At 47.0% G+C, this 144,179-nt stretch overlaps 1 protein-coding gene across 5 annotated transcripts; it reads right to left on the bottom strand.

Annotated features, from left to right (window-relative positions):
• Positions 1 to 70,364: 70,364 nt before the first annotated feature.
• Positions 70,365 to 138,351, bottom strand: KTN1 (kinectin 1). Of its 5 annotated transcripts, none has more exons than XM_014947050.1 (45): positions 138,261 to 138,351; positions 127,653 to 127,986; positions 127,374 to 127,596; positions 125,624 to 125,761; positions 122,761 to 122,928; positions 120,321 to 120,451; positions 116,747 to 116,863; positions 113,678 to 113,818; positions 111,692 to 111,798; positions 110,063 to 110,195; positions 108,899 to 108,986; positions 108,447 to 108,613; positions 106,957 to 107,025; positions 105,260 to 105,297; positions 104,569 to 104,659; positions 104,179 to 104,247; positions 103,421 to 103,458; positions 103,212 to 103,302; positions 100,796 to 100,864; positions 99,425 to 99,459; positions 99,201 to 99,291; positions 98,245 to 98,313; positions 97,334 to 97,371; positions 96,253 to 96,343; positions 96,021 to 96,089; positions 94,360 to 94,397; positions 93,562 to 93,652; positions 93,375 to 93,452; positions 92,436 to 92,473; positions 91,354 to 91,444; positions 91,181 to 91,249; positions 90,734 to 90,771; positions 89,722 to 89,812; positions 87,666 to 87,752; positions 85,743 to 85,832; positions 84,764 to 84,844; positions 84,237 to 84,314; positions 84,054 to 84,146; positions 82,622 to 82,693; positions 82,082 to 82,165; positions 81,788 to 81,871; positions 79,342 to 79,425; positions 76,551 to 76,643; positions 71,953 to 72,076; positions 70,365 to 70,879 (listed from the first exon to the last, which is right to left on the bottom strand). In XM_014947050.1, the coding sequence occupies exons 2-45, from the start codon at positions 127,953 to 127,955 to the stop codon at positions 70,875 to 70,877; spliced, it is 4,083 nt and encodes a 1,360-aa protein (XP_014802536.1). In that variant the 5' UTR covers positions 127,956 to 127,986; positions 138,261 to 138,351; the 3' UTR covers positions 70,365 to 70,874. The 5 variants fall into 5 exon arrangements, with proteins under 5 accessions (XP_014802536.1, XP_014802540.1, XP_014802538.1 ...); XM_014947054.1 differs by having other exon boundaries at positions 127,479 to 127,597; positions 127,654 to 127,986; XM_014947052.1 differs by lacking the exon at positions 81,788 to 81,871 and having other exon boundaries at positions 127,374 to 127,597; positions 127,654 to 127,986.
• Between the last annotated feature and the right edge of the window lie 5,828 nt (positions 138,352 to 144,179).

The following is a 144,179-nucleotide window of genomic DNA, read 5'->3' as shown; positions in this document are numbered from 1 at the left end:
ACCTTAGACCCCCGTCCAGTTCCTCAAGGGGCTCCAGGAGAGATGGGGAGGGACTCTGGATCTGGGAGGGGAGCCACAATTTGAGGGGGAATGGTTTTAAACTGAGAGAAGAGAGATTGAGGTGAGATCTGGGGAAGAACTTCTTTGGTGTGAGGGTGGTGAGAGCCTGGTCCAGGTTGCCCAGAGAAGCTGTGGCTGCCCCATCCCTGGAGGGGTTCAAGGCCAGGCTGGATGGGGCTTGGAGCAACCTGGTCTGGTGGGAGGTGTCCCTGCCCATGGCAGGGGGTTGGAACTGGATGATCTTTAAGGTCCCTTCTAACCCAAACCATCCTATGATCCTCCGATGGCAACGCACAATCACATCCATGTCTGCCCTTTCAGACAGCAGACCTTGCCAGGAGTGGCTTTATAAATTCAATTTAATAATTGAATCTTCTCTCTCTCTCTCTTGTCAAATTAAGAAGGGCTTGTTTAAACTCTGCAATAATTTCGCTGCCCCGGTGTCTCATGCACCCTCCTGCTTCAGACGTGGCATGGCTAAATGGGACATGACAGAACTCAATCTAAACCCAGAGCGTATGACCAGGGGCACAGCCATTTTATTTATTTATTTTAAAGCCCTATTTTACTGGCCCATTAGTCACACACGCATAAAACAGGCGCATTTCTTGTGACTGGTTAGCAGCACGGACTGCAAATTATCTGTTCCTTGGCTCACAGCAACAGCTCTTTCTGCCCAAATTTATGCCAAATTGGCAAATCTTCCCATGATTATTTCATTTATTGAGCTTCTGTGGCTGAAAACACAAGGAATTTTGTGAAATATAAACTTTTGGGGCATGACGTAACTCTGCTAAGGGACTAAAAGGATGGACCACTCTTGGATTTCAGCTTGGCTTCCCTCTGAGTTAACTTTGGAGACCTCACCAGAGCCCCAAGAGAAACCCTAACCCCAGGGACACAGTCATCAACTCCTCCTTGATCTCAGTAGGGCTGGGATATCATCCCACATCCCTTACGGATGTTCCAGCCTCTTCTTGAGCCCTGTATCAGCTTGATTTGGGATTCCCGCAACAGCCCCAAAGCTGACCTCTTGTAGTGCCTACTGTGGAAATACGGTGAGGCCTTTTCCAAAGATGAGGCACACCTTTTGGCATGAGCTTTCCAAAGGGCTCCAGCACCTGCAGAAGTGTGAATTAGAACCATTGAATGGTTGGAGTGGGAAGGGACCTCAAAGATCATCCAGTTTCAATCCCTCTTCCACTAGACCAGGTTGCTCAAAGCCCCACCCAACCTGATCTTGATGTCCTCCTGCTGTTGGTGGCCCCAGAGCTGGTGGCAGCACTGCAGGGGGGTCTCCCCAGAGCGGTGAATCCCCCCCCTTGCCCCCCACACTGCTGGGGATGCAGCCCAGGATGCAGGGGGACTTCCCGAGGAGGGCTCAGCAGCAGTGATGCTGAACTCAGCCCTGCTTATTTGGGGATGGCTGGGAAACATCTCACCTCCACCGAAGCTCGGAAAGGCCACCAAAGGCAGAAATCAGGCTGCTGGGGCTGCTTTTGGAGCTGATTCATCAGGCAGAGGAGAGAAAAGCGCTCGCTGGTGCATGCAGCCTCCTTGCCAACTGAGCTCATCTGTGGCAGCCAACGGACAGAGATTTGCCGTAATTAAATGGAATAATATACTGTACAGCAATTTTAAATATTTTTCATTCAGAGATAAATTAGGCTGTAATTAAACGGTGTCATTTAATGTACTGCCCAATAGATACGGTAATTGCTTTTTTTTTTTTTAAGAGGCAGCGTGGTAATCTCTACTCATTCGTAAAGGGATAATGATGCTAATTCAACCTAGTGAAGGTATAAACAGCCAGGCTGTGTATCACACCCCGGTGCGACAAACCCCAAAGTTCACTGGGATCACTACAGCTCCATATTGTACATCCTCTAATCCCCCTCCTGCTCCCATCCAAACCAGTTGGGAATTAGTGCTGGTTTCAAGCGGAGAGATGTGGGTCTTGCTCCTTTCCTGCCCCAAAAACTGAGGACTCCCTTCTTATGAGAGTTTGTCTTTGAGGATGCAACAGGGAAAGGTGACACATTACCCTGAGCTGTCTCCTCTGTACCTATACAAGACCACCAGTTTAACCAGTATAACTACTGGAAGCTTAATGCCAGAGTTTGCAAAAAGCTTGAAACCAACCCATTTGAATTTGTGGCTTATGTGCAGCACAGGGCTTATCCCAAATTACTCACAGCTATCTCCCACCTTGGTAAATCCTGCTGCCTGAATAGAAAAAGCATTTCCCAAAATTTTAGGGGCTACCTGTAAACGTTTTTTACCCACCTGCTCCTGGAGCCCCACACGTTGGATATTACACCCCCCTTCATCTCCATCCCTCCCTGCTCCCTGCTGGGTTAATTCCCCTCGCTCTGAGCTGCCCTCTCCTTTCATCCCCGCTTTAATGAGCTACATCGTAGTTAATGATGCTCCTTTTTAAAGCAGCCATGGTGGAAATAAGGTTCATATTCAGGGCTGTTCTCTCAGGCTCCCCGCAAACTCAGTCTAAACCTAAATTGGCCACGAGCGCTGCATTAGTGAAGCAGGTAATTCAGGACATGACTTACACCTGTGCCAGCAACAGGAGCTCTAGAAACATTCTGCTTTTACAGATGGCATCACTTCGCTCCAAACAACTTCGAGTTTACCACCTTTTTTTTTTTTTTTTAGTTCACAGAGTGAAAGTTTATTTTGCAAACAGAGCTGCTAGAGACTTGTAAGTGTATATATATATATATATATAATATATATACACACACACATACCAGGGTTAGCTGGGGAGATTTTTTGCAGTTAGTGGCACCCACTGCCTCCAACACAAGAATCAGGATGGCAGGGTCGAAGCTTGCACAAGGTGAACCCCAAAATAAGCTCCTGTTTGGAGAGGAGCAGTGGTGTTTACTGCGGCGGCGGGAGGATGGAGAACAGCCCTCACTGGTTAATTTTAACAAAGCCCACATTTTTTTTTCTGGCTCTATCGCGGACTTGCATATTTTAACTCCTATCTTCTGTTCAGCAGCTAAAAAGAGACTTTCATTCCACTTTTGGCTGCGGCATCTCCTTTCCCATTCATGGGCTGTTACACAAGCACTATTCTTGCAGCCACCCTCCTGCTGATAACAGGGGGAAGACGGGGGTTCACGAGACACCCCAGAGCTGCTCCCTCAAGCAGGTGGGGGTTTTCTGCAAACGCCAGCTTTTACAAGCCCATAGCTGTTATGTCTGCAGCGAGGAAGGAATATGAATCAGTACCCAAAGCTAAATTAGCTTTCTGCCCACAGTTCTTCCAAGGAATTCTTACAGAGATATATTTGTATTAAATAAAAGAGATTAGAGGAAACCATATAAATGTAATCCATCATCCACAATTAGAAGTAAAGGAGAATAAAAGCAAGAGAAACTTTCTCTCTTCAAGCCCTTTTTCAGGAATATGCTTACGTGTGTATATATAGAGAGAGATAAAAAAGACAGTGTGTGTATATATATATATACACACAGGCCCACATACATATATTCAAAAATTTTTGTTAAAGTTAAAGCTACATAGAGTACATGTATATTTACATTTACAGCATGTATGAATATGCATTTTTATCTATATGTATACATATAGATATAGATACATGCACCTAGGACATAGACACAAAGAAACAGAGGACCTGCCTGCCCACAGCCAGGCACATTGTCACCCAAAGGCAATTTTTTCACAGCATTTCACCTCTTTTTTTTTTGGTTTTTTTTCTCTGAAAGACTCAGCTCCGGGAGTCAGGTGAATCTTTCATAACTACAGTTTTTTTCAAAACGGCAACCAGAAAAAGCTGTTCAACCAAAAAGTATATTCTCATCATATTGACATCTCACCATCAACATCCTGGTGCCAGGCTGGGCTCCCACCGGGGCTCAGGACCCAGGAGCAGGAGGACTCTCAGAGCCCCCTCACTACCACAGAGGGGAAAAAACACTCCTTGACTTAATTGGGGCATAAATCACTGCAAAACTCAAATTACCAGGCCAACGCGCAGCCCCAGCACCCCTCTCGCCTCTCCCACCCGTGCTACAGAAGGCACTTTCAGGAGCACTAAACTTACCAAAACCATTTCAAAAAGACCTTATTTGTTTGGAAAGTGTGGGAGGTGAAAGGTTTCTTTAAGTAGATTTAAAGTGAAAGCCATTAGCGGTGCATTGTTCATTCAGTTCCTTTATCCATGACATGAGAACAAAATGATCTGATCTAAGCAAAACTTCTGGTTTCATAGCAACAACGAATATATTTTTTTTTTGTGGGGAAATATAATGCAAATCAGCGCTTAGGTGTATAACTTCTGAGTACTTTATTTCCTGTACTAAAGTCTGTTGAAACACTATTAAAATATAATTTAACTAAATGGCTTCCTGGAAAATAATAATAATAAAAAAAAAAGAAAAACCCTTTTCTAATTTAAAAGTCAAAAAATGTCAAAAGCGTGGTTAAGTTGTGAAAAATAACAATGCTGTTTAGCTCTTATGTAACTCTTGCCATGAGATCTCAAAATACCTTTTGAAGAAGACAGGGTGGATTAACCTGTTTTCAGGCTGGAAATCGAGAGCCAGATTCGAGGAAATTATCCTGCCGTAGCTCTGAAAGTTAGAGGACACAGCAGAGGTTTCCTTAGCTCAGTGTCATCTTCTGGCATCTTCCAAGAAGATGACACACCGGGTAAGGAAATAGTGGGAAAAACTTCTGGAAGTGCTCAAACAGCTGAGGAAGGGGCACTGCTTTTTTAAAAGTAATTTGGGTGTCCTCCAGGTTAATACGCAGAAGATGAACGGTAGCAGGTTCTTCTGCCCTTCAAATTTGGGGTGAAAAAAGTCACAGTTCCCATGCTGTGCCTGATTTGGGTGCTCCAGGTGTGCAGCAGATCCGCAGGACAGACACCAGTTTCACAAGCGAAAAATACAAGCAGTTTCTTACCTCAGAGATTTTTAGCCTTCATCTTCAGGCACACGCCGTCATCCACCTTCAGATACGTGGTCTTCAGTCTTGCCAGGGAGAAAACAGATAAATTTTGGGTGACTCTGGGAGCAGGAGAAACTGGACCGTGGTTTTCTGGGCAGTTCATGTATAAACTACTTCAATGACCCCAACATCCCAATCAAAGCAAATTTTAGCCCATCCAGATCTTGCCTTTAATCCTCTTCGTTTTCTACCAAATAAAGAAAATGGATCTTTTAGGACAAACAAATCTATGAGTTTTCAGGGACATTTTATCAGAAATGCCTCCCCCAAGCTGCCACTTTTGGAGTTTCCCTTCCCCATGGGGAAAATAGGGAACTTGACAAACAGGGACAAAAGAGACTTGAAGGGACATCCCGATGCAGCGGCGTGGGTTGGGGACACTCAGGTCACAGGGGTTCCTCACCATCCCCACAAAATGCTTGAGTGCTTCACTGCCCTCCCCATAAGAAAAAATGCTCTTGGTGTTTAATCTGAACTCCCTTGCTGCTGTTTAAAATCTTAATTTCTTTTCCTGTCCCTGATGAACAATAACAGAGAAACATTATCACACAATATAAAGTATTAAACACCTGTTGTAAATATTAAATTATAAACAAATACAACCTGGCAAAGATAATGCTCAATGCATTGTTTGCATTGCTGCTGATTAATATTGGAGATTAAAATTAATACTCACATAATATAAACATCAACATGCTTTTAGCATGCAATTAAGCCGAACAATTCCATCAGCACAAAATGTTCTCATCCCTGCAAAACGAGACGCACTAAAACCAAAGCAGGTCTGAAAATACCACTGAAATCAAACTCCAAATGCAAAACATTTGGATCATGAAATATATATATTTTTTTTCCAGTTTGGAAATGCTTTTTCTCAAACTGATAGGCCACGGCTGCAGGCAGTCAGAAATCCCACCACGATGGGCAGATCCTGTCTTCTCCACTGCAATATCTGTCCCCTCTTCACTGATATCATGGGGTCATGAGGGCCACTGATATTTTCTTTCCTGAAAAAAAAAAAAATCCATTAAAAATGGGATGAATTAACACAATTGTTGGATTTAAGACACATGGAGTCTTCCTTTGGTATGGCTCACCACTGGCAAGGTCTCAACTGGAGACTACCATCGCAGGAGGATGCAACCAAACTGGGCAGAGCCCAAAGGAGGGAAATAGAGGTGATCAGAGGTGGAGGAAATTTTATCTAAGGTTGAAGGAAATGGGGATAGAAGATTGAGGGACAACCACCCAGACCTCCTGATAGTCCCCAGAGATACAATAGCCCTTTGGAGACAGTTCTCCACGTCCACCACAGGTAGGTCAAGAAGTGGTGAATTAAAGTGCAGCACATTCGGGTGAGACTTGAGGAAATCTTTCTAATGACAAAGTTAATTAAGCAGAGGTATAGATTAGCTGGGGAAGCAAAGGAGTTTCCGTCACTGGAAATCTATAAGAACAAGTTAGACAAGCATGTAGGAACGATGCAGAACAGAGTGTCACCTTGGAACAGGAGTCATGTTAAATAGACATCTATTTTCTCTGATTGCTCTTATCCTCTGCCTTTTATCTCCCCAGGAGTCAGTCCAGCTGGATTTTAGCCACATGGGAGCTAAGAAGTGCATTAGCTTCTCAGACACCAACCAGCACGAGTAGAGACCAAACCCAGGAGATCCCTGCAGGGAAACCTCTTCCCACAGCCCAGAGGCCGGGCTGTCCCGTCGCTCTGATGGAGCACCACTCAGTGCTCCCTCTAAAAAACCCAGCACTGATGCCTCTGCAGGAAATAAGAGGAGATGGAAAGGAGAGAAGACGAAATGTGGGTGTGTAATTAGGTGACGGCACATGTCCTGGCAGATGATGGCAGCGATAAAGCATGCCATATGCTCCAGCTCCTATGTAAATCTTCCTCAGCTGACATCGTTATGGAGCAGTTGAGACCATACGCCGGTCCCTTATGTTTTCTCCCTCCTTCATAAATGTTGCCAAGCTCCAAATACCTAAACACAATTAACCTCTGACACCGCATTGAAAGGTTCTGCTGCATCCTCAGAGAGCAGGGAGCTTCTCCCAAATGTCCTCGGCGGGCACTGCCTCCACGGCGGGGAGGTGGGCCTCCAAATCTATAGGTGTGGCAGCAGGATGTGTGGGGAGCTGATGTCTCTTGCCCCCTCCAGCTTTCACTGACCGAAGAATTAGTGAAGAATCAAATGTGCCAAACTGATCCCATCAGTTTGGGATCAGGGAAAGAAGACCCAAATGCGACGGTGATATTTGGGCAGCACCTGGATCTCAGCACGCAGAAAGCTACCGGTACAAATTGTTAAGCAATTTAGAAGCATTAGATCAGAGGGAAATAAGAGGAAGAAAAATTGCCAACAGGGATTTTTTCGAGAGCAAATTCCTGTCAATTCTTTTTCACTCTTTGACAAGAAAACCAGCCCGGCTGATGGAGGGAAGCTGTAGCTGTGACAGATCCTCACTCCAGGGAACCTCCTGGCAGGGTCTGGGCTGACAACTTTGCAAACAAACAAGGGAAACCTGATCCAGGTGAGGTTATAAAGGGGAACGGGGGGGGGCGGGGGGGGGCACAAAGGAGGGGAAAAAAACCTGTGCTCAGCAAGCTGTTATCAGATATTCCCTGCCAGGCTGCGGGGGGATCCGAGGAGGCACCCAGTCCCCAGATACCCAACATTTGAGTTAGGAACCCAGATGAGAGACTAAAGAGTGTGCTATAAAACGTACAGATAACTGTGGGATATGAGATCTGCAAGGTTTTTGGAAGGCAGATAATTAGAAAAGAAAAAAAATCTTAATAAATTCATGGCATTTATTTTGAGTGAGCTAGGCAAAATTCAGTAAGAACAGAGAAATAAAAAGCTGTGTTTTGGATGGATAACTAATGCCCAATTCCAAGTGAGGGAATAGCTTTTGGAGAGGTCTATATATCTCCCAAAAATACCTGAGGAGGTTGTGGTGGGATCCAGCTTGGGATGCTGGTCGTGAGGGAAAAGGGCAGGCGCAAGGGCCACCCTTGGGGACATCTGTGGGAGGTGACACCTCTGCTTTTTTGCAGGATGCTTCAGCTCCCTGCGATGCACCACAGCTTAAGGGTAATACAGACGAGCTGGAGCCAGTTCAGGAAAGAGCAACCAGACATGGTCTGGAAACAACAGCCAACGCAGGAAGGATTAAAGAATTGGGGGCTGCAGACTTTTTCACCATCTGCTATTTAAAAACAAAAAAAAACCAAAAACAAAAGCAAAAAAAACCAACCAAGCTCAGGTTTTGTCTACTTTACCCAGAGACAGAGTGATAATTGGATACATTCAGCTGCGTCTTTCGCAATAAGCAGCTTTGCATCCCTGGTTGGGTCTCCAAAGCAGGTTCTCTGCCCTGCAAAGGGCTCCTTCAGCTGCAGTTTCCCTGAGCAGCATCTTCCTTTCTCAGCTCAGGGCAGCACAACACACGAAGCTTGGTCATGATTCTCCTCTGCCCTCTTGGTCACTCTCAGCTGCTTCTTGACTCCTGATGCTCACAGAAATGCCAGTGATGAGATTCTTCTATTTCTATTAATTTTATAAAAGTTGTGCTCTGGATATCTATGTGTATTTCTCTGTCCTGTAAACATCATTCTTCATTCAGTTGCTGCTTTCCATCATTCCTTTGCAAAGTTATTTTCCAAATCACTTCTTTGGAGTGGCTTTTTTTTTCCCCTTGGGTGGGTTCTCTGAATTTGCTTCATTTGCTTCATTCACTGCCCCATTTCCAGGGGAGGTCTGGGCACCAGGGCTAAGGAAGCAGGATAAGAGTCCCCGTCACAACGGGTGGGCAGAGCAGGCATAGTACCTATTGTTCTCCGCATCCGCCGTGGCTACGAGAGGAGGAAATCAGCTTTATCTGAAGCAGAGAAAGACATCAATTAGGAAAATTATTAGGAAAAACTTCCTGGCAGTGGTGCAGCAATGCATGGGAACAGACACTGCAGGCAGCTGCGGAAACAGCCCTATTTTTAGGCAATGGCCATATGGGAGATGCTCTCCTGTACACCAGCTCCTGCAACGTTGTCATTTCATCCTCTGTGGTCCACACCTGATCTCCTTCTATGCTGATCTACTCTTCCTGCCTCACCTCTTCTGGGGTCCTCGCATCCCTCCTTCTCTGACAACACCACACTCTAACCCTGGGTAAGGAACTACACTTAGTGTCCCTCTAAAGGTTACGAAGATGGTGCCCCTTTCCAAAGGGTTGGGAGAAGGGCAGTGCCTTTTGCAAGGCCATGGGGTGGATGGGGGGATGAGGGTGGGTGTTTCTCCTTCCTTCATGGGCAGAACTTTGCAGGGGAAGCCACATGGTGGTGTCCACTGGAAGCCCACCACCAGCAGCACTGCCTCTTCACCAGCAGCAGCAGAAGAACACAGAACAAGGTCTCCTCTGGAGCCCACCCAAGCACCATCCACACACAGAGGGTCCATGCTGATGGGAAACCCACCTGTTAGTCCCTTACAAGGGCAAAAAAATCCCATTTTTCTTCGCTAGCCCTAGAAAAGCAACCAACCAACCAATACCAAAAGCCGTAAGCTCCCTTTAAACCAAATTACTTCCTATGAACAATATTCAAGGGCAGAAAATTCAGCCAACTGCATCCTGGGCTGCATCAAGAGAAGCGTGGCCAGCTGGTCACGGGAGGTGATTCTGCCCCTCTACTCTGCGCTTATGAGACCCCTCCTGCAGTACTGTGTCCAGCTTTGGAGTCCTCAACACGGGAAGGACATGGATCTGTTGGAAAGGGGCCAGCGGAGGGCCACGAAGATGATCAGAGGGATGGAGCACCTCCCCTGTGAGGACAGACTGAGGGAGCTGGCGTTGTTCAGCCTGGAGAAGAGAAGGCTCTGGGGAGACCTTATAGCGGCCTTTCAATATTTGAAGGGAGCCCATAGGAGAGACGGAGAGGGACTCTTTGTCAGGAAGTATAGTGAAAGGACAAGGGGAAACGGTTTTAAATTGGAAGAGGTGAGATTTAGATTAGATATTAGGAAGAAATTCTTTACAGTGCGGGTGGTGAGGCACTGGAACAGGTTGCCCAGGGAAGACATGGCTGCCCCATCCCTGGAAGTGTTCAAGGCCAAGCTGGATGGGGCTTTGAGCAACCTGGTCTGGTGGGAGATGTCCCTCCCCAGGGCAGGGGGGTTGGAACTAGATGATCTTTAAGGTCCCTTCCAACCCTAACCATTCTATGATTCTAAAATGGGGTGCTGTGCTGACGCCCCCACCTGCTGCTGCAGGGCCAGCCCGAGCAGCTGAAGGCAACTCCCAGCAAGGGGATTGCAAAAGGGCCACCATGGTTTGGCACGTAGTGGCGGGCGAGATCAAGAGCAGAGTAATCTGCTGACACGCAGGTGGCCCCCAAATCCCATGTCTAGTAGGCTCTGATTATTTATTTGTTTGCTGGGGGGTGGGGAAATCAAACAATGAAGTACGTAGTTCACATGGCACTTACTTTTCAGGTGTCTCTCTGTCCCATTTTGTCGCTAATCTGGGAAAAAACAAGGATGCTGAGTTGTAGGGCACATCTGAACGTGGAAATGTGCATCAGGATGGATGTCTCCTAAGGTCCTGTCACTCGCCACATTTCCTGAAAAGCCAGAGAACAGAAAAAAAAAAAAAAAAAAAATCATCCCTTCTCCTCCACCTGTGTCCTTGCTAATCATCTCAGCAGACATCTCAGCCCATCAGGCATGATGGAGGGAACCCACATTGTCCCAGCAGGTCGCCGAGCCCCGTGGTGTGCAGCGAAGCCTGAAAGCCATTGGGATGCTCACGGCGTGGCACAGAGCCGCACGGATCCGAGCCAGAGCCCAGCCTGGCAGACCTGCAGGCAGGAGGGTGCCACCAGGACTCTGCCAACAAGCTGCTCCTGGCATCCGCCGCTCTCCGGCATCCCTGCCCTCCCAGCAGCCTCTCTGCTCCGATATATCCATCCCTTTGGTAGCAAACTCGTAGCTGCTCTGATGCTGTTGCTGTCACAAATGCTATATTTAGGGTTGGAGCTCTGCCCTGAGTTCAGTGCCTGTTGGTCCCCCAATATTCCCTGCTTGGCCTCCCCGCCTCTCCTTTTCCAACTTAAAAAAAAAAAAATAAATTACGCTGTTCATTCATAACTGGCCCAAAAAATTTTCAGAGCCCAGGCTGAGGCTCCCTGGGGTCTTGCAGGGTTGGGAGGACTCATGTCAGGGAAAAGCCCCGGCCCACAAGGGGAGGAAGCTCCAGCAAAGAGATGTATTTGTGTTACTGTGGCTGTGTTTTAAGTTTCTATAGCTACCGGGAGCAAGCTGTCGGGAAACACTGCTGCTCCCTTCCCTGCACTCTGCTTTTGAGTGGAAAAGCAGGAAACGGGGCCCATCGGAAAGGGTTTTTTTAACTTCCCGTTTTTAAGCATCTCTCCTCCTCTCATCTCCATACCCCCTTTCCGGGTGGGATGAGCACATTTGGCCACATGCTAGCGATGCTTCACCGAGCTCGGTGGTCAGATTGCGGGGCCAGATGCAGCACAGTTTCCCTGTGGAGCTGCCAGGGATGGTGGCCAAGGACCCCGAAATCAGCTGGGAAGCAGCGTGCCAGGCTGAGCGGGGGCTGCTGCTGGAGGACACAGTCCCCAGCCCTCTGATCTCCTGCTCCTGGGCACCGGTGGCACCTGCTGCTGGGCATCCCCCTCTCTGCCCTGCAAGGATCTTGCAGAAATGTAAACCCCACTCTGCTCTTCCTCCTTTTCCCTGTTTCCATCAATCCTTTGGCATTTACATACACGTATATAAATGCACAACAGAGTGCAACCTTTAAATAACTTGCGATTCTGATTTCTGGTTTTGAGGGGCACGAGCCCTCAGGACAGGAGAAAAAGGGCCAGAGGAGAGCCACAACCTCTCAAAAGCCAGAAGGGTCCCTCCAAGCCCACACCAAACCCCCCAGGCCACCTTTGTGTTCTGGCGATCGCATCCCCAGCTCACTGCCACAATGATAAAATCCACCTTCCCTCTTCAAACAATGAGCCAGTCTTCCATATGCTTTCAGGAATAATGTGCACGCTGTTGTACATGGTGCCTGAATAGCTCCAGGGGGACCCAGGCACAAGACAATAAATAGGGTGTAAGGACCATTTCCTCAAAGGGGTTGAGTTATTGGAGTCCTAGCAGTAACAGATCTCATTTTGTTCAGGGATGGACGTGTTTCTGGAGGCATCATCTAGATCCAGGTTGTTCCTTCTCCTTCTGCCAAGTGTTGAGACATAACAGGCCGGAATAATGCACTCACATCCCTGCTGGTTTATGTTCTTGTAACAATCTGGTCATCTTTCCACAATGCACGCACACATGTACGTAGATGGGTTGGTCCCTCAGTACTTATGAATTAGTAAAATGTGAGGCTCAGGAGGTCAGAGGTTGGGTTCATACAAACGTCCTGAAGTTCAAACATTTTCCCAAAGCTTGCCTGAACTTTGCGTGACCTTCTTCAGTCCGGAAATGTGAGGCAAGCAGTGTTCCTCATGAGATTACCAACACGTCATGAATCTAGCAAAGTGTGCAGCATCACTAGCAGAAAACGCTTGTCCTGGAGCATTCAGTCCTTGGCTTCAGTTGCTGACCAGGGCTGGGATCTGGGTCACAGTCAAACACCAAGCAATGCTTTGGACAGCTTCCAGGTGGTCTCCAACCACGTGGACATGGACTTCAGGTGTTCTTCCACCTGCCTTTGCTCCAATCCTTGAGAGCCAAGACCCAGAAATTGGTTAAAGAGCTTTCCTTACCAAGTGAAAGCTGCCTACTCTGAGCTGTGATATGCTAGGTAGAAGGCAGGGATGACCATCATCCGGATGCTGGTGGAAGGCTTTAAGATGACAGATGCACACCATTACCTCTAACACCGTTATTCTGCAATTCCTGCGATGTTCTGCCCTGACTTAAGGCCCAATGCACATTCTTATCTTCGTTATAAAATCTGCCTTCTTTCCACAGCAGGAGGTGACTCTGATGCTGAGCCTGAACACAGAATTTTGCAGATATTCAAAGCAACAAACTACTCAGAAGCGGTAACAGACACCAGGATCCTGGTAGACATTTTGGTGCCTGCTCATTGATAATACAAGGCGTTTCACGACATTAAAAATCACTACTTTTTAACATAACTCACAAACAAAACAAAGCCACTTTGGCTCAGTGTTTTAGCCATAAGTTGCTTAACAGCAGGCCGTGTTTCTGCTGATGTTTCTAACAAGAAACTTGCTACTTTTCGCTTTTGTCTGAAATACCAGAAGATAAACAATCTCTCCCCTGGGTCTGCAAAAATCTCCTTTTTTTAACCACTGAAACTAATTGGGCTGTTAACCACTAATGCTGCCGAAGGACAGCTAATGAGTTGCTAGATGGTGGGCGTTTTATCTCCCGGGCACAAAAAGCTACAGCCCTACAACATGCAGCACCAACAGAAAACTTTGGCTGGCAAAAAGGGAAAAACGTGGAGGAGGAGAAGCACCTGCTCCCAAACACCTCTCCCCGTGTCTCTATCACTGGCAACGCTCAGAAAAACAGCCGTGGAGATGTAAATGAAAGGATGCCCCGTTGCTTTTACACCCCCCAGGACACTGTCAGCCTTAATGAGTTAATATTGTGAAATCCTTCTGTGCTCATCAGCTGGGAAGCCCGGTAGGAAAGGAGCTTTCGAAGACAGCCCTCCCAAGGTGGCCTTTGGACATTCCCGTTTCCTCCGGCCGTCTGCTGCCTTTCCACCTTCCCCCAGGAGACGTGTCCTGCATCATGCACTGCTGTCGTTGCTGCTGCTTTTATTAGCATCGCCATTATCTCTTCTTAATGTTAATATAGAAGCAGCTTGGAGCGATAATCACGGTCCCAGACCCCTTTGTGCTTTAATAGGGCCCGTTGCGGTAGGACAAGGAGTAAAATGGTTTTAAACTACAAGAGGAAAGATTTAGATGAAGGTGATCCAAGGGCTGGAGCACCCCTCCTATAAAGACAGACTGAGAGAGTTGGGGGGGTTCAGCCTGGAGAAGAGAAGGCTCCAGGGAGACCTTAAAACCCCTTCCAGTCCCTCAAGGGGCTCCAGGAGAGATGGGGAGGGACTCTGGATCAGGGAGGGGAGCCATAAGGCAAGGGGGAAGGGTTTGACACTGAAAGAGGGGCGATCGAGATGAGATCTGGGGAAGAAATTCTTTGCTGTGAGGGTGATGAGACCCTGGCCCATGTTACCCAGAGAAGCTGTGGCTGCCCCATCCCTGGAGGGGTTCAAGGCCAGGTTGGATGGGGTTTGGAGCAACCTGGTCTGGTGGGAGGTGTCCCTGCCCAGGGCAGGGCTTGGAACGAGATGATCTTTAAGGTCCCTTCCAACTCTAACCATTCTATGATTCTATATAAGGCTGAGATTTTTTGCACTGAAGATGGTGGCACCATCTCTGGTGCACAGGTTGCCCAGAGAGGTGGGAGATGCCCCATCCCTGGAAACACTCAAGGTCAGGTTGGACGGGGCTCTGAGCAACCTGGTATAGTTGAAGAAGGAGCCACGTCCGTTGCTGACCCTATGGTGGGGAAACCATAGGTGCAGGACAGGCCCTGCAGTGAGCCCTGGCAGATGGGGATGCCCAGACATGCCTGCGAGCTTTCCAGATCCCTTCCCATCCTCGAGCATAATGTATCTGCATTCACACCTACACGTTATCAAGCATCTCGCTTGTCCATGCAGCAGGCGATTTCCCTGCATGTCACCAGTTTTCGACCTGCATATCCATGGTGTTAATTACACTCAGGAAGAGCAGCAGCATCGCCGTCACAAAACAATCTCCACACTTGTCTGCCTTCCTGCCTGATTCACGTAACTCCTCCAAGTCCTCTGCGGCCAACTTTCTATGCTGTGCAGCCTTTCCCAGCTCCACCAGTTCTGAGCGTATTGCCGCCTTTGATGGATCATTCAAAGACTTCAATAACCACGTCTCGGGTTTTGTAACCTTTCCTGAGCACTGCCTACTGCTGTTGTTTACATCTGGGACTTTGAATCGCACAACGGTTCCTTCATAAAGACATAAAGTTCCTCACACTTGGGCTGAATTCAGGGCTCGAAATTGTGCCTTTCCGTGTGTTTGTATATATTTTCTGTGTCTGCTATGGCCAGGCAGCAGCTCTCTGCTTCCTGGGGAGAAATTGATGTTTCAAAAACATCCCCCGCATAGTTACGATGAGTTCTGAAGGAAGAGAATAAAGCGTATGGTGCTACCAAGGCAGAATAAAGGAGGTCAAAGTGCTTCTGAGATTCCTGCAAGCCTGGAAAGCTTCTGGAAATGGTGCTGGGAGTGGGAAGGACTTGCAAGGGAGGGGGTGCTGAGGGGAAAGTTGTTTTCCCCTGTTTTTGCCTTCTCCACTGCCTTCCCCATGCCCCTCTAGGAACCCCTGTGGGGTTCCTTTGCTCAGGAAAGGGGACTGGTCCCATCACAGACCAACAAGCCAGACAGGGAAGCCAGAGGTCAGGGCACACAGAGCCCCAGAGGGCTGGAGCCCAAAGGTGAGCTCAACTCACACATTTGGGAAACAATTTCAAGGCAAATTCAGCATTTTAGGGAGCTCATGAATAAGCAACATTACCTGCGTAAACCAGTCCACCACAGATGCACCCTTGGTGTTTCACACCGGTTAAACGAGACCTTGATTTACGTCATCTGCCACTCAAAGGTCTTGGGCCTCTTTGGTTTCCAAGATGCTCTACCTAATCTGGGGAAAAAAAAAAACAGCTTACCTGTAGGAGGCAGGGAAAATCATTATGGGCTGTTGTCCACCCTGGTCTGGAGCCTCTGGGCTTGCTTCTTCTCCACAGACTGTGGGGAGCCCAAGGGACTTTGCCTCACTCCAGGATCAACATCTTCATCTTCTGGGTGAGGTTTTAACCTGGGTCTGGTCCTTGTACCTTGAACCATTCTTCAGAGCCGCTCGCCTTAAGGCAAGAGCAGCTGAAAGGCCTTCGAGTGCTGATGGAAAGAAGAAGAAGATGGGGGAGAGCAGGGGTTAAATGTTTGGACACTTCATCTCTGACACCAAATCCCTTCCAGGACAAGAAGCCAAAAAATCATTTCAAACCAGCAGCTGGAAAGGTCATGAGGGAAACTGCCGTATTGAAATAATGTCTTTGGCGGAGAAGAGGAGCACGCTCAGAGACACGGGTCGGCCAGCACCTCTTCACCCCCAACCTGACCAGACACCAGCAGCCCCCACCATGCCAGGGCTGAGCCACCGGCGGTGACACCCTCACACCTCAGATGGCTCCACATCATCACCAGGAGCTGCACAGCCAGAGATGCTGCGAGTGGGAGCTGCCTCCCCCACCAAGCTTTCCCACAGGCGGTGGACTTTGATGGCTCCACATAAACACCTTTCTGCTCGAGGAGCACTAGCTGGAAAACTGGCTGTTTCTGGGAGAGGAGGCAGTGGTCTGTGATGTGCCTCTTGGCTGTCCATATATTCTCTGGTTTTCACAGTAACAGCAGATACGCTGGGCCAGAGGTGCCTGACCATGTATGAAGAGCTTTAAGAGTATATATGGTGGTGAGCAAACTCTGCCTGCACATGGACCTAAGCAAACCCTGATCGAACAAGGTGGAGAGAAAATCAAAACAAAACTCCTTTTTTTTTTTTTTGCCTAGAAAGGTTTGCTTTGGTTTGTGTCTCCTGTCTGAAAAAAAAAAACAACCAAACAAGAAAATACACAAAAAAAAAAAAAACAAAAAAAAAAAAAAAAAAAAACAACAGCATATTTCTAGGGGAAAAAAAGCAAACACGTGGTTTTTTTCTTTCTCTTTCTGGCTAGACCCAAGACAGTTCAGCCCAGGAGCACTGCTGCTGGGCCTCCTCAGGCTTGGGGCTAAGGCATCTCTTGCTCCTCTTTTCTCTCCATCTCAAGTTTTTAAGGCAAAATTCATCTCCTGTGGCACGATACTATATGCCGTTGAAGAGCAGCGCTCATGGTAGCAGGGCAGGGACTGGTGGGGATGCACTGATGGCCTGACATCTCACTCCCCCAGCCCACCTCCAAACCATTTTTTCCAACCCACCACAGCCTCCCCTCTCCCCGTGCCTCTTTTCTTTCTTTCCTGAGTCCCGGAGCCAGAGTTCTGGCCCTTGGGCTGGGTTCCTCCCTGCTCTTGGGGGACCTCCTCTCTATTTACTTTCCCATCGTGTTTCGCCTTCAGCACATTCCTCCCAGCTCCAGCAGATCCCTTGCAAGACACCGCATTTTTCAGATTTCTGCCCTAAATCCACACATCGCCCGGTAATGGTGAATATTGGGTGACCACACACCTCCTCTGACCCCAGCCAGAGAGCATCAAGCTGCCTGGGCCTGCATCAAACATGGCAAGGGGGGTGTTGTGTGGTTTTGCTTGGGTTTTTTTTCTCCAGCATTTTATTTAACCAAGAAAACCCACCCTGGGGTCAGCGGGGACCCAAGTGCCACCCCGGGAGAGCCCCTCCACAGCCTGAATGCAGCCTCTGTTGTGGCTCACACTGGCACCTCTATGAGAAATGCCCCAGGCTCCCTATTGTACGGGTACCCCTGGCCCAGGGAGGGGGGGACACGGCCGTGCCACCCTGCCCATCCCAACCCCCTTCCACAGCAGCCCCCGGAGCAGATGTGCACCACGAGGTACCGGGGCTGAAGACCCCACAGATCCGGGGGCAGCAGTAATCCCTGATTTTTGCAAAGCCTGAGGGTGCAGCGGGGAGCCAGAGAGGCCGTGGACATGGAAACCTCCTATTTAACAAAACAATTCAGCTCATCGGCTGCTGATCCTGCCTTTTCTTCTCCAAAATTAACACTCTGCAGCCACAGCAGCTTGTAGCCAGATTTTGTGGCAGAGCTGGGCTTGGCTGTTATGAAAATTGTCCCTTCTGATCCACACCCCAAAGCAGCAGAAGGTGCCCTTTTCCCAGCACCCACCAGCCTTTTCTTCTGGCTTTCATGGGCACCGTACAGGGCATCTACAGTGCTGGGCTGAGCCCCAGGTGGGAGCACAGCCAAGGACTGGGGCTACAGCAAACACAATGGAGTCCCACACTGATGGACTTGCAGTGAGGTGCCAGGCATTTGGCCACCACCATCATAAGGTCTATGTCCCCTTTGGGAACCCAACCTGGAGCCAGAGAGAAAGATGTTTTGGATGTCCCCCTGGGGGGAAGAGACTTGTGATGGCCCTGGGCTATCAGACATGGGTAAGTATGACCTGATGGACAAGGCAAAGAAAATCCAGCACCACAAGCTGGTGCAGTTATGTGGCTTTTGCTGCTGACGTTTCTAAACCCATTGTTTTGTCAATGCACTGGAGGAACAAAGCGGGGAAAAGGCAATTAGGGAGAAGGCCAGCATCATATTAGGGATGGCTGCTGCTATTAGTGTTATTGTCCTCTTTCCTCTTCCCTCTGAGCCTTGTTAGGTGCTTACCTGAGAGCCGGACCCTGCTGAAATGTCAGTGACAAATCCTGCCACTCACATTCAACCCCAGCAGCCAGGTGACAGGTCCCATTGTGGCACAGCCATTTCAGCAGACGGGGCACCACGTTCCCCAGGACCACAGGTTTTCTGGGTACTCCAACAACTCTGCTCCTGCTGTTCAACAAGAGTTGCACACAGTGACTGAACTCATCGCCTGCTGGCAGTGGGGCATCAAGGGGCATACTGCCACATTGTCCAGAGCAAATGACCTCAAAACTGATGCATTGCAGGGCTTTTAGTTTTATCAGAGAGCTGGAGAACCTCTCCTGTGAAGACAGGCTGAGAGAGTTGGGGTTGTTCAGCCTGGAGAAGAGAAGGCTCCAGGAAGACCTTAGAGACCCTTCCAGTATCTGAAGGAGGCCTACAAGAAAGCTGGAGAGGGACTTTTACAAGAGCATGTAGTGATAGGATGAGGGGTAATGGCTTCAAACTGGAAGAGGGTAGATTTAAGTTAGATATTAGGAAGACATTCTTTACTTTGAGGGTGGTGAGACATTGGCCCAGATTGCTCAGGGAAGTTATGGATCCCTGGAGGTGTTCAAGACCAGGCTGGACGGGGTTTTGAGCAACCTGGTTTAATGGGAGGTGTCCTTGCCCATGGCAGGGGGGTTGGAACTAGATGGTCTTTAAGATCCCCTCCAACCCAAAACATTCTGTGATTCTATGGTTCTATGATAAACAAATGTCCTCTGGTGTAACACATCCTAGAAAATGTCCAAGTGTTTCTTCCATTCCCCTCATTCCTGGATCTCTCTTTGCCTCTCTCTTACCTTTCTGTGAGCTCCTATTTTCTTGTATCTTCAGAGCAAGCACCCACGTTCTCCCTTTCATGTAGGTGAAGGGACCTTCATGCATCCTCATCCATACTCAGAGTTCTCCAACAGCCTGGCTCGAGATAAAAAAATGAATGATCAGATTCCAAAGGGAAGCCAGATTTTCTCCACCTTGCCACAAAAGCCAAGTGGCTCCAACTGCAGGAACAGCCCTCGAAACTCTGGAGGAGCTTTCCTAGAGGTGGGTGACATTACAGTGGGAAGAAATGGCTGGGTTTGGTTTTCATATTGTAAGTGTGTGGAGGTACATTTAGAGATCCAGTGCCTGTCCAGGCTCTTTGGTTCAAACAGCCAAAGAGCAGGACAGGGAGCAGACATGCTGGGAGGGAACTGGGCTTGTTCCCAGTCACCCCACAGCTCTTCTCAGCCAGAACTGGTGAAGCAGTGTCAGATCTCTTGGTTCTCAGCCCAGAGACTTGTTCCTGGTTAATGTTTCTTTTGAATTTTCCCTCTTTGTAGGCTGCGTGGCCGTGGAGAGTTGTTGACTTCTCTCCCCTCTGCAGGACGTCAGTGGTTTGAGTTTTACAGACATCCAAGGCACAGGTCCTTGCCGAGGCAGACACAGCAGGCTTGCTGTCTCCTGGGGAGTTATATTTGCTCTTCCTTTCCTTGTTGTTTTCCTTAACCTAAAATAAGATGCCCCTGACTGAAAAAAAAAAAAAAAAAAAGTAATCATGTTTTGCTCCCAATGTCTGGATAAACAAACCCCTTCCCAGCCCTTAAATAGAGCTAATGGGATGAGCCGTGGGGGGCTCATTGGGATGCGGCAGCTCCAGAGGCTAACGAGAGATGCAGAGGTGATGGGGCCCCATTTGCTTCCTCTATTTGCCCAGCCAGACCCTCAAGAGAGCTCTGCTTGGCCATTCCCCACGCTACGAGGCTTGAGAAACCAGCCCCCACCCACCTTGCTCTTCTCTCCCACAGCGCTTCTCGTTACGGATACGTGGCTGTAGTTAGCACAGCCCATGTCCTCTCAGAGCCCCTCCTCGGGGACAGCTGCTGGCTGGAGATATCTATTTTCTTCCCCACCACAAACCAGCATTCGTGTGCGAACATGTCATTTGCCGGGAGCTGAGCTCTGCTGCGGAGAGAGGACTCGGTGCTCCTCATCCCCCACAATCCAGGAGGAGGTCTGGGTCTGGAAAAGTTGGATTTGCCTCAGAGGAACAGCAATGATCTGTTATGGCCTCCTGGCAGTGGAGGAGTTAGTATTTTATTTTTTTTCGCTTGGATTGGCTTTTTTCCACCTCTGACCACCTCTCCCCAGACTAAACGTTTAAATGTTATGAAAAGCAGATAGTGCTGAAATTACCTCTTCCATCAGTTGCAGACAGGGCTGGCTGATTAGCTTTTTACATTTTGCATCAATATTAGAACCAAATATAATGATGGCAAGCTTGATATCTCCCAGAAACCCTCTGATGAACCTCCATTAGCTCTCAAAGGCAGGCCAGGCAGAGAAGAAGCCCATGTGGCCTGGCTCAGTATCTCAGAGAAGACCAAGAAGACCCACCTGCACCATCCTCAGCTGGAAACTCCTGGAGCACAGGCAAGCCCTGTACCCAAGATCCTTCTGTGTGTCACCAGCTCATTTTGCTTGTGCCAGGGAATGCCAACCAAAGCACATTTCACTCTGTCAGGAGAGCGTGGCATGTAAAGAGTCTGCAGAAATTTTGGTACAAGTCCTTCCTCTGCAGTGGGCATCTCCAGGCATCCGAGCAGCATAGGGACATTTGCTCACAATGCTTGTTCTCAGCTGGGGAGGGCAGGGAAGGTCCTCTCCTTGGGTTGTAGCCACCGCAAAAAATTGGGCACCTGGTTTCTGTGACATCCTGCATCCGGGTTTGCTGTTCCTTCCTTCTCCCATCTCCAAAACATGACACAAGGACTCGGTCCCTCTCCTCCCCTGTGATGGTCTGGATGTAGAGACTTGGCTAAAACTACTACCTCACACCACCACAGAATCACAGAATGGCATGGGGTTGGAAAGGACCTCTGGAGACCATCTGGACCAACTCCCTGCCAAAGCAGGTCCACCCAGAGCAGGCTGCACAGGAACGTGTCCAGGTGGGGTTTGAATGTCTCTGGAGAAGGAGACTCCACCACCTCCCCGGGCAGCCTCTTCCAGGGCTCTGCTACCCTTAATGTGAAAAAGTTCTTCCTCATGTTTAGATGGAAATTCTTATGTTCAAGTTTGTGCCCATTTCCTCTTGTCCTACCAAAACCACATATCTTCTACTACATGACAAGAGTTCAAACTTACCTGTGCTCAGCAGCAACAGCAGTCCAATTCTCTGTTACCTCTACAATTTTGCTTCTGCCATCAAAGATACCTACATAGGAATCACAGCTCCACCACCAAAAGTGAAGTAGGGGCAGAGCCGAAGGAAACCTTCCTCTGTGCATCAACATTCAGCATCGTTCAGCCATTAAACCAGCCCCCAAACATCTCACTGCTCTCTCTAGGTAGCTTAATTTTGGTTGCCTTCTTATATCTTTTGAACTAACCCCTTGTCTCTGCAAAAAGAGCCCATCTCCTTCTGCCTTTGTGAGCCCACCTTGCATCCTGCCTGAAAAGACATGCCAGCTGGAGGGGACCTCTTGGTGCTGCCTGCCCTCCTCCATCTCTGCACTTCTCCTTCACCCTGAGCCAATTTCCTGGAGATATTGCAGAGAAAAGCATGTTCAGCCCTTTGAAACTCCCTGCTCAGCCTCTCTTGGAAACCAGATGTCACCAGGGCCAGAGACTGCCAGCGCGCAACATCTCACTTGACAACTGAAAGATGTTTATGCTGCTGATGGGAAATGACCCATCGAGCGAAGGAAGCTGCTCAGCACAGGAGAGAGATTCAGCAAAAACAACCTGAGTCAGCAGCCAGAAACGGGAAGCGACGGCAAGGACGATGGGCAGGGGGAGAGCTGATGGCTGGGGAGACACAAACAGCTGCTCCAAGAGAAGCATCATCAGAGCAGAGAGAGTCTGCAGGGATGCAGGAGCTGCTTGCCCCATGAGCCAGGCTCTATCTGGCTGAAGAAGAGAGGATTTTCTGTCCAACTCGATATAAAACAACAGTGTGGATTGAATGGGACATGGGTTAAGTAGTCTATCACGCTGCTTCTGATTTACCATTTACTTACCTCTGGAATTTAAATAACCTGTTCAGGGCTGAACGTGAAGGATGCCTCAGGCTGATTCAGCTCAGCGGGTGAAAGCCTGGGAAGAACAAGCATTGTTTCCTTCAGCTCCAGGACAAAAGTATTTAAGCTCAAGAATTTATCCAAGGAGAGTCCCACAGTCATCTCCAAACTGTCCTGGGAAAGAAACCATCCCTTGCATTACTGAAGATTGGGAGCCTTTGGTCCCTGGTCTGCCCTGTTTTTCAAGACAGAAGCCCTAGATTTGTCCACCCCCTTTCCTGCCCTCCCTCCCATACATATCTCTGCTGGTGGAGCTGTGTGAAACCCAAAGCCTTCACTACATCTATTGCAAAAGCATCTGGAGCACATCTGCAACATCTGCACCACGTGCTCAACCAGATATCTGGAGGCCCAGGAAACGGTGTCCAGCCATGCTGGACAAGACTGGCCCCTGCACTGAGGTCCTTGCTGCAGGCAAGGAGAAAAGTAGGACTATAACCTCCTTTTCCCAGAGGGAAACCACAGGAGCCACAAAAATATGTGACCTCGGTCACTTTATGGCAGAGCCCTCTTCCACATGGCCCAGTGTTACGTTTGGCAAAGCTTCATGATGTGGTCTTAAAATAAAATAATCTTTAATTGGACGTGCTGCTTGTGCAGCAGCAGGCTGAAGCTCTTGTCAGTGCCTGGCTTAAAAGCAATACATCCCCGATCATTAGTGCCTCTCTGAAAGGTGTTCTCACTTCTTTGCTTCGCTTTTCACAGCCCGGATGAGAAAAAGGCTTATGTGAGCAAACCTAAAATTAATCACCTGAGCGTCTTACAGATTTCCAGGTAACGAGGGCAACTGTGAATCGTTGTCTTTGCAAGATGTGCAGACCTCAAAGACTTACATCTCCTCTCTCCTCCAGGGTTTGTTCCTCCAAGACTAGAGCAAACCTGGCATCTTTATATGGGGGCGTTAGAGGCAGAAACTGGGCAGCCTCACACGGATGGGCAAGAAACTTGCAAATATTAACACAATTCAACCTCTGAAGCAGGTTGTGGATGGCAAATCCCCTCCCATTACTCATCCCCATTCCTCCTTGTCTCCTTCACTGCCAGGAAGCAATGACACTTCCCGAGCAGCCAGGATGCTCCAGAAATGGTCCCGGAGCTGATGCGATAAACAGGAGCTAACAGCTTAGATTACCACCAATACTACTAGCATCATTTCAGCAACCAAGTAAGAGATTTAGACATGCTAGACCTTGGTTTTAAGTGTGCACAAAGCTGGAACCTAGCACAGATACACGTTCACAAGTGCCACCCACGTCCTGGCTGAGTCAAAGAGCCGAGGCAGGGCGGCAAGGAAAGTGAGAGATTTCAAAATCAAGTGTGCATTAAATGTTGAGCGGGCTGGATGTCAGACTGCTCTGCCAGCAGGCTCGAAGACAACAATTTCACCTGTGGAAAAGAAACATCCCTGGTGAAACTTTTCCCTGGTGGAAAACATCCCTGGTGAGAGAGACCTGCCTTAAGCCCAGCTGACAGAGAGCTACCATCTACGTACATTTCACCACTGATTCCTTGGGGAATGAGCGAGGGATAAAAGGGCATTTGTTGTATGAGCCTGAGCACTGGGGTGAGCTTGATCCAAATCTGAGTCCAGAGACAATTTCCATTGACTCGAAGCAGACCCCAGCAATTCTTACTGGACTGCAGAGCCCTCAGGGCTCTAGACATGATCTTTGAGCTGATAGGAAAGGCTTTGTGAGCAGGGATTAATTTGTAAGAGGAACTGAGAGCTGCAAGTGTAAGACAGGGCCCTGACCCGGCGTGGCAGGTTTCTTTCATTGCTTCCATTCAATAACTGTTTGAGCAATGGCTACATTTCGTTTTGCAAAACTGCACTAAAACTTGATCTACAGCTTGGCAAAGGGTGCGTCTGCTGCCTACCTGCAGCAAAGACAGCATTTGCCTGCCAAAAGCATGGGCTGAATTCCCTGGGATTCAGGCTGGAATTCACAATATCCTGCCTGCTGAGCTGCTGAGCACGTATCCAGCTCTGCCTGGGCTTTGATAAAAGAGGGAGGAGATCCCTCTGCCACATCTGATGTCTTTTGTTGCTCTGAGAACACCTTTTTTGGAGGCTTTTTTCCCCATTTTGTCCAGCCCCTTCTTCTTGGTGCTGTGTCTTCCACCCTGTAGGTTTTTCCAGAGATCTGAATCTGTGCGGAGTGTTAGCAGATCTCCCAGATCCATCATGACCACGTTCTTCCATGCAACTGGAAGCAATTAGAGTTCATCTTTTGCAGCCCGTTCAAAGAAACATTTGCAGGATAAGGACAAACATCTTGCCACACCTGGAGCTTGCCTCTTCCACCCATGCTGGAGGCAGGACAGAGTATTCAGCCCACTTCTTTGCAAACTTTTCCTTGCCTTTCCCGTTTTGCTGCCACAAAACAGGCAGATCACTGTTGATGTGACTTCTCATAGCACATCAAGCCCAGACTGAGAAAAACATTAAGCGAATTGGAGCTCAAAAATGAAGGAACTGATAAAGTTATAAGCAAAATAGGAGTATTTCTGCAAGGTCAGCAGTATGCACCTACATTCTTCATAACGACAATGCACTGCCCAGCCACCAGCCCATCCAGCCTGGCCCGGTCCCAGTTTGAACATCACCTGCATGACCACACAGGATGCACTGTCCAAAACCCACCATCTCCAGTGTCCCAGCCTTGTGTCAAAACCACTTTTGTTATGGTTTGAGAAAACCCATAACAATCTATTGTCATTTAGACAATTATTCTGTCACCCGATGACCCCTCCCACCCGGAAAGGGGAATTGGGGAACACAAGGAAACACAAGGGTTGAAATATAAATAGATTTCATAGACAAAGACTAAATAATTAACACTAAAGAACCAGTATTAATCCCAATACTGATATAAGATACAGGAATTATACTCAGCCAGTTATATCAGCAGGAAGCTGTGCACTCCCAGCAGGGACAGCAAATGGCGGACACTGCCAGAGCAATGGCTTCAGGAGGAAGGGAAGGCCTCAGGGTCTGGCACCGGGGCAAGGAGTTGTCTGGACCCGCTGCCATCAAGGGAGAGAGAGCTACACTTCAAACTTTTCTGATTTATATTGAATGTAACTTTCATGGTATGAAATAATCCTGTTGGCCAGCCTGGGTCAAATGCCCTTCTGTGCTGCCACTGCTGTCTGCCCCAGGCGGCATCTCATGTAGGAGATGTCCCACACTCACTGGGGCTGTCCTGCACCCACCACACTTCTGCATTTGATTTTCATGGTCCTCAGGACATCTCCTCCTTTCCAGCCACTCTACACAACCCTCAGACCACTTCCACCATCCCATGAACTGGGATCTTGCTTTTCTATCAAACCCATTCCCAACTTCTCCACTTTTTCTGTCATTGACCCCCTTTCTGTGCAAAGGCTGGGGGCTTTCCAGCCCAGCTTGGGGTGACTTTCTGTTGCCAATAAGAAGGCAGAATGAGAACAGCTTAGTTCGTAACAACTTGCAGCCTCCCTGGCCCCAGGACCGCTCAGTCCCTCTCCAAATATCTCTCTACTCTCCATCCACGAACTGCTGGCAGGGGCGATGCAGAGTTTTAAACCAAAAATCCAGAAGGATTCCCTGTCACACAGGGTGCTGCAGAGAGAGTGGGTTCAGGGCCAGCACGGGGGGCATTCCCTTGCATTTGGCGTCCCCCTCTTTTCCAGAGTTGAACAGAGGTCAACTTTCAATCGGTGCCTCAAGTGTCTTCATTAGGGGCTACTTGAAGGCCCTGGGCTGAGGGAGCTTTGCCAGCTCCACGGGAGACACTTGCCAAGGAAAAGCGCCGCAGGCTCGGTTTGTTTTATCTCAACTGATCGGTCTGGGAGCGAGGAGAGCAGCTTAAAGTGTTCCAGTTTGGAGGCCCATTTCTCATAAACTCCTAAAGCCTCTTTTCTCCCAGCCTAACCCAATCCAACACATTTGTTACTAGGCTAAGATCCAGCAAAGAGTTTTATTGTGAATGCCAACAGCAAATTTTTATGACCACAAAACAAACCTTGAAATATGATACGTTTAGATAAGCATCGGGAATGCTAAAGCACTCTCAGCGAATTGAATCGAGAGGTGTGAACACTTCTGCTTAAAGGACATTCAAAAATAATGGCATCGGGGCTGTGCTGCAGCTTCCAGGAGGAAACATGCTGGAGGCAACAGTCAGCAGACCATAATAATGCTGGTTTGAATTATGGCTCCGCAAAGAAGAGCTATGCAGGAGCAAGAGGAGATGGATTATGATCAGCCCTGAAGCACGGATGAGGTCCCAGGGAGTTCAGACCCTGAAGACATGCCCCAAACTTACCTCCCGAGGGCTTCTTCCAAAGCAGCACAACTGATTGCATCGTGGCTGCCTCCTGCCAAGCAGGGAGAGAAATCTTCTTCCCCTGAACATCCATGTCAAAGTACCCTTATGTATTCAAGTGCATTATTTTTTTCCAAGGATTGCACTGAAAGGATTTCCATGCTTCCAGGTGGAACACTCAACCTACTCCAGTGCTTGACCTGCTCACCAGCGATTCCCTCTTCACTGCCAATGAGGCAGCCAGTGTTGGACAAGGTCAGCTCCTGAGTGAAGAGCAGCTATCTGAAGGTAAAACAGAGGAGCAGAGAGATTTTTGGTCCCTGGACATCCACAAAGCATGTACACCATGTAGCCACCTTGGAAGGGATATGATATATCTCAAGCAGCACGGATGGAGAGTGAATGTGAGCTATATCCACAGCTGCCTTGCTCAGGGTTCCTCAAAAGTCTGGGGCAGCCACAGCATCTGTCTTCTTCTCTAGGTGCTATGTGGCCCAAGCATACTGACCATACAGCCGTCCTCAACAAAACTGCAGTGCTACTGTGGGTTCTCACTGCCAGTGTCAAAATCCACAAATACTAAAGATCATGGCTGAATATTTAGAAATGCTCCAAATCTGCCCAGAAGAGATTTCCTGGTGGAAATGGAAGACATTTGCACCAGGTAGCCCCAGACGGAGCAATTCCAGGGGACAAAGACCCCATAGCCATTTGCACAGTCAGGACATCACAGGCTGCTGATTTCCCATCGATGATGACCTCGGCCACCACAGCAGCACCCTGTGACGGTTCCCATCATCCTGATGAACAGCCCCCCTGCCCAGGCAGGCAGACAATGACCTGCCCTCAGGTCATTGACTTCTTGCCAGCTCAGGGCTGAACTGCAGCTGCAGCACAGACCCAAGCCCGAGCCATCATCAATTTGGAACCCCCAGGGAGCTGGGGATGTTGCAGCTCATGTCTTCAATCCTGTCCTCTTCTCTCCTCTCGGTGTTTTCTTTCCCTGGGGATTCAGAGTAACCATCTTAATCTTTGAAGCACCCTGCTGTCAGGCTCCAGACCAGCTGAACACACCAGTAACAAGCTAAATTGGTTGCCAGTGGTGTTGATGGAAGAGGGGCAGAGCTCAGCTGTGCATTAGCAGTGCTTTCTCAGGGGGATCATTGGCAATGGGGATGAACCCTCCAGGAACCATCACAGACCTCCCCTTCGCGTGCAAAGGACATTTTGCTTACCTCAGGAAGGCAAAACAACACATTGTCAAATTAACAGAGACAAAACAACACAAGTGGCTGCTCATCTCGCTCCCAGAGGAGAGGATAACACGACACACACCCAGCAGATGCTGGCCACCTGGCTCCAGGACCGTCTCAGAGAGGCTCCAACGTGGTACCACCAGCCTGCAAAACAAAACCTGGGCTCTGACAGTCCAAAGTTTTCCCTTCACATTGGTGTTACCAAAGGTAATGGGGGAATGGGACTCAGTGTTGCCTACCCTCAGCCTGAAGGTGCAAGTCCCATCATGGCTAATATTTTAATTAAAGCCCTAGGTTCTAGAGTCAACATGATGATAGAGGGGGCTCCACTCTTTATGTCTGAACCAAATTTAGCTCCTGAAGCCAGAGACACAGCTTCTTAAATATTTTAACAAATCCATATTTTTAAGTCAGGCCCAAGGGCGAGCTGGAAGCCACCCTAACGAGCTGAATTGAATCACCCAGGCCCCATGGGTGCCTCCAAGATATAACAGGTATCCTGCTCTGGCAATGAGACCCTGTTCTGAGCCTTGCGTTAACTTTCACTGTGAGTTTTGCAAAAGAATGAACCTGAGCCTGGGACTCCTCTCTATTTTTATCATGTTCCATCACTCCCAGCAAGAACCAGACAAACAACCCCAAGAAATGCCTCGGAAAGTCTGGAGGACAAAAATAAATGCCCAGACTGTGGTTGGAGGGGCTGAGCTTGGCCGAAACAACTTGGGCTGGAAAACAAGCAAGCTGTTTTCTTTTAAAATAACTCTAGTGCCCAGAGAAGCAGAAACATCATCCTGTGGGATCAGGGTGGCACGGATCCACGAGGTGGGAGAGAAGGACAGGTCTGGACAACCCCAACCTCAATGTGCCCAGAGAGCGAAACTCCCGTAATCCCGGTGTTACATTAAACAGCTTCTTTCTTTCCTTTTCTGCCTCCTCCTTCCCCTCTGCTTCTCAGCCAAGCCTACATCTGGATGCACCAAAAATAGTCTCGGAAATCCTGTTTTCGCCCAACTTCAGCCACGGGCAGGGCTGGGGACCAGATGTGGGGCACAGTGGCTTTGCAGTAATGTAACCCAGAGAAGACCTAGGTTTAGCTTTCTACTTCACTACGGAGCTTCTGTGCGACCCTGGGCAGGTGGGCATGACACTTCACTCTTTGGAACTCCTCTTCCCTCACATGGAGATGGCAGCACCAGCTCTTTGTCTACTTTATTGCCCCCATTGCTGGCATTTTGCGGGTTGAAATAAGATGGATATGAAAAAAAGCCAATAAAGTAAAACTTGCAATTTCTCCAGACACAACAGAGGCAAAGAATTACCCCATCAATGCCCTACAAACCAATACACTGAATTTAGCAGTCCACACCCAGAGATGGGCTAAGGGAAGGAGAGACCCACAGATCTATGGAAAGCATAGGGAGCTTTCCAGATTTCAGGGTGAGAAACCCAGGTGTGTGGGTGGGGTATAGCCCAAGAGGACATTTTCTAGAAACTGAGATCAAGAGAGAAGAGAAGAGAGAGGAAGCACCAACATCTCTTTTGCAAGAAAAAAAGGATCTCTAAGTCAGTAGGCACTAAAGTCCTGCTAAATCTTCTGCTGAACACAAATTTGATCTAGAGCTGTTCTTGTGAGCATGGAAAGTACCTCAAACAGGGATGGGGATGCCTGTATCAAACAAGTTTCCACCTACCCCCAAATACTATCTTGTCTAGGACCCTGGATCATTTGGAAATCTTACTAAAGGATCCAAGATGGTGGCTCTGGGTCCAAGCTACACCTCCGGCTGGCCTTGCTGGCAAAGCAAAACCCCCCTGCTCTTTGTCTACCATCAATAAAGACGTAGCCTCCCTCAAGTTTTCAGTATTCTTGGTGGATCTTAAGAAATTCATGCAATCCTTAGTAGCCAAAATAATGAGATTGTCTCCTAATGTGAGATTTCCTTTGCAGGATAAAGTACACCTAAGGGCTGCTGATGTAATTCTCTCATACTAAGCTGATTAAATGCTGAGGAGTTAGAGCCTTTTATAATTTTATTACATTAGATTCCAGAGATGAAATGAATAGAAATGACCAGACACTGAAGGAGGCAGAAATCTGTGTCCGCAGATTTTAGAGGCTATAAATTACATTCGGCCAATACAGCTAGGTGTCTGCAAGAACAAATCTAATAATAGAGTATCCGTCTGTTCGACAATATGGATAAACTTGGGCTATCAGTATTGTACAATATTAAAAGGAGAATTACAAGCGGGACCACAGAGAACGAGTAAAGGTCATCGTGTCCCAAGGATTCATGCCATCCCTTTGAGGAAGATCAGCAGCCATTAGCACTGCTTAGCAACTGACTGCAGGATATTATTACCACCGCTAATTATTTGTAGTGAGAAATGAAGGTTTGCCGGGTTGGACAAGAGGATGCGACATGATAAATCCATCATCACTCCCCAAAAGGTCTGAGCTGGACCCAGCTGGACCACACCTGTGTATGGAATGTGGTAAAGTCAAGTCCTAGATTTGGATGAGTTTGGAGGGAAACAAGGATTGCAGATTATCCTGAGGAAGCCCGAGTAACTCTCAAAATCAAGGCAGAAATAGCAAAACGCTTCAAGGTGCAAATCCAGATGTGGCATTGACTTTGGGTGATTTGACTCATTTCAGCCATCCTGGCACAAACCCCTTCATTTCGCTAGACTCTGGCTTAGACAAATTAGCTGGGGACAGAGATTACAAATGAGGCATCTGCTTTTTGAGCTCCTTCCCATTTTTCCTTCACAAGGAAAGCTGGATTTCTAAGTAGCTTTCAACCAGGTCTTTGTGCACGCTCTAGGGTCGTGTTGGCCATATCGGGCACACGACCTGGTTTGCAGCTGCCCAACTGGGTGATTTATGCAACTCACCAAACAAAGCAGCCAGTGTGAGCCAGGCGACCTAATGCACAACGTGAAATTCAAGGGATATTCATGCACCAATGCTTTACATTTTTCTCCGGGCACCGCCGTCAGCAGAATGCTCCAGTATTCAGATGAGGGTCCTGTAAAAGGTCAAATTGAAATTTGCTTGCATATCTGAACAAATATTTGTGAACAATTTCCCCCATTATTGCCTAAGCTTTACATACAGCCCGTTCAGGGGAGAAGCAGGGTCCTTTGTAAAATATTGGTAGGGACTGCGACGACTTAAAAACCGTCTGAAAGCAATTAAGAAGCTGACTGCTCAAATGCATTTTCTGCAAACAAAAGTTTATTTGCTATGTATAGATAAATGCTGTCAGTGGGCTAATTTGGAAGCATTGTTGATTACCCATTGTAATGAGGCCTATTACATAATTAAAAGAGTTTTCTCCTAACTGCATTTTCCTGCTAATTAACATTTTATGCCATCTACAATGGACACTTTGGGCTGCATCAAAGACATTATTATGCAATTTTATCCTAAGAGCAGTCTATGAATTATTAATTAATATCAAATCTGTTGATTAAAGGGTAATTTGTAAGTAAGCCAGTCATAGCTAGAAACATGCTTTGCCCATAAGTATTCCCCTGAAACACGCTCCAAAATAATATGGACTAAACAAAAGGTAGTAGTCTGGGAGCGCGAAACATGGGAGACCAGGATAATTTATGAGAACCTCTGATGTTTTTCCAGAAATTCCAGTTGTTGGTGTTTTAATTAAATAGCATCTTCTAAAACACTCTGTCATGTCCCGGCAGGATTCACGAAGTGAAAACGATAGAGTCCTTGTTCTTTGTGCGAGTCAAACAACAACAGAAACCTACTGTAAAGAATTCACCTCAACCTGGAAGTTCAGATCAAAAAATAGCCAGGCAGGGGGTGGAAGCAGCAGACAGATGTTGGCAGAGACTGGAGAACAGAAATGCTTTTGCTGCGGCATCACCTTAAAAAATGAAAAGTGGGCCAGACCAAGGCTGCAGTATGAAGGCAGAGAGGGTTTCCTTCCCACTGGCCACTTATACCAGTTCATTTGTCTAAATATAGGTTCAGTTGGTCAAACCAGGCTGTCAAATGGCTTACTGGGGTCGAGAGCAGATTTCCTTCAACCTGAGCCAATTCATCATCTGAATTGCCCACCACAGGCGATAATCAATGCCCATCAGGTCCTATAACATCCAGCCCAGCTGCACCCCCTGTGCCTCTCCCATGATGAATGGGAGCTCTGGAGGGCAACATTAGCCACTGGGCTTGCTGAACCCCCAACTGGGAGCCACCATCACCCTGCAAAGTCAAACTTTGGGGCTTCATCAAAGACCAGGCATCCCATGGGACCAGAGTAGGAGGCTGGGTAACACCTGCCCTGCACTGCTTGGCCGTCAGAAAGTCAGGGCTCGTTAATCACACGCACCAGGACGTGGCATCACCCCGGGTTTCAAAGATGAAGGCTCAGCCCAGTGTGTCCTCCCCCAACCCTGGCATCTGCTCACTGCTGCTGCAGGCCAGTTCTGCTCCGTGCTCAGGCTTAAATCAGCTGCAGCTCATCCCCAGGTCAGGAGGGGTGACAGTAGAATAATAATAATAATGGTAATAGTAATCATTATAATAATGGCAATTATAATAGCAACAACAATAAATATTTAATAATAATTATTAATAATAACAATAATAAGCTGCAGCCTGCTGATGTGCATGCTATAGCATAGCTGGAGATACCTGAAATGCACTCTACAGATTGCATCTGGTCAGGGAGAGGCAACCAGACTGTTTTTTCTCCAGCAAATGCCTGTTTGTAATGGTAATAGTAATCATTATAATAATGGCAATTATAATAGCAACAACAATAAATATTTAATAAATAATAATAATAATAAGCTGCAGCCTGCTGATGTGCATGCTATAGCATAGCTGGAGATACCTGAAATGCACTCTACAGATTGCATCTGGTCAGGGAGAGGCAACCAGACTGTTTTTTCTCCAGCAAATGCCTGTTTGGGAAGAACTGCTTGTAACAGTCTTGTTTATCAACAGCAGCAGGCTGCAGGAGTGCTGCAATCAGGCTTTGTGCTTTAATTATAACAGGGGAAGGGGAGAGGGAAGCACTAGGAGTGATGGTGGCGGTTGCCCCGACTCTGTGCAGTAGCTCATGATGTGTCTCACACCCAATGTGATCAGAGTGGCACATGACTCGGGTGAGAAAAATAGCCAAATAGGTCAGAAATCAAAAAACAGGTCAAGCGAACAGCCACAGTTCTGACCTTGGACATCCACAGATGTCTTGGATGGAAAGGGCATGTCTAAAGGTTGAAAGGGGAACCATGGTGTCTCTCCCTCAAGATCAGCTCCATCACATTCCCACCCCCAAAAAAGGTGCAAATCACCAGGTTCGAGCACACCCCCTAACCCCAAAAGTAAGGCTCCTCTCCCTTCCTACTCCAGCAGCCTCTTGTATGGACTCACCCTCTGCAAGCCCGTGCCCGCACACAGCCTGGCCAGAGGCACGTTGTTAACTCCTGTGGTACCCAGGAACGGTAACGAAGCCCAGGACCAATTAGTCATTGTTCTCCTCCCGAGAAAAACACACAGAAACAAATAATTGTTGAAATTCATAAGCTCTTGGATACGGCGGTGATTAATGAGAGCAGCTAACTATAGAGACCTGCAGGAATATACAGCTATGTTTACATCAGCCCTTTTCATTATGTTTTCCTCATTTTGACTTCTCCCATTAGTTTGGAAGACATAATGAAGAGCTCCTTCAGTCATGCAAAAATGAAGCCAGATAGTTCTGCGGCTTATGGCTTGTAAAGAGGATCTGGAAGGCTTTTCTTTACAAGGCTGGGTGATTTTGAAGGCAGACTAAAGGAAATGGGTGATCACATCATTTCTTTACACCGTATGTAGTCATCTCACTTTTAGCAAAATGATTTGCACTTTGGGTTGACTGACAGGTCCTAGCTCAAGTGAAAATCCCAGTGCAGAAGGTATCGGTGGTAGCAGGTCTCCCAGGGTTGAGTGCTTTTCTTTGGACCCCAGCACTTACAGCCCTGCTGCACCACAAAAATAAGGAGGTGCTTCCCAAAACTGAAGGGACGTTGGTCTGTACCCTCCGATGCCACACCAGCACCCTTGGTTTCTTTGTGGGCACTGCACCATGTGGGGCTGTGAGAAGAAGACATCTTCTTTTCTAACACATTTCTGACCACCAATGCTACAGAGGGGAGCATGAAAATATCAACTAGATGCAGACAAAGGTTCAAACCACAGAAAGAGAGTCCCTTCATTGCTATTTTTCTAGGATTTTAGAAGTCATGTCTTCCCTGGCTAATTTCTGCTCTTTAACTACAAGAAGGTGGAGAGTACCAGGGTCCCCCATTTACCGCCTGACGTAACTCCAGCCTCAGCATTTCCACTCCTCACCGATGGTTCTCACAGTGAAACCAACCCATTCATTTTTAAAGCCATAAAAACACGGGTGACAGCCACCTCTCCCATCCTGGTAAGCTCTCCAGAAGGTTAAAGCCACCCCATATTTTCTGCTTCTACCAGACTAGGCTGTGGACTTTTTGACCCTGGCCATTGGCAGAAAGCCAGGCCATCCTGTGGCCCACAGCAATTTTTTTTATTTTTTTTTTTTTAAATAAATGTTTCACATACGAGAGCCTATAAATATCCAAGCCATTTACTGCAGATTTACCACTCTTCATTTTTCTGATCTCAGCACCGGTGCTCCAAGTTCAGCCCCAACCCAAATTAATACACAGCGGTAGCTTTGCATGTCAATTAGAGGGAGAAGGTTATTTTCTGGCCCGACCTCTGAGATCAAGTGCTAATGCACTACAGAGAAACGCAGTGATCTATCATCCCAACTCCAACAAGGACCACTTTTTTTCTACCAGAAGGGCTTGCAATAACTTACTCGACACCATCAGTCATTTCTTGGCCGTCCTCTCGGGGGGCATTCATGGCGTTAGGTCCAAGTGCTGCAGGACCAGGAGTATCCAGCCCCAGACACTGATTAAACACAGCACCTTATTATTCATTTTATGGTAGTAGCTTGGTAGCTGGGTCATGGAGCAAGACCCAGACGTGGAGAACAGCAGACCTTGTGCTCAGAGACTTTACGGTTTGAGGATGTGCTGTGCTTTGATGGTGGGGCCATAAATGCTCCTCCCTACAGAGGGGTTGCTGGAAAGGGCAGCAGTAAAGGAAGGAGGAGTGAACTGGTAATGAATTATGTCTGGAAGCAGTGGAAAAGCAATGTTTTTAAGCCATTCCAATGCCTTGTGTCACATGTATTGGAAATCACAGTCTAATCTGTTTTCCTGCACAGACCAAGCGGGGAAGCAGCATCAAATGATCCCTGAGGCCAAAGCAATGAAACTGTCCCCAAAGAACCAGCTACCCATGGGGACACAGGAAGAAGGAAGGGGACATCCATCACTGCTGTCTCCTCCTCTTCCTCCTGCTCTCCTCCTCTTCCTTCCTACACCCCAAACCCTGTGCTGGCCCCATGGCTTAGCAAAGGGCTAGCGACTCTTCTCCTGTGTTATTGCTGGCCCTTGTCTCCCTGGTGAGCCCATGCATGGTCAGGACACAGCACACAGCAAGAGATGCTGCTGTCAGCCTCCCCTGAGACATAAAGCAGTCCCTGCCCTGGTCCCCGGGGTGCAATAGCAGCAGGAGGGGGGAAATTTGTCCCTGCCTTCACGGGTCAGGAGCTGGCTTGCTGACAAGCTGTGGCTGAGTTCAGTTAGAAGCCAGCACCAGCACGGCTGGGCTGGTGTCCCATAGCTGCAAGGAAGAGCTTCCAAAAGACCTGCTGGAGCCCAGCACAGCTCAGGGTATTCTTTCAAAGGGAGAATTTGAGGGCAAAAAGGAAAGAGGAAAAAAAAAAAATCTTAATTTTCCCCCATAATGACCTTTCCTTTGCTGCTCTTTCCCTCCTTTCCTAGAGGGAAGCTTTTAGGCTGAGAACAGGCAAAGAGCTAAGAAAGCCTTCCCCTCCAGCACGGTACCAAACACGGAGAACTGATGGCATCCTGTCCCCGTGGGTAACGTGAGCTGGGAAGGATGCCAAGAGCCTGGGAAATATTTCCAAATACCTGCCGCACGGTGCAATCTGTGCCTCCACGAAGCAAAACAAATCTGCTCGGCAGAGATGCTCCTGGGGAAAGCAGCGGTGGGAGATGGTTTACCAGGGGAGGAAGGACCTCTCTGGACAGCACGGTCTCTCACACCACCGCAGCTGGGGAAAGACAGCACGTGCCCCTTTGCTTCCAGGAGCAAAGCATCCTCCCAGGTGCCCTTCAGGATGGCTCAGAGCCTTGTTTGCCTTTTTTTTCCCCCATCGCATATTCATCTGATTAGTTCGTAAATCCCCGGAGCCTCATTTGTCCAATTAGTGCTTGCTGAGTCTCTTGCTACTGGCAAATAATAGGCTCTTCCATGCGCTATTGCATTACCCAAAGGAAAATTACTTGGCAGCTAAGAACCCAGGCATCTTAGTGCCACCAGGAATTGAAGGCAGGAGATGCAGCTCCTACACCTTAACCAGCCCCGACATAAGCCCTGCGCGGATGGGAGGGCTCAGCCTCAGCCCTTGCAGGGATGTGAGGTCATTTCGGTGATGGTGTGGTGTTCTGGGAACTGGGATTTGAGGAAAAAAAAAAAAAAACAACTTGCCAGATCCGTCCATACCCAACAGCTTTGTGAACGAACCGCTTCAACATCACGCCTCTCGGGCTGCAGCATCCCCACAGCTCCTTAACGGCGTTTCTTGCTTGGCTCCCTGTTAGGGCTTGCTGCTGGTGAAAATTAATCTGGGAGCCTCCCCTCCAGCCTGACCTTTTGCAGAAGAATAAATCATTTGAGGGGGTTAAAAAAAGATTCCCAAGCATTTGAAGAATGAGAACGTATTTTGTGGGGAAATAATAATAATAAAAAAAAAAGGGTCTTCTCCATCCCCCACCACCTACCTTCCATTAGTGCACTTAATCACTCAGTGACAAGGTTGTTAACACCACCAACACCCAGCCCCCTCCAGCCCACCCAACAGGCAGCCGTTCCCTGTCCACCAACCATAATGTTAGCATGAGACTGGTAAAAATGAAATTAAACCCTAAGAGACTGCCCCGTCTCACCTTGAGCAGACCATCCCACTTCACTTACCTAAATCTCTCCAAATCTGGTCTGGGCATTTCTGGGCATCCCTCGAGGCAGAACTGAATGTACTGACATCAGTGTTGGAAACACTAGTGGGAATTAAGCAGCAAACCTTGATAATTTGGGGCTGGGGCACCTAACGTGGCAGTGGGACATCTTGCTGGAGACCCATCACTTAGTTTTTGGGGAAGGGGGCAAAAATGCAGCATCCAGGCGCAAGAGCAAAGAGGGATATAACTAATGAAATCATCCACGCTGGGCTGCAGCAGGACCACAGAGCTCAGGGTTTTCTTTCCTCCAGCCTGACATTTCGGCGAGACATATATATTCCTTGACAGAGGTTTGTGAGCAATTTGACCTGCGTTAATTCTTCACCCCCAGCTGGGAGAGCGCCGCACACCAGAAATCAATCTGCCTTGCCTCGGTTGCTTGTCCGGCCGCACGCAGTTCCTCGGGAAGAGGCAAGCGTGTCCTTCTCTGATTTATCATACAACTTTAATAAGTGCATTTTATAGGTTAGGTCATATCCTTTCACGAGTCTCATTATTTCAGACTGGGTTTATAGCAACAAAAATGTGCTGTAAAAGTGTCTTTCTCCAGTGGAGTCAACTAGCCCTTCGGTTTAAGCCCCCCTTGTGACTTGGAAAGTAGGAATTTTGTTTGTCAGTGTTGAGCAAGACACCATAATGACAATATAAGTGCCTATAAAGGTGTTTAAAGTAATTGTGGCTGCAGTTGGAGTCTATCGAGTGTGGCTGTAACATCACTCAGGATCAAACCCAGGAGGGGTTTGGATGTGCTGCCAAATCCTGCCCCTAGAGAAGGCTTTATGTCTGTAGGTCTGTTCTTCCCTTGGCTCAATTTTGGCTTCACAGGAGGGTAGAGGAGAACAGAATTAGGCTTGGATCTGCTGGAAGACTGTCCATCTACAGGTCAGCTTGCTATTAAGTAAATTCAAAGCAAGGGGCCACAGGGCGAGATGGGGACAACCCCTTTCTCTGGCTTTTGAAACCATGGTTCCAGCTGGACAGACAGAGAAGAAACAGCTCTAAATTTAAAAAGACATCCCAAATTAGCAAACCTGAACTGAGCCAGACTGAAAGATTAAATAAAGGCTGACAGTGTCTGTTAACCTACTCAGGGCAGGGTAAATATTTGCATGCTGGGTCTATTTTGCGCTTCCAGCACACATCCCCCTGTCAGCACATAAAACAGGAGATTTGACCACTCAGGCATGCCCAGATCCATGAGGACTTCACATGGATCCTGTCTCCCCCTTTTCTTTGCCTTACTCCAGAAAGAAATCGAGACCCACCTGCAAAGGACACATTTCCTCTATTTTTTTGCACCCAAACTGAGGTGGGGTGGGGGGATCAGCAAGGACAGGATGAGTTGTGTGCCACCCGTGGATCCCCATGGATCTCTTCCAGCTGGGAAGAATTTGGTGTTCTCCATCTCTCTCATTCAAAGATCCCTTCACAAGTAGAAGATGAAACCCACAGGACGGTGTATTTGCTCCATCACCTTTTAAGGTTCACATCTTCCCTCTTCCTTGCAAGCACAAAAGCTGGACATCTGGATTTCTACTCATCCATCACCCAAAACTCTTCATCAAGTGGATGAGGACGTGAGCTCCCCTTTAATTAAAAAGCAGATGAGCTTGTAATAGGCATAACTTTTACTCAGCTCTATATGACTTCCCTCACCAGATCTAGCACCACTGGTCCTGGGCTGCACTTACCTTGGAGACGCTGCAGATGTCTTCACTCCTGGTTGATCTTCCTCCATCTTCTGCAAGGGGAACTGTCAAAAAGAGGTTGGAGAGGAGTTAAGCAGGGACTTATGGACTGAATTTGCCTGCTGAAGAGGCAGCTGGAGGAGTACCTGGCATTAATGCATTTTAAAAGCACTGGCTGGTTTTATTTGGGGTCCTGCTATATTTGCTGGGAGCATCACCATGAGTTGCAGGGATTGACCAAGCTGGCACACTTGAAGAGGGTCTCATCTGGGGACACCCTGGCATGATGCTGTGAATGCAGCAAATGGGGATGATCTCCAGCCAAGTGGAACAGAACTGTACAGCTGGGTCATGGCTGGTCCTGGAGCTGGTTTTGCAGATGCTGAGTGAAACACCATCCCTGATGCAACACGGGTGAAGCTATCAGAGATGGCCACTCACCTGTATTTAAATGGCACTGCTTGTGACAACTTTAAGGGTCCTTGCTCCACAACGGGACCCAGAGACCCTTTCCCAGGCAGTGGGAAATGCCCCGCTACTGCTTTTGCAAACAGAAAGGATTACTCTGGTTTATTTCTATACCCACACAGCAGGAAAAACAGGCATTAAGTATTTCCCATATGAACTAAAGGGGTATACACACATCCACCCCCAAATGCTCTCCCTTCAGCAGCAAACCAAGACATCTGCCTCCGAAGTGCAGACTCAGCATTGCACGGCAATTACTCCTGATGAGCCTGAAGAGGAACCGGGTGAGTCACGGCTCCGCTGCAGAGTCGGTTTTGCTCTATTTTGCAAATATTTGCTCTTGGGCAACACCGTTGCTACCCTCGCGCCTGCAGCCCGGCTCCTTGGTGGAAGGTGTCTCACTGCGAGGAGATACCTGCTGAACTGAGAGATATAAAAGACCTCAAAAAGCAGGACCATGGGTGTGGAGAGTGGCTGAGGCTGGGCTGTGCCAGCTGCTCTGCGCTTGCACATCAGCATCCCAGCATGAAACAAGGAGCAAAACGCCCCAGAGCTCTCCCTCCAGAGGGCTTCTTCCAGCTGAAGCTTTTAATTAGGTGGGTTAATAGCTGTTGTCTCCACAGCCATCATTGCTATCAGCTATCATTGCCATCAGGCTCTGCTTTGGCAGCAGAGGAGGAGGAGAGGCTGAGTCCACCTGAGTTGGATCTAATTGATAATTGATGCCATGAGCCTGTAATATACTCTAGATGCAGATCCCAAGACATCAGACACTGGTTTAGGCACCAAAATGCTCAGGGAAGTAACTGTTCCATTAAACCATGGGTTTCTTATCTGTGCATAACGGGTGTTCTAGCACCATGGTCTCGACTCCAAACGTTCGGGAGGATGAGCTGAAGCCAGGATTCATGGCTGGGTGGGTCCTTGGCTTTGTGGGAAAGGCTGCATTTTGGATGCTGCACCTTCATCCCATGATGCCATATTCTCCCTTCAGAATCACATGGGGTTGGAAGGGATCTCTGGTGATCACCTAGTCCAACCCCCTGCTAGAGCAGGTTGCGCAGGAATGTGTCCAGGTGGGTTTGAATGTCTCCAGAGGAGACTCCACCACCTCTCTGGGCTCTTCCAGGGCTCTGCCACCCTCAGACATGGCCAGACCCCTCCACATCCAAAAAATAGCAGCACCCCTTTCCTTCCCAGCTACGCTCAGACCTGCAAAGTGCCCCCATCTGAAACACGAACCACATGGAGCTGAGCAAGGACCCACAGAAGACCCCACTGCTGCCACCATGGACCCTCTGGAAGGGTTGGCCCAAGTCCACTGTGCACTGATACATTCCCCATCCATGGCAAATTGCTGTAAGGAATAAAAAAAAAAATTCACTCAGTTTGTGCTAAGAACAGAGAGAGCCTGTTCCCAGCGCCGCGTTAAAACGCTCAGCTTAGTGTTGTAACATGTTTTTCAAACGTTTCTGGCTCCGGTATAATATTTTAATAACACTGATAATATTTATCATGTGGTTGGGGATGTTTGGGCTAGAACACGCCATAACTCCAGCTGGCAGAAACCCCAGGAGCCAAATAACTCCTCTCTCTCCATTGAGAGCTGCCGTCCCTCGCTCGCACACTCCCCGGACCATCCCTGGTGATGGGAAGCAGCACTAAAGCCCTTTGGGAAAAAGCCTTTTTAATGGCCTAAAAGACTTAGGCACATAAAGCCACACGAAGCCAAGGAGGCTTCAAACCAGGTGTTTGAAAGCAATTCCAGCCTGTGCTGAAGCCAACAGGTTCCCGTGTGAGTTTCCACAGAGCCCTGGGGAATTATCCATAGGGAAAAGGTGCAACAGCTCATGGGGACACATCCCCAGAGCGTGCACTGAGTGGGATAGAGTGGAGAAGAAGTCATCACGGCCACTGGATGCCACCACCCCCTGCTCCAGGGGCTGCAGCCATTTCCCAGACCTCTTATCCTGCCGGTTCCTTGCCTCAAAAAAAAAAAAGCCTTATATTAATCAATTCTCTATTAAGACAACTGTTTCTGCTCCCTAGGAGACATCACTCCGAGGTAGCGGTGCTTGTCGGAACGTGCGGCTCGCCGGTGGGAAGCGGGGGTTTGGGTAAACAGGATATTCCCTGCGGGGAGCACTTGCAGCTACATCCCCCAGCAGGCAGGAAAGAGGCGGATTCCTGGAGCAGGGCATTTTCCACTCACTGATAGACAGACGTGGACAGAGCCCCCAGCCATCCTTTTCCTGTTATGTGAGCAAAGGCTTAGGTGGGTCTCTTTTTCTTTTTTTTTCCATTTCTCTTTGACATTATGGATTTATTTGGTTGATTTAGTCCAACATCTAAGCTTGCTATACCTATTTGGAGATTCAAGGGCTAAAGCCCCTCTGCTGTGAGGACAGGCTGAGAGGGTTGGTGCTGTTCAGGCTGGAGAAAAGAAGGCTCTGAGGAGACCTTAGAGCCCCTTCCAGTCCCTCAAGGGGCTCCAGGAAAGCTGGAGAGGGACCCTTGGTGAGGGAGTGGAACCATAGGATGAGGGGGAATGGTTTTAAACTGAGAGAGGGGAGATTGAGATGAGATCTCAGGAAGAAATTCTTTGCTGTGAGGGTGGTGAGAGCCTGGCCCAGGTTGGCCAGAGAAGCTGTGGCTGCCCCATCCCTGGAGGGGTTCAAGGCCAGGTTGGACGGGGCTTGGAGCAACCTGGTCTGGTGGGAGGTGTCCCTGCCCAGGGCAGGGGGGTGGAACTGGATGGTCTTTAAGGTCCCTTCCAACCCAAACAATTCTATGATTCTATCAGCTCAGGATGATTTTTACACAGCTGGAAAAGCACTCACCAGTTAGAAAGGACTCCCAGTGAAGACCTCAACTCCATGTGGTGGAGGAAATAACACCAAATAGGAAACAGTAAGCTGAAATCCCGGGTCACGTAAACAACAATGCATACATCCTCCTTGTTTTCTCCACCATCAGTCAGGGGTTCACTCACAGGCCATGAGCAGCATCAGGTAGTTCTGTGCAAATCCATTCACTTGTCTTCTTCACCTGTATTTCTAATTTGTAATTTCTAACTGCTGCCCAGCACCTAAAACAGAAAGCTTGATACGATCCCAGAGCATCACCTTGGTTCCTGCTGGCACCATCCCACCCACACCATCACCAGCTCTTGGGGGCAATCAGGGCTGGTGGTGCCATTCCTGATACTCATGGAGTTGCAGGAGATAAGCCAAGGGGAGAGGTCAAGTCTACCATCAAGTCTCCTGCAAGATGCTGCAGAGGTGCTTAACCGTATCACGCTACTCAGGAGACCATGCGGGATATAATTAAGCTGTAAGGCAATCAGGAGAATGTGCTTATTAGGAGATGGTCACACTCCCAGGATGTCAGTGGTTGTTGGCCTGCCCAGGGGGACCCAAATCCCTCGGGAAGGAGATTAGCAGCTGATAAACAGTCTGGCTGTGACTTACCTTTTTGTGTGGTAACTGAGCCAGGAGGGGATGGAGAGGGGAATTCAGGTCTGACAGCAGAAGGATGCAATGTTTGTTGAAGCATTTAGCCAGGTGTGTGATGCACTTGAACCAACATCTCCTGGAGCAGCACACAGCGAGCCTGGGTTAAGCACCACCTTTTTCTTTTTTTCCTATAAAAGCAGGAACATTCCACGATGGATTATAGGACTTTAACAAGCACCTACCCTACAGTGTCTACCGAGGGAATGATTTCAGCAGGAAGGGGGAGGGAGAGGAGGTTGAGTACCAGGAGTTAGAGCCTCAGCTGGAGTAAAATTGGCTTTGGTGGAGCTGAGCTGATTTACCACAGCTGAAAAGGACTCTTTGACAAGAAGTGTAATGATAGGACAAGGGGAAACGGTTTTAAATTGGAAGAAAAAAGATTCAGATTAGATATCAGGAAGAAATTTTTTACTATGAGGGTGGTGAGACACTGGAACAGGTTGCCCAGGGAAGTTGTGGATGCCCCATCCCTGGAGGGGTTCAAGGCCAGGCTGGATGGGGCTTTGAGCAACCTGCTCTGGTGGGAGGTGCCCAGGGCAGGGGGGTTGGAACTAAATGATCTTTGAGGTCCCTTCCAACCCAAACCATTCTATGATTCTATGAAAATCTGAGCTGAGGTAGGAAGGAGCAGCTGGCAGAGACACATCATAGAAAAACTTCTCTGTGAGAGGGTGGTGCAGCTTTGAAGCAAGGGCCCATGGTGGCATCTCCCTCCCTTGGGGCTTTCAGGGCTTGGCTAGACAAGAGGAACCAGCAAAATCCCATTTGGAGGAGCAGGTTGGATTGGAGATTCTCTAGATGTCCCTCCCCACCAGCACTGATGTGATCCATCATTGATTGTGTGTGGTTCACTCTTGAAGGACACAACACAGGGTGACTTCTTCCCTGCTAGTGTGTCCCCAGCCATCCCACAGCACCAGCCCAACATGGTGACACATCCCTGTGGCACATGCGAAAATCCTTACCGAGAATGGTCTGTCCACACATCCAGACCAGCAACCCCTCCTGGGTCTCCTTTTTGCCAGGTCCAGCCATGTCAACTGTCCCTTTGTCAAGGCAGGGACTCCAGTGGTCCTTCAGCAAGCCCTGTTGTGACCACCGACCCTTGAATCTGCTGCAACACAAATTATTAGTGATAATTAACCCAACAACGAGCTGATGGGTAGTGCAAAGAGCACTGAGGAGCTTCACTCTTCCAGCAGTGCAAGGAGTGGGGCTGGGGTCCCATGGGCTGGGCACTGAAAAACCCAGGCACAGCTGGGGGTTTGCAGGCACTTGGCATCTACAACTGGGGAAAAGCTTCTGAGAAGCTCGTGGGTGAGGAGACCCACCGTACAAGCAGCACTCCCACCCTCTGGGCTGAGCTTTTATGGAAGGCCCAGCTCCCCAGCCAGCGCCCGAGACTGCAATATCCAAAGGAATCATCTGAAGCAGCGTTGAATTTCACCGGGATCTGAACCCCACTCGTTGTCCCCACCCCCAGGTCCCTTTCCAAACCCTCAACCAGCAGAAGCAAACACAGCCCTGGGTGAGCAGCATCGCTTTGTCACCAACAACCCCTCTTACAGATCGGTCTCCAGCTCCATGCACCTCCAAATGCTCTGTTCCCAAGGCAGCCAGCTCCATCAGGACACCTCTCGGCCACGGGTCCATGTATCAACCGACCTGCTGCTGCTAATTACCCTCGATATTAGTGCTGTCAAGAGCTCCTCAGCCTGTAATTAGGAAGCAGAAAGAGGAGATGGATAGGTGGCAGGGGGAAGACTGGAAAGCATGAGGCACTGCAGGTCAGCGGGCAGGCTGGAGAACATGTGCAAAAAGAGACCTCCACGGGCATCGTTAATCTGGAGCCTTTAATTGGGAGTTTGGAAGAAGCCTTTTCCATCTGTCTCCGAAGAGGGAGGGCCAGAGCTGCCCCGAGGAGGCTGGAGCAGGATGACTACTGGCCCCTGAGATGCTGGCATCAAGCTGTCTCACAATGATTTCCATCTTCCCTCGCTGCGAGCAGCCTCCTGGACCAGGGACACACGTCACAACATGTCCCTTGGCCCCGTCCCTCTCCCGTGCTCGCTCAGCCCAGCAGCCCCCGGGGAGGATGAATTTCCATCAGGGCTTTCAAGTCTTGCTGCCGGTTATTGCTTACCGCTATATCAGCCATCAAAGTCCCCATGAAAACACTGAATAGGACACAAATTGCAAATTAGGCTTTAATTAGAAGCTGGCACCTGCTTTCTGACCAAGAAACACAATGAAGACGTCTATATGTTGCTATGGCAGTCCAGAAACATAGATTTCTGTTTCAGGACCTCTTTGAAGACAAATTTACTCAGCGCTATAAACTTGTATGCCAAAGTGATTAACACTTTAATGCTAATATCAAGCTGGACCAGTTACACACATTTTATTCATTAGAAGGCATCATTTTTCAACTGTGTCTTATCAGTATGTAAATGAGATTTTGACTCGGTCGTTGTCTGCTCCCAAAAGCACAGCCAAAGTGAATTCAATTAATGCGATTTACATCCCAATGTGACACGGGAGGCTGTGCAGGGCTTGATAAGGCAGCCAGATGGGAGCTCCCAGCATCACCCTCCACCTCCTCCCACCTCCCTCTTTTTTTCTAGGCACCCCCAAAACAAAGACAACAACCCAAACCTGATGGCCCCCCCCGGCCCCTGATGCTCCTACCAGTGTGGGACACCCCATCTCCTGCCACCACCCCGCTGCTGGAGCCACTGAGATGGCAGTGAAGCCACCAGCGCCAGCACGGAGTCACGTTGGAGTCGGTGAGGACAAGCTCCAGCCTTTCTTTGGAGTGGGACTGAAGGATTTTTAAAGGTCTTTTCCAACCTAAATGATTCCGTGATCCTTCTCAGCTCAGGAAAATCCCTACAGATGTGCAAAACAGCTGGTTAAGCACCTTCCACTGCAAGGGCAGACCCTCAGGAGATCCTGGCTGCTCCCATAAAAATTTATCTACCTTTTTCCCCAATTTGAGCCAAAATCCTGATCCTGCTTACGCCAGGGCCAGACTGGAGGAAACCTGCTGCTCTCTGCACTAGGTTGGGCACAAGCCATGGATTTTGGTGTGAACACCAACGTGGGATGCTGTAGATGGGCTCAGGGGCTGCTCAGGTAGGCTAAGGGGAAGCAGAACACTTATTCTCCCCCCACACACACTGTACAGCATCTCTGCACATGGCTATTTTAGCCAGAAACCTGGGTTTTGTCTCATAGCTCAGGATTTTTCTACTTGACACAAGAGCTGGCTCAGAAGCAGGGGAAGCCCAGACAATCTCCTCCTGGGAACAGCCCCATGGACACTTTGCCAGTGCCTGGTCAAAATGGGATGTGGTTGGGTTTAAGAGTCATCCCAAAACCTCTAAAAACAAGGCTGGGTACCTGCTTTTAATGCAAAAAGCAGTAACTTGCCCAAAAGAGCATATATCTATTTGATATATATGATGTATGCAAGGACATGTATCCAAGAGCCTGAGAGGGGATAAAAAAAAAGAGCCTTTTCATAAAGTGCCTGAGCTTCATCTGAAAATTAAATAGGTGTTTCTTCCCCTGCTTGTGCCAGGACACTGCCCAGACATTGCGTGGAGGCACCTCCTTGGCTGGAGGTTTGGGTGCGGGGCCGAAAGCCATCATCCCATTAGTCACCAGGCCAATTTGTGCACTGGGTAATAAATTTTCTCCTGCAGGAACGAGCCCTTCCTTAGGTTTCCGAAGCAGGCAGTATTTATTGCCTTGTTTATGCAATGCTGCTGGGGTCCAGGTAAATCACCCACGTCTCTCCTGACCCCAGGGTTTGCCCCAACCCCGGTCTGCGCTTCGCCCACCCCAAGATGCTCGTGTTTGAGCACGAGGTGAGTCCACAATCTAAATGCAACCTGTGGCTCCGAGCGGGCACCCGTCCCGAGCCAGAAGCCCTGGGGTGGCTGGGGGACACAGGGGTCGAGCAAAGCCCGACGAGTCCGTGACAGCTAATTAATCTGTGGAACGTGCAGCCTGACCACTGGGGAAAACCCAACGCCTGGCTGCAGGGGAAGAGTCATCAGGAGAGCAAAGTGGTGCTCGGCTGATGCTGTAATCAAGAGCTGGCCACCTTCCCTTTGCAGCTCTGCAGGGAGCTGTGTTTGTCCCCAGTGTCACCCTGCTCACTGAGCCCTCCATCCCCGCAGGGACACCTGCATCTCCTATCTTCCTTCCAACAAAAAAAACCCTTTTGTTTGGTTTTTTTTTTTGTGGTTGCACCCGTCATTTTCATGATGGCACAGTGCAAGGCTGGAAAGCTTCTCCAGGTGCTTCCCCGTCCTACCAGCTCCCCTCCCCGAGCACAGATGCTCATCCCCTGCCTCCCAACTATCCCTGGCCCATTTCTACTTCTCAGACCCCCATTGCCCCATTCCCACCGGCTCCCTCGCAGCGATATCCCCACCAGCAGGGATCCATCCCAGCTCAGTTTGATTTCCAGGCATGGATTTTTGGGGGGGCAGAGTCATTGTGCTGAGCTCCCAAGGTGGGCAGCTACCATCCATTCATGGCATGCCCCTCTGCAGCCAGCCAGCAGTTTGTTACCTCACCTGAGAGCAAGGTTAACCTTTTTTTCCACAAATAAAACAACTTTCCATGATTATTCACCTTAACAGGATGATTGTGGAAGGAAGCAAAGAGGAAAAGACCTTTCTGGAGGGGTGAATTCTGCCTGGCAGCAGGAGCTGTCCCCGCGACCCCGAACACAAAGTCAATTGTTGCTCAAAATCTTCCTTCCTAGGGTTCAAAGGACGGGCAATAAGCAAGCTCAAATTATCGCCGGGTCCTAATGAAGTTGCATTCAGCCTGAGCAGAATTGCCTGCTTATTCATGCAAATTCACTGTAACCAGCTTAGGCACATTTATCCGGCGCGGGGACCTGGGGGAGCCCCCAGTTGCCTGGGGGAGATTAGGGGAGGAAACTCGGGACCTCGTATCAGGCCAAGCAGCTAAGGTGCTTCCAAATATCCCGATTAATTCCCAGATTGGCCTGGCATTAAGACAGTATAATAGGCCCTCATTGTCTGAGTGCATATGACTGTTAATGACGGGGAAAGTCCCCCGAGGGCTGGGGACAGCCTCCAACCCTACACCTCCAACCAGGGGAAAACAGCCTCACATTGATCAGCCTGTTCCCGGGCCTTAATCAATACTTGCTTTGACTACGTGGAAATGCTCGTTTATCTGTCCTGTGCAGATAATAATGAGATTGTCGAGGTGGCCAGGCTGAAATAAATGCTTCCTCCTGGGAGGATGCTAACAGACCCCGCCGTGCCCGCATCGGTGGGAACTCTCATTTCTCATTCCTGCACGGTTGCAAATTTTAGATTCCAAAACCTCATCAGTTTTTGCTGTCTCACGGGGGCATCCATAAGCCACCGCTCGCCGAAGGACGCAAGGGGCAGGCTCCTGGTTTGCACCAACCAGACAGGCTCCCAGGGTTTGCTCTGGAGAAATTCGGGCTCTCAAAGCCAATGACCCTCACCCAAATACCCTCCCAAGCTTCAGCTCTGCCTTTTGGGAGGAAACCTGCATGAATCTCAGCAATCTCATGTCCGTGAGTCCAGAGCCCTCCTTGCAGTCATCCAGATGCGACTGACCTCATCCAAGGTGGACTTTTGCCCCGGTGTTGGCCCCCAAAGCCATGCCTGGCATGGAGGAAACGGGTTCTGGCAGGACACAGCTCACCTTGTCCTGAAATTGAGGTGCAAAACGGGTCAGTGAACTCATCCAGGTTCATCTTTCATTGATGGGATGAGCTGAACACGGAGATTCACATGCAGGTACCCAGGTGGACTCCTCTGGTGGTTGGTGGCTGGAGGTCCAGAGACACCTGCAAGAGCCAAGGGAGTTACACCAGGGGCAAAGGCCAAAGTTTAGTGTCAGTTTTCAGTTACTGTGGGGTAAATCTGAAGTAACCCAAGCACACACCACCACTCGTGTGTGTCTGCAGTCTTGCAAACGATGGCAGAGTCTGGCCTGGCTGGTGAAGCCCTGTAGGAAGGAACAGCTGGAGGAGCTGCCCAGGACTTGGGGATAGAGGGAAAAGTGAACGACATTGGGCTGGGAACCCCACGAATCTCATTAAACTTTACACCTGGTACAAAAAAAAAGCCAACAAAAAAAGGAGATTTGAGTGCATTTAGCTCAAGGCTGGGGTTTGAAGAATTGGAGAAGACAGGGCAAAGGAAACCGTGGGGCAAGGCACAAATGGCAATGGCCAGCACAGACCGTTTGCTCCCCAGTTAGATGCATTCAACCCCCAATATTTTAGAGCAGATAGTGCCAGTCTCCAAGTGGCACCAGGGTGTTCCCAGGATGCGTGGTGAGCCCGTTCACCAAGAAAAGCCATGTTCCTACAAAACAGATGAGCAACATTTGCTCCTGCATGGCAGGAGAAGAGGCAGCCCAAGCGACTACTTTGTAGCTTCAGAAAAGAGGGGGAACTTTGGAAACGTGTCATTTTTCCATTTGTTATTTTCCTATTTAACCAGGCTGTTGCAGGGACACAAATATCAACTTCCCTTTCCTTATCAGCTGGGGGAAAAAAAAAAAAACCACAGCAGGCTGCTGACCTGGGTTAACTCCATCCCGTGGCCACCAGCAGCAGGGTGCTCCACGCACGTGAGCTGCATCCCCTCCAGGTCCCTGGGTTATGGCTCTTCCTAAGGGTATCTGCTTCAGAGCCCAAAAGCCTTGGCCACTGCCACAAACCAACAGCTGAAGGGGAAAAAGGGGCTTGTTTTTAACTAAGCCTATTAAAACTATTGGGTGCCGTGAAAGTAAGAGACGTGTATTTCCAGGAGCAGCTCTGTGGCCCTGATACCACCAAATATACTTAAAAATCCACTCCCTTCTGCTAGACACCTTCAAACACCCCGAAAACCACAGGGCTGGGGCACTGAATATCTAAAGACAGGGAGGGCTAAGGGTGAAGGTGATTTAGCAGAGGCTGGACAGAAGATGGGCAGGACAACCAGGGCCTTCCTTATTGGGTGCCGTGAAAGTAAGAGACGTGTATTTCCAGGAGCAGCTCTGTGGCCCTGATACCACCAAATATACTTAAAAATCCACTCCCTTCTGCTAGACACCTTCAAACACCCCGAAAACCACAGGGCTGGGGCACTGAATATCTAAAGACAGGGAGGGCTAAGGGTGAAGGTGATTTAGCAGAGGCTGGACAGAAGATGGGCAGGACAACCAGGGCTCAAACTCAGGCCTTCCTTCACTACAGCACTAATCCAGGGGGTGCTGGGATCACCATCACTGGTGGTTTATGGTTTTCAAGACCCTAAAATACTCCAACCCCATTACATTCCCCTTCCCTCCACCATGGAAATGCTTCAGTGACACAGTTTCTGTCTCTCCCACCAACCCAGAACCACCAGCCAAGCAAAATGCTGCCGCAGCCCAAGCAAGTCCCCCAAGGAATTTCTTGCAGCCGGGGCCAAACTCCAGCTAATCTAACATAAAAACCCAGCTGCAGAACATACACGTGTGGGTATAACCCTAGAAAGCCAGAGTTAATTAAGCCTCTCACTGGCAAAAGCTTTTAATTGCATAGCAGCAGCCTGGCTGGAGGCTGGGAGATTTGTGCCGGGAGACCTTCTATGCTCACACTGCCGTGGTACATGAGCCTGTCCTCCACACCAGAGAGCCCAAAGCACAGAGAAGACAGTTGCCACACAGAGAAGACAGTTGCCACACAGAGGTAGACCAGGGGTCTGGTCCTGGTCACCAGCCAAATCCTCATCTCCAGCCAGGTGAAACTCTTGGAAGGGTTTCCAACCCTGACTTCTCCCGCTGGTCTTTAGTAAACTCTCTCTAGCCCTACGAGTCACTCTGAGGAGGAGTAAGAGACCTCCTCTGCCCCTTTCCCACCCCAAAATACTGCTCTGGGGAGCACCCCTGCATATCTGACATCAAACCCATGCTCTTCACCCCATGGGTATTTAGGGCTGGACCCACAGAAATGTTTAAATCCACCCAGGATGGAAGTGCTGGTTGAGACCAAAGGTCCACGTGGGTGCAGATCTGATCTCTGCTGGAGCCCAAAAACTCAGCCCCAAAGGAAGAGTGTGATAGCAGTGTCCCGCTGGAGCCCAAAAACTCAGCCCCAAAGGAACAGCATGACAGCAGTGTCCTTGCCAACACCAGAAATCACTGCCCCACACTCTGCTGTGCCTAAATTCTCCCTCTGCCTGCATCCCAGAGGCAGGAGCTGCTCTCACTCCATGCCCTGGCCTGGACAACCCACCTGCAGGTTTGCACAAAGAAGATGCACCAAATCCTCACACTCTTACACTAAAAGGAAACACACAGTCCCTGTCCCTTTGCCCTCTCATTTTCAAGTTCCAGCTTGAAAATTAAGTGGCATTAACCCCCAGCCAGTGCTGGCTGCCCTGACCTCCCTGGCTCATTCCCACCTTCCTAATTGCCTCCTGCTCTGCCCCTTTCCCACCCCAAAATACTGCTCTGGGGAGCACCCCTGCATATCTGACATCAAACCCATGCTCTTCACCCCATGGGTATTTAGGGCTGGACCCACAGAAATGTTTAAATCCACCCAGGATGGAAGTGCTGGTTGAGACCAAAGGTCCACGTGGGTGCAGATCTGATCTCTGCTGGAGCCCAAAAACTCAGCCCCAAAGGAAGAGTGTGATAGCAGTGTCCCTGCCAACACCAGAAATCACTGCCCCACACTCTGCTGTGCCTAAATTCTCCCTCTGCCTGCATCCCAGAGGCAGGAGCTGCTCTCACTCCATGCCCTGGCCTGGACAACCCACCTGCAGGTTTGCACAAAGAAGATGCACCAAATCCTCACACTCTTACACTAAAAGGAAACACACAGTCCCTGTCCCTTTGCCCTCTCATTTTCAAGTTCCAGCTTGAAAATTAAGTGGCATTAACCCCCAGCCAGTGCTGGCTGCCCTGACCTCCCTGGCTCATTCCCACCTTCCTAATTGCTCCTTGGTGCCTGGGCTTGTTCAGCCCAGCCCTCACGGTGGATGTGTGGCTGCTCCCGACCCCCTCCCCAGCCCAAGGACACAACACATCCAGATCTCCATCCCTCTGCAAAGCCCATGGGGATTTTGCACCTACAGAGACAAAATACCTCTATTTTAGCAAAGATCCCTCTGCAAAGCCCATGGGGATTTTGCATCTATAGAGACAAAATACCTCTATTTTAGAGAAAAAAAATGTAAAAACTCGATGCTTACGTGGCAGGCAAGATCACACCAAGCGCAGAGCGCCAACGCGTTCTCCAGCGTCGTGCCCCTCCAGTGGCTGGACCTGATGCTCCATTGAGGCTCCATCACAGCTCAAAGCTGAGGCAACTCAGTGCCCCTCTGCGCATGAAAAAGAAAACCCATGAGAAACGCGTGGCAGGCAAGATCACACCAAGCGCAGAGCGCCAACGCGTTCTCCAGCGTCGTGCCCCTCCAGTGGCTGGACCTGATGCTCCATTGAGGCTCCATCACAGCTCAAAGCTGAGGCAACTCAGTGCCCCTCTGCGCATGAAAAAGAAAACCCATGAGAAACGCAGGGTCCAGCACGGCTGAGCTCTGCAAACACCAAATGTGCAACTGGTTCCTGCTGCTTGGGCTCAGGCTCCCCTCAGCTCCTCTGCCCTGGGGAGCAGCAGCCCAGTGGCACCATCCCAACCCAAAAGAAACCTGCTGCTCTAGATAAATAAGCCAGCTTAGGTCCATAACTAAATAAATAAGCCATTTCAGGTCAAGCAGGCAGCATCCTTGGGGATGGAGAACCAACCACAGACCCACCGCTCATGGTGGAGGACTCGCAGGCTTTGCTCCCATCTAAAAAGCCTCTTGCAAGGAGGTTGTTTTGGCTTTTTCTTTTTTTTTAGCTTTTTTTTTTTTTTCCTCTTTTTCCTTATTTCTTTCTATGCTTTCCATTCAAAAATAAAAGCAACAGCAGATCTTTTTAGGAGCAGAGAACAAAAGAGCTGTAAAATTAGGCGGCTGCATCTGAACAGCCGCTGTCTGTGTCGTCTGGGCGTGCGGCGGGTGCCCCTGCTTCCCTTTTGAAGTGTTCTTGTAAAACCCCATTATTCCTCACTCAGACACACAAAACAACTGCAGTCGGGCCCCTGTTGAAGGAATAATATCTTTGCTTCCACGCCAGCACTTTGCCACTAGTGTTTTATTGCTTTTAAAGCACTTCACAGCCTCCCTCCCTCCGTGTCCCCCCTCCCCTCTTTTTTTTTCATGTACTGAGATGTTTTGCAACTTCCAGCCAGGGGCTGGGGCAAACCTGCCCTCCATCCTCCTGGGCTGAGCTTCTCAGGGGCTTGGCGTGACGTGAGACTGGTCGGCCCTTCACCGGAGAGAGGTTTAAAGAGATTAAAGACCAAAAGGCAGCTCCTGGGGAAGTCATTCCTCTGCTTTCCATCATCTCCTGGGTCCAATTCAGCACTGCCGCTCTCAGCATCCATCAGTAACGGAGCAAGCCCCAGCTTCACCCTCCACAGGGAATTATTTCCCTGTCTTGTGTTAATTTTCCATCTATTTTCTGGGGTTTTCCGAAAGACTAGAGGAGATTTCCCAGAGAAATCTCGAGGAGGTTGCAGGATGCCCACCCCCAGCAACAGCCCTCCCAGCGCTGCCTCCCCCCAACACCCACCCGGCTGAAAAGTCACCAGGGTTCCCCTTCCAAAGGCAAAAATCAAACACAAATATTCCTTAATCAAGCAATAGCATTAACCAAAAAGACCGTTGTCATGGGATAACGCTCTCCCTGACTCCCCATAAACGCAGGGAGGCACAAGGTGTTTATTTCCAAAAGGCAGAAGAAATGAAGCCTCCAAATGCTTCTCTCTCAGTGACATAATTTCCATTATACCCTGCGACGGGTGGAGATGTAATGGTGTCCCTTGATGGATGGCAGCCTACGAGGGTACCGATTGCATTATTGACCCGCTGAGTCCGGGCTGCTCCTGAGCATCACTTGCCTTGGCCGAGGAGGGATGGGAACATCACGTCCACGCAAGTGCCTTTTGAAGGTGCAGGAGGCTTTTTCCAGCCTATTTCTGGTGGAGGAAGGTTTCTTTTCACAGCAGCAGCCCCGCCGGGCCGGGCCCCATCGATTTTTAACGCCCTGTTAAAACGTGCCCTTTCTGAAAAGGACATGTGGCAGGCACAGAAATTGCAAATGAGGTTGTTGCCACCTGCTCCAGCAAAATGCAAATTACATTAACACAGGACAAAGGGGCACTTCCACCGTAGGCAGCTGATGCGGGAGCCTCTGGGCTGGACCAGCACAGCACCCATGCTCCCACCATCCCATGGTGATGGGGGGGAACAGCATCACACCTGGGCACGTTAAGGTCCTGCTGGGATCATCCCGCAGATGGTCTTTCTCTGGGATGCATTCACCTGTCCCCTTGCCTGGGCTGTACAAACTCATTAGCAAATAAATAAATTTAAAAAAGTAGTTAAAAAAAAAAAGCTCAAACCAAGATATTTACAGAATCCTAGAACTGTCTAGGTTGGAAGGAACCTCTCGTATCATCAAGTCCAACCATAATATATCCTAGAACTGTCTAGGTTGGAAGGAACCTTTCGTATCATCAAGTCCAACCACAACTACGTGAAAGGACACTGTAGAGAAGTTGGTGCTGGTCTCTTCTCACAGGTAATTAGTGACAGAACGAGAGGGAACGGCTTCAAGCTCCAACAGGGTAGGTTTAGACTGAACATAAGGAAGGAATTTTTCATAGAAAGAGTGATAGGACAGTGGAATAGGCTGCCCAGGGAGGGGGTTGAGTCACCATCCCTGGATGTGTTTAAGGGACGTTTAGATGGGGTACTGAGGGATATGGTGTAGGGGAGGACTTTGTAGAGTAGGGTAGATGGTTGGACTCGATGATCCCAAGGGTCTCTTCCAACCTGAACGATTCTATGATTTATATGTCAATGAAATTGCTCTTGCTGATGTCAGAGGAGCCGGCGTTGCCATCACTGGGATGGCACTTCCAGGCATCGGGTAGCACGGTCAGCACCCAACTCTGCTCCACCAAGCCCTACAATCAGGCAAAGCATTAGGATAGGTTTTAACCCCCTCATTTATGACCACTGCATGGTATGATTCTATGATTTATATGTCAATGAAATTGCTCTTGCTGATGTCAGAGGAGCCGGCGTTGCCATCACTGGGATGGCACTTCCAGGCATCGGGTAGCACAGTCAGCACCCAACTCTGCTCCACCAAGGCCTACAATCAGGGAAAGCATTAGGATAGGTTTTAAACCCCTCGTTTATGACCGCTGCATGGCCAAGGAAATGTGGCAGTGGGTTGGCTGTCTCTGGGGAAAGAAGAAAGTCCCCAGCATTACGTGGGCACTCCAGCAGAAATCACCTCCGAGCAGGGCTCAGCCTCCCCTCCTACAAACCATCCATCCCTCAGCACATGGGGCTGCTGCCCAAATTTTTCAGGCCGGCCAAAGTCCATCGCCGACTTCTCTCACCCACCTCCTCAACGAGGAGAAAGAGCCAACGGCGACCTGCGTCCCCGGGACCGCGCCGGTCACGTGCGGGGCAGAAAAATGCAAAGCACAGTAATTATCTGTTGCAGAGCCCTGTTAATGATTAAGTTTGGGAGACGCTAACAATCAAGCCTATTGAAAAGACTACAAGGGTTTCAAAGTGTTTCCTCCGAACCATGTGACGGCAAATTGTTCCGAGTAGACGGCTCTTAATTCAAATGCTCGTTGTCATGGGGACAGGATAACACCCCTCCTATTCAAGGATGCCACACAAGAAGCCTACTATTTGCTACAATAGGCTTTTTAGTTCAAGCTACACTTTATAAATAGCCAAAAAAAAAAAAGAAATGGAGAGATTAATATCAGTGCTGACCTTCAGTAGCCCAACCAAGCCCAAGGGCCAGCGGGTGCCAGGGCCAGAGAAGAGCTGTGAGGGCATGGATGGATGGATGGACGGACGGACGCGGGAAGCGGGTCGCTGTGGCCCATGATCTCATGGCATTGATGGGGCTCAGCCACACGCACGTGGGCGGGGAGTTTCTGTTTAATCCCAAAATGTCACCAGTGAGGTCGCCTCCTCCTTGTGCTGGAGCCAAAAAACCAGCCTGGATGCTGCCTGGCATCAGTGCCACCGGCTCCTGAAGACCTTCATGAGGGCAGGAGCCCAGCCCCAGCAGGGAAACTCAGCTGTCACCAAGGACCCTGAATCTGGAGCAAAATCCCATGAGGGTGTTGTTACCAGCGCAGCCTGTTTCATTCATCAAAATGGTGTAGGTTCTGCTCTCACCAGCGTTATGGACGGGAGCAGAGGCCTGGAGATGGAAAAAGGCAGCTCCTTGGTGCAAGGGGAGGAGACGACAGACTGGATCTTCACATGGAACTGGGGTTGCACCAAAAGAAATCTTAGAATCATAGAATCATAGAATTGCCCAGGCCAGAAGGGACCTCCAAAGGTCATCTAGTCCGACCTCCCCGCAGTCAGCAGGGACACCCCCAACCAGACCAGGTTGCCCAGGGCCTCGTCGAGCCTCTCCTTGAATATCTCCAGGGAAGGGGCCTCAACCACCTCCCTGGGCAAGGAAAATCAAAGAAATCAACAGCCAAGAGCATCTCTTACAGCATCCTGAGCAGTCTCCTGGGCTTGCTGGAGCTGTGTGTGACTCTTGCTTCTATCAAGTCACCTTGTAGCCCTAGTCCCCTCCGCAGAACCCACTGTACCCTTCTGCCTGTCACTTCTCTCTTACATGGATGACATCTCTGCCGTGGATCACAGCCAGGCACCAACCACAAAGTGCTACCAAATTCCAGGATAGGGCCAAGGACAACCACCACCAGCTGATATTTGAAGGAAAGGCGATGTTCCTCCTCATTGCTCCCACACATTGAGTGGGCAGAGACAGACCTTATTCCTTGAGTCCAAATGCAACTCTTGCACCACCTGAACCTGCCACCAGCCTCCCCCTGCCCTCTTCCACCCTCCCACAACCTCTGAAGGACTTCTCTCCCCAAAACCCTTGGGTGACAACCACTTGTCCTGAAGACATGAAGGCCCACGAAGGAACTAGCTCAGCTTCTTCAAAAGCTAAGCATCAACAGACCAGTTGCACCACCCATTCCATCCCATCTCTTCCTCCATGCGTAGCCCTTTGGAGGGCTCTCAAACAGCTTACAAAAAAGCCAACTGCACCCAACGCCTATAATTGCTGGGACAACCAATTGAAGCAGCACACAAGAGCCCCAAGAAGATGGTAAATCTGATTTCTTGGTGTCTGCTAACAACAACCTGCTTCGAACTCCTTAGGACCCAGAGCGGTGCCTGAACCCAGCTCCCAGCAGGGAGAAGAGCAGCGCTCACTCGCCCAAATCAAACCCTGCCACAGGGAAATGGTGAAGCTGAAGCCTTCAGGCAGGTTCTGCTCCTTTGCTCAGAGCTGCCGGATTTAGGGCTAAAAAAAAGAGAAAAAATAAAAATCAGCTGTGGCATCAGCAGCTGCTGCACGAGCCGTTCGCTCGCCTGCTGCTCGCAGGGGCCAGGGAAACATTTGTACTAAATATGAAATCAGTTCCCAGGAGCTGCTAAAACACGCCAGGAATTTCTGGAACAAATCTTGCCGGCTTTAAGAGCTTTGTTGGCATTTGGGGTTGCAAACACGGGGCCTACGGTTGTAACGGGATGTAACGGTGGTTCACTACAAGAGCACATGTTCAAGCAGTGCCTCCTCCTCGCCCTGGGACACCAAAGCTAGGTGGGCTCCAGGAGGGACCGGATAAGCTCATGGATGGTTACTTAATACATGGAAACCACACGTGGCTGAGGACATCCCATGCTGCAGATGGCCACAGCTGGGAGAACATTGCAACATCCTTGTCCATCCTGTGCTGGGGGCAAAGGACTTGGAGGGCTTTGGTTCTCACCCTGCCTGAAATGCCCTTTTTTTCCCCCCTTAGGTGAAGCACAAACCCACAAATCTCCTCGGGGTTGGGCTGAAGGCATTTCTGAAAGCAACCAGGGCTTCACGCTACAGGAGACCAAGGGCTACGACAGCTTTATTGTTTTCCCTGATGAGGAAGGAGGAAAAACCACCACCTTCTTGCGTGGGAGCAGCGCTGAAGGGGGGAGAAGCGACCTGCCAGACGGATGACTCATTGCCATCGCCACCTCCTCCTCCAGCGCTAAGCATCCTCAGGAAAGGAGAACAGGAGGCAATCCTTCCCCTTCAGGCTCCCACTTTGCCTGTGAGAGAAGAGAGAAAAAAAACAACCAAACCACACAGAAATGTAGCCAAACCCCCATCCCTGCAGCCACAAAGGACCCGTGCTGCTCCCCAAACTGAGCAGCGATGGGGAAAAGCTCTCACAGCATCACCTACACACACCAGCATCACCCTCAGGTACAGGCTTGGACCACATCAGCAACCACCTAGCCACCCCTATGAACTTCATTTCCTCTACAGCAGCATCCCAAACCAAGAGGATGGGGAGGGGGACAACCCTGCTCATGAGAAGCACCATGCCCCAGCCCCCCAAAACATGCTGTAGCAGCCCCCCAAATGCAAGCTCCATGCCGTGATGCATCTCCAGCTGCCACAGGTCAGCTGTTGACAAGGAAAATCTCTATGCTTGTTACCAAAACGACTGGAAAAGGCAAGAAGAAGGGTCATGCTTGCTTCATCTTGCAGCCCCAAGCCACCAAGAGCAGACCTGACCACGCAGGCAGAAGGTTCCTGCAAAGCCAAGGCTGCCTTCACCGCCTGCTCCCACATCTGGTAACCAAGCAACTTCAAGGCAGGTAGGAAGAGATGTGAATCATCCAAACCCACCTCAAACCAGCAGGACACACACCACCGGCCCCTGCCATCGCTCTGTGCAGCCTGGAAACACTTCAGAAGCACGATGTTAATTAAGATGCTCTTCGCTAAGTATCTACGCTGCAGCTCTGGGAGACAGAGCACAATTGAGGTGCAGAGTTTTTAATCGACCACAGGACCCATCCTGAGCCATCAAGGACAGAACAAGCACACGTACATAGTCTGGAATGTTTTCTTCTGTCCAGCACCAACCCATTTTAAAAGTCTTCCTACCAACAGGATACCTCATTCTTCCCAACCAGCAGCAACAAGAAGAGACTCGCATAAAAGAGGGTTTTTTTGAGTGGGAGAAAAATGATGGAAGGGGGGAAAAAAAAATAAATGAGAGGAAAAGACTGAATAAAGTCAGGATGTAGCAGTTCAAAGCCTGTGTGGTCGCTGGTCTATGTAGGTTTGGCTGCTTTAATCTGACGAGTCTTCTCCATTCCACGAGGCACCCATCACTCTGCTCACGCTGTACACATTATGTGCGGGTGAGCAAATGGTAAGGGAGTATTTTAATCAGATTTTAACAAAATTAAAGTCCGCGGCCACCCGAGTGGGAGAGCAAGCTAAACACCAGAAAGGAAGGTCTAACCTGCCTTTCCAGCCTGCAAAGTTCAGGTTTGCTACGTGAACAGGCAGCACTTGCTCTGCCCCTGTTTAGGGGTCAGGATGATGTGTCCCCACATCCTCGTCCCTGCATCCCTCCCGGCACAGCCTGATGCCCAGCCAGGAAGGGTTTTCTGCCGAGAAGGATCCCCTCCATCACCCCACATTCCCAAAAGCCAACACCTCTCCTCGCTGAGGATTGCCCCCAACACTTAACCCCCCTTTCTCTCACTGTTACTCCATCCTAACGAAGGCGTTTGCCCATGGGGGAGCGGAGGAGGAGCCCCCCGCTTCCACAGGGAGCCATTAGTGAAAGGCTTTTCTATTACTGGGTTATCACTCCCCATTTTTTTTTCTTAATTGAGGCGGTGCACCTCCATCCTCTAAACTTCAAGGATGACAATAATTAGCACAGCTAGTTCTTTATTACTCTCATCGTCTCTCCCCTTCAGGAAGTATAAGATGAATACGAAAACCAGCTTCGCCAGGCACGGGCTGAGGGACCCCACGAGCCTCCCCGCGACCCTGTAATGAGCAGATTAGCACAGAATACATATGTGGCCCTTTAAAAGAGAATATTTATTAAAAATACATCAATATATCACCGCTGCGGCACACACGCAGCTTATTAACGACACCCCCCCTCCCCGAGCTGGCTTTTGTCAGCAGCAAATAGAGCCGTGGAGATCAACAGCAGCTCCTGTAATTAAGAGTAGCCCTCTCGTTAGTGCTGGGTGCTGGTACAGCAGCCTATTGCCAGCCATGGGGCCAGGAGAGCTGAGACAATGGCCAAAGCCAATCCTGAAACGTGGATTTAGGAAGTAAAAGGTGACCTGTATGGATCTTAAGCAAAAAGGAAGAAAAAGAAGTCATGCTTGGGAGCGTTAACTGCTAATTAGAATGAAGCCTTCCTCATCGTATGGGTTAAATACATACAGATATCATAGGATCACAGAATGGTTTGGGTGGGAAGGGATCTTTAAAGCCCAACTAGTCCACGCCCCTGCCATGAGCTTGGACATCTTCAACTAGACCTGGTTGCTCAAAGCCCTGTCCAACCTGTCCTTGAACACCTCCAAGGATGGGGCAGCCACAGCTTCTCTGGGCAACCTGGACCAGGGTCTCACCACCCTCACAGCAAAGAATTTCTTCCTGAGATCTCATCTCAATCTCCCCTCTTTCAGTTTAAAACCATTCCCCCTCATCCTGTGGTTCCACTCCCGCACCAAGGGTCCCTCCCCAGCTTTTCTGGAGCCCCTTGAGGGACTGGAAGGGGCTCAAAGGTCTCCCCGGAGCCTTCTCTTCTCCAGGCTGAACCCCCCCAACTCTCTCAGCCTGTCCTCCCAGCAGAGGGGCTACAGCCCTCTGATCATCTCTGTGGCCTCCTCTGGATCCCATCCAAGAGGACCATGTCTCTCCTGCTAGGCTGAACCCCCCCAACTCTCTCAGCCTGTCCTCCCAGCAGAGGGGCTCCAGCCCTCAGAGCATCTCTATGGCCTCCTCTGGATCCCATCCAAGAGGTCCACGTCTCTCCTGCACTGAGGGCTCCAGAGCTGCCATACTCCAGGTGGGGTCTCATAGATGATGCAATTGATGTATATGCAGATATATATATCTCAGATGAGATTCCCAGTTGGCACAAGATGTGCTCAACAGTCACTGTGGGACCCTCTCCCCATCTCTAGTCCCGGAGCGTTTGCCCCTTTACCCAGCTGTAAAGGGATGAAATTCCTTCAGCCTCCAAAAGGAGCCGAGACACCGGTTACACAACCCTGCACACGGAGACTTGCCAAAAAGCCATCAAATACTGCAAGATTTACGATAAACTCGCCCCGACTGGCAACAACAGGAATCTGAGAGCAAAGAAAATTTGGGGATGGTTCTGTCTTTCTGCCTGTACAGCCCCCCCAATGCCCGGCAGCGACACGTAGGTCTGTATTTAACACACTCAGAACCACAGAATCATCTTCTAGGTTGGAAGGGACCTTAAAGATCATCTTGTCCAACCGTCCACTCGTGTGCTGCAAAGCTCTTCACAAGACACCTCTCATGGTGTGGGCAGGGAGCCAGACCCAGAGCACTCTGCCACACGTCGCTTGGGGGGACACGGTGACAAAGCCACACACCAACCCCGTTTCCACCCAAAAATCGGCACAGAACCCAGCTGCCCTCCCCAGCAAAGCAGGGGGAAAGACAAGGTGGGGTGTGTGCATGTGTATATATATAAAGATAGATATAATAATCAAACATACATAATATACACATATATACACACATCTATAGAAGTTTGCCTTCCCCAGAAATCACATTTTCAGGCTTTTTCCCTGCAAACACTTATGAAAGAGAGGTGCTGGGTTCTCCTCCCCAACCAAGGACAGGCTGCTCTTGCTGGTTTTCCCCACCAGGTATCAAAAACGCTTTGGGAGGAGGAAGGTATCAATTTCTCCTCCTTTCAGCCAGGGAAAGGCGAAGCTCAGGGTTACGGAATGCCTTGCTGGGTTGGGAACAGGGACAGATCCCACTGCTGTCAGTGCAGCCGCCAGGTTTCACAGTCCCCTTAATCCAAGATTCACTCCACCACGGGAGCAAGCTGGAGATTTAGGAAAAACATCCTATAGGGGACAACTTACTGCTCAGGAGTCAAAGTCCTGCCGTATAAAACCAGGGATGAAGGACATAGACTGGACAACTTGCACAACAACTATTTTTTTGCCAGCTCTAACAGCTGGTTGAAGGCTGGTGGTCCCGTTCAGACTCACTGAAGATCCAGCAAAACATCTCAGCAAGGCACGTGATATTTCAGCTGTGGTTCTTCCTCAACCAATTTACAACTGCATCCCTTGAATTAATGATGACCAGCCAGCACCGGCGCTGCTGACACCAACCCGCTCCCACTGCTCCTGAAATATTTATTGATTTTAAAGAACTATATCCCGACACCTGATGCAGCCCAGGTTGGTTTCTAAAGGGTTGGATTAAGACAAGCCTATTTGCTGAAGGAAGAGATCAGGTCTTCAAGGATGGCCCCAGGCAGCATTAATACACCATAGAAACATGTCTGGCACTGAATGTAGGCTTTGAAATGGTCTCAGGCTATTTCTCCTCTGTGCTCTAAGCCTGCTTGAGGAGGTGATGGGTTTTTTACCCACAGGTCCTGCAAGAACATAATGAGAGCAAAACCCATGAACCTCCCCAGACCTCCATTCATCTCATGGCTTTTGGTCCTGCAGGAATATCAACAGGACCCACGGCTGCATTTCAAAGAATCACAGAACAGCAGGTGGGAAGGGATCTCCAGGATCATCCCGTCCAAACTTCCTTGGCAAAAGCACAGTCTAGGCAAGATGGTCCAAGGTGAATCTTAAAAGTGTCCTGTGATGTATCCAAGGGTGACTTTGGCAATAGAAAGAATTGCTGATGGCCAGCCTGGAAAGCAAAAGCCCACTGGGACCTCTCATCCTATCTGAGTGGATACTAACCCTAGATCTCTAGGAATTAATAGGATGAGATCTAACAGAGCCTAAGCTGTTTGCCAGGACCCCATCCCTTGCCAGCTGAGCATGGAATGGGGAATGAGGCTACAGCCAGCCCTGCTCATGGGGTCATACAACGGTTCCAGTGGGGCCGAGGCTGAAGTTTAGGGATTTGGGGGTGGCAAAGCCACACAAAAGCAAGCGTTAGTGCTTGCTCACATGGGGTGTGAGCCTGCCCTTCCTGCAGAGGAAGGATAAACATCTGGCCTTTGCCCCTGCAGCGCAAGAAGAACGTGGATCATTGCAAAAAGAGGAAGAAAAAAAACCCCATCTTCAGCAACACAGAAGAGGCCCTGCTCAAAGGCCTGCGTTTCCCCTCAGTTTAATTAGCTCCTCAACCATGCAGAGCCAGCTTCCCCAGGCGCCTAAAGATGTATTTTTAGGTGCAACTGCTCCAAAAATAGAAGCATCCCCGCAGGAAGCTGAGATCAGCCACGGAGGAGCCACGTGCAGGTTCCACCATGGATGCACCAGCCAAAAGCACAACTTATGCCCATCTGAAGCACTTGGGAGACCAAAACAGGCTCCCTTCCAGGACCTTCCCAAACACACTTGCAGAAATAAAAATGTAAAAATAATCAGTCTTTTGTACGGATCTGGGTCACATCCCTCCTGATCCACCCCAGAAGGACCACAGTCTCCCCTGGACATCTGCTGGATGTCACACACCAGCACTGACACCCAACAGGCAGTAGGTGCCCAGCAAAGGTTGTGGGCAGCAGCAGGACATCCCTCATCTCCGTGAGTGATGGAGACAGGCTGAAAGAGGAAAATGGTCACGGCTGCCAGGTTCGGGTTGTTTGGCAAAACTGTTATAAATCGTCATTGTGGGTATTTCAGAAAGAAGGTATTTTGTTTTCTTTCCTAGAAAGAACATCAGACATGAAGGAAAGGAAAGGAAAAAAAAAAGAAATATATCACTTTTTTTCCTCTTCTAACAGAAAAGGGGAATTCAATTTTTTGAAGGGGATGGTTTAGGTGTTTTGGCAGAGTCATTCTTCATTTACAATGGTTTTCAGTTGTCTTTTCTTTAAAAGAGCCTCACCCTAAGTAAAAAACACACAGGCAAGTTCCTTGGTCCTGACTCTGGCTTTCATTTCTTCCATGAAAAGAAAAAAAAAAGGAAAATGGTTTTTGGGGAGACAGAGTTTTGGGGGCAAAAAGCCATTCCAGCAGGCTGGCATGATTTCTTTCCCAGCTGATACACCCAGGGATGGTGGTGGCACCTGCCCCTTGCCAGGGTTTTGTCACTGGTTTGGCAACGTGCGCTTGGTTTAGGGGAACAGCTGGTGGCTGGGAACGAGGAGAGGTGGTTTTGGAATGGAACACACCATGGGTAACTTCCTCCAGTGCTCACCTGAGCAAGTCCTGGCATTCCCATGGGTTGTCCCTGTGCTTCTGGTCCCTCACGTAGGCTTAGAAAACTCCTCAGGTCTTTACTGACCTGTTTGCTTTGGTGGAGCCTCACAGAAGACAACATCCAGATGAAGCTCCGACTGGCTGAGGGCCACCTCTCAGGTCTCTCTTCACTTTGAGGGTGGCAGAGCCCTGGAAGAGCCTGCCCAGGGAGGTGGTGGAGTCTCCTTCTCTGGAGACATTCAAAAGCCACTTGGACACGTTCCTGTGCAACCTGCTCTGGGTGGACCTGCTCTGGCAGGGGGATGGAGGACATCATCTCCAGAGGTCCCTTCCAACCCTTTATCACTCCCAAAACCAGCCTGGCAAGAGGCTGGGAGCCCAGCAAACGATTCAAGCAGATCCCCAGCTGGCTGCGAAGGGCACTGCCAGCACTGCAGAAAGGGGACAAGGTCACACACCGGGCAAGGGGGGGACACAGGGACCACAGTGGCACACACCCCCAAGCAGCCCTGGGGGAGAAAACACCACTGCGTCACCACCAAGAGGGATTTTATGGCAAAAACCGTTGTCCTGTGATGTATCCAAGGGTGACTTTGGCAATAGAAAGAATTGCTGATGGCCAGCCTGGAAAGCAAAAGCCCACTGGGACCTCTCATCCTATCTGAGTGGATACTAACCCTAGATCTCTAGGAATTAATAGGATGAGATCTAACAGAGCCTAAGCTGTTTGCCAGGACCCCATCCCTTGCCAGCTGAGCATGGAATGGGGAATGAGGCTACAGCCAGCCCTGCTCATGGGGTCATACAACGGTTCCAGTGGGGCCGAGGCTGAAGTTTAGGGATTTGGGGGTGGCAAAGCCACACAAAAGCAAGCGTTAGTGCTTGCTCACATGGGGTGTGAGCCTGCCCTTCCTGCAGAGGAAGGATAAACATCTGGCCTTTGCCCCTGCAGCGCAAGAAGAACGTGGATCATTGCAAAAAGAGGAAGAAAAAAAACCCCATCTTCAGCAACACAGAAGAGGCCCTGCTCAAAGGCCTGCGTTTCCCCTCAGTTTAATTAGCTCCTCAACCATGCAGAGCCAGCTTCCCCAGGCGCCTAAAGATGTATTTTTAGGTGCAACTGCTCCAAAAATAGAAGCATCCCCGCAGGAAGCTGAGATCAGCCACGGAGGAGCCACGTGCAGGTTCCACCATGGATGCACCAGCCAAAAGCACAACTTATGCCCATCTGAAGCACTTGGGAGACCAAAACAGGCTCCCTTCCAGGACCTTCCCAAACACACTTGCAGAAATAAAAATGTAAAAATAATCAGTCTTTTGTACGGATCTGGGTCACATCCCACCTGATCCACCCCAGAAGGACCACAGTCTCCCCTGGACATCTGCTGGATGTCACACACCAGCACTGACACCCAACAGGCAGTAGGTGCCCAGCAAAGGTTGTGGGCAGCAGCAGGACATCCCTCATCTCCGTGAGTGATGGAGACAGGCTGAAAGAGGAAAATGGTCACGGCTGCCAGGTTCGGGTTGTTTGGCAAAACTGTTATAAATCATCATTGTGGGTATTTCAGAAAGAAGGTATTTTGTTTTCTTTCCTAGAAAGAACATCAGACATGAAGGAAAAGAAAAAAAAAGAAATATATCACTTTTTTTCCTCTTCTAACAGAAAAGGGGAATTCAATTTTTTGAAGGGGATGGTTTAGGTGTTTTGGCAGAGTCATTCTTCATTTACAATGGTTTTCAGTTGTCTTTTCTTTAAAAGAGCCTCACCCTAAGTAAAAAACACACAGGCAAGTTCCTTGGTCCTGACTCTGGCTTTCATTTCTTCCATGAAAAGAAAAAAAAAAGGAAAATGGTTTTTGGGGAGACAGAGTTTTGGGGGCAAAAAGCCATTCCAGCAGGCTGGCATGATTTCTTTCCCAGCTGATACACCCAGGGATGGTGGTGGCACCTGCCCCTTGCCAGGGTTTTGTCACTGGTTTGGCAACGTGCGCTTGGTTTAGGGGAACAGCTGGTGGCTGGGAACGAGGAGAGGTGGTTTTGGAATGGAACACACCATGGGTAACTTCCTCCAGTGCTCACCTGAGCAAGTCCTGGCATTCCCATGGGTTGTCCCTGTGCTTCTGGTCCCTCACGTAGGCTTAGAAAACTCCTCAGGTCTTTACTGACCTGTTTGCTTTGGTGGAGCCTCACAGAAGACAACATCCAGATGAAGCTCCGACTGGCTGAGGGCCACCTCTCAGGTCTCTCTTCACTTTGAGGGTGGCAGAGCCCTGGAAGAGCCTGCCCAGGGAGGTGGTGGAGTCTCCTTCTCTGGAGACATTCAAAAGCCACTTGGACACGTTCCTGTGCAACCTGCTCTGGGTGGACCTGCTCTGGCAGGGGGATGGAGGACATCATCTCCAGAGGTCCCTTCCAACCCTTTATCACTCCCAAAACCAGCCTGGCAAGAGGCTGGGAGCCCAGCAAACGATTCAAGCAGATCCCCAGCTGGCTGCGAAGGGCACTGCCAGCACTGCAGAAAGGGGACAAGGTCACACACCGGGCAAGGGGGGGACACAGGGACCACGGTGGCACAGACCCCCAAGCAGCCCCGGGGGAGAAAACACCACCGCGTCACCGCCAAGAGGGTTTTTATGGCAAAAACTGCTTGAATGACGCGGGGTTGAATTAAAGTTGCATGAGGTTTCTTTTTTTAAAAATCACAATAATAAATATCCGAGTGAGTCACCCCCCAAGAGAACCCAACAGCAACCACGGGATGAGCAGCTCAGTGCTGGGTACCGCCGGGGGAGGGTGGGAGGATGGTGTTTGGGGAGGAGGGAAGGAGGCAGCCCCACTTCAGTGGGGGCAAACAGGCAGCTGGGAGCCTCCCCCCACCACCATGAAAGCAAGAGAAAGCCCCTTCCGTAGCCAAATCAGGCTCAAGCCACACCACCCACATCCCAGGCAGCTCCAACCTGGCGCAAATCACACCCCAGCCTTGCAATTAGAAATAAAAATAATTAAATAAACAAACATTATCCCTTGCCAGCATCCGAATATCCCCGTTTGGGCTTTTTTTTTTTTTCCTCCAAGAAAAGCATCTCTGTATCCATTAGCTATTGTCTCCCTCTAGCGCGGGCAGAGACCGAGCTGCCTCGGCCTGGCTGGAAACCAAGGGCTGAAGCTCCGTGGAGAAGGAGGGGCTCCTGGTCTGGTGGGAGAACACACCACGTACCAGGCTCTACCTTTGCTTTGATGAATCAGCTTCCCACACACACGTTTTTTTTTTTTCTTCTTTTTTCCAATCTTTACACTGTCTCAGCAGATGCTCAGAGCAGGAGGAGTTTCTTAGGGACCAAGCGGGCGAGCTAAAGCCTTCCAAATTTGAGAGGAGACCCCCCAACCCATGGGCTGGAGAGGACACCCAGATGGAAGAGCATCCATCCTCCTTCCTGCTGCACCAGGGGAACCATCCAAACCGCTCTTCAGCCTTTGGAGAGGGAGGGGATCAGGGTTTGCTCTGCTGGACTTTTCAGGGGATCTTTTTTACAGCTGCCTTTAACACCTCCCTACATCTCCTACAGCAAAATAAAAAAACCTGCACTTAAAGTTGGAAGTGAAAGGTCTCATGTCCTCTCCTGCAAGGGTTTCTGCCAGGAGAGAGCGGGAGTGACGCTGCAAATCTCTCCCCTCTTAAACAAAGTGCTGCAGCAGCAACTTCACCCCCTGCTCTGCAGCTTAACCCACTGAAAATCCAGAGCCCAAGACATGGCCACGTTTCCATCTCCACGCTCACCCCACCTTTGCTCCTCCAAAGGCTGCACCCAGAGGCTCTGCCATCCCTTCCAGGAGCATTTCATCCATGTACAAGGCACCATCAGCATTGGAAAACCCATTTTTTGAGGAAAAAAAAAAACATTCTTTACCTAGAGACCCGTTTTCATTGGGCATCACCCACACCAAGCTCCAGCTGGGCTGTTGGCAGGATGAACCTATCAGCTCCCAAAATCTGCCCTGCCTTCATGGCACTACACTGGGGACAGACACAAGCCAACTAACCCTGCTCCACTCGGTACCTATGGAACCTGTGTCCCACCACCAGCTTTTTCAGGGTCTGGCAAAGCAACTCCCTCACCCAAACACAGGGAAGGAGGTCCACCATGGAGGGAAGTCACCAGTGCCCATACCTGCACGTTCTCCAACCAGCAACGCACACAGCAAGACAACGTGCAGGGAGGTCCCAAGCTCCCCTAGACCAGTTTACCCACAGATACTAGGAGCATTGTCATCTGGTGAGCCCAGGGAGGATGGGAAACAGCTCCTTGTGAAGATTCCCTGCTGTCCATTGCCCTTATCCATCAGTGAAAAGGAGAGGAGCAAATAACAGCCCAGACCAAGACGCACTGAGGAGCCAAAGGAGAGTATCTGGTCCAGAAGGTTGAGCTTCCACCCAACCACCCCCTAGAAAGCAGATACTACAGCAGGAACTCAGGTCTGCTCTCCCACACAACTACCACCTGCCCCCACCACTGTGTATTTCATTACCCGACAGAGCTTCAAAGAGAAGCTTCCCAACTGGGGTGGCCACTAGGACTCTCCAGACAGGCAGGAGCCCATCAGAGCAACACCACAACACTCCCAGCCCAAACCACCACACCTGAAACTCATAGGTTGTGTTTATAAACAGCTTCAAAACAGTCAAACCTGCAGGGATCCATTAAGCTGCTACTTACCCAAAAAACGGGGGTCCAGAGATCTGCCAAAGGATCAGCCTCCAACCATAACCTAGGCAAGCGAGGAGATACTCCAGGATTCAGGTTTTCCATGTTGCAGGAGATGTCCCTGGCACTAGAAACGTTTCCTACTTCACCTATAAAAGTTAGACTAACAGCATTTGAGTTTTTACTCAATGAAATAACATCTCCAAGGAACATGACAGTTTTAAGGGCTGCTGTAGGAACCCAAGGGTTTTAGCTTTTGTGAAGAAACACTTTTTTTTTTCAGTTTTCTCTCCTTCTGAGCTATTTCATAGCTCGCAGCAGGACTTGCATCATCCAGGAAACCACTGAGTCCATGCAAGGAAGAAAATTCTTCTCTTTGCCTCCAGGCTGGTCAAGGGTAGGTGGATGACAAAGGACAAGAATATTAACAGAAATCCCACAAAGGCAAGTGTGAAAAGCTGAGAGTGAGCAGTTTGAACCATTTTACTTCTACAATTAATTCACTTTGGCCCCTGCTTTGTTGCCTTCCCTCAGATAATCATGTCCTCAAGTGTTATTGAGAACTCAGCAACAACATCTCACCTGGCTTATTGGAGAATCTCCCACAGAACTGAAGGGTTCCTTAAAAACCCAAAGCAGAGGAGGGACCACCTGACCTCTCCAAGCCCCCAGAAGAATCCCTGTCCCATCTAAATTCCCAGATTTGTTTCCAACGAAGAACCCAATAAGAGAACCCAACCCCTCCCAAACCTCTTTCCACCACAGACTGGTGGCCAGGCAGGCTGGTCCAACACCCTCACAAAAGCTGGCTTTGACACCCAACCCAGTGTTTCTAAACTCTTCCTCCCTGTTTTTCCCCCCCCCCCAAAGACAATGTCATGGAACCACAGTTCACGCGATGGTTTGCTGGGGATTTCTTATGATCAACCCAGTGTTTCTAAACTCTTCCTCCCTGGTTTTTCCCCCCAAAGATGATACATGTCATGGAACCACAGTTCACGTGACGGTTTGCTGAGGATTTCTTGTGATTTTTTTAAAGCCTTAGTGCCTTTTCTTTAGAAGGAAGACTTGCTCTGAAGTTTTCAAACACCCCATTTCGCCTCCTCTCAAACTGGTGCCTCCTCCTCTGCCCAAACCCAAGAACAACCTGATGCTTCTTTCAGGGAGGGGAGAGGTGGAAATCTCACCTGAGTCATCCACATGCAGTTAAAAGAAGAGAGCAGGAACACCTTGAATAATAGCATCCCTTTATTTGCTGACACCATTACAAAAACTGATTACATTAGCAACCAAAAAAAAAAAACCAAAAAAAAAAAGGAGTGTTTACTTGAGGTTGAAGTCAGAGGCAGCTAATCCCAAAAGTGTAATTAAGTAAAACAGTGTACAACATCAGTATTAAAGTGTTATATCCCATTGGTGACTTTACCACGTTGGAGTTTTCTGAACAAGTTTTATTGAGCAAAATAAGATAAAAGATTATGTGTTTACTGTCTCTCCAGGAATGTAAAGGTCTAATTATCCAAACAGGTTTGTTTTTAATATAAAACTAAACTCTGGAGGTGTCTATAGAGTTGGGTTGGGTTTTTTTTCTTTAAATCAGTAGTCTAACAAGGATTAGAAAAGACAAAACTCTGTTCAGTGTTTCTGACGAAGTAGAAAGGGTGAAAACATAAATAAGGCTTTAATTTGGCAAAATATAATACAATGCCTTCTGCTATCCTCAAATTAACGATTCCCCCGTGACTTCATTCTGCAAGAGAAACAGAAAATGCCAGGTCAGCCCAGCTGTCTCCCGAGGGCAGTGGTGAAGCAAATCCACACCTCGCACCAGCCGCTTCGTTAGCGTCAGCTGCAACGAAGCCCAGGGGAACGAGACGGGGTGGGTGGAGGCTGAGCAAGAAGAACCTCCAGGAGCAGAGGCCAAGGCAGAGCCAACACCTTCCTCCCACCTTCACCAAGCCCGTCCTACCAGAATGGCCTCACCCAACTACCAACAACCTGTTACCGGCCCTTACAGCCAACTCTGCCGCCCTGCTGCAGAAGAAAAAAATACCTAAATTAATAAAAAAACCAAGTCCCCATCCTCAGTAGATGTGGGGAAGTTCTGACACTTCTTGTAGCAGCTCATTTGGTGCCTCCCAAACCCAGCGTTTCACAACCCACCTTCGGACCCCCCTCACAAGCTGCAGCAGCCTCCTGAGAAAGTTCAGCTTCTTGAGTTTATCCAACCGTTCGCTAATTTTGGGTGATTTAAGAAGTTTCTCAGAATGATGCAGTCAACCACAAAGGCCCAGGTTTCCAAGCTGGCCATATATTAAAATAAAAGCTCTGTTTGTGTGACTATAATTGGGCAAAGAGTTCACGCCAGACTGATGCTGCAGATACTCATAGCCCCGTGACCACACCAAGCCGTTGCCATTAATTCAGCGAAAGCCCAACGGGGCAACTTGATATTCTCCATCCCAAAGCCATCCAAGCATGGAAGTGTAGACATTTTGCTCAGGATGAAGGAAATAAGGCACAGGCAGAGTTGAGAAAACTTTGGGAAACCTGCTGCATGAAGCAGAAGTGGTGGAAAGGAGGAATGAAGAATTATGTGCCCAGAGAGGGACAGGGGGCTATGAGATTAGTCCCATCTCACCAAAGTATAGATCCAGAGAGGAACAAATCTGGTGCCTACTAGAAGCTTTTGATGATTTGCACATGGAAAGTCTCAGATTTTGGCACTGGACTTGCTAAATCTGAAGAGGGTCCCACCATCACAGACCAGGGTCCCTCCTGACACCCCCCCAGATGAACCAGATGGCCACCAGCCACACCTACCTACTAGCTGGTAGTGTTCTCGTCCCTTTGACAGCATTTGGCTTACTGACACGAGCAGCTTCTTGAGATGACCTACATCCTGGTTAAGATTCACCGCCACATTTAGTCTTTTATCAGTCAATTCCTGGAAGAAGAAAAAGGGGAAAAAAAAAAATCATTAAAAACTCATTTACAATCTAATTACCAAGAAAGCCTACAATTAGATCCTCTGTATAAAATTACAACTCGTCGCACAGATGGGAACAATTCTTGTAAGTCAGAGGGTTATGGCCACATTTAAAGAGAACACGGTTCAAAGTCAAAAAGCTGTTTCCTGTTCCAGGGAATTACCTGCACACGCTGAAAAAAAGCTGGAGGGAGCATCCCTGACCTCCAGCTCCCACCCTCCCTGCCTCAGACTCTGCTTCCAGGAATTGTCCTCATAACCACGGCTGATCCGGCCACAGAATTTATTACCCCAGGTCCCCACAACCCTGAAAACCCCACGTGGATGAGAGCACGTTGCTTCAACTACACAGACTAAGCTCAGGGGGAGGGATGACTTCTGACCCCCGCAGCTGTAACAACAAGGCTGCTGGACCACCAAGGTCTGCAGGAGGATCCGTGGGATGGTGTCCTCAGCGGCATGGAATACCCAACACAAGGCAGCTCCAGCTGTGAAACCATTTGAAACACAGCTGGATGGAGACACACACCTTTCCCCACACACAGAGCAGCACCGGTGCCTCCTGTCTGGGCTGGGGACACAGGTTGCTTGCCCACCAGCTTGCCCACTGGGTCCACCTCCAAGCCCTCGTGGAACTCCAGCTTGCCAGCGACACCCAGACTTGGATGAGGACTTTTACAAAGCAGTCAATATGAAGAATAGGAAAGAAGAAAGCTACCAAGAGCTAGAACACCAGTTTCCTGTGCTGAAATGGAGATGCTGAGCTTGCTTTTTTAAACAAAAATAAGTGCTGGTTGGTTTTTTTTAAAGGAGTTCAACAGTTTATCAATAGGGAAGTGGCACAACTCGAAATGGACTCTTCCCCTCTTGCCCACCCTCCTCCCCGACATCGGTCTTGCTGAGCTAACAGTGATATAATCCCTGTTTTATTACCTTTATTGATCAGCTCCTCTAGAGACATACAAAGGACTCCACGTCTAAAACACATCACTTACTGCTCCTTATTCAGCTCATCATGGGGGATAACCCATAGGAGAGTTTTCCCTTGCAATTTAACAGCTAAAAATAAGCAAATCCACCCCGGTGCCAGGGATACAGAAGAACCCAACGCTCAACACGAGCAGAGAAGAGTCTGCAAGAGCTCAGCATCGCCCAGCCCCGCTCCACCAAAAAGGGGTTTTGCTGAAGGAATGAGGCTGATGCCTAAATGCTGTTGCAAAAAACCTCTCCCTGGAGTTTCAGGGAAATTAGAGGGAGTTGAGAGAGGGCTGCTTTCCCAGCTCCCCTTTGGATGGAGACGCCGCCGGAGTCTCCGCAGTAAATCAAACTCCATCACCTGCACCATTAGGGAAACCACTGTGGGCTCCAGCAAGAGAACAAAGCAATATATGGCAAAGCTCTTGCTTAAGTGCAACTGGTAAACATTTTTCTGCTGTAAAAAAAAATAAAATCATTAGCAATCTGTATTAGGGTAGCCTTCACCTGTTTTACCCTTATTAAGTAAGGAAATCAGGTCTGTTAAGACTGAGACTTGGCAATCTCCTACGGATTTGATGAAAGTGGGAAGGCAAATGCAATTAGCATCCCTACGGATAACGAATCGCAGCACTGACCAACAGTGCTGGGTATGAAAGTGTGTGTGCACTGGGGTGGAAACCACCATGAGCAGAAGCAACGAAGGAGCCTTTCAATTCACTCTCAGCCTTCATCTCCGGGAAGAGCTCTCCTCTCCCCCTTATTTCCTTCCTCCCCCTTCTGTTTTGTGGCTTTGCTTATATCAGGCGGTGTTTACTCATGAATTATAGACATCCCCAGCCCTCCTGGGGCCAATCCTGACCAGCTACCCGTGGATTTGGGCTCAACACAGCCATACAGTGCCTTTCGCTAACCTTATGGAGTCCTTGCTGTGCCCCAGCCCCATCCTCTCCACGACTTGGGGGAAAGCGTGTCTTGGGGATGAAGAGAGGAAGAAGATGGTAGAGGGGAACCCCCTGCCACCACAGACTGGGTGGCCAAGACAGATTCCCCTCCACCATGCTTTACATATACAGCATTTCCAGTTTTCAGTGATGCACACACAGTTTTACACCGAAATGTAGAGGGGGGAGGAAAGCACATTAAGTTTCACATGAGCCTCAGAATAAGTTTACTGCCTAAGCAAGCTGCTGAATATAAATGACTTCCTTAAAGCATACTAAAAGTCACCCTTTAGTCATCATCTAGTCCCACAAGTGACAAGGAAGCTGATTAGAAAAACCAAATGGGCTATTTTTGAATAGAAAGACAAGGAGTCTAAAGAAAACACCCAGAATGCGTTTGAGGGTTTACGCAAGCATCATTTCTCAATTTTGTGGGTTGGTTCCAGTACCCAGAAGGAACAAATATGCTCATTTTTGAGCATGTGTTTTCAGGTCCTTCCTAAAAAAAAAAAAAAAAAAAAAAAGAGACACTGTTGCTAGGTGGAAGTGGCTGGAAGACTTTCTTTTTTTAATCCGAGAGCTATTTTAAGCTGGGTTTTTAGGCTTCTGGGGAGACAGCTTCTTTTTTTTTCTGTCAAAAAAAAAAAGCAGCAAAAAGGGCTTGGGGAAGTAGATAAAGAAAATGTTCTAATTCCAGCCTCTGCCAATGGCTACCTGTCAAGAGCGCTGTTTAGACAATTAGGGTATTTTTACTAATGAAGGCTTAATTACAGGTTTATTAGGACTGTTTTTCCACACTCCTCTTCAGAATAAAGCGATGGATATTCTGGAGGAAACCTGGTTAGGGTTCCACGACGCGCCCACGCAGCAGAGCACCGCGTGAGCCAGAGGGGTTATGCAAGTTAAAGCTACAGCAATTAAATCAAAGCAGCACACTCAGGCCACATCTAATGCCACCTGCCTCAGGAGGGCCCATCAGTGCCACCAAATGCCACGGCACTGCTGTTCAGATGTACCACCTGGATAAGCCATAAAGGCACAACAGAGAGGAGCAAACAGTTGGGCACCAGTCTGAGGAGGGCTTTTCTTCTCCAGCCCACTGCAGACAGGGACACAGGGCACCCGATTGTCACCGTCACCGGCTGGTCTCCTGCCAGCAGCACAGGAGAGGGCTCAGCATCACCTTCCATCCCTCCAGCTCTCAGGGTTGAGATATCCATGGTCTCACAGGCCCAGCTGAGTCTCTGGCTGAGACACGGTGAGCCCACAACGCCAGGGTCGATTAGTCTCCACCACTGATGGCTCTGGAAAAGCCATTTCACTTCTGCTAATGACTACGGAGGCAAAGGCTTTTCTACAGTGCTCCTTAGAGGACTCCGAGCTTCCTCTCGCCGCTGATGAAGCTACTTATTTTCAGCAGCTAAAAGGAGTCGATATAAATTATTTGTCCTACCAGCAAGTGCTCCTCTCCCCCTCAACCGACAGCGTTTCCTTCCACTCTATCCATCAGAAGGAAACGGGTAATGAGTTCTATTGACACCACTTAACTGGGTAACACGTGCTGGGAAGGCACCTGCTTCAGCCTCCCCCTTCCCAACTGCCTTCTGGAAAGCTGTTCTGAAGCTATTTTGAAGCTGGTGTGAAAGTTCTTGTTTCCAGAGATGGGGAAACCCAGTTACGAAGCCACAACTCAGCTGCACTTGCATGGGTGGTGTCATTTTAGGGCCAGCACTGGGACTACCAGCTACACAAGCAGGTTGACCATCATCTGTGCAAAAAGTAGCCTGCAGGAACACGTGAGTTGCCTACAAGCATGAGAACTGGCCACCCCAGAGTCCACCCAACTCCAGACCCTGCAATCACGATGCCATTACTGGAGAATATAAAGCCACCATCAGTCTGGAGAGTCACCCACCCAGGGCACAAGGTAGAAATTCCCAGGACCAGCTGAAGTCGAATTCTGGCACCTACCCACGGCTAAGGACAGGCCCATAGCCACAGAAGACCAAAAACTGGTCAAGAGACATTCTCTGCCTTGGTGTTACAGGGCATGCAAGACTGCCTTCTTTCTTCAGCCTCGCACACGTCATCAAGTGCCAACCCAAGAGTTTGTATTTTAAGCTCATTTAGTTATCAGCACATCTATTTTTAGCTTCTCTTCTTAATGGGACAAGTCTGAGGATCTTCCCACTTTTGCCCAAACCAAACCAACAACCCACTGGAAGCCCAGATCTCACATCCAGAATCTCTCCCCTTCCTCCTTGCAAACTGGAGCCACGGGAAAGAGATTATGATCCAGATAACTGCAGAAATTCCAACGCATCCTCAGGATTCTGCTCCAGGACACCACCCTCACAAGTTGTAGGACAGAAAGTTTCACCGAGCCTTAATTTACCATCAGCAGCACGTATCCTGTTCCTTCACTGGACCTCACTTCCCAAAATTCATACTTTTAAGTATGAATTTTTATGAGATTTGGGTTTCCCCCGAGCAGGGGCTCAAAAAACACTCACCGACTCTGTGCAAACGTCGCTGTTTTCAATAACGTTGGCGTCCCCAACAACTTTTCCAATTTCTCTCTCAAGAGATGCCAAAGACTCCTGGGCCTGTAGGAAAGAGGGGGAGAAAAAAAAAAACCACCAAAGCATGAGGCACAACAATTAGCAAAGGCTGAGAAGAAAAACCCCCATCTCCCCAAGAGCACTAGAGACACAGGAAATCCTCGTTCAGGAGGAAATCTGTTTTATGCCAGATTTGCTCAAGGGACCAACACATTTGCCAAGATTGACATGTCTCCTTACAATCAGGATGTTGCATGTCAGCCTGCCTGCGTTTGAAAGCAATTCTACGGGGAAGCTTTAATAGCCTCACGTCAAGTTATTAGGGAAAAAATTGTTCAGTGAATTTTTTCGTGCGAGAGTACCAGCGCCGGCAGGTCACCAAGAGCCTGATCAGAGATCTGAGTTTATAGAGAACGTCCCACAAACTGGGGACACCAGCACAGCTCACTTCATATGTTAATTTCACTGAATTTCACTGAATTTTAGAGTTGGAAGGGACCATAGAGATCATCTAGTCCAACTCCCCTGCTGAAGCAGGATTGCCTAGAGCTTGTCAGAGCATGTTACTCAGGAGCATCCAGGCAGGTCTTGAAAATCTCCAAAGAAGGGGACTCCACACCCTCCCTGGGCAGCCTGTTCCAGGGCTCTGTCACCCTTACTGTGAAGAAGTACCCAATAGAATTGTCCTGAACAAAATATTTCAAACACCTTGTTTGCAGCAGGTCTCTTGTCTTCTCACCTCCTGGAAGCGCTTTTGTGATCATCTATCCCCCAGGGCTCCGTCACCCTCACCGTGAAGAAGTACCCAACAGAATTGTCCTGAACAAAATATTTTAAACACCTTGTTTGCAGCAGGTCTCTTTTGTCTTCTCACCTCCTAGAAGCGCTTTTGTGATCATCTACCCCTCATCCCAGGACAAGACCTGCCCCACCAGCAGCTCTCCCCGCTCCAGCCAGGCAAGAACTCAGTCAAATTTCCTTGCCCCACACCTCCCATTGAAGGAACACGGTGTTACACAGTCTGGAGCCAAAGCTCAGCCACTCTGCAGGCTATTCTTGTCTCCATTTATCAATTCTCCCGTTTCTGGGTTGACAGACAGCACCGAGACCTCTCAGGCTTCAGGATTTCCCACCCCAATCCATCTCTTTCTCCAATCCATGGAGGGAGAGAGTGGAGGTAACCCACCTGCTTTGTCTCCTCAAGCTCCACAGAGATAACTTTTATAAGGATTTGCAGTCTCCTGGGCTACAACCAATTTGTAACTACACACAAACGGGCAGACAGCTTGTAAACCAACTCGTAACCGCTGCCCTTCCCGACTGGGTTTAAAAGCTTTGGCCTGTGGTGGGAGGAGGGCTGTGGGATGGGCTTTTTCTTGCCCTGGGTTTCTTTAAAGAATTACCTGTCAGCCCCAAATCACCACTTGTTCCCATTGGCATAAAATTATTGTGGGCAAGAGATTCTCTCAAAAAGGCTTATTAAACAGAGCTGTTTGGTGTTAGGAGAAAGACCTGGGAGTCCTGGTGGACAATAGGGTGACCATGAGCCAGCAATGGGCCCTTGCGGCCAAGAAGGCCAATGGCATCCTGGGGGGCATCAGGAAGAGTGTGACCAGCAGGTGGAGGGAGGTCATCCTGCCCCTCTGCTCTGCCCTGGGGAGGCCCCATCTGGAGCACTGGGTCCAGTTCTGGGCTCCCCAGTTCCAGATGGACAGGGAAATGCTGGAGAGGGGACAGCAGGGGACTACAAAAATTATTAGGTGGCTGGAGTATCTCTCTTATGAGGAGAGGCTGAGGGACTCTGGCCTTTTTAGTCTGGAGAAGACTGAGGGGAGATCTGATCAACACCTGTAAATACTGAAAGGGAGGGTGTCACGAGGATGGGGACAGTCTTTTTTCAGTGGTGCCCAGGGATAGGACAAGAGGAAATGGGCACAAACTTGAACATAAGAAGTTCCACCTAAACATGAGGAAAAGCTTCTTTACCTTGAGAGTGGCAGAGCCCTGGAAGAGGCTGCCCAGAGAGGTGGTTGAGTCTCCTCCTTCTCTGGAGACATTCAAAACCCACCTGGACACATTCCTGTGCAACCTGCTCTGGGTGGACCTGCTTTGGCAGGGGTTGGACTGGATGATCTCCAGAGGTCCCTTCCAACCCCATGTGATTCTGTGTTATTTCTCATTTTAGCAGACATGCAGGTATCTCACATGAGCTCTAACACCCACAGTCCCAGTCACCCAGGGAACTGGAGAGTGGAATAAGACACCCCACCAGACAGGGAGTCTGCTCAAACCACCACGTTTTCCAGCAGTGCAAAATTACACATCTTGAGGGTTTTGATGACATTGAGATGCGCAACTGAATTCAGGGTCTCTTCTTACCTTGGGCAAGTCACCAGCCACCTTCTGCCTCTCGTTCTGATCGACTTTGAGTTTTGATAGTGTTTCATTTAGCTGCGTTTTCAGCTGCAAAATAGTAACAAAGGAAATCAGTTTCCTTCACACGTGGTCCCTTCCAACCCCATGTGATTCTGTGTTATTTCTCATTTTAGCAGACATGCAGGTATCTCACATGAGCTCTAACACCCACAGTCCCAGTCACCCAGGGAACTGGAGAGTGGAATAAGACACCCCACCAGACAGGGAGTCTGCTCAAACCACCACGTTTTCCAGCAGTGCAAAATTACACATCTTGAGGGTTTTGATGACATTGAGATGCGCAACTGAATTCAGGGTCTCTTCTTACCTTGGGCAAGTCACCAGCCACCTTCTGCCTCTCGTTCTGATCGACTTTGAGTTTTGATAGTGTTTCATTTAGCTGCGTTTTCAGCTGCAAAATAGTAACAAAGGAAATCAGTTTCCTTCACACACACACAGAGATTTCATCTGTCTGTCCCACGGATTAACCCAGAGCACAGTGACTGCCGAGGGAGGAAGATCACTAACAATTATTGCACACACTGGATTAGTTCAACACATATGACGAGGTTTACAAGGACAGTCAAGGAAGAGAGACTCCATCTGTGAAGATCAACGTGAAGAATGGAAACTACAGAAGAAAAGACATGGTTGGCATCAGCTTGATTGCAAGTGGGTTTGATTTTTAAACTGTATTGCCAGTAGGAATAGCAGGAATATGAATGTACACAAGCCTTTCCAGCGCTCTTATCACCAGTCAGCCCAGACTTCAACTTAATTCACAGCAAATACGCAAAAGCCTAGATTGTCATCTTCCTAATTCAGGCTAAACAGTCACTTTCCTGCTGAATAAACTAAAAAGCTCTACTTGTCATCTTAATAAAGCACCACTTACTACAACTATGTTGACTTAACCAGTCTGTTAATGTCACATCAAGGCATGAATCATTGACAGGGGCATATTAAGTTGTCGATTGTGTTTAGAATCAATCCCCAAAAGTGAAACTATTTCAGTCAAGAGGGATGAATACTTTGTACTGGCTGCCCTTAAACTACAGCCTTCCAAAAGATATAAACATTTTTATATTTTTTTTTTTTAAAGAATATTTTGATTGCTCTTCCCCAGGGCGTACAGAAGCAGGCACAGCACTTCAGGCTGGAGCCTCAAAGAGAAGAGCTAACAAGGAGCTCGAGTGCCAATTTTGTTGGATTTGTGCCTCTGAAGTGCACTGTGCTCGTGCTCACCATCCCTCCTGTCAATCTTCTCGGCAGCCGGCAGGGGATTAAGGAAGCCAACAATGGGCTACTCAGAGCCCTGAATCCTCCAAACCTGCACGTCCTATTTGGCTCACCCTCAGGAGGTTTCCCCCTTTTGGAGGCACCTGGACGCTGGTTTTCTACGTTTTGGGGAAGCACTGTAGAGCTTCAGCTCCTCTCCTTGCTCACCTTATAAATTAGCAGGGAAGGCTTTTAGAAACCCCATTTCCATGCCACAGCCTCCTGCAAAAGCCACTAGGGCACACACTGGACAGCATTCCCCAGCTGTTGGCATGAAGGTAGTTGTTTACCACCTCCTCAGGCTCCCACCAGCCCGGCAGCATCATCAGATTGCAGTCAGGCAGCCCTAGCAGGGAGCTGGGCTTTTCAAGCTTTTGTTGTTACAGACATAATAGATTGTTGCCTCTTAGATTCAAGAGGTTGGCGTTTACTGATTAACTCCAAGATATGCATTCAATTCCCATTCCCCTTGCTTTCAAAACGAGAGGCTTTGGTTGCTGAGGCAGGATGCTAATCAATGCTGCACGAGGCTTGCCAAGCATACGATTAACTTCAGCAGATTGGTATTGTGGTGGGTTGGTTTTTTTTCCTTAAATCAACTATTTTAACCCAGTTACATTAGTGGCAGTACCCTGGTGGGATCAACAGTGACAGGTTGTCCCATCAACCACTCTAAAGCCCAATAAAGGCACAGTGAGACACACAGCCTTCCCCAATCTGGGCTCAAAAGCGAGAAAGCACCGTTTGAAAGCAAGCAGAAGGAGGATCTGACTGCTCCTGCAGCCTTAAAACAAACATCACTGAGACAAGTGAGAAGTGAGAGGGCTCAAACTGGAAAACCACGCATCTTTGGGTCTACAGGTCAGGCCTGGGTTAATCCAACTCCTTGAGAAAAGCTGGTGGAGGAGCGTTATCAGCATTTCTAGCCAAACCCAGAGCATGCACCGAGCCAGCAGAGCTGTTCAGGCCCATCAGGATGCCAGCTGCTGAGCAAATGGATACTCTGAATTCATCTAACGTTGGTTTGGGCCAATTTCTGTACACACAGAGGAGGATGGAAAAGGCTCCGCACAGTCAGAGCACGGATACCACAGTCGCATCCTCAAAAGCTTTGGGAGGAAAAAAAAACCAACCAGAGAATAATCCTCACGTTAAAGCAATGAGAGTGCAACTTGTGTTGCTCCAAAGAGATTATATTTGCTGTTGTGTATGTCTACCACTGTAAAACATTGATTCTCAAGAAGTTTCAGGAATGAAAGTCTTACAGACTTTCGGGGGAAAAGGAGAAAAAAAAAAAAAGGTCTTAAGAACCAGACATGCTATTGTTAGGAGCAGAGAAAGAGACAAATTGTAAAAGTCAGACTACATAAATGATTGCAATGGACAAAAATATCAAGCCGAAGAGGTTAGCAGAACAGACAGGATTTGAAATAAGTCTCCGCTTCATAAGTATGCTGGGAACCTAGTTCGTGCCCAGCGGAGAACAAGCTTCTTACCAAATTTAACTCTTCATTCTGTCTTACTGCTTCAGAATATGAATCATCAAGTTTTTTCTGCAATTCAGTCAACAGATCTTTGAGCTGAAATGAAGTTTAGAGTTTTAGGATTTGTCTCCTTAGGATGCCCACTTTTCTTCTGCTCGGTTATTAGTGTGTTGCTCTACCCTAAGGTCACAAGCACATACACTCCTCAGCCCCAGGGGCTAAGCATTAGATTAGTTTTGCCAGCCAAATGGTAACCAAACAAAAGAGAAAAAAAAAAAGAAAATAACAGTTTGGTCAATTGTTTACCTCTCTGACTTCTGAAACATAAGTGGATCGTTCTATTTCTGCCTTTTCTAGTTCACTTTCCAAGTGTTCTCTCTCTTTTTTAAGCTAGAAACAGAAAAACAGAGTTAAAATAGATGTTTGCAGTGTTTTCTTGCAGTATCATTTTCTTGATTTATTATTAGCTATAAATTTCTGTCAAATACTCCATGACGTTTAGAGAGCATTTCAAATCCAGTGATTGCACAGCCCAGATTTAAACCGTTACACTTCAAAAAGATAAAGAACCAAGCCCAGGACTGTCACCAAGCTGTAAACTGCTCAGTTTCACAAGGAAAGAACCCCAGTGGGTGAGCACAAAAGTAAAAACCAGGACAATTTCCAATTCCCAGTTTCTCTGCTTCATAAAAACACCAGCCAAAAGATTTCAGTTTAAACTGCAGCACAATCTGCACTGCTTGGAGGAGAGAAGTCCTCGGAAGTTTAGTTTTACAGCATAAGCCTAAATCATGTTTCAAGTAATAGAAAGCTTTAAAGAGGGAAAAAAAAGCCACCTGCACGTACAGTTTCAACTTCTTTGATTTCTTCCTTTAACCTCTCTACCTCGTGCTCCAAAGAAACGACTGAAGAACGCATCTGCAGGTTCCAAGAAAGAGAAATATATCATTTAGTTGGGTTGGTCTGAGACAAAGTCTCCATATACACAAAAGGTTGCTCCTATGATTTAAAAACATTAAGGATGAAACCACAGAGGCTGAATAAAATAAAGATGCTCACTCAAATAATTCAAAATACTAAGTCTCCATTAGAACACCTTTCCTACCTTCTCCCAAGGTAAGAATTTTTTTTCACATATTTAGAGCCCAGATGCATGAAATATTTGGAATATAAGGACTAAGCCAGTTGTCCATTAGCTACGGTAAGAAAAATATCTTTCCTAGAGAGGGAAGACTGTCTCCATCCATGTACTATATGTAGCCAAACCCAGTGTATTTAGCCTTATTAGAGGCTGCCTAAGCGCAGCAGATGGTAGCACATCTATAGTTCAAGATCTTACAGCCTTTTATAAGCCCCTCAAACAAGATGCTTATAAATCATCTGTTTGCTCCAGGCTCATACTCCAGCAAATTTACTACTAAGCAGAAGTATTTTAGAAAAAAAAAAGTATTTTGAAAAAGCAGTTTGACCTACTTTAATTTGAGATTAGGAAAGAAACATAAAAGGCTTTCTTCTTACCACTTCTGCCAGCAACAGAGCCTTCCTGAAAAGGAAAGCTTTGCAGGCAATTTCAAATATATTTAGTTGATGGGAATGGATTAAGCACTATTTTAACAGCTTCCAAAATATTGTTATGATCATATGATACTTAAATTTTAGCACAAAGGGTCTGTACCTGTTCGCAAATGGGCTTTGAAAAAACCAGGTGTTTAACAGAAACACAGTCTGAGTTGCCAGAATCAGAAAAAAATATATATATTCCTGGGCACATTAATGGAACATATGTACATTCCTGTGTCTTTGGCTTCCTGTCCTGTGGGCAATAGTATTACTACATGCTCTTTGGCTGCCTCCTGCATCACCTGCAAAGGACCGGGACCCAGCCTTGTCATAATGATCAAAGACCTTATGTCTGAGCTGCTCGTTTGTTCTTGCTGCTCTAGAGACAGCAACAGGAATAGCCAGAGAAAACTAAAGAGACCAACAATTCCTCCGCTTTTTGGTTTTTAAATTGAAACAGGATCCTCAAAAGAATCAAAGTCACTCTTAGCATAAAACCAAGTATCAGAGCACCAGAAATTCTATTGTTATAAGGAGGGATTATTCCTCTTATACGGGTTGCAGGCTTCACCTGTTTCATCTGCTGGTCAGGCAGACATCAAACCAGGCAGCCAGGGCTGTTCTGCACCTGCTCAAACACCCTCTGCCACTTCAAGCAGAACCTGCCCAGCTCCCACAACTTTAAAAAAAAAAAAAAAAAGCAGATCTTCAGAAATACCTGTTTAAGTTCTTTCTGTGATTCTTCAACTTTTATCTTCCATTTGCTTTCTTCCTCTTCCACGCTCCTCTGTAGCCTTTGTAAAATCCCTTCCTAAGAAGAGAGGGGGGTTTGAAAGCTCAGAGCAGAAGAAAGGCAGCTTGGAACATCAGAGGACAGGGGCGAGCGGGGTGTCCTGCTTACCGTCTCGGCCAGAACCGATTTGTATTTCTCACACTCCAGCTGCAGCAGGACGTGCATCTCCTTGGCCTCCTTCAGCTTCTGCTCCATGGCGTGGCAGAGGAGAAAAGGGACCAGAAGAGTCAAATAATAGAACTCAGACCCATCAGCTATCTTATTTCAACAAAGCAGATGGGATCACTCCCGTTGACACGTCTGTCTTTCCAACAAAGACAACAGCAAGTGCAACGTTCACCTGTAACTCTCAATACTCAATCACAAACTTCTTGGGAGTTACCACACTAATTCCGAAGAAACAAACCCAATTACTTGAAAAAGGGAAGAGGGATTTTAAGTTTCACAACTCCACACAGTGCTTTTCCAAGATGCAAAGACATTTCTGATTTGCAAGACAAAAATACCTATAAAACAATTTTCTTGCCGCCTGTTTGTCAATTTGACCTTCCCAATCCAGAGCACAATCTACAAGACTTATACCAGGAAAATATGCTATGCCACACACAAGAAAACTGTCCAGTGTTTGTGCCTACCTTGACGTCTTCAGATCCTGAAGCCTCCCTCAAGTACTCTTTAGCCATCTTTTCAAACCCACAGATCCATTCGCTGTGACTCTGTTGGGAAATGCAGCAGGTTAAAGCTGAGAATAACTTCAATATATTGGATTTTCAGGATATTTGCCTCCCAGCTGCAGGCTTACAGAGGTCACAGGGGCTTGGAAGTGCCAAAATACAACTGGGTGACAGAGGCCTCCCTGAAAGAGTTGGGGCTCTACAATAAGTATTTGAAGACATAAGAGAACCTTTTCCAAAATCAGTTTAACTGAGCCATTAAAGCAGATGCCAAGTAATTCTAAGGACCTCACTAAGAAGACTGACTTTTTAAAGGCTATTTCTAGATCATCAGGAGACTAAATCTAGTACATTTGAGAATATTTCTCATATGAATATTCAAAACCTCTAGATGTTACGAATCAAACGCACACCCCATTTTTCCAGCCTCACTTCCCATCATTCCTTTAATCTAAACCACAGGAACCCAGCGTGCTTCCCTCGCAGACAAACGAAAGCCACCAAGAATACGGAATCAGTGGTTTTCAAAAAGGAACTTTGGGAACAAAACAACCCCTCCTGAATGGTCCCACAGGCAGGGAGGATGGATCTCCATCATGCCAGATGGTGAGCAAACACGCAGGAGACCTCATCCACCCCCTGAACATTTACTATCTCAGTTAGACACAACATCAGCAGATCAAACAGATATTGGGGTGGTAAATAAAAAAAAAAACAAGATAATAACTTTTTATTGTTGTTCTAACACTTTGCTTGAAGGAACTGTCTGCAGTTTTGCCTTTTTGCTGCTAGCAAGTACAGGTATCACCAGCAGAAGACACTCACATCCCACTGCAAAAACCCTAGGGCAGAGAGGATGGCAGGGAAATAACTCCTGATTGCCCAGTGCAGTGGGACCAGAGCTCCCAATCCACAGTGGAAGAAAAGCCCCTTCTCTTACCACGTTAGAAGGAAGAGAGACTTTAGGAAACAGCTTCTGGAGTAGTTGGCGCGTCTCCACCTCGGCCGCTTCCAAATGCTGCTGCTTCTCCTGAACGAGGAAAAAGGCTCGTGTGAAATTGGCAACATGCTCCACAGATCAGGCAATAGCCTCTTCTACCAGAAAGTATTTCATTTTTAAGTGAGAAAGACTATAGTCTCTAAAATTGCCAGTAAATTGCTTGAAAAAATTGACATTGAATTGCTTCAGAATTTGGCCTTCACATTTTAAGCTTTTATTTTCATTAAGTTCTCCTCCAATCTAGCCTGTTTGTACAGAAATTGCACCATCGTTCACTTTTTCACAACACAACACCCACTACACTGTGCTGAGAAACTGCATCTACAGATCATACTCTGCCTTCAAGGTGAGCGAGCTCAAACTCAACAAATTTGGTCAATCAACAATTTCTTAAAAATCCAGACTTATTTTAAGCAATTTTAGGTGGGGAAAAAAAAAAAGAAAAATCACCACAAATTAACGTCAAAACCAGATCATGAAAGTCAAAAGGGAACTTTTGTGTTAATGCACATTTGAACCAGGCCAAGAAAGCAAGACTCTTATCATCTAAACATTACTTGGAAGAACTCAAGAGGGAGACCCCTTTACATCCTCCTTCCCCAAGCTCAGATGCAACGGGAAATAATTATTAGAGCTGTGTGACAATCTCCAGGTTTTCTTTGTCATTGCTCTGCAAAGATAAACGCCCAGAGCCAAGGGTAGCACGGATCCATCATTAGGTTTATTTAGCATTAAAATCAGCCCAGCCACAGGATATTTGCTTGCTGTGTTGGTTTAATTTGGCTTAGATTGGTTTAATTTAGCCATACGATGCCCAGACTCCTGTATAAATTTAAATACAGAAAGCCTGAAACCCTGCACAGAAAGCAGCTTTCAGCAAAAAAAAAAAAAAAGAAAAAATCCTTTAATAATATTTGGGGTTTGTTTTTTTCATTTTTATTTTCTTTGACGTGAGCGTTACTGCCCCTTTGCTGCTCTGAGTTCCTCTGCTGCAAGAGATGGGCGGCGTTAGTAGGTTGAGATTCAGAGACAGAAAGGGAGAGGAGACGTGAGGTTGGGAAGCTGTGCTAGAGGGGGGGGGGGGGGTAGTTTGCAGAGATTTAGGAGCCACCCAGAAGTGGCAAGTGATGATTCGGGTGAAGCCGTCCGACTGCAAGAGAAGAGCAGGGCAAGCGTTAGCACACGGCAAAAGCAGGACCACAGCTTCCCAGCAGAGAGAGGAGACACCTCCAAAAACACAGAGACACAACCCCAAACCAGAGCTCTCCTGCTTCTAGCTACCCGACTGGGGGTTTTTAAATCATTTGGATGCCTTTTTTTGGTTGGTTTGGTTTTTTTTGCAATTCACGCCCCGGTTCCAAGCATCAGCTCTGATGGGACCTGTCGAGCTCCATGAGCTTCCAACCGAGGGAATTCATGGCTTCAGTGACACCATTTTCCTGAGGAGTTCCCAGGTTTTTAAATAATAATCTCGTTCTAACTCTTCACGGGTCTGATAAATTTATTCAAGCCCAGTAGATGAAAGCAGGTGGCTCACCAGCACAGTTTTCATTCCAGAGCTCCCCACAAAGAAAAACAACAACAACAAAATCACGACAGCTCTAACAATTACACAAATTACGCAAACAAAAAAAACCAAAAAAAAAAAAAAAAAATCAGCATGCCCACAAATTAAAAAAAATAATAAAATAAACCTAAAGACAACAGGAAGAAGCAGAGGTGAGAGGATATGAATGATCACTCAGAACAGACTATATTTAAATTGCAGTAAAAGTTAAATGCCTCCATTTCATTTAAAAAAAAAACCCAGCTGCAGATCTGCTTCTAGCTTAACGCATCGTTTCTAGCAGTTCACATTACAACCTTGGCAGTCTTGTTCACTTTGTCCTGCAGCAATTTTTCAGTTGATGCCAATGCTTCCATTGCTTCCCAGTTTTTCTCCCGAAGCTCCTAATCATTTTTAGAAAGAATGATTTCAGTTCAGCCAATATTCAAACTGTTTCCGCTTTTACTTCAGAGCTATATTTCGCGTGACATTCCACCATTTGCATTTAAATGCTGGATACTGCAAGATGATTTTGTACACTAGCAAAAAACAAGTGTAATGTTCAAAGTGTTTGAACAAAAAAAAAGGGGAAGGGGAAATATAAAAATACGCCAATTTCTGCCCAACCTGCCCCCTTATCCAAAACTGATCTGAGGTTTTTTTTTTTTACCGCCAAGCGTTATCGCTCCGGCGACCCCACACTTTGACTGCACTTGTAAGAAGAAAAGAGGGAAGTTTTCAAAAAGTAGTGAGGAACACAAGACACCAAACCACAGATTGCACAAGGGAGTGTTAGGCATGTCGCGCTGCAGACCCCAGCATGGACCCCAAGATACACATGGAGGTGCACACATTGATGCCCCTGATCTCGCGGCCAAGATCTAGCGGCGTAAACCCTTCATGCCTCAAAAGCCCAAACCTACTGCGCCAGCGCTGATTTTTCCAAAACGAGAAGCTCAGGGCCTGGGTTGGCAGCATTTGACCCCGTGCAGCTCTCTCCGCTGCGCCCAAAGGAAACTGGTTTGCTCCCCAGTGCCCTCCTGGGAGGTTTTTTGGGGTTCACCAGTGGAGAGCACAGCCCGGCCCCGCAGGGAAACTGCATCTTTCTTGGCGAGGTCATCAAACGTGTACTCCACAAGACGTCAACAGGCAAGCTCAGGTAGGAGGCCAAGAGCTCTTATAAGAAGAGTCTCACAGCTCTTATCTAGGCAGGATGATGTGCCTTGTGGGGAGGTGATTACCATCCTTAGGGATTTATTTATTTTTTTTCCATCCTTCGGAGCAATCTGCTTTAGCAAAGGGTTATTTCTGAAAGGCTGTACGTTTTTAATTCACCCAAGTGGCATCCCAGTCCTAGTGTGTACCCACACCAGTTTGCCTTTCCCCCTTCCAGTTGCCTGCTGTCCTAAGGGCTGTTTCCCAGGACATAAAAACAAGAGTGGATGAAATTGCGATGGGGAAAACTGGGAGGTACAGGCATGGTCTGCCCTTCGCAGTAGCCAGATTTCTGCCTGCACCACGAAGGGTACTTAGACCTTGGAATTCCCCAGGAAACAGGCACACAGATGTTCTACCCTTCCTGCTCATCTGTCTTCTGAAAATACCCAGCCACTTTCCCTCTATACTTTATTTCAGCTCTGAAGCAACACTACTTTTAAGCAATAATGCTTATTGAATTGGATTTTGTATGCTATCAAAGAGACAGGTGAGCTGAAACCTCTGTATTTTAACAACTTTCTTCCAACATAACTTAAAAGATGCCATTCTCTTGCCCTGCACAGGTAGTGTATTACCAGGAGGTAACTCCACAGCTCTCTGATGGGAAATACAATCTTTTCTTCCACCCACAAACAACCCATGTGGCACCATCAGCAACTGCTGTAAAGGAAAGCCCACTGTCCTTCACCTCCTTCAGAAGATCAGGACCAGTCACTCTAAGGAATGGGACGAGCCAGACCTGAGGTCCCTCAAGGTAATGCCTCCTCCCATGTCCCCCACAAGGGCCACAACTCAGTCAGAGCACAGCCCTCTTCATCCTCCCACCCTTTTCCCCCAAACCCCCTCTTCTTCCTTTGGGAGAGGACATGTTTCTGACCAGGGCTATCAAGGCTTGATGTGGCTCCCAGCAAGTCTCCTCCCTCTCATCAAATCTTATCAAAAAGCTGACGAAACTTAAAGCAGTAAAATAAGATAAGCTCAGTTCTCCCAAGAAAAGAGAAAAGGAGTGTCCAGGGGACACAAAATGGGAGACAACCATCAGAAACTTTTTCTAAGCAGAACACCCTATGCGTTGAGGAGGGCTGTGCACACAGGTTTGGCTGTTCTTTGGGGCTGTGTTTTTTTTTGGGGGGTGTGGGGGAAGAATTTCCTTACGTTGTTCTTTTTCCTCTGTTGCTCAAAAGCATTTCTCTGAGAGGCCAGCTCGTTTTGGAGAGTGGCGATTTCCTTCTCTTTCCCTGCAACCCTGAATTAGCAAAAAAAAAAAAAAGAATCACAAACAAATCAGAAGACGTTTTAAGAAATTTTAAGCAAAACACGGACATCCATATATACATATATATACTAACTTCCCTTCCAGTAACACACACTCTTTGAAAAAGCTGCTCTCACTGCCTTGGCAGTAAAACTTGCTTCCTACTGCTCTGGGAACTGCAGGCTGCCAGAGCAAAGCCCATTGTAAAGCTGTTGTTTTGCCCACAACAGGCATCTGCACACATTTATCAAGGCCAGGGAAAGGCGACGCATTAGAGGAGGATAAATCAAGCCAGCCCACGCCAGGACAACGCCACAAAACGAGGCACTGCCTGCTGGATAAGAGCATTCTCTTTCAAGCACCCAGTCTGCAATTTATAAATCATTTCACTTAAAAGAAAAAATAATTCAGCCAGCCAAAAATGTATGACAGTGGCAATTTGTGTAGGGCAGTATAAACTGGCACAGCATTAGCTTCCACACAGTTCTTCAGCGCGTTTCAGCTCTATATTATAATAAACTTTTACCCCTGAGATTTTTCCCTGGGAAGAGATTTCCACCAGACAATTTTATAATACAAACAACTCTCTCCTAAGCTGAAGTTCCAGGAAAAAAAAAAAAAGCCTGTCACTTTTGCTCGAAACACCACCATTTAACTCTTCAGACATCAAGCTGAGCTGGCACACATTTGAAACTCAATCAATCATGGCTTGCTTACATCTCAGGCACAATATATTGCAAGAAGACCGTGGCCGAGGATAATTAGTGCGAGTAGAATCTCTATGTTTGAGTTTTATTAGATATTATTTCTTACTGGCCACTTCTCACTCGCTGATATTGTACGTTTGGCATTTATTTCATCTTTTAAATTCCCTGAACGTATCTACTGCATTCAACTTGTGGCAGTACTCACACTTGCAGAAGCTCCTCGCTTCGGACAGCCAGAGATGCCTACAAACAGAGCAGAAACTCGTTAGGAGCAGCTCAGCAGGAGGGAGTGATGCAGAAGGTGCAATCTGCCTTATTAACCAGGAATTGCTGCAACACTAAGCGGCTCTCAGCCTTCAAGGGAGTCCTGTCCAGCCTCCTTTGGCCAGAAGAACCCTGGCTGTGAGACAGCATGTAAAGACAGGGGTGGAAAAAGCTAGACAAGAACACAGGAGGCATTAAAAAAAAAGAGCAAAAGGCTGCAAATTTACACAATAAAAGGGAAGCAGGAAGACAGGGAACAGCCAGAAAAGCTGGCTTAAGGCAACCCAACCCATGGTCAGTGCAAGGACTGGTTTTCCACACCATCCATACAAGCTACCACCACCCCCCTTCGACTTCACTCAGTTAACACTGCAATCAGAAGCTGTACCTGTTTGCAATTCTCCTGCTTTAATTCTTGAATTTGAGCTTTAAAAGATTCGTTTTCCTTTTGCACATCCTGTTGAAAGAAAAAGAGGCAATGTAGACACACAAATACATGCAGATGTACACTCACAATACATAACCTCCACACACCACAAGACACTTCTGTTGAAACTATACCTGCAGTTGTTTTACTTGGCTTGCAATTTCTCTCTCTTTTTCTTCCACTACAGCTTTCAACTTCTTCATTTGTTCTTCTTCCCCTTTCAACCTGCAGAGATGGTTCAGAAAGAAAGAAAAAAGGGTTAAAGTATGAATTTACACAAAAAAGGGGCTGACACTCTAGCTGGGACAGTTTGCAGCAGCAGCAAATACATTTTGTATGCTAATATAATAACCAGCCAAAAGGAGAGCGCACACTCAAGGACAGTGTGCTGCACTATGGCTCCAAAAATCAAGAAAACTACCAAAAATACATGCCAGCTGTAAGAACATGTGTTGCAAACCCTTCCCTGCTAAGAACTGGCCTGAAGGAAGGCAGTCACTTCACATGTCTATCAATAAACACCAGACACAGCTGATCCCAACAGCCTTCAGAGCCAAAGTGGGAGATAATCCATGGACCACCTGAGCAAATCCTGGAAGCCACCTGGCTCTGAAGGCGACGGGGACACTGCCCTAAAGGTGAGGCTACCTCAGATACCACGTACTGGCTGTCCAGGAGCTCTGCTGGGAGGGCAGCACATTACAAGAGCTGAATTGAAGCCCTTTTTGGCACTGTCTCATCCAACCTTCCTCTTGACTTGGAGCAGCCAGACAAAGCAGAGTCAAAACAGAGGGAAGTCTGGCAGCTTTTCTCCATAAAACAGGAGCTGGAGAATTGGCTATCGCCTCGCAGCCTGAAAACATGGCTTTTAGCGACTCAGCCACAGGCACTTAAAATCCACACTCCTTTTAAACATGCTAAACAGAAGGAGAAATTGTCGCTGGAGACAAGAAGCAGCAGCAATTTCACCAGTTAGTAGAGCCCTGGGTGATCATTCCCTTCTGCAAAGCATGTGAGCATTACTACTTGGGCACGCCAGGCAGGGACGCCAGACGCTCGCGCTGGCTGCTGCACGGCCAGCAGCACTAACAGCTTATTTTAGCAGAGCCCATAAAATTCTTGAAACCAATTCATACATTCCAATTTCAGATAAAACGCCAGCACTGAACGCATATCATCAGCAGGCACTCGAGCTGCTGCTGCTAAGCATACTCACAGGCTCTCCAGGTTCTGGACTTGGGATGCAGCAGGTACCTGAAAAGCAAAAACAATTCCCAACCTCATTTTTATGGCACAGTAAAGCTTTCAAATTAACAGCAGCTCTTCGCATGAGCGGGGCCACCACGCAGCTTGCAAGGTCCTTGCCAAAGTAGTACCAGGGATTTTGCATCGGACCTTGCTCCAAGAATATCTAAACACAACTGATTTTAGAAGCACAGCTTACACCAAGCACCCCAAACTTCACACCAGCCAACTTCTCTCCATTCCACCTTCTCCCCTGGGGTAAAGGCCTGTCTAGACATCCACCCAAAATGAAAGCACAACTCAAGTTTCTCCCCTTTATCATTGACAAAAATCCAAACTGAGCTAGAACACCACCTGACTGGAAAAATTCTTCCACCTGGTTTCAAGGATGTCCAGTTCCCCGTTCCCAAGTCCAGTGCAGGAAACCAAAAGCCAAAACATTCCGGGCAATTGCAACTTCTGCACCAGGTAAAGGCAGGAAGGAATCACAGCAAAGCCTGACCACATCAAGGGGAGCTGCTATGTTCAGTTCCAGGAGGAGTTCCTCCATGACCACAGCCCTACAGAGACCCTACTTCAGTCCAGCAAGGAGGTACCTACGATACCCCTATGATTCTGTCTCTGAGCTTCAAAGTTTTCAGACCACCAACGTTACTCCTTAATCCTAATATCATCCAGGTTAAAGAAAAAGCTCTCAGAACTTGTTATCCACTTAAAGCCTGTTTTGGATGAACACAGTCAGACTTGTAAGCTCTCTGCGCTGTAGACTAACAGTTTGGTCAAGCAGGATTTAAAATAGCTCTAGGTAGAAGCCAACACAAACCCACTGTGAGAAGTAGAGGACAAAAACCAACGTGCTCTAGTTCAACTGAGGAGCACTCCCCAACCGCATGCACCCTGCAGGCCATACCTGTTGGAGCTGTTGCAGGTTCTGTTGTTCTAACTCCTGAACTTTACTGGTTAATTGTGCAATTGTATCCTTCTGACCCTTTGGACAAAAAAGAGCAAGTTTAGAAGTGCAAATATAAATTTCTGTAAGTATTTCCAGAAATACCGCAACAGAACTTATTTCCCTTTAGAATACCAAGGGAGCTTACCTGCAGCCATTCTCCTTTCTTAACAATCTCTTTCTCCTTCTCTTCCAATAAGGCCTCCATGGTTTTCACCTGCTTTTCCTTCCCCTTCAACCTGTATCATTAAACACACGCAGACACACAGCATAAACCCTTGCTCTTTTATCCATCTGGAAAAAAAAAAACCCCAGACATCCTGTGCTTTGCAGCACGTAACAAAAGCAGCATATGTGATCAAAGGCATAAACACAATTCACCCGCTAAAAAATCAATGTGTGAACACTTCCACTTCAGTCTGGGTTCGCAGGAGATGCCCTTGATCAACAGCACTGCTCATTAAGTGAAAGCAGACAAATTCTGCACCAACATATATTGCAGGGATTTCACACACATGCGCTCTCCTCATCTAAAAATACTTCCTTCTCCCTCCCCAGGTGGGGACTGACGACCGTGGTGGCTCAATTAATTCTCTCTTACCCACCCAGCTACAGCACAGATATTACACCAAAGGAAGTTTGCCATAGTGCCTTGCCCACCTTCTTCCATCCCGATGTGAATTTAAATTAAAAGAGATTGCATCTCTTTAATTGGGATTTAATTGGGGCTCGTGAAGCCACGCAGCACTTCACCTTGTTTGCTGTCTCAGACAGGACCAGGCATTTCTAAGAGGGACACACATCTACTGCGAGCAGCGTTAACAGCCTGGATCACTTCACGTGAAGCACAGACATCAAGGCAAGAGCATTTTAACTTAAAATAAGATGGAATCAGGGAAGCCAGGAGCGCACAGGGCAGGTGAGACACGTTAACAACCGTACTTACAGGTTCTGAAGTTCTTTGACTTGGGATGTAATCGACACCTAGAGAAAATAATCAGTACTTCAGTTCAACGCACATGGAAAAGACACATAAATGCTATGAACTGCTCTAGGGAGAAACAGGGGAAAAAGCCATTAGGCATTATTAAAATAGGCACTATTTGTCACAGTTATGTAAGCATAAACATGCTTTTTTGGGGGGAAAATACATTATGAGAAGCCAAGTGTCTCCACTGTTTACTTTCTCCACATTTAAAATGTGACTTTCAGAACAGAAAAGAAAACAGTGCAAATGGGAACACGAGCAGGTCCACTGGAGCACCACAAGAGACAAAGGAAGAAGCAGACACCGATGATGACAACCATCTCACCAGCAAATGTGGCTCAAATCAGAGGGATCACCCCTGGGCATCTAGACATTTGCACAAGCAAGTGCTTTTTAGATGCTCTCTGCAATGTCAGCACTCCCTTAAATTCCCATTTTAAAGCTGAACATGGATTGAAGAAACTGGGAATATTAATATTCCCTTTGAATTTTGTATGAAAGCCTGGCAGTGGGTATATGTATAGATACTGGCTGTCCAAAGAGCTTACTTAGTCCTCTACCACAACATAGCAAGAGTTTCCACATTCCCAAAAACCTCTATTTTGCTTGCAGGATACCAAAAGCTGCATATACACCACCTCTGGAGCAAGCATCCCTCACAGGCAGCTTTCCAGAGACAGCAACTCTAAACTGCATTTTGTTCTGGGCTCTGTGTCAGCTCCAGGGAAGGAAACACACACACACACACACACACACACACAAATAATTCCTCCAGTTCCTGGGAATTTGTTTTGGAGGAAAAGCCCAAGACGGAAACGCATTCTACGAAGTTTTGCCTAAAAAGGACAAAACTTCAACAACTAAGGAAAGAAGAAAAAGGGGGTGACATGTTGGAACGCAGCTAGAAAGACTGAAAAAAAGTGCAGACCAAAGAAAAACACCCCACACAAACAAGCAAGCAAACTTCCTGACAGCACGATGGATTAAGCCACTGGCAGAAGGGGATCCCTAAGGAAACGTGGGCTCCCCTTGTTTTGGATGCTAGACAGCACACATGCCAAAAAAGCCAATACTCCTCCATTTCTGCACTCCTGACAGCTAGAGTGAAACTCAACCTGCCAAAAACAGACTTTCTTTGGACACTGGAACGAAAAGAGTCTTAGGTTTAGCTGGAAACCAAACCCTATTTGGGCCAGTAGCATTATTCTAGCAACCCAGACAGGGCAACAAAAGGAGAAGCACCTTCAGCACTTGAGACTTCTGAGATGCCAGTCTCAAAAGGATGTCCCAGGGTTTCGTGTTTACTACAGGGACAGTATGTACCACGCTCAGAGCTGATTCTACAATGTTTTAAATTATAGCAATTCTTGCCAGATTTCATACTGAAAGTCAAAAAAAGCTCAGGCATCCAGAGAAATGTGGTTTCTGAAGGACAGCAGTAGTTATACTATGTATTTACAGCTTTATATCCAAGAAGAGTGTAGCTCTACCATTAAAAAAAAAAACCTTCCCTTACCCAATGACATTCACCAGTGAAAGAAAACACACTAGAACAGAAATGAGTGAGCAGCGCATCCAAGGCAAGGCTGTTTCACACTTCTGGGACTAAGGTATTTTACCTGTTTTTCCATCTCAAGCTGGGAATTTCCTACTTCTTCTTTCAGAGCCTCTATTTCCTGTGTCAAAGCCTTTTCAATGACAAAACAGACAGGATTGGACAATGGAAACACAAAAACACCACAAAAATGGATGCTACAAATTTCATCCCTCTCGAACGCCATGCAGTAACGAATAAATGGCAGTCGGTGGCATCGACACAGAGAGGAAGGCAGGTACTGCAGGGACAGATACCTGGACAGTCTTCTCCTTGCTTGCTACTTTAAGGATTTCAGCTTGTAGGAGTTCTTCCACGGATTTTATTTTTCCATCCTTCTCGTGGATCCTTAAAAAGAGGAGAGGTGCAATATTAGCTGGCTGGACAAAGGCGCTACTTGAGCATAGACACAAGCTTTGGTTCTGTATTGCATCACACCATCACCTCTGGAACCCACACTGGCACTCCATTTCACTGAATTTCACTGAATTTCACTGAATTTCACTGAATTTTTAGAGTTGGAAGGGACCATAGAGATCATCTAGTCCAACTCCCCCTCCCATTTGAGGAGGAACTTCTTTCCATTGAGGGTGGCAGAGCCCTGGAAGAGGCTGCCCAGGGAGGTGGTGGAGTCTCCTCCTCTGGAGACATTCAAACCCACCTGGACACGTTCCTGTGCAACCTGCTCTGGGTGGGACCTGCTTTGGCAGGGGGTTGGACTAGATGATCTCCAGAGGTCCCTTCCAACCCCATAGCATTGATTCTGTAATTCCATTTGGGATTGCAGGTGCCACCTCTCACTACAATCCCAAATCCAGACACAACAAACAAAAGAAACAAATAGAAGGAACAAGACTGGGAATAGGACAGAGCAAGCTTTACACAATCAGCAGTTGGCACGCTAAATAGATAATATCACTGCCCAAAAATGCAAATTAAGATATCAATAGTCCCTGGAATGACACACACACAACTTCAGCTTTCACTGGACATCCAAGCAAACTATTTATCAACTTCAAATACACACACAGAGAGCAAACAAGCTTACTCCTTTCAGAGTGCCTACTGAAGAAAAACAATTATCTGACAATTCAGTGCAATTCCTGGTCTAGTCAAAAGTAGGCTTATGAATTTAATTGGTTAGCAGAGAAGCAACTGGATTTTCAGAAGGTATTGATCTGACGTGATGCATTTCCAAAGTGATAATGCTTCCTGCCACACACACACACACTTCACCCAGTTAAAAGCAAATCATTTCAAGGAAGCAAAACACTTGTAGTCACGGAATAAAGACAGATGGAAATAACAAACAGAAATGAAAACTGTGCAATAACTTACACTTTCTGGAGTTCTTCCACCAGTGATTGGAAGGAAACCTGTTCAAACACAGAGCTACAACTTAGAAAAACAGAAGAGAGCAAAACAAGCTGCAAGTGTTGAGGGGTAAGGAGCAGGGAGCTCCAGCTCCCTAGCACTGGGTAAACCATGTAGCAGCCTAATGATTTTATCTATCTATTAGCCCTTGGTCTCCAGTTCCCAGCAATCCAATAATACCAAATTTGCTACAAGTTCCAGGAAAACAAAAGCAAACTAAAGCCATCTTTACCAGCAGAGGTCGAGGTTCAGGACCAGCATCTGATCAGCCAACCTTTTTATACTGGCACTACTATACACCTTGCCCTAGTTATTCTGCTTCTCCTCTTCTATAAATGATTTTCTAGAAATTAAGTGCTCTCCTGAGCTGTCCATGCAGAGCTGGGTGTCAAGGAAAGGCACTTCCCAATCAGTACTGAGCACACATCAAAAAATGATAATACTATGACAGTGTCACTGAACACAGACACAAAAAGGGGGGGGCTATGTCACAGCTGCATAAGTGTGGATTAACGTTAAAAAGCTCAGCTACACGTAATGAAGCTGATGCAGTATGAGCTGCCTACAGCCCTGCCTGCTACACTTGGCTTCTGTGAAAAAAAAAGCAACCCATAGTTATTTCAGTAAATGGCAAACTCAATCCAACCCAGAACCGCTGCTGAATTGGAAGTTTTACATCTGCCACATTTCTGACACTTACGCAAAGGACGGATTTCACAGAACTATCAGCTTCCAGACCAAGGAAGAAAACAGGATGCTTTGCCAACAGGCTTCAAAAGACATCTTCACCTTTTTCCCTTGGCTTTTGCAACCACAGCAAGATTCTTTTAGATTTAGTTTAGGTGTAATAAAAGTTTTAAGATGAAAAGTACTACCTGCTCCGATTGCTGAATTTGCAGACTTTGAAGTTCTTTTCTCAAGGATGAATTTTCCGTTCGCAGTGCCTTTGAAAGCAGAAGCACAGATAATGAAAGACTCATTTGCTGGGGAAAAAGCGTTCAGCTTGACGGAAAAGTCATTTCTTCTAGAACAAGCGAAAGACTTTGAAAGCCTGAAAGAGACCCCCCCTCCACAGCAGCTGGAGCCAAAGTATTCAATGGACTAATTATTTATTACAGACAATTCGAAGTGGACTTCAATCTATAGGAAGCTGGAGCCCAGGGAAACATCTTGGGCTGTTTAGTAACCTGACAGTTTGCTGGTGTAAAAGCTCTCCCCAGTACAGGGATCCCAGTGATGCACCTGGAATTTAGGGACATTAAGGAAGCGAGCAGTGTCTTGGCCGTGCCCAGGTAGACAGGACACAGCTTTCCAGCAAAGTCCAGTTGAAAACAGGGATTTTTGTACTGGCTTCCCAGATTTCTCATCATTAGCTCCTTTACAAACAGACCAGGAAGGAATCACATTTAGCATCACCTCAGAAGTATCACTAGTTTATAATCCATTTAACCCTTCAGATTAGCAGCTCAGCAAGGAGATGCAAGAACTCCATCCTGCCGTTTTTACAAAACACCCTTTCCTAAGAGCAGATTTGTTGCAGATGAGGCCAAACGCACAGCTCTGGAAATATATACCCTTTATTCCAAAAGGCACCAGGAAAACATCTCAGCAAAATCCACTCTAGACTAAGCAGAGAAAAGCACTTACCGTGTACCATCAACGCTCGTGCTTACCAAGTCTGTCTTACCAAGAAGGTTTTAACCTTGCCCCCACGAGATGCTTTTCCTATTCGAAGGGAATGATCTCAGACTGCACTATGAGCACTCATACACTTTGCTCAAGAGCACTTAATCTCTACTTCCCCATAAAAAGAGAATATGAGGGATTTTACCTTCAGCTCCTCCTCTTTATTGGCCACCTGTATGAGTCCTGCCTCAAGCAGCTCTTCAACTGTCTTGATTTTATCATCCCTCTCTCTCATGCTGAGAAATCAAAAATGAGTATTAGGAAAAAGAGTTAACTTCTGAAAGCAGTTTAACTATCAACAATAACCCTGCTGCCAGAAAAACTGGATCTTTATTTTAGCCTCTGATTTGAAAGAAAAAAGTTTCTTACCTTCTCTCCATCTGCTCTAACAAGTCTTTATTCGCCTATGAAAAAAAAAAACCACAATAGGGTGATCATTGATTGGATCAATAATGGTTTGGCATTTTAAAAAAATAATTAACTGGAGAGCATCAACTTAAAGAGAACTTTAATTATCACACTAATCCAGAAGGGAAAATAAAATAGGGGCAGAACGTCCTCATAGTGTGTGTGTGTGTGTAATACTGATGCTGGAAAGATGTCAGTCTTTCAGGGGAAGTGCAGATCCAGCCCAAACAACTTGATTTTCCACTGATGGACTACAGGAGTTCTGGTGACAATATGCTGTGGGACACAGGGTCCCAGTGAACCCAGGGAGCATCAAGCCTAACGAGCACTATGTGGCATCTAATCCCTAGCAGCCAGCTCAGTCCCTGAAAAAAATCCTCTTTCGAGCACTTACGGAAACCACAAGCTCCACCTGAGGTTCACTCAGCAGAACATTGCTGATTTCTCAACAACATCACATTGTGAGAGACCACCTGAAAAATATAAGCCAGCTACCAAGAAAAAAAAAAAATCAGCCCCACTATTTCAGACAGGGCAGCAAATCAGCCAGACCCAGGGGAATGAGGCTGCAAATCTGGTTCTCTACCAGAAGAAAGGGAGCTGCTCCAGACAGGGAGCTGCTGGCTAACAGACACCGGTGCAGAAAAGGAAGTAAGTTTCCTGTCCTGCAAGTCTTTTTCCAGTGTTTCAGGAAGTTTTCCTCATTCCACAAGGGTACAAAGTCAGGGGTGTTCACAAGAGCTCTCCCAGACAGCACTTGCAAAGGAGATGAGGCCGTGCAACACAAGAGCTTTGAACCTGCAGCATCCTGGGCAAGTACTGGTCAGACTGGCTGCAGCAGGGGTACCACGGGTGAAAACACATAAGAGGAGGGACAAAAAACATCACCACGTCAATAGTTTTCCCATTCCATGGGTCTCTCCTTTGGTTACTAGTGGCTGGAGAATTCACTCCAGGATGGAAGAAAACAGGCAGGGTGAAGATCCTACTCTGGTCTCCCCAGAGCCCAGTAAGGGCCCTCTCTCCCCTGGAAAGGCTGGGACATTTTATTGCCCAAAATTGCCAATAAAACCCCAGGAGGGATTGCAGAAATAAGTTTTCACTTGTGATAAGCTAACATTCTTCAGGGGAGAGACAAAAAAGTAATCAACACTTTGTTTGGACACTCTTGACTAGGTCTAGAAGACAGCCTTGAACCCTCCAGGGAAGGGTAAATTCCTAAAAAGCAAGAGGCTTTGACACCAAGCCTAGGGCCAGCTTAAAAAAAATAAAATACTGAAGTTAAAAAGAACAGAAGATATTTGGTGCAGCCTCTGTGAACACTGGCCATACCTGCTCTGACAGGAGAGTCTGCAGCTTCTGAACTTCAGCTTGAAGAGTTGCGTTTTGATCCTTGAGAACCTGGAAGGAAATTTAAACATTATTATCAGGTCAGAAATGCAAACCCTAACTGAGGCATTTTCATTTTGGCAGCGAGTAATTAAATAGCACAGAAGTCATTACAGAGAGTTCTTTGGAAGCTACAAGACTACAAAGAATGCTTTCCCCTTCTTCCTTGCTTTTCTGTATTAATACTTTTGTCCTTATGTTCCCATGAGAAATTCAGCTGTTACCATCTTTATTCCCTGGCAGAGGACCAGACAGTACCAAGTGTGAGAGGCAAGAGAAACTGCATTTTTCCTCCTAAAACAGCATCAGCATCACGTCAAGATAGGTGCCTCTTGCAGAGCACTCATCTGGTGAAACAAATGGTCTAGGATCACCCCTCCAGCTCTCTTCAGAACTGCTGCCTTAACGCTGAGGATGCACAGTGAGGAACCAGGAGAGACATTTCCACAGTTCCCACCACACTTTGGTCCAACTGCAGGCTGCAAAGAGGTGGATGGGGAAGACAAAAAGCCGTACCGCAGACCTTGCCTCCTCTCCTGCAGTCCCACAGAAACCCTTAAGAGACTGCCTGCCTGTCTGGATTCCTCATATATATTTTAAAATCCTCCTCTATTAGTGCTTTTTGTTTTACAAAGTCTTTTTTAAAGACTTGCTAGGTGCTTTACAAAGGTAAAGAGCAGGATGTGTTATCGATGCTTCCGAGCCAGAGCCATACAGGGACAACACAAGCAGGAAGGGACAGTAATGGCAAGAATTAAAAGAATTACTCTGTTTTGAACCTGCCTGTTCTCTCTTTCTTGTGCATAGGAAAAAAAAGGAGCACTTCCTCAGGTGGAAGCGTTTAGGATAGAGCTGGTCTGGTTTACATTTGGAATCAAAGACAGGAGGAAAAAGAGACTAGAAGGGCACACAATATTCATGCTGAGGACATGCTACGGATTTCCACAGCATCATGATGATGACAATCTGTGTTCAGTTCCCTGTTCACCTCCCAAGAACTGCCTCCAGATGATTTTTGCCACTGAATTGATTTCAGCACATCACCATCCACAACACCTCCAAGGCCTTTTTTTCCCCGGGTAACAGTTGCTACAGAAACCATCACTCTACAGGAAGCTCAGATTATTCCTCCTCGTATTCATTTTCACCACTTCATCTGCCTCTTTAAAGCGCTTCACCACCCAGAAAGCTCTGAGAGTGTCACCAACTTGAGAGGTGCTGACTTACTCAAGCCTGCCACCTCTTCTCACACCATTTATGCACCCGTTACCCAGCACATGCTCTGCTGAATCTTTATTACAGAAATCCACTGAAGCTGTACTCTGTTTCCTGTTCTATTAATTGAGCAAACTTCTTCCCTCTTGTTCTCTGACAGCTCAGAGAAACTGCAGAGCCTTGCAAGGGACTCTCATCAAAGTCTCTTTGAAAGTGCCACTTTAATATCTCATCCAAGTTTACTACCTGCTTGCTAATGCCTTCAAAGAGCTCCAGGAGACTCAGGAGACACGGCTTCCCCTACAAAAGCACACTGCCTCCCCCACTAACCCACCTGCTCTGCTTCTCGCTCACAAACCTCCCAACTTGACATGATGAGGTTCAGAGCAAGTGACCTTCCACCACAAGCATCAGAGGAGCAGCAGTACCCAACAAGGGCTTCAAAGGAGTTGAAAAGATGCAGCCATCACCTTTCCAGGGAAGCAGGTCTATTTCTAACAGCTAAAGTTCAGGGAAAAAAAAAAAAAAAAAGCCCAAGGCAGCAGAGGGCAAGGAGGAGATAAGCTCCTCTCTGTGTATAGCACCTAGAAACAAGTAGCAGCTTCACTCTGCAGGTCCCAGATGTCAGAACTAAAAGCTCCAGCAATTTAGCTGCAGCCTTATGAGAAATAACGTGGAAGATGGCAGGAGAAAATAAGCATTTTTACACCTATCTTGACAGAAAAAAAAAAAACCCACCTCAAATAACCCCAAGAAAACCCAGACTAGACGGCAGGATAACCCAAGCAACAAAGACTCACAGCAACGCTTTGGAAGTCATACTAGAAGGCAGAATGCAGGAAAAACACAATAGCTTTTACTGAACCATCTCCTCTTCCAGATTTGAAAGACCTCCCTCTTCACCACTGCAGACACCGCACATAAATTGTGTTACCCTATCTCTTTCTCTGTTGCAGTCTGTTGTTACTACCGAGACATCCCACACCCCTCTCACCTTGTGAACAGAATACTGTAATTTTCCTTAACACCCAAAAGTGAGTGCTATTTTACAAATCAACATTCCACTGTATGAACTGCTCCGCAACCTCCAAAGTCTGGAAAACTTCCTGTAAATAGGCACAGAGACAGCTATTCTGTGTCTTACCTTGAATTCTTCCTTTGTGTTTGAAATCTGAGCGAGTTCTTCTCGAAGCTGATCTTCAAGAGCCCTTATTTTGTCATCTTTGATGTGAACACTGAAATACAGAAGAAGAGTTAAATGTGTTTCCCCATCCCAGGTCTTAGAAAAAGCACCGATTCAAAAGAACATAAAAGACTGACAAACGTTGTTTATCACATCCCAAAGCTATTTACCTTTTCTGCATCCTTTCCAGCTCATGTGCAGCAGCAGCCTAGATATAAAGAGGATTAACACAGACTTAGGATACATCACATGATTCAATCAACCTTTCATTCCACAATATTAAAAAGCTACAACAAGTCACTTGGCCTCTCAGCACGTGACTCACCAGCAAGGGGTAAGCTTGCCTTTAAAACACCAATATATACCAGGCAAGCATGCAATTAGGCAAAGGGAAGAAGCTCTCTAAAAGATTTATTTGCCAACCAGACTTATCTCTAGTTAAACATTTTATTTCCACTCTAATGAACAGACCACATTGCAGGAGCAGAAGGGCAGTGCTTTGTTTGGTTCTCAGGAGATGATAATGGTGAGCAGGGGTTTTTGTGTGCTTTCAGGTTTTTTTTAGAGGGGTTCTCATGACCCTTGTATGTAAATGCCATGACTACACCTAGTCAGGTATAATTGTGTTCACTCCTGTGAAGTGTCCTGCACTCAGCATCCTTCAAATCTACACCTAGCACACAAATTGCTTCAGTGACTTGGATATCCAAGTAAGGAACAGATTTCCCTGGTGGAGAAGGGAGGGTAAGAAGCCTACTACCAGCTTTAAGAACTCCAGGGAATCACGTATTAGCCCGGTTCTATAATCTCACACCTTTAACATGCTTAAGCACAGCTCACTTCAACCAATGGATCTGCATTTGCATTTATGACAAAATAGGTAGAGGGAAGAGAGTAAAATTAAATATTTAATGGACAATCATTTTACCTGTTCATTTGTCAGGGCCTGTAATTTCTGTACTTCTGATTTCAGGGATAGGTTCAGATTCTGTAACACCTGAAGGCAGGAGAAAAAGAAACACAATTGCAATCTGAGTAGAGGTAAGGTAAGTTTCAGGTAAGTTCACTCTTCAGTGCAAAGTATTTCAGGTTAGTTTTTGAAGGAGCCTAGAGGTTAGAACAAGGAAAAACCTCAAGCTTTTTTATCCACAGCTTTCCAGCATCAAGCATTGGCCTTGCCTGGAAGAGCAAAATCAGCAGTCTCTTAGCCAAAGGAGCTGGTTCTAGATCCAGCAGCCTTGAGGGCTTCATTTTGTACATGCAGCCAATAAGCCTCCCTCTGTCTCTCAGCTAGCATTTACACAGGCTTTTATTATACCTTGAGCTCTTCCTCCTTGCTGGTTAAGTTGGCACGTTCATTGCCTAATGAGTCCTCCATATGCTTTATCTGTTTGTCCTTTTCTGCGATCCTGCACAAATGAGAAATGATGAGGTATCAGTACTAAAAGGTCTGGGATGCAAGTGGTACAAAAGCATCAGGCTGAACATCAGATACACGCTGGCCCTTCACTCCAGCTCCTGCTCTAAATCCTGCTGACAACATACTTTGGGTCCAAAAAAGCCTTTCCATTCGTTTTTAAACGCTGTTTCCTTGCCAAAAAATTTATGGGACATTCTCTAGCTCTGAAACACAACCACTACCCCCATCTCCCAAAGGGAGAAATCTCCTGGCACAGCCCCACAACCCAAATGCTAACAGTTCTCGTGGTCACGCACATTCCTGCACGCTGCACGGGACCCTGCCCGCAGGCAGCGGTGGACAAGAAGGACACACTGCCTTCTGTGTAGCCACGTACAAGGAACTCCAAACCTGAGGCCAGACACAGGAGGGAAATCCTCAGGAAGCAGTTTCCCAGCCATTAAGTCAGTCTCGTGAGAAGTTAAAAGCAGGGAGAGCGACATTTCTTTCACCAGTCCCTCCCATACCCACCACACGTGCGTGGAGGAAAGGTGATACGTGTGAAAAGCCAGTAACACCTCCCCAAATACCAGAGGAAATGAATGCTCACACTTTGTGTAGTTCTTCTGCCAGGACTGAAGCTGAGGTCTGCAGAAGGAAAAGAAAAAAAAAAATAATAAATAAATAGCTGAAAGTAAAACCATTCAAAGAATCATCATCTACAGTGAGCCAGGAACAGCATTTGTAAGATTTGTCTAGTTATTTTAAACTGGCACAGGACAATTCCAACTATTTCCTGGATAAGGAACACTGAAGGAATACCAGCACATATTAATGTCCCTTCCGCTCTGTCCTAAGGCAACACGAAGGGAAAAAATGAACCCTCTTATTTGCCATTTACCGGATTCAAACAAGCCATGGGGATCACCAGCACTTGTCTCCCAAGGATTAAGTGCTTTACGGGACATTCTGCTGAAAAATTTCAAAAAGAAAACCTTGCACGGTGCATCAGGACTTGTGTTAGGAACAGAGACAGCAGCATAAAACCAGCAAGTGGCATTTTTCCCCCACCCTGGAAAAAGCCTGTTCCTGTGTGGTCACACACAGTGGGGCAGGAGACACCCATCACACCTCTACCAAGGCATCGAGGGACCTCTGTGGACTCTTGCACCTCCAGTTTGGTAGCACCTGTGGCAGAACTTCCATGTTCATTTGTGCTTCAGATACATGGTTCTCCTTATCCCCCTCTCTCCCAGAATCCTGCAACTCGCAGTTTGTGCCCAAGGGACCCTACAGCAATTCCTACACCGCCTTAGCCAGATCCTACCACAGAGAACAGAACCAGAGAAGGTAAAAAACCCATAATAATCAAAGGGAACAAATAGTTGCAGTCCCAGAGGGTCTCCTTAATGACCACAACAGTTTCCTCAGCCCTGATGCCCAGGACAGTATCCAGTCCAACCTCACCCCCACAAAGTGCACCACCGTGGAAAACTGGCCCTACATTTTCATGGCCAGAGAAAGCCCACACCTCCTCCCAACAGCCCCTTTGTGTAACCCAGAGACAAAAAAGTAAAATTTCCCTAGGGATTTACATTCAAAGCCCTTTCAAAGGACTGGGATGAAAGGAGCAGGTCAGGAAGATGCTGTAAATTCAGACTGTCCTTTTCTTCACTGCTCTCCCCACCCAAAGGGTGAAAGCATCAAGCTCTTCAAGCAAGGCCCGATGACACACTTTCAGCCTGATGCTGAATTTAAACTACATCTAGCATGCTCATGACTAAAAACACAGCACCCAACTGCACAGGAACAGCCTCCACATGTGCCCACTTGAGCAATTTGGTGTTTTGGCTTTTTTTGGGGTTGGTTTTTGTTTTCCTTTCTGCACAGAAATCACCACTGGAATGAAAAAAACAGCTTTATATAGGAGCACCGTAAGACACCGTTTCTCAACCCAGTGCACAAGGGAAAAGCATGATCAGGAGGTTCACAAGAGGACTGCAAAAAGACCAAAGAACCACAAGACAGAACTGCACACATGCAAAGTTACAGAAAACAAGCATTCAAAGACGTATTCTATCCTTTGGTTATAAACAAAAGCTGCTACAGGAGGAAATAATTGGATATTTTCCCCCAAAAGGACAGCAGAAGCTTAAGTTTTAAACCAGTTTGAGAAACATTAGAAAAGAGGATGCTACTAAGCCTTGGCTTTCAGCATCTCATATCCAGCTACAAAAAACATAATCTGATTTTTAATCAAAGTTCACAATTCAAGACTACAAAAGAAAGTCTGAGAACATGCTGTACCTGGGCTGCCATTTGCGAATGAAAATTCTGAAGCTGAGCATTCAAAGCATCATTCTGCTCTATCAGCTCCTTGTAAGAGAGCACAGAAAGAAAAGCAGGCTGAGATCTGCAGCTGGTCAACTTTTCCTAGGATTAGCTCTTAGCCATGATTACGTTAGTAAGAACAGTTCAGCATTTACATGTCAGACACTTATCAAAGATGCTGGTTTTCTCCCCATTAAGATCAACCAGTTTGAGTGGAAGCATAAGAACCTGTTCTTCATCAAGAGAAAAACATTCCCTGCCCCACCACACACCATTTAGTCTCTCTGAAGCCCTCAAGAGCTCTGTCTACACTGCCTGTCACCACTTGACACCAAGAGAAGAGAAATCACTCCAGAAGAGCTCAAAACATCAAAAGGTACACGGCTGCTCTTCCAGGGTGTTCCCCAGACCACAGCATCACTTCACAGCTTGGGAAACTGCCTGGGTCAGCACCTTTTTCCTGAATTTCCTGGAGCATTTCTCAGGTCTTGAGATGGCCCCAGAGTTCCTCCCAGCACCGCATGCATGCCACAGCATCACTTCACAGCTTGGGAAACTGTCTGGGTCAGCACATTTTCCTGACTTTCCTGGAGCGTTTCTCAGGTCTCGAGATGGCCCCAGAATTCCTCCCAGCACCACATGCACAGTCCCACCTCTAAAGTGACAATATAGAGTGGCACCCAGTTTTCTCATTCTTTATTCAGTGGGGAAGCTTTATTAAAACAGCATTTCAAGGCTATTACTGCGTTTCTGTAGGGATAAAGTAGGGGGGAAAAAACCCAAACCCATAAGATACTTGAGCAACACTACCTGCACCTGCATTTGCATGGAGTCCTCCGCAGTAGCTCGTTTTTGCTCAGCCTCCATCAACTGCAGCATCCTCTGCTCCAGCTGCTGTTTTGACACCATTGTATCAGTAAGTTTACTGTGCAAGCTCTGGATTTCATTTTCTTTGGCCACAAGCTTATTCTGCATATCTGTAGCAGAAACGTCAGGGTTTTAATTCAGAAGTAAATATTTAACTTTGGGGGAAATCACTTTCATTGTATTTAGTCTCTCTGAAGCCCTCAAGAGCTCTGTCTACACTGCCTGTCACCACTTGACACCAAGAGAAGAGAAATCACTCCAGAAGAGCTCAAAACATCAAAAGGTACACGGCTGCTCTTCCAGGGTGTTCCCCAGACCACAGCATCACTTCACAGCTTGGGAAACTGCCTGGGTCAGCACCTTTTTCCTGAATTTCCTGGAGCATTTCTCAGGTCTTGAGATGGCCCCAGAGTTCCTCCCAGCACCGCATGCATGGTCCCACCTCTAAAGTGACAATATAGAGTGGCACCCAGTTTTCTCATTCTTTATTCAGTGGGGAAGCTTTATTAAAACAGCATTTCAAGGCTATTACTGCGTTTCTGTAGGGATAAAGTAGGGGGGAAAAAACCCAAACCCATAAGATACTTGAGCAACACTACCTGCACCTGCATTTGCATGGAGTCCTCCGCAGTAGCTCGTTTTTGCTCAGCCTCCATCAACTGCAGCATCCTCTGCTCCAGCTGCTGTTTTGACACCATTGTATCAGTAAGTTTACTGTGCAAGCTCTGGATTTCATTTTCTTTGGCCACAAGCTTATTCTGCATATCTGTAGCAGAAACGTCAGGGTTTTAATTCAGAAGTAAATATTTAACTTTGGGGGAAATCACTTTCATTGTAAACAGGGAGGCTGATTAGAAGCCTCATTCCATCAAGCCAAGGTTCAGCTCTCTCATCAACATACTATTTCCCCAGGGTGCTGAAGTGATACCAACTTCACCTGAGCTTTATTTAAGTCATTTACTCCATAAACCCTCCTTTTTTTTTTCGTTTTACAAATGGCAACAGCCAAATGACTGCAGTGAGTGCTATTTGGGAATTCTGTGATACGTGCCTTGTTGTGCTGCTTCGTGTTCCGCTGTTCTTTTCCTGCAATAAGCCTGCATCTCATCCCATTCTCTCTGTGCATCGTTCAGCTGGACCTTCACATGAAAGAGAGAGTTGATGAAAAGAAGTCTAACCTTTAATTTATTTTTTGAAACATTCAGAGCGCATCTCTTCGGTGCTATTCCCAAAACATATGGCAACGAAGTAAAATTGTTTCTTGCTTCCATTAGGGCACATCAGAGAGACAGAGTGCCCTGTAATCCTCCTCCCAGAGTAGTTTAGCCTATTAATTTGAAAGGCAATTGTGACCAGGATTTCATTACAGGCTCTTAACAGGATGGTTTCTGTAATATTAAAGTGTAGCATCTTTGCCCTGCAAGTTCAGAATTAACACTAGAAGCCAGACAAGCCACTCATCACATTTTAATTACTAGGTGCAGATTTATAAGTCTCAACTCTACATACCAACTCTCCACCTGCAAGGGCTAGAAGTGGAGAGAACCCCTGGTAACTAGGACTTAATTGCAAATACAAGAAAAAGTAATGAGCTCTGGATTGGCATTCTCATTCAAAAACACTAGCTTTCTCTTTTGAAAAAAAAAATAAATACAGAAGTCCTTTTCTTCCAAAGAAAAGGAGAAAGATGCATCCAGAAGCCCGTCCATTTACATTTTAACTCTTAAAAAAAAGTATATTTAAAAATTTAAACATACATTTAAGCATGCAACTTCAAACAAATAAACAAACCCACACGAGGACAATGCCATCTGGATGAACTACTCCAAAATATCAAATCTTGTTGGAATTGTACACTCATAGAAAGCACCCTCAGAATCATTACAACCCTGTTCCGGACCAACAATTGGACAGGGACATAACAAAAGGTCAACATCACCAGTTCAGTTTTTTAAATATATTTACCTGGAAGGGTAAGTTTCACTTCACAGAGAGGTGTGTCATCACTCAAAACCCAGAGTACTGAATGAAAACATTAAATAAGCCCATAGCCTATCTGAAAATAGATACTTGCATGTAAAAAGATGACAGAGAGATTTAGTGGCCAGGGAAACAGCTAAAGCTATTCTCACACCCCTCACATCCCACCCGAGTCAGAACTTGGCTCAGATAAAGCCTCCGCCACCACTCGACAGGCAGAAAAAGCCCAAGTCACCTTTAGCTGAGCAATCCCTTGCTCCAGGTTCTTCCTCTGGAGCATCTCTTGCTGCAATATACTGCTCTTCTCTTCCAGCTCGTTCACCAGCCTGGCATAATCCTGGCGCAGTTTGTTCAGCTCAGCCGACTGCCTAAAAATAAAACATTTTCACAGTTTCTTTTCACAAGAAGCATAGGCCATAACAACAGCTACTCAAGTATCAACACAAAGCCCTGCATTTGCAGCCAAAGGGCTGTACTGGGTGGGTGGGTTTTCCCCACTTTGCTTCATCCTAGGAAAGGATGAGGGTCAGGGACTCCTGGCCATCAGCACAGCAGAGACAACCCACTGAGTCAGAAACAAAAGGTCAGCAATAAGCCACAAGCATCAGTTCCTTTAAAACGTTTGCAAGCTGACGGGCAGAATTTGGACAGAGTTATATAAACTAGAGAGGCTCAGCCTAAGGAGAGGTCTCGCATGGAAATTCACATTCCTTTCCTCTTCCCATAAAGGATTATCTAGCTCCAACTTACTCAAGACTATTCCTCCTGGACTCTTAACTGCACACATCTCTTCCGACCATACGTTGCTTCCTTGACTTACCTATTAACTTATGAAGGTAATTGAAGCACTTTCTCACTTAGGGAGAGAAGAGGCATTTGTGTAGCTCAAGGGAAGAATTCTAAAAGGCTTCCCTTTGTGTCTAAGCAAATAAAAAGCACTTTGAGTTTGCCTGAATTAAGGCTTTTTCAAGATAACCAAGAGATAACGATGACTTATTCCTACAAGAAGGGCACCTCTAAAATATCAAATATCCTATTGCTCCTTACAGAGACCTGCCCCAGCAATACACGTGCTCGGCAGCGCAGGAGCTGGTAACAGAAAGGGCCACAGAGAAGCAGCACCTCTGCAAGAACAGCAGAGCCAGAAAAGCAAGATATGGAGCCTTTTCCAAGTCCTGGCAGCGGTTTCGTCATTCTAGTCCCCAACAGTAACAAATCCAATATCTAAAAGCACACAAAGGTTTTGGTTTCTCCAGGAAGAAGCTCGTGGGCAGTGATTCACCCACAGCTCACCGGGGCGCTCAGCTTTCAGCGCAGTCAATACAACCCTCTCTGGCATAACTCACAAAAGACAAAACCTCGAGATGCCTTTTTGTTTCTCCAAACATTTGCAACACCAGCAGATAAATCCAAGCGCCGCCCCAGTGGTACCGTTAACTGCACAGTGTTGATATTTATTTTTTTTTTATTGCAAGACAAAACTGATTTATAGGTTTAGAGCTGCTGTTCTCCCAAGAGGCCAGCATCAGCACTTCTCTGAAAGCCCCCAGGGGAAAGGAGACATTCCCTGCCAAAAAATACCCAACTGTGGCTGAGCACTTCTCCACTCTTCTGTTAGAGCTTCAGCACCCACACTCTAAAAGCCCAGGCTTCAACTGGATAGAAGACAGTAATTTGTTTTGAAAGCCTTGGCTCGATGCAAATACAAATAGCTGCCTCCCCAGCCCAAAATAACTGCGTTCCTAGTGTAACCACAAATTCAGAGACAGCCAAGGAGATGGAAACAAAAGGAGCAAAAGCCAAAACAACTCCTCGGGGAAGGCTTAAAAAACACACAGAGAGCTCCAAGGAGCTGCTAACGTACTTGCTCTCCATTTGATTGGTAGAAGTACTGACAGCATCTCTCAGGATACCGTTTTCCTGCTTCAGGTGGCTTATTTCTGCCTCCATCTGCTCACGGAGCTGCTGGAACTGATGGGGGAAAAAAAGATCAATTCTAAAACAGATTAAGCTAAGGAGAAGTAAAAAATCCAATAACTTATAACAGTAGGTAAAACACCATCGTAGCTTAAATAAATAAAACTAAGTGGATTTTTCGGAAGGGGGCAGCTTTACCTCCTTCCCCACACCCCCACTCTTTAATTAAATTGTGCAATTCAGACCTCCTTGCTCAAATAAAAGCACCAGTTTCTTTTTATACCAGAGTACCAGCTGTGCATCAAGGCAATTTTTTATTTTTAAATAGTATGCAAATAGTACTGAGGATACCAAATGCTCAGCTGTATAACTTTAGATACTTGTCAACAACTGGATATCAATAAATTACTTTGTCCAAAGGGAAGTAATATAAATGCACCGTGAATTAATATTACAAGTTTACAAAGCCATTAAACAAAGCAGAAAAAGTATAAAATAACTAACAATACACAGATTATAGCATATAAACTGCAAAAGGCTAGTCCTCTTCTAACATCCTGAAGGCAAGATTATGAAATAAATCCTTTATTTAGGCAATAATATGCTTTGGTGGCATTGTGATGGTTCCAAACTGAGGCAGAAAGAAGCCCTGATAACCCAAGGTTACTTCAGAAGAGTGCAAACAAAAATAAAAGATAGGATTTAAAGGGGGGGGGGAAATGGACTATGCTTATGCAGGCTACATCACAGCTGGTCTTACAACCCAACAGCCTGCTTTGAGAATTCTCCAGCACAAACACCTGTAATATCTTCTTCCTCTACTGGGGCCAGTTTGTAGATATGGCTGACACCATTTCCAAGACCCAGTTTCATCAACTGGCTGACTCACACAAGTGTTTTATATAAAAAAAAAATCCTCATTGGTACCAACTACAACAGAAGACAGCCATCCCTTGCAGGGCAGCCACCTCCAGCTCAGCACCAAAGCATGTAACAAACTGCTCGTTGCATATTTGTTGGGGGTTCTCTTCATTCCCCTTCTCCTCCACTTTTTTCTTTTTAATGCCAGGGCCACAAGCCCCACGTAACTGGAAGCTCTGATAATTAAATTTCAGCTTCTCTGCAACGCTACAGCACATCAGCAGGGGGAGCAGACCCAGAGCACTGATTCCTCTTCGCATCCTTCCTCCAGCTTCACCACTTCACCAGCTTTAAGGTCTGGTTGTCCCCAGACCTCCTTCACCCTCCCCAGCCAGCAGTAAGACCCTCTCATTATGCAGTTGTCTACATAGACTCAAAGGAAATGGTCTCTGCTCTCGAGAATGCAGTTCTGCCCCAAAACTGCAGAGATGCTACTCTCCAAAATGCCAAGGGAGAAGAATAGAATTAAAGCAGGGAAGTTGCTGGGCTTGATGCTGTGACATTTATATAGCAAAAAAAAAATACTAGACTGTCAAATCTAAGCACCAGTCAAGTTGGTATAAGAGGGTCCATTTTTCTTAGAAAACTTTAAGTCAAACTTCTGAATCTGATGCAACGAATTCTCCTGAAGTCACTTCATTTTTCTTAGAAAACTTTAAGTCAAACTTTTGAATCTGATGCAACGAACTCTCCTGTCCACTTCAATGGAACATCAGGAGACAGTAACAAAAGCTTAAAGAAAAAATAAATGCAAGTGTCTGCCCTTCAAGTATTTTCAGCAATACAAGTTCCCAGGCAATAATATTTCTTGTATACTACGCTATGTTGCCACTCTGTACTATAAATTTAAAAAAAATGCTATTTATCAGCTGGTAAGTGGCCAAAAGCATTAACGGCTCTCTGAAATTAAACATTTTGATTAGATTTTACACTTGAATTGAGCAACATCTCAGGAAAACACCATGAAGCAAAAGCAGCTGGACCAGAGACCCATTTGTTTAAAAGCATTTACCTTTATCTTCATCTGCTGAGACTCTTGGTAGCTAACTTGTATTTTGCTCTGAAAAGCAGCGTGCTCCTTCTCCAGCACGTTGATGCGCTCTCGCATTTTGGCTGTGAGCAAACCGTTCCTCTCCTTCTCTGCAACCAGCTCCTGGGGTGGCAAGTGAAAGGAAAAAGGGAAAGTCGTCACCTACTGCTCCTTTCTAGAGTCTAACAGTCAGTGTTTCAGGATAACTAAAAACACAGCAAGTGTGCGTCAAACCAAATTCAGCATCAAATTTTCACTCAGAATAATTATAGCATTAGACCTGACCAAACTTCCAGCTCCTTTTTGAGGATTTAGGATGAACATGATTTTACATTTGTTAAAAACAAAGGTTGCCAATCTCAACCCTGATTTTCTGTTGTCTCAGAAGAGCTGGAGTCTTATTTCTATTGAGTCTGGTCAAATCACACAGTGCTAACAATTAAAACCATGAATATCACACAGGGCAGAGCTTAGATTTTCATCCCAAATTTAGCAAAACAGAAGAACGCAGGTAAAGAACTGTGACAAAAGAACAGGGAGTATTTTAGAGCAAGTAATTGTTTTGTAGCAGGTTGCAAAGCCAACAGTTTTGCCAGAGGAAATGGGCTATTAGTACCCAGCAACAGCCAGAGAAGCCCTGAATCCCACCAGCATGATGCGGCATTACAGCTTTCAAATGAAAATACACATTGCTATTTAAATTAATCATTTATTGGCCCATAATTCAATCCAGACACCTGAGAAATCCATAGAGCTGCTCCTCTGCAATACAAATGCGCTTGCTGCAGCAAGCAAAAACATGAAGTGGAGCTTTCAGCAAGCTCCTGGGGCAGAACGAGGTATTTGTACCATCTCCCTTCCATCCCCAGCTACACAGCACAGCACGCAGCTCCCTGCCGTGCCAGGGAGCCTCCACACATAATTTAAATGCTCAAAATTATTAGCCTGAATAATACCTCCATCTCTTCAGAGTGACTACAGCATCTTCCGCATTTTAATTGAAATAAAAACTATTCTTTCTCTTAGATCCAACTTAGCCACTTTCAGGAGGCTGTTCCCCCTGAATAAGGGACATGAGTTCCCAAACCCACGTTCATGGAGGCGTTTAGGAACCTGAGTGACACCAAAAGTTTTAGGTCACTTCTGCCCATACAGCATAAACAGCTTGACACAAAGACTTCTCCGAGGCGTTTAGGAACCTGAGTGACACCAAAAGCTTTAGGTCACTTCTGCCAATAAACAGCTTGACACAAAGACTTCTCCATGTTATACTACAAAAATAAGGACGCTGGGACATATTGTAGCTTCCTTCTGCTCCTCTACCAATTCCACCATCCATCTCCAGCCCTCTCTGACCAGAGCCCCCATGGGGGCAGCGCTGGAGATCCCGGGGAGATTATCTTTCACCTCCCTTGGGTTTTGCCAAATACCTTTGAGGTCAGGCACCTCCTGCTCTCATTTATCCTCCCCCAAGTTATCATCTTTATCAACACCCCTGCAGGAACCCCTGCACCCTGAAGTCCCTCCACAGCTTCTAGCAGTGTTTTCAGGGAAACATATTAATTAGAAGGTATAGAACTTTTTGTGAGTCAAGCTGAGCTTTGTCCCCTGACACTCTGGCACTGCAGCAACTTTGCTTTTACCCATTTTCTCCCAGCTTTTGGGAATGCCCATTTATTTCTCCTTCTCCCCTCCTGCTCTCATTTATCCTCCCCCAAGTTATCATCTTTATCAACACCCCTGCAGGAACCCCTGCACCCTGAAGTCCCTCCACAGCTTCTAGCAGTGTTTTCAGGGAAACATATTAATTAGAAGGTATAGAACTTTTTGTGAGTCAAGCTGAGCTTTGTCCCCTGACACTCTGGCACTGCAGCAACTTTGCTTTTACCCATTTTCTCCCAGCTTTTGGGAATGCTCATTTATTTCTCCTTCTCCCTTTCCTCCCCCAACTGAAATGGCAAAATTTCCCCCCTGATGACCCCTACTTCTCTGCAGAACCCACATTGCCTTCACAAGCACAGCTTTGCAGGTGGTTTTTCCCCAACCACATCAACTTCCCCCACACCCAGGCTCCTCCTCTGCTTCTTCACCAGTGGATATCCTGCACCACCACTTTCATCCTGCAATCCCAAGCCAGAGTTTCTCTCTAGCCCTCCAAACACATCACAAAGTCCTTTCTCCCTATACATTGACTATCCCAAGCCCCTCTATCAAATATCCACCCACCTGTGTCCTGCCAGGAGCTCACAACAAAACCCATTCCCTTCTTTCCTTCTCGTTTGCCCACAGCTCCCAACTCCTGTGTCCTCTGGCCACGCTGCTCCCATCTTTAGCCACCCAGCTTTCTGCGCCCAACTTTTATCCCACCTTCCTGTGCCTAACGCCTGTGTGCTTCCCAATTAGCCAAAATACAAGAATCCTGCCCCCAAAAGCCTCCGATTCACTCCATATCTGCCTAGTTATTTGTTCTACCGTAACTGCTTTTCTCTGAAATCTTCATAACAAACAAAAAAAGAGAAATTTCATAAACTAGTCTTGACAGCAGCATGAGCAGCCCTGTAAGTCTAAAGCAATCAGAGCAGCAACTCCAGGAGCTAAGAAGGCAGCTCTACCCTTTCTCTGGCTTCCCTTCTTCAAGAAAACTGATGGTGGTTGTGCCCAGCAGCACACAAGCACATGAATGCTAGAATAGGTACCAAATTAAAAAACGCGACGCAGAACAGGTGATTAACATTTGCATGCACAAAACCATGCAATACTCATGGAGGAAGTGTTTTGAAAGTAACCTTTTGAAAAGAAAAACACAGTCTCAGCTTAAAAGTCTCAGCAAATCAACTCTCTGGAAAAACTACTAGAAAATAACTCTGCATAAATACATTAACAGCATCATAAAATGAAACACAATGTCTCGGTAAGCTTTCCCAATATTAAAAAAAACCCTCCCATCTTTCAGTTTATATTAAGCTCAGCGAACTTTGCTGGCTGCTAGTCCTATACACCCCTGCTCCTCTCCCACAGCTCTCTATAGGCAAAAAACCTCTTTATATTTACCTGGGTGAGCTGCTTGCACTGCTCCTTCGCAACGGCTGCCTCCTCCTTCATGGCAGCCAGCATTTTCTCTTTGTCTTGTAGCTGATGTACAGCTGCAGCCGACTCAGCCTTGCTAGCCTGCAGCAAAAGTACATTAAAAAAAGGCTGGTACCCACCAGGAGCACTTGCAGAGCCCACGAGCAGGCAGCAGAGCAAACTTGGGAGGAAGGAAGAGCCCCTCCTGCCCCCGGAACGGCCCGTCTGCGCGGCCTACACGGCACCAGCGGCACCCGGTTCTGCCGCTAATGGATCCTGCAGCCCCCATTTCGTTAGAGAAGGAAATGCATTTCCAAACCAATTAAAAGAATAAATGGGCTCTTAAGGTGCCTCCGCGTTGGAAGAGAGCTGCTGTGGTGGCACTGGGGAAAATGAGGAACAGCCATTAAGAGAAATGAAGGAAAAAAAAAAAAGATGTAGGGATGCTGAATCATTCAATAACTGAGGTTGGAAGGGACTTCCGAGATCACCCGGTCCAACCCACGCCTGAAGCAGGTATAATCCAACCAACGTCACAGAATCACAGAATGGGTTGGGTTGGAAGGGACCTCAAAGATCATCAAGTTCCAACCCCCCTGCCATGGGCAGGGACCCCTCCCACTAGAGCAGGTTGCTCAAGGCCACATCCAGCCTGGCCTTGAACACCTCCAGGGATGGGGCAGCCACAGCTTCTCTGGGCAACCTGTTCCAGTGTCTCACCACCCTCATAGTAAAAAAATTTCTTACTGACATATAATCTGAATCTTTTTTCTTCCAATTTAAAATAGTTTCCCCTTGACCCTATCATTACACCTCCTGGCAAAGAGCCCCTCCCCAGCTCTTCTATAGGCACCCTTCATCTCCTGAAATTCCTCACCACAAAGGGAAAAAGGGAACACTGATGTGGTCTCTCCTTCCATTTCACAGGAGAGCCTCCAGTTGCAGTAATTACCTTTCCGCTGGCACACTGACACACAAAGTTCCAGAGATCCCACAGGGAACAGCACTAGAGGAACAATCCCCATGGCCCAACCACTTGTGTACTGGCCCAAAAATGAAGTAACTGTGGGAAGGGGTAAACCTTCTAAGTGTCTTTGCTCCGAATTCTGACAACTGAAGAAGCCAAGAAGTGTCAGCCCCATAAACACCCTCTGGATGTGTTTGGAAGTTCTCCATTAGTGGTATCGTGTATGTATGCGATGTGTATCCTCCCCAGCTCTTCTATAGGCACCCTTCATCTCCTGAAATTCCTCACCACAAAGGGAAAAAGGGAACACTGATGTGGTCTCTCCTTCCATTTCACAGGAGAGCCTCCAGTTGCAGTAATTACCTTTCCGCTGGCACACTGACACACAAAGTTCCAGAGATCCCACAGGGAACAGCACTAGAGGAACAATCCCCATGGCCCAACCACTTGTGTACTGGCCCAAAAATGAAGTAACTGTGGGAAGGGGTAAACCTTCTAAGTGTCTGTGCTCCGAATTCTGACAACTGAAGAAGCCAAGAAGTGTCAGCCCCATAAACACCCTCTGGATGTGTTTGGAAGTATATAATTAGTGGTATCGTGTATGTATGCGATGTGTATGTACGACACACACTCTCCGTGTCTTGTACGAGCTACAGCTGGGAAACTACATTTCTATCTACAGAAATGTACATTTTTTTGGTTGTATACAAACCCAGGAACCCGTTTGGATCTGAGAAGATCCTTTAGAAGAAAAAAAGACAGCAAAAATACACTGTTGAGTTTTCAATAAAGCACTGAAAGGATGTGAAGGCTCTATCCTTGAAGGTTCTCAAGACCCAACTGGACAAATCCCTGAGCAACTTGCTCCGAATTCAATGTTGACCCTGTTTTGAGGAGGCAGTTGGACTGCATAACCTCCTCAAGTCCCTTCCAACCGAAATTATGGGACGTGCTACTACATTGCATTACTTGAATTGACACATACCCAGTTCTGCCTTTCTGCTCTGGTACCGTGTCTGCAGAAGACCACAGAATCGCAAGACTTCCAGTGTGGCAAACAGGATGTTACAAGCACAGGATGACACTCATAATGAGTCATGGAAGGGAGGAGTAGATATTTGTAAGATATTGGTGGTCATCACTCTCTTCTGTCTTAATACAAATGTTTAAAAATAAAAAGTAAAGAACTGCCGAGCACTGGCCCAGGTTGTCCAGAGGGGCTGTGCAGTCAGTCCCTGAAGGTTTCAAGCCAGGCTGGATAAAGCCCTGAGCAGCTTGGTCTGACCTCAGAGCTGGTCCTGTAAGAGGTTGGACTACAAAACCCCTGAGGGCCTTTCCAAATCCAAGCTGCCCTACAACCCTATGAAAAATATGCAAAGGAGTCAGCAGACTCGAACTGCTGCACCTGGGGAGAAATAACCCCACGCACCAGGACAGGTTGGGGGCTGACCTCCTGGAGAGCAGCTCTGAGGAGAAAGATCTGGGAGTCCTGGTGGACAACAGGTTGCCTATGAGCCAGCAATGGGCCCTTGTGGCCAAGAAGGCCAATGGCATCCTGGGGGGCATCAGGAAGAGTGTGCCCAGCTGGTGGAGGGAGGTCATCCTGTCCCTCTGCTCTGCCCTGGTGGGACCCCATCTGGAGCTCTGGGTCCAGTTCTGGGCTCCCCAGTTCCAGAAGGACAGGGAACTGCTGGAGAGGGGACAGCAGAGGGCTACAAAAATGATTAGGTGGCTGGAGCATCTCTCTGATGAGGAGAGGCTGAAGGACTTGGGTCTTTTTAGTCTGGAGAAGAGAAGGCTGAGGGGGAATCTGATCAATGCTTAGAAATACTGAAAGGGTGGGTGTCAGGAGGATGGGGCCGCTCTTTTTTCAGTGGTGCCCAGGGACAGGGCAAGAGGAAATGGGCACAAACTTGAACATAAGAAGTTCCATCTAAACATGAGGAGGAACTTCTTCACTTTGAGGGTGGCAGAGCCCTGGAAGAGGCTGCCCAGAGAGGTGGTGGAGTCTCCTTCTCTAGAGACATTCAAACCCCACCTGGACACTTTCCTGTGCAACCTGCTCTGGGTGGACCTGCTTTGGCAGGGGGTTGGAACTAGATGATCTCCAGAGGTCCCTTCCAACCCCAAATCATTCTGTCATTTATGGACTTGTAAGATGGAGACAGTTGCAAAACACAGAATTAAGAGATCAAGTGCACAACCACAGCAGGTTTTTCTAAATTTCTACTCTAGTTTATCCCAATTACACATATGTGAAAGATCACTCCCAAAAGCCACCAGACAGCTTGTCCCCACGCCAACACACGGGTGGCAGCTGCCGCCCTGCGTTATATACCCCTTTCTCCATGGTTATGTCTGCTCTTTACGAGCGGTCGGAAGCCCATCCCACCAGCCCCTGGGATGGCAGATGGCACCACGCAGACATCTGACAACTGCTTTCCACATGCAAAGCCAGCACCGACCAGCTGGAAAAAGTCTTCCAAAGACAGAATGCCCAAATCACAGCAGAACATCGATACAGCGGATTTGACAGCATCTCTCACAATTTCTGCTTATTTAACAGCCTTCTCCCCACCCACAGGCATTCACCTTTTGCAAGACATCATGAATGGCTCCAGATTTTTCCTTTAACACCTCCACGACGCAACGGGCCTCATCTTCAGTGAAGATCATGTTCTTCATGGCCATTACAAAGTCTTTAAATTTTACTTCAGCATTCTCTGCAACACAGAAGGGAGGATATATTTACTTTGGACTCCGTACAGAATTATTTATTTTGCCTCGAAACAGCATGTGATAGGGTATCATATGCATTAGATTTAATTTCAGGCTGAAACGCCAAGGAGCAAGAGGTCATCAACGTTCAGCAAAAAACAACATATCTCCAATTTAAATTTGATAACAATCTGCCAGCTGACAGTTTTAGGAAAAAAAAAATCCCACCACTTTGTTTGTACAGTTGGTAACATTTATAGTTAGTGCTAGCAAGGAGACAAAGCATAACACAGATTTTGGGGGTAAAAAATAGGATGAATGTGAAAACTTGAAGAGGCCTTTCTAGTGTATTATGACAGTAATTCAAAATGAGCTCTCAATTTAAAGGACAGCCTGGCTCCACAAGCAATATGCAAGTGACAAGGTAACAAATTTAAGAACTGGCACATTTCTGATTAGAATATATGAAAACCAGAAAAATATTGCATCAGTCTAAGTTTGGAAATGAACTGGTCCAGAAAGAGTTCAGCAGAAGGGAGATAAATAAGTGTTTAAAAAGACATAAACAAGGAAACACAATTCAACTCAACTATTCTCTTGCAGGAACAGTTGTCCATAAAAACCAGGCTACATCACACAGGTCATTAGGTGGCCCCCTAACTTAAGGAAGCAGAAGGACAAGACCAAGGCATACAGTATCTCTGTCAAATATTCCCCAGTGAACAAAAGTACATGATGGGATTCAAGGGGGGAAAAAAAAAAAAGAAAAGAAAAGCTTAAAAGTGATGCGACCAAGGCATACAGTATCTCTGTCAAATATTCCCCAGTGAACAAAAGTACATGATGGGATTCAAGGGGGGAAAAAAAGAAGAAAAGAAAAGCTTAAAAGTGATGTTTGGTTCAGAAAAAGTTTCCCAAAGCTCATGGAGAACCATCCAGGTTTCTCACCACAGGTACTAAAAACAGCCACACAAACCTAAACCTCCCTAAAGTCTGAAAAGTGAACGAAGAACAAAGAAGGGCTGGTGATATTAAGCCCTTCAGAGAAATTGCTGAGCATAAAACCAAATCACTGAATAACAGAGTCCAGGGAGGTGGGGAGGAACTGCTGAGAAATTCTAGCACACTGTCTCCTCATCCTAAATCCAACTTAGTCTTGGCCACGGGCTTCAGATAACATCACTGCTGCACTGACATCAGCAATGATGCTGTTACCAGGAATATGCCAAAATGCTGGGAGCAGAGGCCGGATAGCTGGGAGTCTACAGCAGCTTGGCCTCATCCAGTTCCCTGAAGCCAGGAAGATCTTGCCCTTGGACCCAAGAAGCTTACAATTAGAATAGGGGAAGATTTCTATATCGGGAGGGCAAATCCCAGCTGACACAGGAGAATAAGGAGCTCACATAAAAGGTTACAGCTTGCAGAGGAAATGAGAAGGGACGGGTACACGAGAGGCTCTGATGCTGCAGGGCAGGGATATGCAGCCATTGAACCAGAAGCACAAGGGCAGCCTCAGGCAGGTGGGAACCCAATCCAGGTACCACAAAGAGCTGCCAAGAAGCTTTCAAGTGGGCATTTTAGAAGACAAGCCTAAAAAGAGAGGTTTCAAAGAGCGGTCAGTGACCAGGCAGGCAGTGTTGGAAAACAAATCCTCTATAGAAACCCGAGTCAGTCACTTGGCTTCTCATCTCCAGCTGCCCACAAATTGGAGGGTCTCACCTCATGGCTCACTAAGTCTGGCATGTTTTGAGCAGGTTAGCGGCCTATTTGAAGTTTCAAGGTGGGACACTAAGCTCATGAATCACTCCAGGCCTCTACAGGAGAGTATGAAAGAAGCTTCCCCCGTCCCAACCAATTCCACCTGCATTAGAAGGAAAATCCAAAGTCTTGCTGGAAACTGCCAGACACTATCTCCACCAGCAATTGGCTTTGGGTAAATCCGTGCTGCAGTCAGAGACACACACAGACTCCGACAGCCCACACTGAAAGCTCCAGAGTCCCTCACCATCAGCGATGCCTGAACTACCTTACTGCACAGCTAGCTCACATGCATCTGTGTGGTCTGGGATCACCAGTTCCTCGCTGCGAGGACACAAAAGCCTACAGTCAGCGCTGAAAGCATTCAGATGGCACAAAGCCCTTTCAACAGTGCCAAAGACAGGGGAGAAACGAGCACAGACAAGAACCGGTGTCCTGCAGCCACAAATCTTTTCCTCAAATCACTTCTTTCTGGCGTATAAGAGAGGATTCCCCCTCCTTGTTTAGGTTTCCAGACAGGCTATGGCAGAGACAGACTGCATTATCAGTTCCTTACCTTTATCTGTTTCATTCTTCAGTTTCTTGCCACTGCTCTTCTGGATGCCCTCGTTCACGTTTTGTTTTGCTACTTCAACCGCTTCTCGCTTTTCCAAAGTGCCAGTGTCAGAATTATCCATCAAAGGAATATAAGTGGTTGCTTGAATAAGAGGTTCATCCACCAAAACTGTAACCAGAAGCCCACAGGATGGATTAAAGCTTTGCAATAATTAAAAGCAACATTTTTAGAAAAGGTGCATAACATACACGAGAGTTGGATTAAAGCATTTCTACAGCTAGTTAGTTATACTCTCTGTTTCTATTATCCTTCACAGCTTAACTCATTAAAGCTCTTCAGGTAAGTTCATTAAATAAAGGTCTCTAAAGCATAGTAATTTAATAGCTTCAATTAAATTTCTATTTCCAAAGCTGCCTTTTAGCATTTTAAGAAGTAGCAGAGAAGAACCTTTAGATTTTGACTTTCATTTCACTTTAATGAGAAAGTTGCACATGGCATCAGTGAGACTGGTTTACTCGTGGCTGCGTATGAAATCATTCAGCATCCCTGAAGCACAAATATAATAGATTTTTGCCCCTATTCCATTAAAAGCTGGTACCTTAACTGCCAGCATTTCCACTCAGATTCCAGCACCAATGAACTAAACTATTTAAGGCAGAACACGCAGTAAGGACAGCAATCAAGCTTATTTCACACGCAGACCCAACTGCACTTAATGAAGATATCTCATCTGTCAGGACAGGCTTAATATTCTGAGTGGTACCCAGAGGTACTGACCTACCACTGTAGGAACGGGGCTGAGGATCAGCCTCTGCCCAAAGAGCTTTTCAGCCTGCGCTGCTGGGACAGAAGCAGGGGAGGGGAGAGGAAGAACGACAGACCAGGGACAACTTACAGCCAGTAAAGAAGGTGGATTTGCTGTTTCCCAGCACCTGAGCTGCTGGTCCACACTGCCTGTAGGACCAGAGACATTACAGAATTGAATCATAGAATTGTTGAGGTTGGAAGGGACCTTTCAGATTATTGAGTCCAACCATCAACCTAACACTTACAAAACCCATCACTAAACCACATCCCTCACCACCACGTCTGCCCAGCTTTTAAATATCTCCAGGGATACTCAACCACTTCTCCCTGGGGAGCCTGTTCCAATGCTTGATGGCCCTTTCAGTGTAGAAACTCTTCCTAATACCCAATCTAAACCTCCCCTGGTGCAACTTGAGGCCATTTCCTCATTATGCACAGAACCATGCCACAGCAGGAAAGCTCACTGACCAAGCTCAGAGTCAGCCCAGATTGAAGGGCTGATGGACCACAGATGCCATGCAGTAGACCAGACAGAAGAGTAACTGGGTGGGATGCAAGGTTTCAGGCATCAGTGCAAGATGAATACGCATTTCTGGCTGCCAGAGAGCTGATTAGAAAACACTTCAGGATTCTGGCTGCTATTAAGGAGCAAAACAGGCTTATGGACCTTTTGTGTCACCTGCTGGAGTCTTTCCACTTAAGAAGCCCACAAACACTGCACAGCAAGCTCAGACATGAGGAGAGCTCCCCTCTAGCAGAAATATCCACCACCTAATCCACTTACCACCCTCACCTTTCCCCTTCTTCTCCTTATTAAATTCCCCTCATCATTTTATTCCTCTTATTCCAAAAGTCTATTTATTATCAATGAGACATTTTGCAGCATCAGTAACATCCCAAATCCCCATAGTACTGTCTTGCCTAATCCAGATGCCCACCACAGCTAGTTTTTTTTTTTCTCTGTCACTTTGAAGAGGTGGCTTTAAAAGAAAAGAGCTTGCTTTCAACTAACGCACGAGCTATTTCCGTGTAGCACTGACAGCTTAGCTTTAATGCTGGCTGAGCTGGTACCTACACTAATTTGAGTATTAGCCACACAAAAGCAAGCTTGTGGTCCAAAAAGTGGTCCCTCAAAAAAGGGCAATGGATGCATCAGGAAAAGCACAAAAACATCAATAGAAGGCAAATCACATACTAAGTTTCCCATCAGTAAGTTTCTTTCATGTATAATTTGTAAGTTTTTCAGTTGTTACAACACACAGGACCCATACACTACTTGGAACCCCACCAGGGTCCCAAGAACCTGATCTGACCCCTAATGACCTGAACAAACCATAAAGGAGACAGTGACTGACATTGTCTACTCCAGGAGCAGTCCACCAGCCATCAACTTCTTCAGAGCTGTCCCCGTAAAGAAGAGTTTTGAGAAGCTAACAAGGTGGCCTCACAGAACTTCATGGTCACGCTCTTCCCAAAAGGCCCAGACACAAGGGCACTCATTGTAAAAATAAATAAAAAAAACAAACACAGAGGGAGACTGAGCCAGCAGGAGACAAGAAACAGCATCTTGGCAGAGAACGAGGGATGACGAACAGAAAAGGCCTTGACAGCAAAGATGAGCAGTTTGTGTTGGAGCAACAGCCAGCTAACAAAAGGACAATAAGAGAGGAACGTGGTCAAAGCAACTGGCTAAAAAAAAAACTGCAGTCTTGTTTGGGGCAGATGGTTGCAGCAGCTCCAGACATGCCTTGCTCAGAGCAACTTAGAGCCTGCCCAGCTTGTCCTCTAAGTCAACATATTACTCCTCAATTCAAGCGTGGATGCTTGGATCCAAAAGAGCCCACAAAAAGGCGCACATCATCCTGTGCATTTCATAAAATATCACAGGATCTCAGGGTGAACAATCTTTCCTACCTGGAATCCCTGTTTTTTCAAATTTAAATAGGAGTTATTCCTCTGCAAGTTTATTTTCTAAAGGAAGAGAAACTAAAGTATGGATGGCAAAAACGTTTAACACTCAGGATTATCTGCACTAAGTCACAGACTGTCTTCTCACCGTTATCAACTTTCTGCTTCTTCGCAGAGACTTTCTTCTTTCCCGATACGTTTTCTTGCTTTATCTCTTGGTGGAGCAGGACTGGGTCTTGCTTTTTGGCAGGAGATACAACAGAATCAGTCTTACTATCTTGATCATCTGTAACAGACAATTAAGACAATATGCTCTTCTGTATACTCTCATCATCACTGTTAAATGAGTAAATCTGTAACAACCACCAGAGTCCACCCCCAGAAGAGAAAAACCCGTGTATTTTAAATCAGAACGTGAAGTCATTCGTATGTACGTACACACACACACTCACAAAGACACACAATTCCCATATCAGACAAGACCCCAAAGCAATAGGAAGGTTTAGGAGTCAAGGGCCACAGCACCGAGTGTTTTTACAGACAGGAATCTTATCTGCAAGCAGAACATACGGCAACACAAGGAACAGTTTAACCAACCCAATCCAGGTTTTACTGCGACAGAGCAGACAGCATGTGTTACCCGTATTAGTTTCCCATTTGCAGGAAATATTTTATTCCCCCTCCATCCCCCCACCTGGGTATTTTACACACACACACACCCCCAACAGCTACCGGGACTGTGAGAAGCAGAAAATAAAGTGTTTCACATTAGGGAACTGTTCTTTTTTAAGAAATTGTTTCTAGTGAGAAATTTTTTTATCTTTTTGGACAGCCTGTGCTATATCACATTCTTGTCAGAGCCGACACATACAATTCAGGGTTATGGTGTTAGCTCCTGTAATCAAGGATAAGAGTTAGTTGTGGCTGCCCTCAGAATAGTGCTTGCAGACCACATTTTAACCATGCCACAGAGATTTTCAGAAAACCCCCACAAACAAGATTTGATTTTTTTTTTTTATTATAGTGGGTGGGTATTTTTTCTCCCTTTTTTAAGAAAAAAATCCACCACATCAAGCAGCAGTCTCATCTTTTTCCTCACTCCCTGCAGCAAACCTCTTACGCCTGCATCTCAAAAGGGGGATGTGCAAACACTTTGGTTTTCACTGATTTCTGAAACTAGGTATTTTTATTCTTTTTTAACTTCTACTCATAATCAAACACACTGAGACACGTCAACTTCTGCTAAGGATATGGTCAAGACAGTCACAGGTGATTCTGATTACAGTTTTTGGTCTGTTCTAGGTTGGACGTTTCCCTTACAATGGCTGGACCAGTTTTAGCATCAGTTCCACTCAATTACAGAGATGCAGGAGGTGGGAAGCAGCTGTAAGTGTTTCTTTCCATGAATCAGCCACCAAACACCTCTTTCTACCTTAAGCCTACACTTAAACAGCAATTCATTTGGACAGTCTGCAATGAAGTTTTCCCTGAATGCCCTTCCTTATCAGAGCAACTGCTCTTAGGACTATTTTTTCTGGTCCCTTGCCATCAGAATGCACACAGCAAACATCTAAATCTTCTTTCAGGTAATCAAAATTTTGGCAGCTTGAGAGCAAAGTAGCCAAACCAGAGTGCAAAGCAGAGATGGGATCTACTCTGTTCACTCAACAATCCTTTAGTAGAAGGAAAGCAAGGATGGGAGAAGGAAAACCAGAGCATTGCTGCCAGATGAAAACAGGGAGAAAAATGTAATAGCTCGTTAAAAGGGAAAGGTTAGAAGTGAGCTTTGCCCCATAGAGATCAGGCAGAACAGTCGTGAGAGAGACACTCTGTGGCCTTGCAAGAAGCAGAACACAGTTTTGGCGTTCTGTGCAAGAAGCATATGCAACATCAGATACCCATTCCATTTTTCTGCTTCTTCTGCCCAGACTTCTTCTTAGATGCTGCTGATTCAGATGGTGGAGTGGGCTGTTTTGTAACAGGGACTGGTTCTACTTTCTTGCCTGAAGACTTGGATCCTTCCGACTCCTTATTTACGTGATCATCTTGAGCGGCCTTATGCTTCTTCTCCTTCTTCTTCCGTTCTCTAACGCCAGTAGATGCTTCGGTCACGCTCAAGGGTTCTTCTCCTTCTTCTTCCGTTCTCTAACGCCGGTAGATGCTTCGGTCACGCTCAAGGGAACAGGAGCGACGTGCTCTTCATCCGTACCCAGGGCATCAGAGAGCTTAAAGTCCCGAGGTGCACTTTCAGAGTCAGACTCGTGGATGTTCCCATTCTGAGCTTCTTTCTTCTTGTTCTTCTTCTTCTCCGTTTTCTTTTTATCAGCCTTGGTAGGTGGAAACTTCAGGTCCCTTTTCTGTTTCGCGAGGACTTCATCGTATAAAGTTTCTTTCATGAAAAGCCAGAAGAAGAGGAAGATGACTACAATAACCACGGCAGGAATGAGGACGATAAAGTAGGTAGACTCGTAAAACTCCATTGTGCTTTTTCTTAGCTATATTTAAAAAAACCTACGGGGAAAAAAGAAAAAGAAAAAAAAAATTAGGTTTTGAACAGGTTTTCCTCGATATTATTTCCCCCACCAATTATAATAATAAAAGAAGCTTTGTCATGGTTTTAGAGAAGCCTTAAAATAGCTTTTAACAAAATTACCAAACTGTATCAATCATGGAACAACTTCTGGAGTCATTTACCATTTGCTTCAAGGTTGTTAACTGGGATAGGAAGGAACGGCAGTTTACAAGCCTGCTGATCTTGGAAGAGAGCAGTTCTCCTCTTCCCTTACTTTTCTTCACCTTCCTCATTCTCCCTTCCTAAGTGAATTTCATAAAGTTTTTGATTTCAGAAATACATGAGACAGCACTTTCAGAGGCTGTGAAATAAGGATCAGTACATGCAGAGAAAAGCTTTTTTTTTTCCGTCGTAAATCAAATATAACGAATTTAAGATTTTTATCTTGGCAAGTGGGAGTTAAATTTCAACTTCCTTTTGTTTCCAGATTTATGACAGCTTCAGAAGTGGAATGAGGGAAGAAGGAAGAGGGAGCCCATAAAGTCAACCATAAAGAATCAGGTATTTTCAAAACTGCTTTTTGAAGCCTAAAACCCAGCTTTAAATGCATGAAAATTACACACATTTATAGGAAAACAGGGGGATCTGTTACTTATTTTGTGCATGTAACAGCGTACAATTTCCAGGGCACTAATAGACCAGATGACTCCATGACAATTTTCTGAAAACACTACTTATGCCCCAAAGCATTAAGTTACTTAAAAAAAAAAAAAAAAAAAAAGCACACAGAAAACCAAACATGCAGGAACCGCAGAGTTAAAAAAAAAAATCAGAATGAAGCTCAAAACCTAACTAAGCATTAAGTTACTTAAAAAAAAAAAAAAAACCACACAGAAAACCAAACATGCAGGAACCACAGAGTTAAAAAAAAAAAAAAAAATCAGAATGAAGCTAAAAACCTAACTGTGGGGCCAAGACAAGCCAGATCTTCCCATTTCACAACTGATCACTACAAACAGACCTGGATTTTTGCAGGAAGAATCACAGAATGGTTAGAGTTGGAAGGGACCTTAAAGACCATTTAGTTCCAACCCCCCTGCCCTGGGCAGGGACACCTCCCACCAGACCAGGTTGCTCAAAGCCCCATCCAGCCTGGCCTTGAACCCCTCCAGGGATGGGGCAGCCACAACAACCCAACAACAGAATTCAAGTCCTCGCAAATAAAAAAAGCACCAGTCATTGAAAAAACACAATCAAAACTGTAATTAAGCAAGTGCAACTCCTGATTCACCAGCTCAATTTAAAAACAACCACTAAAAGCACATGCTTCACAAAAATTCAAACCCCCCCCAGGCTTTTTTTTCCAAAAAAAAAAAAAAAAAAAAAGCACCAATCATTGAAATAACACAATCTAAACTCTAATTAAGCAAGTGTAACTCCTGATTCACCAACTCAATCTAAAAACCACCACTGAAAGCACATGCTTCAATGACATTTTCCTCTACACAAGACAACTCTTCAACTCAACTTCCCTCGGGAGACCCATTCTCTTAGGAATGAAAGGCAAGGGATCTCATCCCAGGTTGGGTTTCCTATAGTCTTTGTCCCCTTCTCTGCAGCCACTGCCCAACTGCACCATCCGCCAGCACAGCCAAGACATGCAAAGACACTTGGAGAATCACAGAATCACATGGGCCTGGAAGGGACCTCCAGAGATCATCTCCTCCAACCCCCCTGCCAAAGCAGGTCCACCTAGAGCAGGTTGCACAGGAACTTGTCCAGGTGGGTTCTGAATGTCTCCAGAGAAGGAGACTCCACCACCTCTCTGGGCAGCCTCTTCCAGGGCTCTGCCACCCTCAAAGTGAAGAAGTTCCTCCTCATGTTTAGATGGAACTTCTTATGGACAAGTTTGTGCACGTGACTTCGGGCCCAGCTATATATCAGTCTATCCTTCTGCTTCTCCCCAACCAAGCTGAGGATGAGAACGTCACACAGGCTTAGACACAAGTGAGATGACCCCCAAAAAGTAGAGAGAACTGCTCCACACCCTAAAAAAATATTGCTTCGAGTACTTCCACTGCTGCTTAGAAGAAGAAAATAGATGTGGCTACTGAGGGCACAGGAAATAAAGTCCACGTAGAAGCTGCACGGTGCAGGGAGAGGACAGGTTCTCCTTGCTTCTGGGCAGACGGAGGATTACTCTTGAAATACTTGATAGTCTTACATTTAAGAGGCACAGGAAATAAAGTCCACGTAGAAGCTGGATGGTGCAGGGAGAGGACATTCTGCCTTCTGGGCAGACGGAGGATTACTCTTTAAATACTTGATAGTCTTCCATTTAAGGCTGTTTTACCCCAACTCCTGGCTGGGCTGGAAGCTGCTATTGTAAAGTACCATCCTGCTATGTTGGTGAGAGCTTGGTGTGGAGCCTGGCTCTGGCTCAGGAGGGAAGAGCTGTTACACATTATAGCTTCTTAGCGTAGTTTGTTATAACAGAGAGGAGTTACTGTGATAATATATTTGCACAGCGCGCTGAGCAGCACAGAAAGCAAGGAGTGGGAACTCTAATTTGACTATTAAGTTATCCAAATAAAAGATTAACATTTCAATACACTAATTATTCATCAGTTGTCTTAACGTTAAGTCTCCTCCCAGTTTATAATTATTTTCCACATAAGCACAGCTCGCCGAAAAGGCTCGGGTCTAGAATTACATCCAGCACACCAAGTTTCAGAAAGGCTGAGAGGAATGGGAGGAAAAGCTTGTCTTTTGGGAAGAAAAAGCCCAGATGCTCAAAACTAAGCTGGAGCTTTCAAAATGATTAGTTGCAGCTACTTGATAAAACCAGCTTCCTGCACTAAGTGATCTAATATTAGTCATCTCTTGAAGGAAGCAGATCTTGAGAAGCTGTCTCAGCCAAAGTCAATATTGAATGCTTACGGGAGAAGCTAATCCCCAAAGTAAATATGTAATTAAGCAGATTTTTCACAAATGTAATTAAGTTGATCATTACAATACATCACTGCAACAGTTACAACACCTAACCACAAAGAGCCCGGAGCAGCCCACCTCTGCCTTGCCGGTATCAGGAATGCTCAGTTGGCCATAAATTCATCCTGTTCCTTCAGCCAAGCCAGGAGGATCCCACCCTTGGGCCATCCCTATGCATTTCCCAGCGCCCAACACCAGATGCTCAGCTCCAATCACACGCTCAGCAAGACCCGTGTTGTTGAAGTTCCGAGCCATCAAGTGTCACGAGGTGTGATGGTCAAGGCAGGACCATGTACAAGCAGAAAATGACTGTTGCTTCGAGCCCGGAGAGGGCAGCCACATGGAAAAGCTTCAGCTGCTTTCAAGAGGAGCCATAAATACATAATTAGAAGAGCGAGGCCGGGTGGGGAATAGGGACTGGACATGATGAGGTCTGATCTCAGAGCTGGCCGAGCACCACGGGCTCTGCTGAGCCTCCATCCACCGCCCAGCTCCAGTCGTGGAACGGCATCGCTCGCACCCTACAGCCTGGAAACGTTGAGTTTCAGAGCATCAGCAGACACAGCTGCTGCTCCAGTCCTCTTCTCACTCATCAGGGCGAAGAAAAACATGAGGCAGATGAAGGCTTCCACCCCGAACACCGGTCAGACGCACGCAGATTTGATTTCCGAAGTCCTACGGGGAATTACACATCCACAAATCCAGCCTTTCACATGGAAGCAGGGTTTAAAAATATAAAGTAAGGCCTCAAAAATGTTAACTAGAATTGATTAAGTACACCCAGGAATGGCAAACAAGAGCTGTGCTCTGATGGTTATACGCTCACTTCCCATCTCAGCCCAGTATGAGCAAGGGCATTTTAAAAATTACTTCCAGAAGGAGAGCATTGCTGCTGGTTTGTGTGCAGGGTGACAAGATCCTTCACCATCCAGCCCTCGTCAAGACATCTTTACGAAGCAGCAGCCCTGCCACAGGGTACAGTGGCACTGGTTTGGCTCAGTTGTCCTTCAACAATCTATAGTTAATAAAGAAGTTTCCCCATTCCCATTTATACTTCTGTATTACATTGACAAGCCGTCTAGGAAAAACCAGAAGCCATCTATAGGGGGAAAAAATCCATGCCATACAAAAAGGAACAGGACAGGGAAGTTCCTTTTATTAAGCCCAGAGAAAGGGAACGCTACATTAACTTGAAAACCTCCGCATACCAGCTTAACTGCTCCTCAGGATCTAGTTTTACCATTCCTCCCATTCTTGTTAGCTACGGAAACCTGAGATATCCTCACAAAAATATTACTTCTTCCCCCAGAAGTGTCGCAAAGGGACTTTTCTCACTCACAACCCTCCCTCAGACAACTTTTGGTGGCAACTGCATCAGCTTTACCAAGGCACACCCCAGGAAAATGACCCGTACCCACCCCCTCGCTGCTGCCAACAAGAGGCACCGCGACTTCAGCCATGTTTAAAGTTCAAGGTATTTAGTTAAATACTCACCTTTCACCCATATTCAGTATTTATTGATGCTTAACCTGGTATTTATGGGGCACGTTTCTAGGAGCTAGGCTCCCCACTTGCAGACGTTCTCCTGTCTCCTCCCTAAATTCAGGAACTCACAAGGTCCCTCCAGTCATTCCGAGAAAGGGGAACAGACCGCATCTGTCCCAGCCCGCACGCAGCCTCGCTCACTCTCCCCAGCCCGCCTTCAACAAAAGAATTGCACTTTTGTTCCCCCGTGCCACAGAAAAGAAAAAAAAAAAAATAGCTATTTCTGAACTCCAGCATCATCGCCTGCACCTGACGTTCCTCTGCCCCACGTTTTTGTAACACACCCTTCGCTTTTTTACATTTAAATCTCAAGTTTCGCCCCGCACAGATACCAGATTTCACGGGATGTTCGTTCAGTTTAGGTCCAGGGGATTAGCTTACTTGAGGAGACAGAAATAAATTACAGCTCCAGCTGGCTCATGAGTCACTCGTAGCTTGGCCCCAGCACGTTGGGAGGCACTCCCCTAAATGCTCAGGTCCCAAGATGCACATGATTTCTGGGGATTTGTGCCTCTTCGAAAAAAAATAGTATTAGAGAGGGAAAAATATAGGTACCGAGATAATTTAAGAAAAAAAAAAAAAACCTCTTTAAGAGATAGCACATATGATTTAGCTAAGGCAACAGCTTCTTTAACTGGGGTGTTTTCCCTGGGATTTTCTCAAGCTGGCAAAGCAGACATTCAACAGTCACTAGGAACACAGCAAGAAGTCTCACGGGAGTATCTGTATTCAGTAAATTCTCGAATACATAACAATATTTTTTTTTTCCCTTAACCTGCACCCAGGTAGCAACACGCTCCGTATCAGGCGGCTGCAAAAAGCATCCTCCTGCAAACAGCTTCATTCCCAAACTCATCTTCCCCCAGAGCTCTTGGGGAGAGGATCCAGCTTGGGCTGGACAAGGCAACTAAACCCAGATCTGCCACAAGTAAAATATAAAATTAAACAAGATACTCAGCCACTTCTCATTCAGTTGACGGGAATGACCAGCTCTCTCTGACTTCATTCATGAGCATTAACTGATTAAAGCACTCTTGGGCTCAAGCCCTACGAAGGAGGGCTGCCAGATAAACCTAAAGGCAGTTTATTTATCATCAGCGTTGCTACAGGATGAGAGAGATCTGCAGCTTGGGAACTTAGGTTGGTTTGGGTTTGGTTTTTTAAGCAGCCCTATATGCCAATGAAGAATGAAAACACGTTCTTCATGCCCTAAGACAAGAGAGGACAGCAGAGCAAAAGCTGAGCTGTCAGAGCAGGCAGGGATTTCAGTCCATCAAATTAACTCCAAGTTCATTAGCACCTGGCTAATTTCAGCAGGTGAGCAACACTAGGAACCAAGGGAGCCCTGGCAATGACTCAATGTCCTCCTCAACCTTCCCCTTCCAAGGGTTACCCAATCCCAAAAAACCACACTGCCCAGTGAACACCAGTGAGGAGCCGACTACACCTGGACACTGGTTTTAAGATGGGAAAAGAAGATATTACACATAAATCTCCCCTGCCACCTAGGTAAGGAAAAAGGCACAGCTTTCAGTAAGATCACACACAATCTTCTTACAAGTCACTAAAATTTGCACAACAAAGAGGTGTGCATGGAGCACCCACCACCTAGAAGAGCCAAAGATCTAAACGACCCTGCCAGTTTTGACCCAGCCAGCAAAACTTAAACAACTTTTTATTTTAAATCATGGAGCACCCACCACCTAGAAGAGCCAAAGATCTAAACGACCCTGCCAGTTTTGACCCAGCCAGCAAAACTTAAACTACTTTTTTTTTTTAAATCTTTTTTTTAAGCTCTACTTTTATAGCTCTATCTCCATGCTCTGTTTACAGAAGTCCTTTCAAAACTAAGACTTGGGGGGAAGCATAACAAACAGCAGTTCAAGCTCCGAGTCTCTTTCATTTAACGACTTGCCCCGGCAGTGTGATTTATGCAGCAGCAGGAGAAAGCTGGAGACACTCGAGATTACAGACTGAGCCATTCAAGTATGGAAGTTCTCCTCTCCGGGAAGTGAAGCTTCAAGTGAAGCTCAACAGCACTTGACACCCCCTACAAAGTGCTAACAGCAAGAGGAGAAGGAGACTTGTCAATAAATCTTGCTCTTCTTCACTTGATTACGCTGATACAATTAAGCCATTTGCAGAGCACAATCTCAGCGCTTCAAATACCCTCTAGGTAAATATTTTCCATTCCAAACATGCCGCTGTTTGTACCATCTGTTGGGCTCTGTCTGCTTGATGTTAGTTAACACAGACACGCTATTTATTAAATTCCAGAGAGGAGAAGCTTTGCTTCAACAAAAGCCTTTACTTTTAGTGTTTCAATTTTTTTTTTTAATACATCTTTAAAGCCAACACCTGACAAATTGCAGCAGCGGTGCCGCGAGCAAGCCGGGAGCACAATATGGCTATAGAAGGTAGACCTGGCAGACTGTCTGGCAGATGACCTTGCTCTTGTCCAAGCACCTGGGTACCTCCTGCAAGGGTTTGTTGGGAGCAGGCAGGAGGTTTGTTGTGGACGGAGTAGGGTTTGTTGGGAGCAGGCAGGAGGTTTGTCGTGGACTTCACTAGTTAGAGTCAAGTAGTGAAATATTTCATTAACTTCACTAGTTAGAGTGAAGCAGTAAAATGTTATTAAGATGAAGCAGTGATTTAACAAAACCAGTAGTAAGTGCGATAAAACCAGTAGTAAATGCGATAGTGTTTTACAAGATTCGTTGTCAAGGTACACTCTGTGATTTACTGCAGAGAGGACAGGGTCAGACAGGCTGTCAGGGAGACCCTCCCGTTGAGTCACGAGGTTCAGAAAAGACTCCCTTTGCTTTCTAAACTCCTTCTCAGAGAAGAGTCTGGGTGCGGCTGGATCCAATCCTAGTGCCAGACTTGGTCTACCGTTTATGTCTAACCCCCCATATATGCACAATCAATCCTTTACATTACTTAGCTAAGATTTCAAGGTTTAGCATGCTGTTAAGCTGTTAGTCAGTTCCTGAGAATCTGTTGGGGCAAGGAATCTCCCAACCTCAAGGAGTAGAACCTGAAGCGAGCGTCCTCAAAAAGGGGAGATCCTGGCGTGCAGCCACTGCCGTACAGGAGGGCTCAAAGGGCTCTGGGGCTGTCCACTATTTATACAGGAAGATAATTGGCCTGAAGTCATATTCTGATGGCAACAAAATTCCTAGGTCCCCACTCCAGACAGTATTTTGACTGTGCTGCCAGCCATCCCCCAAAGTCCGGGTGCAAGTTATCACAACTGCTGGTGCAATGGCCGTGGTGGCCAAGGCCGGGCAGGAGCAAAACAGGGAGAGCACACCACCACAAGCAACTGACACCCTGAAACCACCTGGGCTGCAGGATGAAGCCCAGAGTTGGAATTAGCATCAGTGAAAGAGGAATGAGCAACCTCAAATTTATCTGGGGATAAAAGCATGCATGTTGTTGGCACGGAGCGAGGAATAGGATGGAAAACCACGCTCTGCTCTGCTGCCCAGCAGCTTGCCCCAATACCCTGCAACCGCACAGACCTCTTCCCACCAGAAACCCACAGCGTTCACCAAAGCATGAGCAAAGACACTGCTATCACTCAGGAGACCAAAACATTTCTTGCATTTGTGAGGGCAAGTTATTTCAGATAAGAACTGGCACCCATCAGGGCTAGAAGAGAGCGACCTCAGCTCCACCAGACTCCAGAAACTGCAAATTTTCACTTAAAATCATTGACTTTCAACACCCGTCTATTCTCTCCAAAGTCCAAAGATAACAAATTATCTTTACCTTCTTTCAAAGTGCCTATAAAGAATCAAAGGCTTCTTTCTTCCAAGAGGAGGGTGCCGGGGGAGGACGGTGCCCCGAGAGGGCTCTCAGCATTAGGCAGCAAGTCCACATCTTTCCATCGCTATCTCCAGGGAGTTCCTGGGGCTTCCCTGGCTCCTTCCATCACACACTCATGTACAGACATGCTCTGCCCACACCACCGTGAATTATTTGAGAGGCTCACACTCTTTTGGGTAAGCATTTCCCTTTCCTCCCCACCTCTTTGCAAGCAGAGACCAGATCCGGTATTTGCTCTTCAAATCACTGCTCGCTTCCCTGCGCGGAGAACTGGGAAATGATACTTCTCAAAATATGAAGACGAAGAAAAGAAAACATTAACACGCTCACTGCGTTTTCCTCACAGAGGAACCAAAGAGCAGCAAATTCTAAACTAAAGGTTCAATGCAGCCACTGATTTTCTTAGCTCCCAGCTTTGTCCACATCCCAAGCGGGTGGCGATGGCAGCCGAGGTCGCTCACGCAGCAGCTCCAACCAGCCAGGAGATCCCCAGCTACATCTGCTGCTTTCTGCAGCGTGGGGTACATCAGAAGGCACAGTTCAACGGCAAAAAAGGCCACACAAGTAGCCCCATTAATCCAACATTAACAATTCTGCTGATGTTAAGGCAAGGAAAGAGATCAGAAGAAGCAAGGCAGCAATCAAGGCTCGCTTCTTCTCCAAAGCTGCCACACAGACCCGACAAACCCTGCATCTTTTAGCCACACTTTAGAAAAGAATTAAGTTTACATTTCTAATAGTCTCAACACAGCAACTTGATTAAAAACAACCTTGGCTGTTCTCAGCAGGACACTGGCAGGTTTGCTCAAGGTGTGACAGTCCATTGCCACAAACCCAACATCGATGAACTCCTTAGTTCTGGCTCTGCAGGCAATGCTAGGACTTGGGGTTTTGCCCAGGCCCTATTAATGCAGGCTTACATACTAAAAATAAAGAAACAAAGCCAGCAGATTAGTGGCCAAGGCTGAGTTTAGATGACCAGGCCGAGCAGCAGTTCTGCATGTCCCGGAGTTTTTGAGCATCAAGGAGTCTCCCGCAACATGAGCTTGTCCAGCAGCAGGAGCCGGGTGTAGGCTGAAGCCAGGACTCTTAGCTCAGCCAGGCAGAAGCATTAAACACACACAGCCACACCTGAAATGTGTTTGTCCCTCCTGGACAGGAGGGAGGGACCAGGACATGCCTGTTGTGTTATCCTGATGAGCTGCCTGGAAAGTTCACCGAGGTTTGTAGAAGCCAAGCTGATGCGACGGTCCTGAGCAGCTCGGGTTTATCACACACAAAAGCCATTTACAGAAGTTTAAAGCCACCACACGCTCCCACAAAGGCTTTTTGATATCTGTCGTGGTCTACTCTAAATATATTCACAGTATCATCTTCACCTTGGATCCATAGGAAGCTTCAGAGCTTCAGAAGCTGCCTATCATTCCCCAGAACCGGGGGCAGACAGGACCTGGCAGCTCCAGTGCAAAGCACAGGGTTTGGCCAAGGTTCTTTTAGCCATCACAACACCCATTCCTAGGGCATGCATGGGGTTTCTCCACTACCAGCACAACCATCCTTCAGCTGGGGTGACAAAGCTGCTCCTCACCCATCTCATCCCCTGCTCCTTCTGCTGACATAACCCCAGGCAGTGTCGTTCCCAAAGCTCTCTCACCCTGAACAAGGCAGGCGAAGGGTCTCAGGGCACCTTCCTCCAACACTGCTTAATCCTTTTCTGATAAAGGAATAAGTTGCACGAGTATAAATTGCATAAGTACATTTACTCTGAGACTTCTCCACCTACTCTTGCCATGCTCTACTACTGCTCTCTGGCGCCCACAATAGTTACACAACTGACCCCCCTCCGACCACAAATAAGGCAGAGCCTGAATTCCAAGTAAAAAAAAAAAAAAAAATTTAAGATCACCTCTTAAGAAATCTGAGGCTGCCACAGCCCTTTCATCTCTTTACACCCAGTTCAGCCTCTGCAAGCACGGAACAACAGAGGAAAGCAGGTAGGAGCAGTAGCTTCTCAGTACCCAAATTCCTCTCATACTTTCAGAGCAATCTGCAAAGAAAAAAACAGCTGGAATGAAACCTTTTTCCCTTTTCCCAGTGTATATAGTAAATATTAGCTGTCTAAATATACATTCCTGTATTATGTATTCTTGTTTAGATTTTAAAAAATAAATGTAAAATAAGAGGAGACAGAAACAAAGGAAGAAAAGCCCCTCGGTCCAGCTTTTTTTTTTTCCTTTCCTTAGCAGATTGCTGTGAAAGTATGAATGGCATCCGAGCACTGGGAGGCTAATGCTCATTTTTTTTAAAAAAAAACAAGCCAGGATTTTATATATAAGAGCTTCAAATAGCCAAGGAAAAGACCCGAGTGTATTATCTGCCTATGCATCCCAGAGGAGGTAATTACCTCCCCGAGCTTCGCAGTCCCACCAGCGCTGTTTCTTCTCAGGCTTCCTGGCAGGAGCAGCACTGCTGCCCATGTCCCACCTCCCTGGGCAGGGGACAAGCTGTCCTCTGCTTCCAATGCAGGCCAAAGCTGATGTCCTCAGCACCAGAACAACGGGAAAAGCGCCACAGACTGCTAACGAGGATGGTATTTTGTTGAGGGGGACATACTTCTGAAGTTTGCACATACTTGCAAAAAGGTCTGTCTTGACTTATTCCTCAATTCTCCAGATTTCTATTCAATTTTGCCCTTAACCACATTGGTCAGATGATAATTTCACCTACTCTCTTGAGTTTCTCCAGACACACAAGAAAGTTTTGAACCTGCCTCTTGTTCCACAGGTCTCCAGACCACCCAGTACTACAGCTTTTCTCCAAATTTCTCACCAAAGCAGCAGCAGAAAAGAAGAAAATGGAAAATAAGAAATAATATTCAGCCTTGAAGGGTTAGCAGGTCACTCGGAGCAATGGTTAAGCAGGTCTGTAGAGCTGAATTTATGAACCTTTGTACCTCCACACCCCAATGGCACAGAGGCTGCCAAAGCTGTCCCACAACCGAGCCAGGTACAGCCCAACAGTGTCACCCTGGGGCTTTCAACAAGTTTTCCGGCCATGCTGAACAAGGTCTAGCAGGAACTCAGGGTGCACAGAAGTGATGGCACCAGCTGAAGAGAAGCAGCCTTGAAATGAATGAGAGAATCTGGAAATTTTCCTACAGCAAAGTATCACTGAACTTTTCCTGCAGGAATGTATTAAATTCATGGTAGGAGTATTAACCTTGCTCATATTAGAATTTCTTTCCCCTCCAAAAATAAATCTGGCAAAGATATTCTTAGTCTGAATACCAAAAAAGTGACTTTATCCAGACTTATTTTTAAATGCCTATTTAATGGATTGAGAATAAGAGTCATTTTTTACCAATAAAGACAGATATTAATCCAGGAGAGCTGATTCAGCACCAGACTTTTTAAACCATACAAGATTTTACTGGAGTATGTGCCCGCAGCCCTCTCTACCCTGTTGCGAAAGGAACAAAGGAAGAGGAAATGACTAATCAAAGCAGCGGCGCATTAATATATTTTGGTATGTGGAAAGGGAAAATTCGTAGCGTGTATTTTTAACATTCCCCAACAGGAGAAGGCACTGCCGTACGTACACCAGCCGCCACGGAGGCTCAGCAGCTCCTGAGAGGGGGAAAAAAAAAAAAAAATAAAAAGGTGGAGTTGTGTCCCAGAGAGTTCTGTATTTTCCATTTCCCAGCATGAGCTCTGCTGGAAGCGTAGCACAACGTGGTGCAAGTGTGGTTTTGAGTTGGCTGATGATGTCTTTGCCTAACGACGTGCCCGGAAAGGAGGCAGGGCTGGGGCAAACAGCGGTGTCTCAGTGGTATCACGCGCACTTTGACTCCAACCATAGGTGAAACTCAGCCTGGAAAGGTTCATCGGAGGGAAAAGGTGAGTTTCTTGGAGCCGCCAGCGAGAAGTCCTACGAGTCCCACCATCATTCATCTCTGCTGAGCAAAGGACGCCCTCACCCACGGGCTGATAAGAGATAAGGGGGAAGAGAAGCCTTTCCCTGCCCTGGGTGCCATCTAGCAAGTCACAGCTCACCCACGTGCCAGAGAGCACAACCCCATCCTGCACCTTCACAAAGTTAATTCCCAGAGTCCTCAAAGCTCCCCATCACCTGTGCACGCAAAGGGACCGGGCTGCCAGCAAGACACTGCACCTTCAAGTCTTTCCTCACAATTACTTTGCCACTTTTCAGACATTGGAATGGGCTGCCTCAGCCATTGGAATGGGCTGCCCAGGGAGGTGGTTGAGGCCCCATCCCTGGAGGTGTTCAAAAGACGGGTTGATGTAGTGCTGGGAGGTATGGTTTAGTGATGATGCTCCTTGTTTGTTGTGTGGGTGACTATTTTTGCCAGTGAGGTTGACGGTTGGACAAGATGATCTTTAAGGTCCCTTCCAACCTAGAAGATTCTGTGATTCTGGTGTCCCAGTACAACTGGATTTAATAGCTGGTTTTTAATCCCCCATGGGAAGCAGGTCTTTGGGGCAGCCACGGTACCACGTTTGCTCAGAGCACCAGGGCAGAAGCGTGAAGGACTACTGTGATAAACCCAAAAATTAAGAGCTTTCAAAGCCTTTCCCTAAAAGAGATCAAAACCAATCAATCTAGCAACAGGCTGCTCCGGTCATTTGTGCAGAGGGATGGCACAGCACAAAAGCATTGCTCGCCCAGTAAGAGAGGAGCTGGACCAGTGCCTGCCCGCCCGGCTGCAATTGTTCCCCCACTTCATAATTAAGGGCTACAATTCCCCCTTCTTCTAATGCCAAACCCCTAGACACTCACCATAACAAAACTGGTTTAAACACTAAATGGGAAGCTACCGCTGAACCAAGTGTGATCCCTCGGATCCCCCCGGCTCCAACACTGTTAAGTGTAAAAAGATGGAGAGAAACTAACATTTAATGTTCTTGCAGAGGGATTTGTAACCAGCCACCCCGTACACAGTTAGAAGCCTGAAGCTTAAGCAGGTCTTTACCCTGGTATTGCAAAATGATAACCCCGGTCATTTCACCACCAAGATTTTTCCCATTATTTCTGTTCAGTGTGCTGTTCTACACAACTATACAAAGAGATTGGACCACAAAAGGGGGGGGGGGGGGGAAAGCGCTTCGTTAACCTCTCAGTGACTCAACGATCCTACTGTTAAAGGGCAATAGACAACAGGAGAAGCCACAGCAGAGGGATGCTCTCTTAGAAGAGGAAAATAAGATTGACCTGTGTCGGAAACAGGCTGCAATTTAAAGGAGAGTTGTTAACTCATAGAGGGAAATCCAAATTCATAAGTGATTGTGAATCATATCAGATCTAGATGCTTTCATGTGGTTTCCTCTAGCTACCTGAAGCTTTAAGATACTATTTACTTTCACACGTTATGTCTAAGCAGTTGAGTGATTTCGGTTTTCTCTAAAGGGAAGGAAAATGTGATCATTTGATGACGCTGCATCAAAATTACTGTGAATGTGGCACAGACCTAGCTAAATGAGAGCATTAGAAAGCAGCATTTGAAACAAGATTGCTGTACTCCATCACTGGCTAAGTCTTGATAATTCTCTCAGCTGGAAAGGGAGATGAAATCAACAGGCAAGACTTTTCTCCCTTCTTGCTACATACAGTACAGTGGAAAAAAAAAAAGCGGAAAGAAAAGCACCCATCAGTTAAACAATCAAAGTTCAGAGTAGTAATAAATTTTCAAATACACCAAGAGTTTAAAACTCAGGGATATGCAGTCAGCCCTCAACCCCGAGGTTTTAAAAGGGCAACTTCAGTTTAGGCTAGCCCCTAGGAGGAATGCAGACTCAACATACAGAAAAGTTCCTGTAAGTTGATAGAGGCATCATAAATAGAGTTATCCTAAATAGAGTTGCCATCAACACGCACAGCACATGGACCAAACTAGGTCTTGGAGATACCACGAGCCTCCTCGGGCTGGAATTACCTCCTCTTCAGCCACGCAGCCGGGCAGGCACTGGATCACAGTGCCTCGGTTTTGCTTTTAATACTGTATACTGCAGCTGTGGTTCAGAAAGACCTAAAAAACATTGGAAAATCCCAACAGCCAGGCTTGAGCTGGCCCGAGCTGCTCCCCTGGCTTCCCCCAGCTGCTGGGAAGGGCACCCAAGCAAATGGGGCTGTACCCACCAGAGCAGCTTCCTCCTGCTCCCACCTTGGAGGGTGGAGTTCCAGCCAGAAGACAATGCTGGCCTGGGAACAAATGGGCAGCAACGACTGCATTTTGACTGCAAGGCGGAAAAACACCCTCAATCCTCAACCCAAGGAGGTGCTCAGGGCTGCAACGGTGAAGCCACAGCCCCCCAGACAGAGCATAAGTGCTGTATTTTATTTCACCTGGTCATACAGCAGCAGAAGACTCCTGCCACTTGGCTACAGAGATGAACCAGAGCCCTAGGACTGCAGGGAATACATTTTAACAGAGACAAGAGGCACCCACCACTCTCTTCTAGCAGCAATCAGAGAGTTTTAATCCATAGTCACTTAGGAACAACACCTGCAAAAGGAGAGTTTTAATCCATAGTCACTTAGGAACACCACCTGCAAAAGAGGGTTTTGGTTTTTTTACAGCTGTGCATTAAATTTAAAATCATTTGCCAGCTTAAAACACTGTTCATGCTGTATTTATAAAACCCTTCAAACACAGGGAACATAGAGAGTTACATTCAGGGCTGAATTTGGACAACAGAAGCTTCTGCTGATGACGGGCCTCCTACACCACTGATATTTTGACTTTCTGCTCCAGCACAAGTTTGCACCAGCCGAAGGCTGAGCAGGCTCCCATCATCAAGACCTCCCCAGCAGACAGGAGATATCTGACTGCTCCATAGCAAAGCTGTCCTTCAACAGCTATCCTAAACCATGTTACCACACAGGCACAAAGATAGCACTTCCATATCCAGGCTAGCTAGATCCCTTATGCTGTAGAACACGGCGCTGTTGATAATCTTAGAAATCAAGTTTCAAAGTTATTTAGGAAGAGGAGAGGCTTTAGGAGCAATCCCTGCAGCACTGGCACAAGTTACCGCAGAGTATTTCAAAGTACAAATCACATTATGAGCTGCAACCTTTAACTCCATTTAAAAGCACGATATGAAGCTTAAGAAATGACTGTGGTTGTTTCCCTGCTGGGACAGGTGAAGTGTTAAGAGAGTCTCCACTCTCCTTCAAGACACTGCCTGTAGCCCATTTATCAAGGGCAGCACTAAGAGCTCATCTCCTCTATCCAAAATACCTCCTGCAGTACAGCAAAGACCTCCACCGAGATACCATCCTTTCAACTCCCACACCTGAACCCTAGCATCACACATTCCTCTCCATAAGGTTTCTTTTCACCTTGTTAACCTCTCTGTGCTTCATTTCACAGCCTGCTGAAGGTATGACACGCAGTCAGTGTCATCTCAGCACACAGGTCCTTTGGGATCCGGGCAGGCAGCTTAAGAAGGTCACACACACTCAGAAACCAGTGCAGTATTTCGACAGAATCCAAGTTAGTATTTGCATCTTGTCTTAAACACCCTGAGTAGGAGACTAAGCTCCCTTTCAGCCTCAGGGAAAAGGCTCCAGCTCCTCCACAAACTCTTAACACGCTTGAGTTACAGCTGGGCCATGCAGTGAAGGAGCTTTCTTCTCCCACCTTCCTGTTGATTCCCCAGGTTGAGCCATGCTGGGCCTTGCTAACGTTTCTCTGAGCAGCAGCAGCCCAGCAGACCCTGCAACACCCCTTTGCCATACTGGTCCCAGTTCCACGATCCAGTTCACTGTGTAACCCCAGATACAGCTTAATGTTGGGGGCTGGATG

This window comes from Calidris pugnax, unplaced genomic scaffold, assembly GCF_001431845.1.
Source record: "Calidris pugnax isolate Ruff unplaced genomic scaffold, ASM143184v1 scaffold127, whole genome shotgun sequence".
Lineage (NCBI taxonomy): Eukaryota > Metazoa > Chordata > Aves > Charadriiformes > Scolopacidae > Calidris > Calidris pugnax.
Note: the sequence above shows the minus strand (reverse complement) of the source record. Positions and strands in the feature narration are given on the sequence as shown.

Bases quoted from the DNA above. Each gene is read 5' to 3' on its own strand.
- KTN1 (XM_014947050.1), bottom strand. From the start codon at position 127,955: ATGGAGTTTTACGAGTCTACCTACTTTATCGTCCTCATTCCTGCCGTG. The intron at 104,248-104,568 runs GTATAATAAAAG...TCCTGCCTTCAG, and splicing joins GCAAGGAGGAAGAGCTCAAG to GTGTTACAGAATCTGAACCT. The intron at 84,147-84,236 runs GTAAGCAGGACA...CTCTCTTCTTAG, and splicing joins AATCGGTTCTGGCCGAGACG to GAAGGGATTTTACAAAGGCT.